General features: G+C 43.3%; 2 protein-coding genes across 4 annotated transcripts; one reads left to right on the plus strand and one right to left on the minus strand.

Moving 5' to 3' along the window:
- Window positions 1-16,623: 16,623 nt before the first annotated feature.
- LOC136942912 (fibulin-7) lies at window positions 16,624-61,201 on the minus strand. The gene is made up of 8 exons (XM_067235967.1): window positions 61,130-61,201; window positions 56,778-56,940; window positions 55,124-55,300; window positions 41,143-41,268; window positions 36,332-36,532; window positions 31,052-31,189; window positions 29,805-29,958; window positions 16,624-17,011 (listed from the first exon to the last, which is right to left on the minus strand). Exons 1-8 carry the CDS (start codon window positions 61,199-61,201, stop codon window positions 16,624-16,626), a joined length of 1,419 nt encoding a protein of 472 aa, XP_067092068.1.
- Window positions 61,202-85,269: 24,068 nt separating this feature from the next.
- On the plus strand, window positions 85,270-99,721 carry LOC136943141 (zinc finger CCCH domain-containing protein 6). Of its 3 annotated transcripts, none has more exons than XM_067236367.1 (12): window positions 85,270-85,763; window positions 87,165-87,372; window positions 87,674-87,796; window positions 88,016-88,225; window positions 91,039-91,095; window positions 91,349-91,504; window positions 91,913-92,027; window positions 92,222-92,331; window positions 94,368-94,627; window positions 94,803-95,293; window positions 95,512-95,685; window positions 97,488-99,721. In XM_067236367.1, exons 1-12 carry the CDS (start codon window positions 85,678-85,680, stop codon window positions 98,867-98,869), a joined length of 3,372 nt encoding a protein of 1,123 aa, XP_067092468.1. In that variant the 5' UTR covers window positions 85,270-85,677; the 3' UTR covers window positions 98,870-99,721. The 3 variants fall into 3 exon arrangements, with proteins under 3 accessions (XP_067092468.1, XP_067092466.1, XP_067092467.1); XM_067236365.1 differs by having other exon boundaries at window positions 88,016-88,217; window positions 90,956-91,095; XM_067236366.1 differs by having other exon boundaries at window positions 88,016-88,217; window positions 90,956-91,095; window positions 91,367-91,504.
- The last annotated feature ends 21,108 nt before the right edge of the window (window positions 99,722-120,829 follow it).

Raw genomic sequence — 120,829 nt, forward strand, 5'->3', positions numbered from 1 at the left:
GCTCCAGAGCAGGCTAACGTAAGTGTAGCTGGATAAGCTTGCCACACCCCCGGAAAATAACATGGCAGCTCCCTTTTTGAGAGACCCTGTTGACCAAGGAGCTATATTTTAGTTAGATTAGCTTTCCATACCAATAGAGTTCTTCGCGATTGCCAAGATCCTTTATTTCACACGGATGAGTTCTTGTTTGAGCGATATCGATTCAGCCGACAAGGACTCATTTATTTGCAAGACCTTTTCGGGCCGTACATTGCAAATATCACACGCCACAGCAAGCTTTATGCTTTATTATGAGCTTATGCTGCTGTATGTGAATATGTAACGCTATGTTTTAAGAAATGTCTTGTCTTATCTGTTGTGCCTGTGCTTTTTATGTTTCACTGTGGGAGAGTGGGAAACGTCATATCGATTCCTTTTTATGTCTTGACATGTGAAGAAATTGACAATAAAGCTACTTGAAACTTTAACTGTGCTTCAGACTCTGCATAGCCTTGAGGTTTTTTGCATCAGGTATAGGCTAAATTTTTCTACAGTATAGGCGATGCAGAAAACATTGGCAAAGCCGCAGCATGCGTTGCTGTAAGAAAAGTGTACTTGGCGCTTAACCAGCTGATGAATCAATTCATCATATTCCCTGGCCATGTCCCAGTCAATGAAATCAAAGAGGGATTTACACATAGGCCTACATGCATATACACATATATAGTACATGATATAAACGCAGTAGCCTACATATATCCTCATAAGTGTCTATGAATTAGTATCAATTAGATACTCTTTGGCCTTGTTTTTATCTAGCCTACTTATTCTGAAAGAGTTGAGATCATTATTTTTGCCAGCAAGATCTCATTCGATTATTAATTTCCATTAAGCCTACTGCCAGCAGGCACATTTAAAGAAATGTGATCTGATTGATTGGGGTAATGAGGCACTTAAGATGAGCCTATACATTTCCCCAAAACGTTTGCATTTAGCTTATCGGCAATTTTTTGCTAAGCTGCTTTGGCAGCGGTTTGACTTAGCCATGATAATATGCTTATTGTCTTCGTAGAGACTCATTATAATAGTTTGCTCGGATGGCGAGAATAGCCTATCACCGCTCTCTCTTTCGTCTTTTCCGCCATCATGCCGTTAGAAAATCACGGTTTTGGTGATCGACCTTTCCTGCCTTTTGAAGTAGGACGTGCACATGCAATTTCCCTGATAAATTTAGCCTGATTGAAATTAACCACATGATTTGGATGCGGATCAGCCGTTGACGAACCGACATTTGCTGTTCTCACTCATCTCGCTAATGTTAACGGGCTAAAGGGCCAATTGATTAACTTAGCTTCAACCCTTACGACGAACGGGGCCCAGAAAATAGACTAATCGACTGAGTGGGGACAGCCCTACTAATTGACATACAAAATATTTAAATTACAAATTAAATGACACACTAAATATATAAATGTTACATGTATTTGTGCGTATATATATATATTTACGTTTTCATGTGTTCACGTTTATTTATTTATACTAGTGGTGGGCATAGATTAATTTTTAAAATCTAGATTAATCTCACTTTAATCTTGGCGTTAATCTAGATTAATCTAGATTAAAATGGCTCATTTGAATTCCGCCGAAGGCATTCAGAATATATATTCTACCCAAATAATGACTAAAAGTAAGTCTTTGAGAACGGGTTTCTCAAGCCAGGTGGCGCATTAGACCAGGAGCTCATCTCCTGTTTCCAAAATGCATCACAAACTGCTTGAGAAAGCTGTTCTACTATGATAATTGGTGATGAAAATAAATTATGTTCAATAAGATGTACTTGTGTTTATTAACTGTTTATTAGATTAGTTAGCTTGGCTGATAGAGCTGTGCCGACGGGCTTGCCTCGGTTGCACTCAAACATCGTAGTTTGACGACGACTCTTCCACTGCGCTACATCAGTGCTTGGCCCGGCATCTTCCGCATTAGCTAAGGGATGCTTTGCGTTTAGATGGTATTTGAGACTGGAAGAACTCCTACAGTAAACTAATTCCGCATAGCATAAGGTGCAAACAACCTTAGTCTTGTCGATGTTTCCATTGGGAAGCTTCTTAAAAATAAATTGTCCCTGAACCAAACCAGGCGGCTTCATAGCTGCATCCATGTTAGCACGTCACGTTTGATGTGATAATTTCATACACAAGGCATACACACAGGTTCGAAAACTCGTTCTCGCCCCCTACAGTGCAATTCGGCTAGGTATACATCCGCGTTAAAATATCAAGGTGAAAGTCATCATAGCTTGCGTAGTATAGACCCAACTCCAAACCCAACTTTGAGAATAGATTAACGCCGATATTTTTTTATCGCCGAGTCGCAGCGCGTTAATGCGCGTTAACGCCGATAACGGCCCACCACTAGTATTTATTTATTTAGTTTTGGCCCCTATAATCCTCCATAACAACTGGCCCATTGAGGGCAACCATAATGCTGATGTGGCCCTTGAGCAAAAATTTTTGACACCTAAAGAATGTATAATACATTACAACACATTCTAGAACTGTAATCACCAGCTTCATATCAGGCACGGCACTAACTATGATCCCAGTTATTAATATGTGTGGCATTTTAATCACTGAATGCATCACGGGCACTGTGCACGAGTGAATATAACAACAGGATTTATGAAGGATGCATGTCTTAAAGTTATGTATTGTGCTTATTAATGTTATGTCTTATGAAACTTAGTGTGCTCAGGCTTAAACATAGGGTCTCACACTGAGTGTGGGAAGCAGGCTGTTCTTTGTGTCTCTATCTTTTCATTTTCAGAAACAACCTTGAATCTGGGTGGAGATGGCACCCGAGCAGGTGGGACACGGAGGCAAGAACAACTCCCTGATGCACAAGCTCAACCCAAAGGGTAGTCAGGTGGCTGAGCGGTGAGGGAGTCAGGCTAGTAATCCGAAGGTCGCCAGTTCGATTCCCGGTCATGCCAACTGACGTTGTGTCCTTGGGCAAGGCACTTCACCCTACTTGCCTCGGGGGAATGTCCCTGTACTTACTGTAAGTCGCTCTGGATAAGAGCGTCTGCTAAATGTAATGTAACCCTTTTTTGATACTTGTGTTTTCAATTGCATTGTATATGATATGCTGGGGCAGGGAAAGATAGCCAGTTGGACTTCGTGAACCAGCCCAAACTCTGTTGCGGGTAGGGAAACGTAGACAACCCCAGAGCTCTGTACTTGTTGATTTCCAACTGCTGCATTAAAGCTGATATTATCGGACCTCTGCGACTCCAGACCACTCTTTCTAGAACACAGATTTGTGTCATTGAATACCATCATTACATACTGGAATAGACACAAAGATTTTGAATCCTTCAACTGGTGACCCCGACGCTGAAAAGAGGGAGTCCAGAGGGTTCCGGCCCGACCGACGGATCGGGGGAGAGACCCATACACCGGTGCGAGGAGACAGACGTAATCGTCAGAGGCCTCAACATAAAAAAAGGTAAGCAGACACCTGTTAATTCAAAGTACTGCTATTCCGAACTGAGAACCAAATTTAGACGATTACTATGTTTCATCGTACCTAATCAGACCAACAGTGGTGGGAAATCAACCGTGTTTACTCGTTGTCTTTGTCCAAGGGGAGGTTAGAGTCCTCTCCAGGGGTTAGAGTCCCTAAACTCGTTGTCTTTGTCCAAGGGGAGGTTAGAGTCCTCTCCAGGGGTTAGAGTCCCTTAACTCGTGGTCTTTGTCCAAGGGGAGGTTAGAGTCCTCTCCAGGGGTTAGAGTCCCTAAACTCGTTGTCTTTGTCCAAGGGGAGGTTAGAGTCCTCTCCAGGGGTTAGAGTCCCTAAACTCGTTGTCTTTGTCCAAGGGGAGGTTAGAGTCCCTAAACTCGTTGTCTTTGTCCAAGGGGAGGTTAGAGTCCTCTCCAGGGGTTAGAGTCCCTAAACTCGTTGTCCTTGTCCAAGGGGAGGTTAGAGTCCTCTCCAGGGGTCAGAGTCCCTAAACTGGTTGTCTTTGTCCAAGGGGAGGTTAGAGTCCTCTCCAGGGGTTAGAGTCCCTAAACTCGTTGTCTTTGTCCAAGGGGAGGTTAGAGTCCCTAAACTCGTTGTCTTTGTCCAAGGGGAGGTTAGAGTCTTCTCCAGGGGTTAGAGTCCCTGAACACTGTCTATTTGTGTGGAGTCAGATTGAGTTTAATAAAAATAGAGAGGAGTGTGGTGTGTCTTTTCTTTGTCCTCTCCAGTACAAGAGGGTTACAGAATTGAATTGATGTGAAAAAGTAATATTTGTGTGGAGTCGGGTTGAGTTGAACGGTATTTTAAACAGATCTGTCGTTCTTTAAAAAATAAAATAAAAAATAAAAGATCCACTAGGTGTCCTCCAAGAACCATAATTGCCTTCAGTGCAAAATCTAACAAGTTGTCAAATTGTGAAATCACTCACTTTTATCAATCTCGTGCTTTCTTCTTTGACCAAGGGTATACAGAAATTAGAGGAAATGTCAGATAAACGTCAAACCCTTTGTTTCCAATATGACATAGCGGTCGCTCAAATAATAAGTGGCACGGAGAAAGATAAACGTAAACAAGTACGTGCCGAGTATGACAAGTTCTGGAAACGACATTTGACACTAAATAACTGGGATGGAGGGGACCGTATGTGCTTGAAACGGATAATGATTGAAAGCGAGTCAGCGGCCATAAAAGCAAAGAAAGCACTCGGAACATGCCCGAGTGGTATTTTCAAAAAAGGAAAATGGAAAAAAGAATGTGATGAATGGGAGGATGGCAGGCGATTGTGTCACAATTTGGGTGTAGCCATATCTTCCGTAAATTATAATTACGAGGGAAACAAACGTCGCGAAGATGAGGTTGAAACAGTCCCCATAGAATTACCACCGGCTCCGTCCGCCCCTAGACTGTACCCTTCACTTCCAAAAAAAGCCACCGCCCCACCTCCGTACTCGCATCAAATGCCGGTGTATAGAGTCCACAGCGGTCAGTTAGATATGGAGGAAGTGGCAGATGCGGGAACCGAAAGTTCGCGCTCGCAGAAACCACGACATCGGCGGCTCGTTTTCAAATTTAGCTGAATTAGCGGAGACCAGTGCCCGTAGACGTAGGGAGGAAATACAAATTAGAGAGGACCTGATGGCAATGGAAAAAACGTATTCAGAGGGAAAGGCACGAGACAGGTTTTTCGAGAGGGCGGGGATGGAAGGAGAGAACCAGGCGAGAGGGCGGGGATGTGAGCACGAAACCGAATACTTACGGCGCTACAATGTCAGGTTCGATTACCTTGGCTGACCTCAAACCCATACTCGCCGAACACCCCCCCGGCGACATGACGAGGCATACGAGATCGGGGGCACAATATACTGGGAGGCAATTTCCCTTAATGGCAGCACCAGGCGGAGGCATGCGCTACAAACCATGGGCGTTTCAGGACACATCAAACATAGCTGAGGCAATGCCTCCAACAGAGGAAGGGGGGCGGAAGTGGATGCGCAAACTAGCCCAATTAACTCAGGGGATGACGCTCGCGGTGGGAGATTGGAGACAGCTCATGGGCAGACAGACTACGGGGTGGGATTTGGAACAGATTGAACGAGCTGCTGATATAACTAACACCGCAGACCAAACCCCATTCAATCAGGTGTCAGCCTGTGTGGGAGATGCTATGGATCTCAAATGGCCCCAACCAGTCACCGCACTGCACACCATCTCATTCAAATTCGACCCAGATATCAGTCCGTTTACATTCCTGTCCGAGTGCAAGGAAGAGTGGACCCAAGCCACTGGCGTACATCCAGATAGGGACCCCTCACACACACAGGTCTATCGAGCGGCGGTTTTGACAGGTTGCCCAGACAACGTTAAAGCGTGTATGATTGAAAACCCGGACATGGCAGGAGCCCGCCCGGCCATATGGGAAAACCCCCTGGTACATCACCTAAAACAATCTAAAACTATAGCGGACAAAGAAAAGGGAGCGGGTAAGGACGTAGAGGTCCAGCTCCTCAAACTCCAACTAGAGGAGGCACGTAAAGCGGCGGGCCAGGCGTCGAAAAACAAACGCTCAGATGGTAATCAGATGGTGCAGCAGCATCCGGCGGTAGTGATGGGTCCTCCCATGCTCCCGGCAGATAATTTAAATCCATTAGATCATCCACAGACATATTCAGCAGCGGTAGGTGCTATGTCTCAGCCCCACCAGAGTTACCAGCAGGGGCCCATGGGACCCCCTGGTGGACAGTGGCAGGACAGGGGTCGGGGTAGAGCAAGGGGAACGGGTGGACCGGGGAGATCCATGGGATGCTTTGTCTGCGGACAGATGGACCACTGGCTGCGTGACTGTCCAAACGGTGGTCAGGGACAGTCTCAAATGGGGGGTCAGGCTCCTCCCGGATATGGGCGAGGGCAACGAGGTCTTCATCAAGCACCCTTTGCCGGAGCCGCTCCACAGGGAGGGTTCAGAGGCGGTACAAAATGTCTGATGAATCGGTTCCACATCTCTCATTGGCATTGCAAGCTAACCATTAGGCTAAAGAATTAGGACCAATGGTTAAATACGGCATGTCTCTTCCGGATTGGCAGGACACCCAAATTCCAGCAGTACAGTGGTCTAAAACCGGTAGTATGTATAGAATCGCCATTGCAGCCTCAGATGATATTATCATGCAACACCGCCAGCTGTCTCGCTCAAACAGATCACGAGGACACCGCCGCCATGTTAGCTACCTTGCCAACGGCCCTGTGGTCCACAGGGGCAACAGACGTTGGTCACTGTCACTCAGTAACACCTATTACATTCACATTTGACTGCCCCTTTCCATACTACATTGACCATCACCAATACCGACACAAACCAGAGGCAGAGGCAGGCGTGGCTGACACAATATCCGGTCTGTTAAAAGTAGGGGTTTTGGTTCCATCTGCCTCTCGGTGGAATACACCCATTCTCCCCGTCCCCAAACCAGGCACCGACAAATACAGGATGGCTCATGACCTACGACGCATCAATCGAATTGTTACCACCCCAACAGTCTCTGTTCCAAACCCCTACACCTGTATGGCGGCGGTAGGCCCTCAACATCAGTGGTTTTCATGTATTGATTTGGCCAATGCGTTCTTCTGTCTCCCCCTGGCGGAGCATCTTCGCCACATTTTCTCATTTACATTTCAAGGCCGTAAATACGAGTACACTGTTCTCCCCCAGGGTTTCGTTTTATCGCCGGGCGTGTTCAATCAGGAGCTACGCAAACTTTTGCAGGATGTGCCACTACCGGACGGGGTGGTTTTACTTCAGTATGTGGACGATTTATTATTGGCGGCCACCACGCCCCTCAGCTGCCTGAACGCCACACAGACTGTTCTGCGTCATTAGTTCAATTGCGGGTTCAAAGTCTCGAAGTCCAAACTCCAGTGTTGCCGTCGGTCCGTCACTTTCTTGGGACGTGTTATATCGGGGGAAAGATCAGGAGTGTCCGCTGCGCATCGTTCGGCGATTCTTCAGCATGACAAGCCTCGCACGGTAAAGGACATGCTGTCATTTTTGGGGTTGACAGGTTTTAGTCGACAGTATGTCCCCGGGTACGTGGACAGCACAGCCCCCTTACGCACCATCATTAAGGCACAAGGCATGCGCAACCTAAACAATGTCCTGACATGGGACATTCCAGCCGAGGAAGCTTTTATCAAATTGAAACAGGATCTCGCCCGCGCGGCTGAACTGGCGCTTCCGGACTACACATTGCCTTTTTATTTGGATGTTTCTGAAACCACCCTATCGGCGAATGGGGTGTTGTTTCAGAAAAAAGAGGGTGGCAGGAGAGTACTGCTATACCTCAGCGTAATGTTCGACAACACAGAGAAACGACAGCCATTATGCACAAAACATGCGGCAGGAGTAGCAAAACTACTTCAAAAATTGGCTCACATAGTCATGGGCCACCCAATCACGGTACTGACGTCGCACAGAGTTATGGCTTACATCAATTCAAACATGTTCACATTAACAACAAACAGGCGAATCATGATCGACAATGTATTAGGGGCACCAAATGTAACATACACACATGAAGGGATCAATATGGCAGAGGGAATGACAGGGGGAGAAGGTGACAGTCATGTATGTGAACACAGGGTGCAAAAAGAGGTCAAGGTCCGACCGGATCTAAGTGCAACACCATTGGCAGAAGCAGAAGAGGTACTGTTCACAGATGGGTGTTGTTACAGACATCCGGAGGAAGGGTTAAAAGCTGCATGGGCAGTAGTCAGACAGACAGGAGAAGGGTTTGAAGAATTCGAATCAGGACGAGTGGTAGGAAAGGAGTCAGCACAGCTGGCTGAACTAACAGCCATGATTAAGGCTCTCGAAGGAGCCGAGGGCAAAACTGTAAATATCTTCTCCGACTCAGCATATGTAGTGGGCGCACTCCATGTGGAACTGAGTCAGTGGCTGCGGGCGGGGTTCTTGACAACCACGGGTACACCCATTAGACATGAAAAACAAATGAGACAATTGGCCAAAGCCGTCCTAAAACCAGCTCAAGTCGACGTAATGAAATGTAAAGGACATGACGGGTCTAAAACTAAGGTGGCCCTGGGGAATGAAGCAGCAGACGAAGCGGCCAAGAAAGCTGCTGGTTATCTCCCTATGTATATAATGGTTTCACAGGAGATGAAACCGGATTTGATGACACAGGTAATCGAGGCTCAAGAGGCCGCCTCCCCCACAGGAAAAAGAGGTGTGGAGACAAAGAGGAGCACAAAAAGCTCCCTGTCCGGTGACAGGGGCGGTGGAAGGTCAGACCCTTCTATGGAGGGGCCCGGACGGGCGCCCAGCTCTGCCGGCAGGTATGCGACAGGGCATATTTAAACAGAGTCATGGATTAGAACACGCAGGATATAAAGAGATGATGGTGCGTCTTACACATTGGTGGCACCCTCATCTACCAGCCATGGTGGCTAACTATGGGGCTGAATGTCGGGTGTGTCAGGAGTATAATGTAAGACCAACTCTGAAACCACATCAAGGAATGTTTCCACTACCAAAAACCCCAGGTCAGGAAATAGTCATTGATTACACCGACATGATAAACTCAGTACGTGGTCATCGCTACCTTCTCGTAGCGGTGGATGGGCACACAGGATGGCCTGAGGCTGTCCCCACAAAACATGAGGATGCAAAATCTGTATGTAAATTTTTGACTAACACTTATATTCCGTTCCATGGGTTCCCTAAACGAATCAGGTCAGACAATGGGTCACACTTCAAAAACAAACATCTCCAATTGGTAGAACAAAGTCTGGGGTTGGTGCACGCGTTTGGGGCAGTGTATCATCCCCAGTCACAGGGAAAGGTTGAACGCATGAATCGAAATCTGAAATGCAAGTTGGCCAAAATCTGTGCAACAACTAACATGAATTGGGTAGATGCTCTCCCTATTGCCCTAGCAGCCATCAGGAGTTCAGTGAACACCTCTACAGGATTCACCCCATATGAACTTCTGACGGGGCGACAGTTTCCGGGACCGGGAGCTGGGCTGGACCTACTGGAGGCGGAGGGTGAGTTGGCGCATCAACCATACTATGATCAGCCGTCTGCTCTGGTATCATCCTTCTCCAAACAGGTACAGGAGAAACGGGGGACAGCACAGGATCCAGTCAAGGCCTTCACTGCTGACTGGGTGTGGGTGAAAGCCATTAAGAGAAAGTGGACAGAACCGTTCAAGGTCATCGAGAGAACCTCGCACGCCCTAAGGGTGCTGGGGAAAGGGAGTACGTGGTACCACTGGAGCATGTGTTCTGCTGCTCCAGAACCCAGTCGTACGTTGCAGGAGTTGGTGGAGAAGGGCCAAGGGGGCCAGTGAACTGTTTGCTATTTGCTACGAATGTGAGAGTCCGGAAAAGAGGGTTACGACGAGGTCAAGAGTAATACTGCTTGATCACACTAGAGTTGTATTGGACTAAGACAGTTTTCGCTATTTTGCTTAAGAGTGTGTTTTATCAATATCAACATGAAGTGTGTTACAGGGTTAGCCTGGCTTGGATTGCTTAGCTTAGTCATAGGCTTGCAAGTGTATTATTTTTTGTATTTACCACAACAGTTGGAGAGACGGGCAAGACAGAACAATCCACCGGAGGTATGCATGACCGCCTATCAGGGCATCGAATTGAACTAAACCAGGGGGAGTGCCACCACATTCACCTTTGACCTCTGCCGCATCATCAAGTGTAACGGTCAGAACAGTTTATGGAGGGGGTATGACCTTTACCTATGCTCACAACCATATGTCCATACCCATTGCGCCAAGGGGCGACTCATCCATGAACAGTGGTGCCCGGCGTGGGCTTTTGTGGTTAAATATACGGGTCCCCACTGGACCCCGGATGCGGACAAATATTGGGAAAACGTCACATTCAGTCGTTTGGGGGGAGGGGGCACGACGGAGTCCAACCCAGTGCAGTTAACTCTTAAACATCTCCCTAAAGGCCCATACGGCTTAGGGGGCACGAGTGAGGGGAAGGACACTGTGTACTTGATCTTAGGGGTAGAACAACCTGGGGGACACACCATGGGCATGATTAAAATTAATATACTTGATCCCGTTACTCGACCGGACAACTCCACTACTAAACCAATCTTAATACATCAAATGACTGGTATCCACTCTGTCGACTACTCCCAACTTAGTACCTCGGACGTTATCATGTTGGCTACCGGAGGAGTGGGGTAGAACCTGTGGCTGGGGTGGTTGACGGCAACGGCAAAAGAAAACCACATGGCCGACTGTGTGGCTTGTTCAGTTGGGCGCCCCATTTTATACAGTGAACCGGCACCCCTCTTACCACAAACAGACAAACCAGGGTTTAGATGCATGATAGAACTACTGTCTGGGATAGAATCTCGCAATTGTAGTCATCTCAGTAAGATCTTCCCACCCATATCTAATTACACCCGTCCTCCACCATTTAGGCCGGGGCCTCACCTACTGATTTGCTTCTCCCGAAACAGTTCTGCTAGTGCCACTCGGGCGGTGGGGACAATCCCTAGAGACAGGTGTAACAAAACGTATACCATGAACATCATTAAATACACCCTGTCCTGGGCACGCGCGGATTTATATTGGTCCTGTGGGGGAGGTTCTCTGTTGCCCAGGCTACCAATAAGATGGTGGGGTCGATGTGCACTCATTCGCCTGGCAACACCGGTTTTCTTCCTAGGTCATAAACAAAGTAAGACAGTGTCCGCTAGGCAGCGCAGGAGCACCAATTTCGATCTAACCAAGGATGGCCTTACCTACATAGACTCTATTGGAATTCCCCGGGGGGTTCCCGACGAATTTAAATTGGCTGACCAAATCGCCGCAGGTTTCGAAAACATACCTTTGTTGAGTGCTCTGTTTCCCATCACCCCAAACAAAAATGTAGACCGTATTAATTATGTCAACTACAATGTCTTGCGACTGGCGAATCTGACTAGGGATGCGGTAGAAGGACTGGCAGAACAACTCTCTGCCACCTCACTTATGGCTGTTCAAAACCGTTTGGCGCTAGACATGCTATTAGCTGAGAAAGGGGGGGTCTGCGCGATGTTTGGTGAAGCCTGTTGTACATTTATCCCCAATAATACTGCCCCGGATGGATCGGTGACTAGGGCCTTAGAAGGCTTGCGTACATTATCCAAAGAAATGCACGACAATTCGGGAATTCAGAATCCCCTCAACGATTGGCTAAATAACACTTTTGGTCGTTGGAAGACTATGATTGTCTCTGTCTTTCTCTCCATATTTGGTATGTTGTGCATGTTTGCTCTGTGTGGGTGTTGTTGTATCCCATGTATCAGGTCCCTGTGTAACAGGATCATTGTCTCGGCTGTGGAGAACCCGACGAAGGGGTTCCAAATGCCGTTGCTGGGGCTGGCTGACCAGGACGAGGAGGCGGTGGTTGGTCCGGGCTATGTTGATTGATCTCTGGTGTTTTCAGAGATCAAAAGAGGGATTAAAGAATGTATAATACATTACAACACATATTCTAGAACTTTAATCACCAGCTGCATATCAGGCATGGCACTAACTATGATCCCAGTTATTAATCAGTGGCATTTTAATCACTGAATGCATCACGGGCACGGTGCACGAGTGAATATAACAACAGGTGTCACGGCCACAGCCGTGCCCCCCCAGTTTCAGTTTTTTGCCCTGTCCTAGTGTTTCCCTGTCATTGTCTTCACCTGTGTCTCGTTCTCGTTAGCGTCATTGTGTCCACCTGTTTGTCGGTTGGTTCTGTGTATTTAGGTTTCTGTTTTGTGTCCAGTCTTTGTCTTGTCATTACCTTACCTGTCTATGTGAGTACCCTATCCGTGTCCCTGGCTTTTTTCCAAATAAACCTTTTGTTTTCAGTATGGCTGTGTACTCTCGTGCGTTTGGGTCCTACCCCTCCTCACACCCTGACAGAATGACAAGACCACTAATGGACCCAGCAGAGAGTTCCCCGAACCCTTTCCTAGGGACCCGACTTGCTGCTGGTGGACCCCGAAGCCTGCAGCGGAGGGCCCACCACAAGTCCTGGTTCCTACCCCGACTCCAGCCTCGGTCCTGCCCTGGGCCCCTGCCTCGATCCTGCCTTGTGCCCCTGCCTCATTCTGAGGTTGTGCCGCCCTGCGCCCGGACGAACAAGGTTGCGCCGCCCAGCACCCAGAGCAACGAGGCTGTGCCTGCCGGGGAGTCTCGGCCGCCTGCCGCCGGTACCCAGCCCCGTTCCTGCCCTGTACTCCAGCCTCGGTCTTGCCCTGGGCCCCTGCCTCGATCCTGCCCTGTGCCCCGGCCGCCGCCTCCTCCGCCCGAGGACTCCTGGCCGCCTCCTCCTCCTCCCGAGGACTCCTGGCCGCCGCCTCCTCCGCCCGAGGACTCCTGGCCGCCGCCTCCTCCGCCCGAGGACTCCTGGCCGCCGCCTCCTCCTCCCGAGGACTCCTGGCCGCCGCCTCCTCCGCCCGAGGACTCCTGGCCGCCGCCTCCTCCTCCCGAGGACTCCTGGCCGCCGCCTCCTCCGCCCGAGGACTCCTGGCCGCCGCCTCCTCCGCCCGAGGACTCCTGGCCGCCGCCTCCTCCGCCCGAGGACTCCTGGCCGCCGCCTCCTCCGCCCGAGGACTCCTGGCCGCCGCCTCCTCCGCCCGAGGACTCCTGGCCGCCGCCTCCTCCGCCCGAGGACTCCTGGCCGACTCCTGGCCGCAGCCTGCCACCGCATCCGCGCTCCCAGGCGCCCCCTCGTCCGCGCTCCCAGGCGCCCCCTCGTCCGCGCTCCCAGGCGCCTCCTGTCCCCCGTGCCCGTCCCCTGTGCCCGTCCTGCCCCCGGGTGGTTCCCTGGACCTGCTCCGGCCTCCGGGCCGCCGGCCTTCTGCCCTGCCTCCGGGTCGACCCCCGGACCTGCCCCGACCCTCTGCCCTGCCTCCGGGTCGTCCCCCGGACCTGCGTCGGACCTCTGCCCTGCCTCCGGGTCGACCCCCGGACCTGCCCCGGCCCTCTGCCCTGCCTCCGGGCCGACCTCCGGACCTGCCCCGACCCTCTGCCCTGCCTCCGGGCCGACCTCCGGACCTGCTCCAACCCCCTGCCCTGCCTTATGGGACGTCGGGTGACGTCCCTTGAGAGGGGGGTACTGTCACGGCCACAGCCGTGCCCCCCCAGTTTCAGTTTTTTGCCCTGTCCTAGTGTTTCCCTGTCATTGTCTTCACCTGTGTCTCGTTCTCGTTAGCGTCATTGTGTCCACCTGTTTGTCGGTTGGTTCCGTGTATTTAGGTTTCTGTTTTGTGTCCAGTCTTTGTCTTGTCATTACCTTACCTGTCTATGTGAGTACCCTATCCGTGTCCCTGGCTTTTTTCCGAATAAACCTTTTGTTTTCAGTATGGCTGTGTACTCTCGTGCGTTTGGGTCCTACCCCTCCTCACACCCTGACAACAGGATTTATGAAGGATGCATGTCTTAAAGTTATGTATTGTGCTTATTAAAGTTATGTCTTATGAAACTTAGAAGTGTGCTCAGGCTTAAACATAGGGTCTCACACTGAGTGTGGGAAGCAGGCTGTTCTTTGTCTCTATCTTTTCATTTTCAGAAACAACCTTAAATCTGGGTGGAGATGGCACCCGAGCAGGTGGGACGCGGAGGCAAGAACAACTCCCTGATGCACGAGAGAACAAGCTCAACCCTTTTTTGATACTTGTGTTTTCAATTGCATTGTATATGATATGCTGGGGCAGGGAAAGATAGCCAGTTGGACTTCGTGAACCAGCCCAAACTCTGTTGCGGGTAGGGAAACGTAGACAACCCCAGAGCTCTGTACTTGTTGATTTCCAACTGCTGCATTAAAGCTGATATTATAGGACCTCTGCGACTCCAGACCACTCTTTCTAGAACACAGATTTGTGTCATTGAATACCATCATTACATATTGGAATAGACACAAAGATTTTGAATCCTTCACACCCCTGCATTAAGGGGTAAGTGTCTACAAGTTAACTGACATATTTGGTTTAAATTTATCGCTAGTAGTTGCTAGTTATTGAGCCAAGAAAAACAGGTGAACCCGAAAATTCCGGTGCCAGATTTTCAGGCAGCGTTCTTAGCTGAATTCCCTTACACTAACCCTAGCTATATTCAGACTAACTTAGCCTCTCTGAACGTTCGATTTAATGCGTTTGTTACCGGCGTTCCACAAAGCCTACATTTATTTGGCAGTTGGTTACCCGTGGCCAAAAATAATGGGTTATTTTGTCCAACCTACCACTTGACAGCTTCGGGTGGCCAAGCTTCACTGGCCACCCTCAGCCACCATGTAGCTCCGTGCCTGGAGAGAAACATAGGGGAGAGGAAGTTGTCGTTTCAGGATGTAGAACACATAGCCGGGCCATTACAATCCTTGGAATCCTTAGAATTTGGAATGTAGAGATTATTATTCCCCTTTGTGTGTGTTTGCGTGTGTGTGCAGTAAAGAGTTCCTGGGATTGGAGGTAAATGATGGTGCTTACTTCTCCACAGACACAAATGGAGAGATTATGTTGAGACTAAATTATGTGATACGCACACCTGCTTCTAATAATGACCCATAAAGATTATAGCCAGCCATCCCATCATCAGTCATCTACTCTCCCTCTGAAAACATTGCCCCCCTCTCTCTCTCCCTCCCTCTGAATCCATTACCCTTTCCCTCCCTCTGAAACCATTACCCCTTCCCTCTCCATATGAAAACATGACACCCCCCTCCCTATGAACAAAAACAACACAGAGAGGAATATCTTTAATATTTTAATTGTGCATCAGTTGGAAGTGAGGGGCGTGATTTGACCTTTCTGTCCTTCTGACCTTGAGCCCCAATCCACAAGATCCTATAGGGAACCTCTACACTAGACCCAGCTTGTAACCTTCTAACCCTAATCCTTCAACCAACTGTATTCCACTGGATAAATACGTTTGTTCAATAGTAGTACAAAATAATTGCAACAGTACATGCCCGATATACTGTGAAGTGTTTGGCTTGGATGCCAAATCACCTTGGATACGGTATAATAAGTATGACAGCTGAGCATGAGATATTAGACCTTGCTGGCGTGGGTTAGGGTTAACCCTATGAGATATTAAACCCTGCTGGTGTGCAGAATTCTATCTTGACATTTGTCCAGATAATAAACCAGTAAACACTATAATACCACCAAACAGACAACATACAAACAAGTACAATATATATCTTAGACACACAAGTGTATTAATAAAGATTTACAGACGTTGACAGACTAAACAACGGCAGTGCACGTTTACCTTCTCGTCACCATAGCAACCCAAGGGGGGGGGGGCTTCCAGGGAGTTTAGTAACAGAAGAAAGATGACATCCCCTCTTAACTCTCCACACCGTTCTACTCACCTTTCTCTATCCTCACCCTTTTCCCCATTTCCTCAACATCCTCTCCCCTCTTTTCACCCTTTCCCTCTTTTCTGACCACCCTGTCTCCACTCTCATCCTTTTCACCTCTCCTCACCTTTCTCTCCACACCTCTTTCCTCACCCTCACTCCCCTTTACTCCCCTCACCCCTCTCCTCACCTGTCTCCCATCTCCTCAACACCTAGCACAGCACCTAGCAGGTCACCTAGTATAGCACCTAGCACAGCACCTAGAATAGCACTTGGCATCTAGCACAACACCTAGCAGGTCACCCAGCATAGCACCTAGCAGGTCACCTAGCATAGCACCTAGCATAGCACTTAGCATCTACAACAACACCTAGAAGGTCACCTAGCACAGAACCTGGTGTCAATAAACTTGTGTTGCTTGACCCTCAGTCCTTCCGTCCTTCTTTCTTCTACTTATTTTCCTTTCTCATTCATTCCATTTGTTTTCTTCATGCTCTTCTACTTCTGTCTTTCTTCTCTCCTCCCCTCTCTACCCCCTTCTCTCCTTTCCTCCTCCCTTGTTGCCCTGTCTTTTCTTCCTACCCTCCCTTCCCCCTCTCTTCCTCCCTTTTCCATCTAATCACCTCCTATCCCTCCCTAATTCTTCTTGAACTCCTCTCTCTCCCTCTATTCCCCTCCTTTCCACCCCTCATGACTCTCCCTGTATTCCTTCTCCCCCCCTCGTTCCTCCTCTCCTCAGAAGTTGTAAGGTGACACCAACAGGGTGACCCTGGCCAGGTGTTTGGCCTGGAAGACTCTGTCTGAGTACTCTGCCATGTCCACCTCCACGCTGACCTCCTGTTGACCTCGTATTGGCTGGACCAGGATCAGCTCTCCTGTCTGCCTATCAGAGCGCTGCATTACAAACAGGCCCCGCGGGTTTCCCCCGACAATGCCAAACCGCAGGCTGTCTGGGCCGGAGCGCCCAGAGGAGGGAGGGCTGGGCGGGGCGGCGGTGGCCATACGGAACAGCGTGGCAGGCGTCTGAAGGGCGGAGGGTAGGGGCAGAAAGTGGAAGGAGATGGTCTTGGGGGCGAGATGGCAGGAACGGCTCTCCATGGGGCAAGGATTCCTCTCACACTGACTGTAAAGGGGAGGGGGAGCAAAACAGAAGATTTAGAAAGGGGCAGGAGGAACAGTTTGAGGGAGGAACAGGAGGGGCTTAGGATAGATAATTTAAATAAAGAAATAGCATTAGAAGATAGAAATAACTTTCCTCTTCTTATGTCTTTTTTGACACTCTCACTCTCCTATATTTACTCTTCTCTCACCCTCCTTTGCGATCTTTCCCTCTCTCTCAGTCTCACCATCTCCTTTTCTGGTGTATTGACTGGCTTGCCGTGGTGCTGTGTTTCTCCCCAGGTTCAGGGCTCTACACTAACCTTTTCCACTAGTGGCACTTGCGCTACTAACTTTTTCATTTACTGGCGCAAAACATGATTTGGTCGCACAAATTATTTATAGTAAGCAGCTCTGGATAATAATGGAACAATAATGAACCTGTATTACATACAGATGAGCACTTTAAAGGTCCCATGGCATGAAAATGTCACTTTATGAGGTTATTTAACATTAATATGAGTTACCCTAGCCTGCCTTTGGTCCCCTGTTTCTAGCCCCCAATGGTTAGAAATGTCGATAGGTGTAAACCAAGACCTGGGTATTCTCCGCCTTTGAGAAAATTAAAGCTCAAATGCTCCGATCTGAAAATCTTCCCCTTATGTCGTCATAAGGGGAAAGGTTACCTCCCCATTCTCTGCTTTGCCCGCACAGAGAAAATTAGCTACGACCGTGCTAGCGCAATATCGTTTTTTCCTGGAGAGACATCATGGCTTGCAATGGCAGTTAGCCCCGCCTCACTCCTCCTCATAGCATTTTAAGCTACAGACACAGATATGGCACGTCCTAAGGAAAGCTCATTGTGGGACTGCTCATAGTGGCTGTAATTCTGCACCAAGGCTGAATTTCAGGAAAGAGACTTCAGATCCAGTATTAGGGGACCACTAAGGCCTATGTAAAAGCATCCAAAAACAGCATGCCATGGGAACTTTAATTACTTGCCATCTTTTAAACATACGTTTTCTTTAACATTGATTTGGATAGATTTACTGCAATATAAAATACAGTAGGCCTACATTATGAAGTGCAAAATGAATTTATTTGAGATTTCAACATGCTATGGTTGGGGCACAGATGGGCAGACTCCTGAACTCTTCAGGAAAAATAACACGAAATGCAGTGAGGAATCTAAATCGATACGAAAACATTAGACTTTTTAATAGGCTACACGTTGCGCCTTGCGCTGGCGAAAAACTTTGGCAATCCTAGAGCTAGGCTACTTATACGCTGGTGATGGCACCTATGGCTGGTATTCTTCGAGCCACTGGTGTCGAAATTCAGATGTCCGTATCATTCTCACTCACATGCTCCGTTTGACATGGCAGATTGTCCGATTCATTTTAACATGTCAGATTTGAGTAGCCTAGCTCTAGCTATATATGCGATTGCTGCGTGTCTTGACGAGAGGTTGATAAAAAAAAAAATCAAGGTTAGGCTACACCATTTCGGGAGGGGGTGGGGGGGTCGCGGGGCTGAAGCCAACTTGATGTGTTGAATAATCAGAGAACGTTTGAATACGTATTCTTAAAATACACATTACTGTTTTAATAAATGCTCATAATAAATCATAGCATATTGCCTAAAACCTAAAAAGGTAAGCACAAAAATAATCAGTGATACATTTGCGACCGATTAAAAATTACGGTCGCAATGGCATTTCAAAAGGTCGCAAATGTGACCATTTTGGTCGCAGTGTAGTGCCCTGAGGTTGTGCAGGCCTCGAGATCAGGCAGTACAACATTTCATGCCTGTGTTTCCAATTTGTGAGAAATTGCCAAATGCAGCCAACAAGGTTTGGGTGTCCAGGGTGGAGTTTAGAGCAGTGGTCGGCAACCTTTTTGATGTTAACCAAATACAAATCAATTAAAATGAGTAGCATGTGCCTGCAGAGCCGGAGAGGCTGCAGTTTTAGGACAGCAATTCTAGGACCCTAGTTTTATCTGACAGCGCCACCTAGCGAATTGGATAACCATAGACCGGAACAAGATAATCTATATTTTCCTGCAGTAGTGAATGTAGATTACGGCTCAACATTAAATTATAACAATAAGAAAAAGAAGAAGTGAACGTAGCTTGTTTCATAACAAGATGGACGCGAATCAGAGTGTAAGTAGCTAATGTGAATCACGTGCGGTTATGTATAAAACAATTCTGGTGTCTTGAATTGGACAATAAAGTTAACATTAGCTAGCTAAATTCAACTTTGTTGTCAATCATTTCACGACACCGGAGTGGTTTTATACATAACCACACGTGATTCACATTAGCTACTTTTACCTAATGAGCTACACTGATTGCCATCATACAACTGTTAACAACCAAGTTGAAGACAGAAAGTACTTTGTGGGGAATACTGCTTTGGTTGCGAAAATCTAGAAATCCCAAAAATGCGGTGCTGAAACTTCAGCTTCAAAATGTTTCTCTCAAGAGTGGTTGATGGGATGGAGGGAATAATGAAGAGTTGGATGGAGGGTTGCAGGTGTATTTGGTGGAGCGGTGAATGGATGTGATACTGCGATTGTTATTTTTTATTACTGTATATATATTTTAAATATACCGATATAATCCATAATTAACCAGTTTTCCTTGTTTCTTGCCTCTCTAAAACCATTTAAATAGCTGATGTTGTTGCGATCTAGTGACACTAAATAGTATATTTCGTCATCCAATCAGCTAGGTGGCACTGTCAGATAAAACTAGGGTCCTAGAACTGCGGTCCTAAAACTGCGGTCCTGAAACTGCAGCCTCTCCGGCTCTGCAGGAACATACTATAGACTAAAATAGGGTGCATTAGGAACCACATTGGATTCATGTGCATGAAAAGCTTGATTTGAGTCTGAGACATGAAAACACCAATGGTATATGGATTGCATTTAAATAGCACATTTTAGCAGCACCTAGTGGCACACCCAAAGCACTTTACATTTGCCTCTCATTCACCCATTCACTCACGGCGGCAGAGCTGCCATGCAAGGTCTCTAGCCTGCACATCCACAGCAACTTGGGGTTCAGAGTCTTGCTCAAGGACACTTCGACACAAGGCTAGAGGAGTCAGGGATCGAACCAGCAACCCAGCGATTAGTGGGTAACCCTCTCTGCCCCCTGAGACCCAGCTGCTCCTAATGTAACTTTTCATCAATGTTTATTTTTTATTACCATTCATGGATTCAAAATCATAAGAACAAAAAATATGTTTTCTACAATAGTTTCTTTCTGATGCCTGCAGTCCAGTAAACCAGACTGCCCGTCTTGTGCAGGCAAACACTCACACTAGCTAACACTACCCAAACACTCACACTAGCTAACACTACCCAAACACTCACACTAGCTAACACTACCCAAACACTCACACTAGCTAACACTACCCAAACACTCACACTAGCTAACACTACCCAAACACTCACACTAGCTAACACTACCCAAACACTCACACTAGCTAACACTACCCAAACACTCACACTAGCTAACACTACCCAAACACTCACACTAGCTAACACTACCCAAACACTCACACTAGCTAACACTACCCAAACACTCACACTAGCTAACACTACCCAAACACTCACACTAGCTAACACTACCCAAACACTCACACTAGCTAACACTACCCAAACACTCACACTAGCTAACACTACCCAAACACTCACACTAGCTAACACTACCCAAACACTCTCTCCAGTATTTGTAAACTAGACCGAACAGTGTTGTTGTCAACAGACAACAAAGACATTTATGTCTGCTGTGATGTTATATTATTTACTTAGGTAAGTTGAATATATATTTTGTAACTTTAATATCTGTCCTGTTTGGGCACTGTATGAACGTCCAGCTATACATAGGCAAGCACATTTTTCTGTTGCTGTTATGTGCTAAACTGAAAATAATTGACAGCCATGCATTTGTATGCCTTTGCCAAACAGTTGTTAGCTATGATAGATAGCTAGCGGAGTTGTCAGAACACAGTCTGAGACCATTGTTCCTTTGGTTTCAGGATGACCAGGGGGGGGGTGTTCCAGGTACATTTACATTTATTCATTTAGCAGACGCTTTTATCCAAAGCGACTTCCAAGAGAGAGCTTTACAAAGTGCATAGGTCACTGATCATAACAACAAGATAGCCAAAAAACATTGCGAGTAGCCAAAACATGAAGCACACATTGTGAACAACCAAAGTAAGTGCCAACGGGAAGAACCATAAGAGCATGTAGTTAAACAAGTTACAATTAAACAACATGAACCGCTATAAGTGCAAGTGTACCTGTGGAAAAAAGCAAGCAACAGTAATAAAAACAATATATCACAGCGAGAACAAAAATTTAAAACAGTTACCACTAACCACAAGAGCAACAAGTCTCTAAGCAAGAGTCATTGTGATCCTTGAGGAAACTAACATCGGGTCAAGCGAACCATTCCTAAGTACCGTTGTACTCCCGGAACAAGTGCGTCTTGAGCCTTTTCTTGAAGGTGGAAAGACAGTCAGTATCTCTGATGGAGGTGGGGAGTTGATTCCACCACTGGGGGGCCAGACAGGAGAAGAGCTTGTGTTGGGACCGGGCGGTCTTGAGCGGTGGGACCACCAGGCGGTTGTCTGAAGAAGACCGTAGGTGACGGGTGGGGGTGTAAGGCTGGAGGAGAGACTTGATGTAGTGGAGAGACTTGATGTAGTCATCATCATCCTTAATAAACCCGCTACCGTCACCTACGGTAGCGGGTTTAACAAACTCTGAGCCTAACCCTAAAATCTGAGTTGAGTTACTCTAAAATGGGAAACTCCCGACTTTTCGCTTACTGAAAAGCTGATTTTAATTTAATTTCAACTCTGAGTACGTCAACTCGGAGTTAAGCGCGGGGATGAGAACTATTAAAAGCCAATATCAATGGAGCTCCGATACTAGCATACACCATGGCACCCGGCACCAAAAAACGTCCTACTTCGCCGCACTTCAGATATAAGTTTTATTTCGTGTTTATGGTCATTCTGAACACATATTCCGGAAAAAAAAGCAACACGGCTGTAGCAGCATATAGCTTACAATTGGCGTGGGAGATAATTACTGCCGAGTCAATGCATACATTTGAATGCAGTCCATACATTGAATATTTAACCCCACTGTCCGTTAATATTACAGGAGAAAAAGTGGTGGACTTAATAAAATAACATGTTCAATGTTATATTAAATATAAAAACATACTACGAACAGGTAAGGCATATTTTGCTTAGGCTATACGCTTGTGATTATAGCCTCGATGTCACCTTGGTTTTAATCATATTCAACATGATACAAAGTAAATATCAACTGGTGCCTATTTCAACTTGTAGTAGCAGTTTCCCCCAACAAAATGCTTTTCATCAAAGGATGATGATGACTACATCAAGTCTCTCCACTACATCAAGTCTCTCCTCCAGCCTTACACCCCCACCCGCCACTTACGGTCTTCTTCTGACAACCGTCTGGTGGTCCCACTGCTCAAGAGCGCCCGGTCCCAACACAAGCTCTTCTCCTGTCTGGCCCCCCAATGGTGGAATCAACTCCCCAACTCCATCAGGGAAACTGACTGTCTCCCCACCTTCAAGAAAAGGCTCAAGACGCACTTGTTCCGGGAGTACAACGGCACTTAGGAATGCTTGGCTGGACCTGATGTTAGTTTCCTCCAGGATCACAATGACTGTTATTGAGAGACTTGTTGCTCTTGTTAAATTCTTGTACTCGCTGTGAAAGATTCTTTTACTGTTGATTGTTTTTCTACAATCTTGTACCATTTGTATTTTTTGTAATATTTGTATTTTTAGTATCTTATATTGTAAATTACTGCAACTTATATTTTATTGTATAGTTTATTTCAATCTAATTCCACTTAGTATTGCTAGTTAGTGGTATAGTTAGTATAACTATACTTAGTATAGTTAGTCCTCATATTTTATTTTTTTATTCCTATATTTTAATGTTTGCACCTTCCTGCCAAAGCAAATTCCTTGACTGTGCAAACTTTCATGGCGAATAAAGGCCATTCTGATTCTGATACAGGTACACTTGCACTTTTGAGTTTCATGTTGTTTAATTGTAACTTGTTTAACTGCATGCTCTTATGGATCTTCCCTTTGGCAGTTATTTAGTTTTCACAATGTATGCTTCATGTTTTGACTGTTCGCAGTGTTTGGGGCTATCTCGTTGTTATGATCAGTGACCTATGTACTTTTGTAAAGCTCTCTCTTGGAAGTCGCTTTGGATAAAAGCGTCTGCTTAATGCATAAATGTAAATGTAAATGATTAAGATGATTACTTTCAGTTACCCAGCTTCACGAACCCTAACAACCGCAATCACGACAAGCACGACGGTGGTTATCAACTGTCTAACTCAACCCAAATCTTTCCAATCTAGAGACGTGCGCGTTCACATAAAAGGGGCGGTGTTTGCACCGTATGTCTATTCGCAAACATCGACAAAACGAGACGCAAATTTCACGCAGGAGGAGCAGACAATAATCTTACAAACTTTGTCTGCTCGTCCTGTGTGAAATATTGTAAGACAAACATATCAGGAATACAGAAATAATACAGGCAAAAAGCAACACAGTCGCTGCTGCCAAACTGGCAGAAAATAGCAGACGCTGTAAATGCGTAAGCTACATGACTTATTGATATCACTGCCCCAGGCACAAGATGTGACCATAATTACACTTGTGCATTCCATAACGTTAAACTTTTGTTGCTGTATTATTTTAGTTGCATCCCTGGCAGTGGCAAACGATCGTGGGAGCAAATAAAAAACTAAAGAGGGTACAATTTCTGGGGAAATTGTAGGGTGTGCTTGCTTGCGTCGGTTGCACAGGGGTCCGTTTTTTAATGACATTTTTACAACGGATATTTCTGTATATTTTATATAAAAATGCATAGGCCTACTTATTATTTATAATGATTACAAAGCATATTTTTTTGGCTGATCATTTACAACTCCAAATACGAGTGAAGTGTAGAATGAAATAGATGTCTTCTCATTTCCCCTGCAAGAGCCAGCCTCATAGCTGAATCAAAACGAATAAATGTGGCAGACCGGTGTAAAAATTGACCTAATCTCTATGACTTAAACGTCCTTTTAAGTTTTTCCCTTCTCGTGATATTTTCAGGCATTTAGCCTACTCATATTGCATTCGTTAATTAATAAAGAACCCCCTTTGAAGATTATTCTACGACGTTACCGGCAGTAGAAGTTGGAATCGCGATTCAAACAGTACCATCTGCTAACTGAAAATATGCCCCCAAAAACGTAATTAAGCTTGACATTTATTTAGTGGAAAATCGCTCATTCATAAAAAGCTCACTGGTAGCGATCATTGTCAGTAACAACGCAAAATGCGATATAGCCCTGTGTGGAGAAGCTGCCCCGGTAAATTGTATTACTACTGCTCTGGATAAGAGTGTCTGCTAAATGACTAAATGTACTACAGTACTAGACTACTACTGTGTTCGTCTTGGTAGCGATTGCGTTGGTTGAATTCGATTTAACGTTCCGTTGTACGGTTTAGGCTGAAATTAATTATTTTCATGAACAGATTGACAAAGTTTAGGTTGTGGCAATGAAGTTCAGGTTAGTAGTCAGATAGTTTCACCTATTGAAAGACTTTTGATTTAAGTAAGGGGAGTGCCGAACATGTTCTGTCGCCGTTTGACTTCCTAAACAGCTGTGTACTGTACAGTATGTTTTTGTAGTGTCTCGCGTAGGCTACAGCGTTGCAGTGAGCAACACTGGTTTGAAACCACAGGTAATGATAATTTCACCAACAAATCGTTTACTTGTAATGTAATGTCATAATAAATCCTACAACGAAAATGTATTTGCGAGGAATGTTTATTTTAACGATTGAAAACAGATGCATCATAGACCACTGTAGTATGTGTTGCCCGGGCAACAGAGGCTAATGTCATGATGCTAATGCTTCAGTGAAATAGTAGACTACCGTTTCCGAAAGTAGATGTGGGCCTACTTCCTTACTAATATCAGCTAATATTGTACATTACATTTCACAATTGTGTTTCACATCACAAAGTAAAATGAGTAAATAGTTATCACCCTGGCCTCTTTGCTGCTGGCGTTTCTGCAGCTGCCTTGCAGTAAAGCTATAGTTAGCCTAGCTATCCCCCAAGTTAACAGATGCGAAACAAATGTTCTGCTACAGGTAATCACGCGTGTTTTTGTGACGTAGTGACGTTAGTTACGTCAGTGACTGTGGCTAGCAAGTTAGCCACCGTTAGCTTCACTTTTCACCACAAAAACGTAATTTGAAGTTAAACCATCCAACGGAACGTAAACAGCAAATGTTTACTCCTCGACAGGTCTGCAAACGCCTTTGTAAACCGAGATTTGTTAAAACGTTTGTTAACCGAGACCACAGGTCGAGGTTTACAAACAAATCGTTTTAACAAATCGAGGCGACAAAGCGTTTGCTGACCTGTCAAGGAGTAAACATTTGATTTCTTATATACTACAACAATACGTGGGAAGATCACAAATAAAACAGGTCGAATCTGGAGCAGACGCCATGTTGTCAGAGCAATCAGCTGCACTTGCACTGGTGACGTCACTACACCTCCAAGGCAACATATCAACAACATCAATTCGTCTTCTGTCTGCTTCAGATACTTTTTTTACACACAAAGCGATTGCGGGGCGTTTGCGGACCTGTGCAGAAACCATATTTGGTTGTTTTAGTTTTTTTTTTGGCAACTTAGGCTACTTTGTTGCCGAGCAGATGCTACGTTGTTAAGGTCAATGGCTACATCTCCAAGGCAACCGCTTGTTGCTAGGTCCATAAAACCGTTTATTTACCTATGCGAACATTCGGGAGGTATATAAACGGTATTATTAACTTTTGAGAACGTCTTCTGGACCAATAGGAACAGCGTATTGGTCCAATTATTACACTAGTATATAAGAAATAAAAATACAACCAACGCAATCGCTGCCAAGACGAACCTTTTGACACCGCCGTTGTGTATGTAGTCCAAATATTGACTGATCCTTAGGGGGGCGAAAATAAACAATAATAAATAAATATATAGGTGAGAGAACAAAAGTTGCGCCCTTGCCGAAGGCAAAGCACACCCAATAATACAAATGACTTTTGCAAATAGATATTTTTTTCGAAAATTAACAAAATATTGGTGGAGACGATTGTGTCTTTCCCAAACTCTGGTCATGACTAGTCCCTATGGTCCCTATGAAAACCTACGCCCTTGGACACATGCAATCAACATGACAAGACTGCCATCGTCAGAACCTCCCCACTGAATCCGGTGAGTCTTCCCAATGCATCATGGGAAAAGCTTGCAGTGGACTTTGTTGGCCCTTACCTCCGTGCGCCTCCGGATTGCCGCTATGCCATTACTGTTGTGGATTATTACAGCAAGTGGCCAGAGGTGGCCTTCACCTCTGAGGTGACTTCAGCTACAGCCATTACGTTTCTTTCCACTGTCTTCAGCCGTGAAGGGAACCCGATTGAGCTGGTGAAAGACAACGGGTCAGCTTTTATATCTGCTGAATTTGAAGCATTCCTTGCCAGCCGAGAAATTAAACATTGCCGTAGTTCCATCTATTATCCACGATGCAATGGCCAAGTTGAAAGATGGAACAGGTGCCTCAAAGACTGCCTCCAGAAAGCAGACATTGAGGGTAAACCTTGGAAGCAGTTTACTACTGATTTCTTGTTCTCTTATCGTGCTACTCCCCATGCAATCACACAAGTCTCCCCTGCTGAACTGCTGCATGGTCGCCCGATGACCACCAAATTGAACATTAGAGGTTTGCCTACACCTCCTTTGCAGTTGGACGATGCAGAACTGAGAGACACTGTTAAGAAGAAACAACTCAAATCAAAGGAGTACACTGACAAACACTGCAGTGCACAGATCCCGACATTTCAGGTTGGTGGCTTTGTGCGCATTAAAAAGCCTACTCTGATAAAGAAAGGTGCTCACAAGTTTACAAAGCCATTGCAAGTCATTGAACAGAGAGGCAACCTTTCGCCTCTCTGATGGCAAAATCTGGAACGCAAGTCATCTTGCCCCTGCCTTGCCAGTCAACATGCCTGTGCTTCCCAATCCACATCATCCTGATGAGACACATGAGCTGCTGCAGGCCACACCGCCTGCTACTACATTGCCATCTAGGAGAACTGTTCGTGTTCCAGAATGGCACAATGACTATGTAACATAGACACTTTTCCAAAAGAAAGAGGGAAGAGATTTTCATTTATGAAAATGTGTTACATTGTGTTCTATAGCTGTGTGCACTGAATGATATTGATCTGTTGTATCATTTGTAATTGTAAATATTCTGCATATGTTATGCTTTATTTTGTTCAAGGTTTAAATACTGAACATGTTAAAGCTTATATGTTGAAGTACAGTCTCTTAAGGTAAAGAAAAAACATACAGTATATGGTAAATACTGAAGTTGTGATTGTTCTGCCTAATAAAGTTCTTAATAGGTAGGCTAGTTGTACAATGGGCCACCGGCACAGATTCTTTAAGAAAGAGGGAATATGTGGTATATCTTACATTCCACTAGGGGCGCTACGCTAGGATAATGAGATACCTGAGGAAATGTATGTGAATATGATTGATGAAGAAGTGAAGTAAAGTTGAGTTCTACACTACGTCTGCTCCGTTGCTTGCTTTCACCTTACTATAGAACACTATTGCATTCAAGCGTATGCATTGATTCGGCAGCAATTGTCTCCCACGCCAATTGTATACGGTGCTACAGCCGTGTTGCTTTTTTCCGGAATAGGCTATGTGCTCAGATTTACCATAAACACGTAAAAAAAAACTTAGATCTGAAGTGTGGTGAAGTAGGACAACGTTTTTTGTCGCCGGGTGCCATGGTGGATCCTAGTATTGGAGCTCCATTGATGTTGGCTTTTAAAAGTTCTCATGCCGCGCTTAACTCAGAGTGGATGTACTCCGAGTTGACTCAACAAATTCAAATCTGCTTTTCTGGAACCGAAAATTCTGAGTTTCCCATTTTAGATTAACTCAACTCAGAGTTCAGGGTTAGGTTCACAGTCTGTTAAACCCGCGACCTGGAATACCCCCCTGTCCTACAAGAAACATGATGCAGGACTATGACTAGGACTTGAGTGGACAGTTGCTGCCATCCATTGTCACCAAAGCCTTAACCCTAACACTAAAGCCTTAATGTGGCTATGGTGTGAACAAAGATGGGACATCTTAGTTTGTAAAAGTTTTGTGTAAGAGTCACGTTTAGAAGTGAAATAGCTTGTAATGTTATGTTATGATGTTATGATAAATATGTACACCCATATTTAAAATATTTTTTCTTCGCAGTGGAACAACACAGCTCCCTCAGATAACAAGCACCAAACCCAGACAGATCTGTGCTGGCAGTACCAATTCAAATATATTCAAAGTAAAAGAGTTCCCATAATATAAGGTAATGATAGTAAAGCAAATTACTGTTTTGTCTCACATTTGATCTGTTTTTAATCTGACAGTACTTTTCTGTTTTTCAACAGATATTTTAAGCAGCGAGTTTAAGACTTACCAGCATTTCAGGAAATGAATCAGTAAGAAATCATTTTCATTATAAGCTATTCAATGTTATGAACGTTAAAATGGTGTAATGGTAACAGTGGGCAATATTTAAATGTACCGTCTTCCTTTTTTTCTATTACAGCTTTGATGCCCAGAAACCTGGAGCTTTGATGACCTATTGTGGTTTTGGCAAGAACACACAGTGATGTAGAACCAGTTAAGTTTCAGCTGCTACCCATTTCTGATGTCCATCTCCCATAGATGGTTTTCCTGTGCAGGTCCCGCCTGACTGGACCAGGCCAGGCATCAATATCTTTCTAAAATGATCAGCGAATTCTGTTATGATGAGGCACAAAACGTCACATGCTCTCCACCAAAGTCTACTGCACCTCAGAACAAGGCAGTCCAATTTCAGATTCACTTCAACTGCATCTTCCCAGTTGTTTTATTATCTTGTAAATAAATGTTGTATTCTGTTCATGGTGTGATTTTAAACAAAATGCAAAAAATGAATATCTTTTGTCTGTTAAATTGTATCCCAAGAGTATTGCTATGTCTATTGGTTTATAAAAGTAGGGTTAGCTAACTACCCCACTGACAGATAATGACAAGGAGTCAGGTGGCTGAGCGGTGAGGGAAGCGGGCTAGTAATCCGAAGGTTGCCAGTTCGATTCCCGGTCATGCCAACTGACATTGTGTCCTTGGGCAAGGCACTTCACCCTACTTGCCTCGGGGGGAATGTCCCTGTACTTACTGTAAGTCGCTCTGGATAAGAGCGTCTGCTAAATGACTAAATGTAAATGTAAATGTAAATGTCTAGTAGGGGGTTATGGTGGGGGGGAGTTATTGCTGCCACCCATTACCTGCCTGTGAGAAGTGTGAAAAAGTTGAAGGGGATTTCCTCTGCTAGTTAGAGTATTCAAGATACAGAGGCCTCAGAAAAGATCTGCAACCAGAAGTAAGGACGCACAGATCACATTGACTTTTAAAAGGTGATAGTAAGTAGAAGACTAACAGGCTTGCAGGCTAGGCAGCTAACAGGCTACCTAAAGAATCTTGAGGTGAGGAGCATGGGTATTTGGTGTCTCGGAAGGGGCTCATACTTTCTCTAAATACAGACCAGCAGACAAACAGGCCGATAGACAGACCAGCTGAAAGACCGATAGGCAGGCAGGAACACAGACCGACTGTAGATTGTCTACTCACAATGGAGACGTCTTGATGTAGCTCACATTGCCATGGGAATGTGGACACTCGGGGTTGACACACCGGAAGCCTCCGCCCGTGTTGATGCAGGTGGTCCCTCTGGAACAGTTATGCTGCTGGGACAGACACTCGTCCACATCTGGAGAGCACAACCCTCATGGAGTGGGAGGGGGGAAAGAGGGAGAGGTGGGGGGAGAGACTCTTTTATTTAGTTCTACAGTTTTGCCTCACTCTGACTCATCTCCCATGCTGCTGCTGGGAAGAGTAGAGGTCACTCCTTCCACAAGCTAGCAGGCTAACATGCTAGCAGGCTTAAAGTCCAACAGGCTAGCTAGCAGCCTGTAAACCTTACAGGCTAACATTCTAGCAGGCTAACAGTATAGACGCTAACAGGCTAAAAGACAGTGGGTTAACATGCTAGCAGGCTAACATGCTAGCAGTCTAACTGGCTATCTGATAGGGGGATAACGCAGTAGCATGCTATCAGGCTAGCAGTTTAACATGCTTGAAAGCTAACAGACTAACAAGCTAAACGATAATAGGTTGCCAACAGACACAGAGCATAACCAGCCCCACAGCCATCTATCCCCACAGCCTGCCTGCAAGCCCCAGTCTAAGAGAGTGTGTATGTGTGTGTGTGTGCAGGGTCTCTGAGTGTGTGTGCTTGTGTATGCAGGGTCTCTAAGTGTGTGTGTGTGTAAAAATATCTTTACTGTTGATTGTCTTTTCTACAGGTACACTCTTGCACTCTTGTGGGGAGTTTCATGTTGTTCAATTGTAACTTGTTTAACTGCATGCTCTTATGGTTCTTCCCTTTGGCACTTATTTGGTTTTCCACAATGTATGCTTCATGTTTTGGCTGCTTGAAATGTTTGGGGCTATCTCGTTGTTATGATCAGTGACCTATGCTCTTTTGTAAAGCTCGCTCTTGGAAGTCGCTTTGGATAAAAGCGTCTGCTAAATGCATAAATGTAAATGTGTATGCAGGGTGTCTGAGTGTGTGTGTGTCTGCAGGGTCTCTGAGTGTGTGTGCGTGTGTATGCAGGTTCTCTGAGTGTGTGTGTGTGTGTATGCAGGGTCTCTGAGTGTGTGTGTGTGTGTGTGTGTGTGTATGCAGGGTCTTTGAGTGTGTGTGCGTGTGTGTGTGTATAGCAGTCTCTGACGGTGTGTGTGCAGTGTCTCTGATTGTGTGTGTGCAGTGTCTCTGATTGTGTGTGTGCAGTGTCTCTGATTGTGTGTGTGCTCACCCTCACAGCTGCGCGAGTCGGAGAGCAGCTTGTAGCCGTGGGGGCAGGAGCAGTGGTAGGACCCGGGTATGTTCACACACGCATGAGCACACAGCTTCCCCCCCTGGTCCAGCCGAAACACCTCACACTCATTAACATCTGGGAGAGAGAACACACAGATATACTTACTCACACACACATGCACTCACACTAGGGATGGGGGGTATGGCCTAAAATGTTTATCACTCTATAATTCGTAAGCACTAACGGTAACGGTATATATCACGATATATTAGTTATTCCTAAAATGTCACGACAATGCAATCCGCACCGCAGCTAATCTACCGCACTCGGACGGATTTGGATTGGGTAACTCTGGTGTGTCGCATGAGTTTAACTTTTGCAGTGCTTTGCCAAATAACTTCTTAATAACTTCTAGGGCTGTCAATGACTAAGATTTTCTTTGGTCGACCAAGACTCGACTAAACACTTCTGAAAATCGACTAATCGAAATTTGAAACATTTTTTTTTTCTATAAATGTCACAATGTTTTTTATCAAACCCTTTTGTGTGATGTTTTACCTCACTGTTTTAAGAGATAATATGAAAGAAATACATAGCCTAAGTAAGAAGGGAGATTGACAACTAGACAAACATAAATGTAGTAATGAAGTCTTTCGAGCGCCTGGTGCTGGCACACCTTAAATCCATCACTGACCCTCTACTGGACCCCCTGCAGTTTGCCTACAGAGCCAACAGGTCTGTGGACGATGCAGTTAACACCTGCAGGTGGATCACAGACTTCCTGTCTGACAGGAAGCAGTGCGTTAAGCTGGGAACACAAGTCTCTGACTCCCGGTCCATCAGCACCGGATCACCTCAGGGCTGCGTCCTTTCTCCTCTGCTCTTCTCCCTGTACACCAACAGTTGCACCTCCAGTCATCCGTCCGTCAAACTCCTGAAGTTTGCGGACGACACCACCCTTATTGGGCTCATCTCTGGTGGAGACGAGTCTGATTATAGGTGGGAAGCGGCCAACCTGGTGACCTGGTGCAGCCAGAACAACTTAGAGCTCAATGCTCTTAAGACAGTGGAGATGGTTGTGGACTTCAGGAGGAACACAGCCCCACTCACCCCCATCACCCTGTGTGACTCCCCAGTCAACACTGTGGAGTCCTTCCGCTTCCTGGGCACTATCCTCTCCCAGGACCTCAAGTGGGAACTGAACATCAGCTCCCTCATCAAGAAAGCACAACAGAGGATGTACTTCCTTCGGCAGCTGAAGAAGTTCAACCTGCCAAAGACAATGATGGTGCACTTCTACTCAGCCATCATTGAGTCCATCCTCACCTCCTCCATCACCATCTGGTACGCTGCTGCCACTGCCAAGGACAAGAGCAGACTGCAGCGTATCATCCGTACTGCTGAGAAGGTGATTGGCTGCAATCTGCCTACCCTCGAGGACCTGCACACCTCGAGGACCCTGAGGCGAGCGAGGAAGATTGTGGCTGACTCCTCCCACCCTGGACACTCCCTGTTTCAGTCACTCCCCTCCGGCAGAAGGCTGCGGTCTATCAGGACCAATACCTCACGCCACAAAAACAGTTTCTTCCCTTCCGCTGTTGGCCTCTTCAACAAGGCCAAGGGACCACACTGACTCAAATGACTTATTGCCTAAAACACTCTGCTTTTGCACTGCACCATAACATGGTATCTTGTACATTTGTATTTTTTGTAATATTTGTATTTTTGTATTTTTATATTGTAATTTACGGCAACTTATATTTATCCCACTTAGTACTGCTAGTTTATGTACCCTTAGTATAGTTAGTCTACATATTTAAATTTTAGGTATATGTTTATTGTATGCACCTTCCTGCCAAAGCAAATTCCTTGTCTGTGCAAACTTTCATGGCGAATAAATCCCTTTCTGATTCTGATTCTGATACAAACATTTTCCCGATCTGACTCAATGTAGCTGCTGGACATTCCAGATTCAGCCGCTATAAAATAAGCTAATTACTAAGTCTCGTGTCACCAGTCCTGTTGTTACCGAATGCCGATATAATACAAAATGCCTGATTGGTTATTATGTATTATCTCTTACAATGTACTACAAATTAAAAATCTTGTTTGTTTAACATGCAAATCATCAGAGCGTGCTGATCACTGCCTGAAAACATGCAGCATGCGAACTAAATAGAAGCCGAGTGGGGAACAGTGCAAGATTTTACAGAGAAAGATTTTGTTGTCTTGGCCGGAGAAGATAATGTGATTCGAATTGGATGTGATTCTTATAATAGGCATTTTAATTTTTCAACCCAGCTCGTTAGCATGAGCGAAGTAGAGCACAGATCTAGTAGAGCACAACTTACGTTTTTCAGGTGGTAGGCTACATCATATTCAACGTCGAACTATGAAAAATAAACCGTTGTTGGCAGAGTTTGCATTCAACGTTTTTCGAGTCACCCGGTACTTTGTAAATGTACTTTATTGAAATGCTGCCATACCACAGACAGGGGCGTCTTAATAGCACTTGAGGCCCCTGGGCTATGGACTTTTTTTTTTCATTTTTTGAGGCCCCCCACACGCTAATCGCACAATCGCACGAGTTGCTTGTATTGTTATTTACATTCCGTTGCACGGTTTAGGCTGAAATTGAGTTTTTGTGGTAAAAAGTGCTTTGTGTCAACGAAGGGAACTCAGTGCTAGCTTACGTCACAACGTCAGCACACGTTAGCAATGACGCATGGATACAACGTGCATTGCTGTTGCACAGCAAATATCGTATCGTACCGTGGTGTACTAGCAGCATTATACATTTAAGCAATTCAAGACTTGCATGTACAGTAAGTAATGTCACAATAAATAATGTATTTAAACTCAAGCTTGTGTGGTGCGTCGCTGTATTCAATGCCACAGCCTAAACTTTATGTCAAAAGAAACGTTAATTTCTGGCGCATTCAAACAATCCCCTCAGTGAAGTTTGGCTAGCAACAGCAGCTAGGCTAGCTTGCTCGTAGCACAATTCAGCTTCTCCACGCAGGGCTCTACACTGAGACTAAAAAGTCGCGTCTGAGGGCATATTTTCAGTTAGCAGATGGTACCGTTTGAATCGCGATTCCATCTGAAAAATACTGCCAGTGACAACGTTGTAAGAATAGCTTGTCTCAAAGGGGGTTCAGCTTGTTTCATATTAAATGGACCCATCTGCAACCGACGCAAGCAAGCACACCCTACAAATTGTACCCTCTCTAGTTTTTGTTACATTTTGTTACATTTTGTTTAGATAAGGGGGAGGGGGGGGCCTCCCCTGCCTCCACATACAACACCAGATGCCACTGTAGAGCAGAGTAATGACATTGCGAATACAGACTTTTATCATCATTATTATTTTGTATTATTATTAAGAGGCCCCTGATTGGTCGAGGCCCCGGGATTAAGCCCAGGTAAGCCCGTGCATTAAGGCGCCACTGACCACAGACTTCTTTGTCATTTTGACTAATAACACCGACAAAGTAGGTTATGGCAGAGTTTGTAGTTCGGCAGCCAATTGTGCTCGTGCCGTGTGCAAAAAAACCCAAAACAAAGCGCAGATTAACGAAAGGGAAAACAGTAACACCTTTTCTTTTAAGAGTTGCTTTATTTGTCTTAAATAATATAATCTACAATTTCTGTAGAAAATTTCTTTAATTCAGCAATGGTGACACAAGCGGGAATCAGGTCTCACACTGCCATACGGCATCTCGACTAAAAAAATCTTAGTCGACCAAGAGCGTATCGACCAGAAAATCGACTAGTCGACTGCCCTAATAACTTCTTTGATTTACACATAGGAACCTTGAATTGTGAACTGAGCTCGGGTAGTTGATGTCATGCAGTCCCAGCATGCACCATTCAATATCAAAGACTATGACAGCCTGCAAAAGCCTTGTTGTTTATGATCATTGAGCAATGCACTTTTAGTAAAGCTCTCTCTTGGAAGTCGCTTTGGATAAAAGTGTCTGCTAAATGAATAAATGTAAAGACTCCAAAGTAGGACGAAGGAAAGTTGATTAGATAGTTAGCGGCAACGCTCCTGTTACCCAGAATGCCCCGTAGCAAGTTGAAAAGCTACAGAGTTAAAGGTTTAAGCTTAGTTAGGTAAGCATTGTTTGGAGTTTTTTGTTGTGTTAATTCTGTTTTGATATGTGTAATGTGATGGTCTGTAGTTTGGATAAATTAAGTGTTTACCCTGAGTGTGAATGTTGTCCAGTTAGATGGTGATCTAACCTGTCTTATAAGATAAATGTGTTGAGAGCAGAATTCCTCTCCAATTCGTACGGCTACCCGGTGCTACAGTTGTAAGTATCTGGATACTGATGCCAGCATCTGGATGCTGTATGTTGTACACACAAGTTTTTAATGAACATGTTAAATTGAGATATCTTGTTTTGGCTTTATTTAATATTTTTATTTATTGAAAATGCAGTATTTTTACATTGAAGTTAAATTAATAAAAGTAGTATTTACTGTTAAAGAACAGCCTGTAATGTAATATCACAGCTATATCTTGTAAATTTGGTACTGGAACGTGTCATAACATGGGTTTATAATCTGAACGTACACAACGTACATATGTTTGTACAATTACAAATCGTTTTTCCCCCCGCAAATCTGTTTTATTCAGGATAATAGTACACAATTGAGAAATGCTGTTTTTTACAGAGTTCAATTAATAAAAGTCATATTTACCGGCAAAGAACAGCCTGTAATGTAATATCACAGATATATCTTGTAAATTTGGTACAGGAAAATTACAATAATGTTACGGTTAATTAATGTTAATTATTTTTTATTTTTACTGTAATTTAATGGGTTTAATCATCTGGCGCCCCAGCTGCCAATTTTTTTCCTGTTTTTTTACAATGTTTTTTTTACAGTGCAGGCTATCAGGCTAGTAGGCTAGCAGACCAGCAGGCTTGCAGACTAATAGGCTAATAGCATTTTTACATTTACATTTTTTTACATTTTTAGTCATTTAGCAGACGCTCTTATCCAGAGCGACTTACAGTAAGTACAGGGACATTCCCCCGAGGCAAGTAGGGTGAAGTGCCTTGCCCAAGGACACAACATCAGTTGGCATGACCGGGAATCGAACTGGCAACCTTCGGATTACTAGCCCGATTCCCTCACCGCTCAGCCACCTTGCTCCCCTAACAGGGGAGCAAGCTTAGGGCTAACAGGTTAGCAAGCTTAGGGCTGGCAGGCTAACCAGTTAGCAAGCTTAGGGTTAACAGGCTAGCAGTTTAACAGTCTCACCCTGGCAGATACTGCTGTCGGAGGTCCCACTCATGTGGAAGCCTGCGTCGCAGCTGCAGTGCTGGGCGCGGTCCACTTTGGTACAGCGCGGCCGGCGGCTGAAGGCCGGGTCATCCATAACGCTCCACTCTGGCAGCGCTGGACGCGAGAGGAGAGGGAGCTTAGCCTTCATCCTACGGGCCTGCGAGTGCCTGGGCACCACTGGACACACATGCGACCACACACAGACAACAAGGCACACATACACAAACACAAGGAAAACACTCACAAGCACACACACACAAAATACACACATACAGTACATCCTCACCATGACATGCATACAGGACAGTGACAAGACATGGACACAGACAATACTTAACAACATCATGACAGACACACACACAGCTTAGGGTCCGTACGGTCACGGAAAAGTTATGGAATTTTCAAAATTTTGTTTTCCAGGCCTGGAAAAGTCATGGAAAAATTCAAACATATGGAAGTCATGGAAAAGTCATGGAAATTAGTTATTTTCATGTTATTAATTAATACTTTTTTACAACAGAAATATTCTAATAAAAGATCTGCCATGACCTGAACAAGGATCACTGCGCGAGCTCATTATGTACGTTATAGACCAATGCTGAATCCCTGGCGGTTGTTTACAGGCTGTACTGCAGTTTCCCTCCGACTATCACGTCTCGAGCTCGGGACATGCATGGTCAGCATGCAATAATATTGCATGCTGACCACGTCAATGATGTAGTGTTGGAGGTAACTGTTTACCACAGATATTAGCACAACGTTAACTAGCAAGCTAACTAAAATTACGGTAGCTATGCCAGGCAAACGTACATTCAACAATGCTTGGCTACACATGCCACAATTTTCATTGTGGATATCTAAAGCTCAAAACGTATCATGTGCAAAATGTACATTTTGTGGAAAAGAGTTTGACGTTTCCAATATGGGTGAGGCTGCGTTAACTAGCCATATGAAAGGCAAAAAACACCTATGCCGCGTCGCGACCGAGACAAACAACACTCTCATCCCCAGCTACTTCAACCCAGGACCAGCCATTGTTCCCACTATGAATTCCACTACGAATCCTACTACCGCTGTTCCCACTACGAATTCTACTACAAATCCTATCAAGCAAACATCCATATTGGCCACTGTTAATAGGAATGAAGTCCTAGCTGCCGAGGTGTTGTGGACTTTGAAGGTAGTGAACTCTCATTGGGTGTGCTTTGCCTTCGGTAAGGGCACAACCTTTGTTCTCTCACATATATATTATTATTATTCTTTTTGCCCCCCTAAAACTCAGTCAATATTTGGCCTACATAGACAAAGTAGGTGTCAAAAGTTTCGGCTTGGTAGCTATTGAGTTGCTTCTATTGGAATTTACGTTCCGTTGCATGGTTTAGGCTGAAGTTAAGTTTTTGTGGCGGAAAGTGAAGCTAACGGTGGCTAATTTGCTAGCCACAGTCACTGACGTTACTAACGTCACAACGTCACGAAAACATGCGTGACTACCTTTGGCAGAACATTCGTTTCGCATCTGTTAACTTGGGGGATAGCTAGGCTAACTATAGCTTTACTGCAAGGCAGCTGCAGAAACGCCACAAGAAAAGAGGCCAGGGTGATAACTATTTACTCATTTTACTTTGTGATATGACACACAATTGTGATGTGTAATGTACAATATAAGCTGATATTATTAAGGAAGTACATCTACTTTCGGAAACAGTAGTCTACTATTTCACTGAAGTATTAGCATCATGACATTAGCCTGTGTTGCCCGGGCAACACATACTACAGTGGTCTATGATGTAGCGTTATCTGTTTTCAATCGTTAAAATAAACATTCCTCACATATACATTTTCGTTGTAGGATTTATAAACGATTTGTTGGTGAAATTACCATTACCTGTCGTTTCAAACCAGTGTAGCTCACTGCAACGCTGTAGCTTACGCGAGACACACTACAAAAACATCTACACTACACAGCTGTTTAGGAAGTCAAACAGCGACAGAACATGTTCGGCACTCTCCTTACTTAAATCAACAGTCTATCTAACTACTAACCTGAACTTCATTGCCACAGCCTAAACGTTGTCAATCTGTCAATTAATTTCAGTCTAAACCATACAACGGAACGTTACTCATCGTTACAGAACTTCTCATCATCCCGGCTAAACCCTCCATCTCCCACGATCTCTCAATCACCCTGGGATCTGCGACGGTGACCCCTTCATCCTCTGCCAGGAACCTTGGGGTTACCATGGACGACGAGCTCTCCCTCACGGCCCACATTACTGCGGTCTCCCGGTCGTGTAGATTCACCCTCTACAACATCCGGAAGATCAGGAGATACCTGTCTGAGCACTCCACCCAGCTGCTAGTCCAAGCACTCGTCCTCTCCAAGTTGGACTATTGCAACTCTCTGCTCGCTGGTCTCCCAGCATGTGCAACCCGCCCTCTTCAGAGGATTCAGAACGCGGCGGCCCGCCTGGTCTACAATCTACCCAGACGCTCCCATGTTACCCCGCTCCTCATCTCTCTCCACTGGCTACCTATCATGGCCCGTATCAGATTCAAGACCCTGGTATTGACCTTCCGAGCAGTGAACGGGACTGCACCCGTCTACATCAAGTCTCTCCTGCAGCCTTACACCCCCACCCGCCACCTACGGTCTTCTTCAGACAACCGCCTGGTGGTCCCACCGCTCAAGACCGCCCGGTCCCAACACAAGCTCTTCTCCTGTCTGGCCCCCCAGTGGTGGAATCAACTCCCCACCTCCATCAGAGACACTGACTGTCTCTCCACCTTCAAGAAAAGGCTCAAGACGCACTTGTTCCGGGAGTACAACGGTACTTAGGAACGGTTCGCTTGACCCGATGTTAGTTTCCTCAAGGATCACAATGACTCTTGCTTAGAGACTTGTTGCTCTTGTGGTTAGTGGTAACTGATTAAAATTTTTGGTTCTCGCTGTGATATATTGTTTTATTACTGTTGCTTGCTTTTTCCCACAGGTACACTTGCACTTATAGCTGTTCATGTTGTTTGGTTGTGACTTGTTTAACTACATGCTCTTATGGTTCTTCCCTTTGGCACTTACTTTGGTTGTTCACAATGTGTGCTTCATGTTTTGGCTACTCGCGATGTTTTTTGGCTATCTTGTTGTTATGATCAGTGACCTATGCACTTTGTAAAGCTCTCTCTTGGAAGTCGCTTTGGATAAAAGCGTCTGCTAAATGAATAAATGTAAATAAATGTAAATGTTAAATCCAATTCAACCAACGCAATCGCTACCAAGACGAACACAGCAGTAGTCTAGTACTGTACCGTAGTAGTACAATTTACCGGGGCAGCTTCTCCACACAGGGCTATATCGCATTTTGCGTTGTTACTGACAATGATCGCTACCAGTGAGCTTTTTATGAATGAGCGATTTTCCACTAACTAAATGTCAAGCTTATTTACGTTTTGGGGGGCATATTTTCAGTTAGCAGATGGTACTGTTTGAATCGCGAATCAATCTTCTACTGCCGGTAACGTCGTAGAATAATCTTCAAAGGGGGTTCTTTATTCATGAATGAATGCAATATGAGTAGGCTAAATGCTTGAAAATATCACGAGAAGGGAAAAACTTAAAAGGACGTTTAAATCATAGAGATTAGGTCAATTTTTACACAGGTCTGCCAAATTTATTCGTTTTGATTCAACGATGAGGCTGCCTCTTGCAGGGGAAATGAGAAGACATCTATTTCATTCTACACTTCACTCGTATTTTCAGTTGTAAATGAGCAGCAAAAAAAATATGCTTTTAAATCTATGTAATCTTTATAAATAATAAGTATGCATTTTTATATAACATATACAGAAATATCAGTTGTAAAAATGTCATTCAAAAACTGACCCCTGTGCAACCGACGCAAGCAAGCACACCCTACAATTTCCCCAGAAATTTTACCCTCTCTAGTTATTCATAGTCATGCAAGTCATGCAAAGATACATCGGTCATATTTCCCAATATGTTCCCAGACAGCCAAATAGCATCAAGATTTGCAGTGAAAGAAAATGTGTGTATATCAGTACATTTGGACTCGCACCTTACTTTAAGTCCCTCACGGTGCGAGAGGTGTCCAGACAACTTGCATATATAATGCTCTTTGACGAGAGCTTGAACAAGCACTTACAATCAAAACAGATGGACATGCATGTCAGAATATGTGATGGTGGAGAGGTAAAAACGAAATACATTGGCTCAGAATTCATGGGACATTACTCTAAAATTCTCTTTATGCACATTATATGTTATGTTGTTGAATATAAATGTATTATGGTATTTTCTTTCCTGAAATTAATATACATTTCTAAATGAAAAACTGTTGTTCGTTTTTCATTGTGATGCAACCTATTTTCATCTCATTCATAAATTTGTTTGAATGAAATGTATTAATTTGTTAAACATGTATTAATTAGTCAGTTACTAAACAGATATTAATAGTCAGTTTTATTCATAATTTGTTTAAATGGGTTGGTAAATGCCGAAAGTTATTCAGCATGGAATTTTGGCTAAAAGTCATGGAAAAGTCATGGAATTCCATTTGCCAAAATGTCTATGAACCCTGACAGCTAGAGGAGGAACCTCTCTCACACGACACACATATACATTCACACACACACTTGTATTTACACACACAGACAAACAAACACATACTCACATGGTTAGACACATACTGCTCTCTGACACTCACAAACACAAACAAACACATTTACTGTGTATACAGGCAACAATGTCTGGTTGTGTGGGTGTGAGTACTGACCCGTCTGGGTCTGGTGCTGGCAGCGTGACCCACTCCAGTTCTGTGGACAGGTGCACCTGTACTGGCCCCGCCAATCCACACATGTCCCTCCATTAAGGCAGGGGGCACTGGAGCACTCATTCACATCTGGAGAAGGAAAGGAGGAGGAGCAAGAGGAGATGGGTAAGAGGAGAAGAGAAAGAGACAAAGGAGAGTTGAAGAGGAGGAGGAGGAGAGGAGATGGAGGAGAAGGAGGAGAGGAGTAAGAGGAGAGGAGAAGGAGGAGAAGTGCAAGAAGGAGGAAAGGAGAAGGAGGAGGAAAGGAGCAGGAGACAAGGAAAGGAGAAGGAGAGGAGTAAGAGACAAGGTGAGTCTCCCCCACCCAGCTGAGTTACACATAAAGGAGGAGGTCTCATAGTGACACACACACACACAGCTATAGCAGAAGGAGCATCTAGCTGAACTAGATCTGTAGACATTTAGAAGATGTGGTTCTGTACACGAAACACTGCAAATGCCTCAAACCACCAGAGACTGGGCATATGTGTGTGTATGAGTGTCTGAGTGTGGATGTGTGTCCATGTGTGTCTTATTACCTTTACTAGGTTCAGCACCAGCACTGTAAACAGTTATGTTTCTAACCCCAACCCTCACCTGTCTCTAGAAAGGAGAGGAGTCAACAACTGTCTGTCTCTCAAGAGGAGAAGATACACACGTACCTTAAAACTCCTTTCAAGTTATTTTTTATCTTGTTTGAATGGTGTTCTTTTAGGTCTAAATGTACCCCCCACCTAGACCATCCACTGAGGTATTTTTGTCCACAGGGGTTCTCTCCTGCTCATGTTAAAACTTGCTGTCTGACGCTGGGGTTAAGGTGGAGAGGGGAGGAAGAGAGGAGTAAGTAAGTAAGTAAGACTTTATTTATATAGCACATTTCATACAAAAAAATCAATAAAAACAATAATACAAGGAGGAGGAATAGTAAGAGGAGGATGTGAGAGGCGGAGAGGGGAGGAGGAGGAGAGAAGCAGGAAGAAAGGAGGAGGTGAGAGGAGGAGGTGAGAGGAGGAGAGGGGAGAAGTGGGAAAGGAGGAGAAGAGAGGAGGAGAGGGAAAGAGGTGAGAGGACGAGAGGGGAGGAGGCGGAGAGGGAAGGAGGGGAGAAGCTGGAGGAGAGGGGAGGAGAAGAGCAGAGCAGAGAGGAGTGGGGGGCAGAAAGAGGGGCGGGGGAGCGGGACAGAGGGGGGAGAGTAATGGGGAGCAGACTACCTACAGTGGAATGCACTATAGGTGTTTCCATGTGTTCCCAGACATTTAATGCCACTTTAACGAGAGCTTCATTTTGCGAGTTTCAGAGTCCTGCACTGATTGGAGAATGGGCCTTTTTTTACAATGTATTTATTGATTTTCAGTTTGCAAATCTCATCCAATTGTACAACAATAGAGCAATACACAGCAAACATTTTCACCCTATTCCCCCCCTCCCATAATAATAAAGTAACTAAATAATAATTTAGTTCAAAACATAATAAAAAGAAACACAAAGGTATATTTTACAGACTGAATAAAGTGTTTTTTTTGTTGTGGTTTTTCCTACTAGTTAATGTACATAATCAGATAGGTGTCCTACTCCCCCAGAGCCTGTTCTTGCTGAAGCAAGTTACCAACATTAGTATTGTCTTAAGAAGTACATAAAAGGTCCCCAGATATTATCGAAAACATTTTGTTTACATCTAAACAGGGGAGTCAGGTGGCTGAGCGGGCTAGTAATCCAAGGTTGCCAGTTTGATTCCCGGTCATGCCAACTGACGTTGTGTCCTTGGGCAAGGCACTTCACCCTACTTGCCTCGGGGGAATGTCCCTGTACTTACTGTAAGTCGCTCTGGATAAGAGCGTCTGCTAAATGACTAAATGTAAATGTAAACATATTCGTTATCTTTTCCATTGACATGTTTGAGGCCATTTCTTTATCCCACATACCGATTCTTGGTCCATCAACTTTTTTCCAATTAAGAGCAATTATACGTTTAGCTTGTAATGTACACATATCTATGAATCTGAACTCTTTACTTTGTAGAAGTGGTATGGTAGGATATAAACCAAGAATAAATAGCTTGGGATTCAGTGGTATTTTCTGTGACAGAATTTGATCAATCATATTAACATGAACATAAAGTTGGTAAACAATTTTTTGATTCTCGTGAACAAGGATGAGGGAGGGGGTAGGGGGATATTATGGAACAAATAAAGAAATTTGGGGAGTATATTCATTTTTAGAATATTCATCCTGCCAATAATTGAGACAGGTAAGGATGTCCAACGCTCTATCGAGGAAATACTAGCTTCCAGAATCGGGTCATAATTTATCTGGGCAATCTTATTCACCTCAGAGACCAGTAATTCCCAAATATGTAAAATTATCTGTTGACTTGAAAGTGGAAGTGCAACCAGGACTATTTTTCCTCTCTGATTCATTAAGTAGCATTATAGATGATTTTGAGCAATTAATTTTATAACCGGATATTTTCCCAAAAAGTTTCAATAAGACTTAAGAGCGCTGGGATAGATCTATGTAGATTTGTAATCATTAATACTACATCATCGGCAAAGATTGCTATCCTATGTTCTAAATGACCCTCTCGAATTCCATAAATATAGCTGTGTGACCTCACCGCTATAGCAAATGGTTCTATCGCAAGGATAAAAAGCAATGGCGATAATGGGCTCCTTTGCGGGAAACTTCTACATATGTCAAAAGGTTTAGAAATCTTACTATTAGTCAAAACGTCTGCAGTAAGCCCTGTACAAAGCAATCTAACCCATTTAATGAATGTGCCTCCAAAGCCAAATCGTGTTAACAACTCAAACAGATAAGGCCATTCAACACGGTCGAAGGCCTTCTCTGCATCAAGTGAAAGTAAGGCCGTGTCTGTAGCCTCCCTCCGACTGTGTAAAATATTGAGCACTCGTCTGACATTACGAAAACCCTGTTTCCCTTGAATAAACCCATTTTGGTCTTCCCCCACTACCCCTGGTAGAAGGACCTCTAATCTCCTCGCAATAATTTTACAGAGTATTTTTGTATCCGAATTCAGAAGGCCAATTGGACGCATATTTTTCACATTTTGAATTTGGTTTCCCTGGTTTTGGAAGTAAAGTGATTAAGGCACCCCTCATAGATGTGGGGAGAAGACAATTTTTAAAGGATTCCTGAAACATCTCCAAAAGGGGTGATATTAATTTGGTTTTAAATTTTTTATAGATATCAATAGGGATGCCATCTGGGCCCGCTGATTTTCCAGCCTTCATACAGTCAATTGCTTCTGCAATTTCCAATTCAGTTACAGTTTGATCTAACGCTCTACTTTCCTTTTTGGGGAATATCAAGATTGTCTAAGAATTGTGTCTGTGTGTCCAGATTAGAACACTCAGAGCTGTATAATTTCCCATAGAATATTCTGAAGGTCTCATTAATCTCTGTCGATTCCACTATAGTTCTACCACTTGGGAGTTCAATACAATTAATAGATCTTTCCGTTTGTTGTTGTTTAATGCGCCATGCTAGAAGTTTTCCGGGCTTTTCCCCCTGATCATAGTAAGACTTTTTGAGTCTCATTAAATCAGCAGCTGCTTTGTTAGCTGCCAATTCATTGTACTGTGATCTAAGCAGTAGAAGTTTTTAAAGTACATCTGTAGATATGTCTTATGATAGATTTCTGTTTCCGTTTTTTTAATTTCCTCATCATATGTCTTCATTTCAAGTTGTGTATCCTTTTTCTTTGAAATAGTGAAAGAAATGATCTGGCCTCTAATAAAGGCCTTGAAAGCATCCCATCTTATACTAGCAGAGGTCTGGGACTTGTTACAATCAAAATACAGGACTATTTGTTTATCTAAGAATTCCATGAATGTGGGATCCGTAAGCCATCACGGTTGAAAACGCTATCTTGGGGGATCACTCATTAATTTAGTATCTTTATTAGTGGTGGGCCGTTATCGGCGTTAACGCGCTACGTTAACGTGAGACTCTTATCGGGCGATAAAATAAATATCGCCGTTAATCTATTCTCAAAGTTGGTTTGGGAGCTGGGTCTATACTACGCAAGCTATGATGACTTTCACATTGTTATTTTAGCGCGGATGTATACCTAGCCGAATTGCACTGTAAGGGGCGAGAACGAGTCTTCGAACCTGTATGTATGCCTTGTGTATGAAATTATGCTATGAAGCCGCCTGGTTTGCTTCAGGGAAAATGTATTTTTAAGAAGCTTCCCAATGGAAACCTCGACAAGACTAAGGTTTTTTGCACCTTGTGCTATGCAGAATTATTTTACTGTAGGAGTTCTTCCAGTCTCAAATACCACCTAAACGCAAAGCATCCCTTAGCTAATGCGGAAGATGCCGGGCCAAGCACTGATGTAGCGCAGTGGAAGAGTCGTCGTCAAACTACGATGTTTGAGTGCAACCCAGGCAAGCCCGTCGGCACAGCTCTATCAGCCAAGCTAACTAATCTAATAAACAGTTAATAAACACAAGTACATCTTATTGAACATAATTTATTTTCATCACCAATTATCATAGTAGAACAGCTTTCTCAAGCAGTTTGTGATGCATTTTGGAAACAGGAGATGAGCTCCTGGTCTAATGCGCCACCTGGCTTGAGAAACCCGTTCTCAAAGACTTACTTTTAGTCATTATTTGGGTAGCACACATATTCGGAATGCCTTCGGCGGAATTCAAATGAGCCATTTTAATCTAAATTAATCTATATTAACGCCAAGATTACAGTGAGATTAATCTAGATTAAAAAATGTAATCTATGCCCACCATTAATCTTTATAGGTCAAGGATACAGCTCCGTGGTCAGAAAGGACTATACTACTATAATGACATTCGTCAATTTTGGATGCAAGTAGTGCTGAAACCAAAAAGTAGTCTATGCGTGAGTGAGTTGTATAAGGGCTAGAATAGCAGGAATACTCTACTGCATTTGGTTTACCATGTCTCCAGATATCCAACAGATTCAATTCCTTCATAAAATGGAGTATTGTCTTTCTCGACTTATTGTGAGTACTATCTAAACCAGCCGACCTGTCTCTTGAAGAGTCTAATGTAGAATTAAAGTCACCAGCTATTATGTATTGCCCAGTGAGATTTGATGCAGTCAAAAATAACCCATCATAGAATTTAGGATCATCTTCATTGGGACCATAAACATTTATCAGAGTTAAGGTTTCAGACAATAACCTACCCTGGACCATGATACCTGCAGAGTCCTTAACTACATTATGTATCCGTAATGGGACAGATTTGTGAATTAGTATCATAACCCCTCTAGCATGAGTGGTGTAGGGAGCAGACAACACTTGACCCTGCCATCTTCTTGCTATTGCTAAAAGCGTCTGCTAAAATGAATAAATGTAAATGTATTTTGGAAACATCTTCACTTAACAGATGTGTTTCTTGTAAAAAACAACAACTTTTGAGTTCAAGGATTTTATCCTGCTCATTACTTGTTTCACCTTTGTAAGTTTGTTCAGACCTCTACAATTCCACGAAGTCAATTTTACCTTACAACTATCTGACATTAATTCCAAAATGCATTCATGTATCCATAAGAACCGTTTCAGTAAAGTACATTGACAAATCACAACCGCAAATAGTAGATATAATAAAGTAAAACAAAAAGACCCAACCCCATATGCCCCCGAAGTCCATACGCTCTGGACCTCCCCTCCCATCCCACACTTAACTACCGATAAAGCGAGTTTCTCTAACTTTTCCTTCTCCCTCTTTATCTCTAACTAGCTTTCTCATTTTTTGTGAATACTAATCATAAGTAAAATACAAAATGTAACCATGAACTATGCAACACTTGCAACCTGTAGCCTAGTCACCAGTCCTACTATAAAGTTAAACCGCCCGAACACATTCAACACAAACCTGGAACCCGCGCATGTAGGCTGAGGACGGAGATAAAAGGAAAAAAGTCCATAGCCTGGCCACATATAGGCGTTAAACAAAACAAAAATAATAGACTGATCACCTATCCTTTAGTGGAGATGACTAAAAAATAAAGTAGGGCTACTTTGTTATTTTCCTGTCGTAACCTTCCAACGTCGATCCCGTCTCAGTCCTTAGTTCAAAGGGATTGGATAAACCTGTCCACTTTCTGCAGGAGTTTGAAAGGTCTGAGATCTCTCTTGGTGTGTTACCAGAAGCCGGGCTGGAAAGATTATTCTGTGCTTGTGAATCCCCTTGTCTCGCAGCTTCTTACGCACCTCATCATAATCGCGCTGCCACCTGTGCACACCAGCAGAGAGGTCCACATGGAAACGGACCGGCTCATTCTTGTAAAGGACCTGTCCCTTGATTCTAGCTGCCTTCAGTACTCGTTCCCTGTCCTTAAAGTTCAAGAACTTCATAATTAATGTCCTTGGACGAGCCGTGCGAGAGTCATTGTTTGGCGGAGCGCCTATTCTATGAGCCCGCTCCACTACCAAGTTCTCTCGTGGTTCCATATTCAGAGCCTCAGGTATCCATTTCCCCAGAAACGCAGTTGCATCCTGGCCCTCTGTCTTTTCCGGTAGCCCCACCAATCTCACGTTGTTTCGTCGACTTCTGCATTCCAAATCGTCGACTTTGTCGGTAAGGCTTTTAACTGTGCTTTCCAGCACACTAACTTTGGATGATAGCTTGTTAACGTCGTCCTCCACATCAGAAATCCGTTGTTCGGCCTGTTCCATGCGGTCTGTGCAGTCCTATATCTGTTTGTTTACATCCATAATCGTTGCTTGCACTCAATCAATTTCATCAATTTTCTTATAGAGTCCACTTTTCAAGGACAGTATGGCTTTTACGATATCTTGATTGCTATTCTTGTCTGGGTTTAATATTTCGTTGTCTGCTTCGTCGAGGTCGTACTCGTTAACCATATTGTCAGCCTGCATGTTGCTAGCCTCCTCAACCTACGAATGTTCGTCGTCTTGCCGTGATTTCTTTTTATTTGTCTTTTTTGCATTTTTTCCTGACATTTTAATTCTGGGTACTCTTATACAAGTGTTGCGTGACTTTGGATAGGATTCTGATTAGTATTGTTGGATTAAATTACATGCTAGCAGCAGAGCTTAAAATTTGCGACCTCCTAGCACCTCGCCATAACCGGAAGTCCGAGAATGGGCCTTTTATTCCTGTAAGCAGAGCCCCTTGAGCCCTAACATTAACCCCTTCAACCCTAATTCAGTCCTAACCTTAACCCCTTCAACCCTAATTCTAATCTTGTCAACTGACACAGGACTGCCCTCTACCTCTCCTCCACCCAGGTATTTAAACATCGCCCAGCAGTCAGGTTGAATGATACTGAGACCAACAGGTTAATACATTATCCAACAGATACAATACATGATAATACATAATCCAACACAGATACAATTCAGGATAAAACGACAATGTGGCAGTCACATAGCCCCTCCTTCTCGCCCCTTTTTCCTGTCATCCTCCTGTTCCCCTTCCACCTCTCATCCCCCTCCGGTTTTCGACTTCCCCATCTCTGCTAGACTGGTAACAGGCATTCCTCTGGTTCATAGAGATCTGATGGGGTTTGAGGGGTATAGAGAGTGGGGGGTTTGGGGGGTGTAGGTGGTTGAGTTTTGGAGATATAGAGGGTGGTGGGTTTGGGGGGTACAGAGGGGGGTGTTGGGGGGTGTATATGGTGGGATTGGGGATATAGATGGTGGTGTTGTGGGGTAGAGGGTGGTGGTGTTGTGAGGGCGGGATTAGATGAGATCCATGAGATCCAAGATGGCGCCGATGAAGGCTGCCTGGGTCGTTAGGTGCGCTCTTTTTTGTTTCGTTATGTCTGTTAATTCAGTGTTCTGTCAAGATTTCCAGGGTTCTCTAACAATAGAAGTACATCTAAACATCAGGACTACAATTCCTGTGGATTTATTTGCCACTTTTCTGCTTCCAGCGGCAGAATTAGTGGGAATTATAGTCAAAGCCACCCTCGGCTTTGTCCTAGCAGCGAAGCGTCGTAGGAGAGGCAAACGAGCCGGTGCACTGGTGCGACTCCGTCGGCATGGGGCACGCACAGCATTACCGGGGATATTTCTCTCCAACGTGCGTTCACTGAGCAACAAACTGGATGAACTTCAGCTACTGGTGTGGAAAAACAGAGACTTTCATTCATCTTCCGTTTTGTGCTTTACGGAGACATGGCTGAGTGTCCGGATTCCTTGGTTATTGTGCTAGGCGACTTTAACAAAGGAAATCTCACTCAAGAACTCCCCAAATACAGACAATTCATCAAATGCCCTACCAGAGAAGGAAACACCTTGGATCACTGCTACTCTACAATCAGCAAAGCATACCATGCGGTCCCCCGAGCAGCACTGGGGCACCCCGACCACGCCATGGTCCCCCTGATTCCTAGATACAGGCAGAAGCTAAAGCGCTGTAAGCCTGCTGTGAGTGCTTGGACTGCACTGACTGGGACATGTTCTCGACTGCTACCAATAGTCTGGATGAGCTCACAGAGGCTGTGACATCATACATCAGCTTCTGTGAGGACTGCTGTATACCAACACGCACCAGGGTGAGCTACAACAACGACAAACCCTGGTTTACAGCTAAACTCAGAAGGTTGAGGTCAGCGAAAGAGGCCGCGTTTAGGAGTGGGGACAGAGACAGTTTCAAGGAGTCGAAGAACAGGTTTAGCAAGGCAGTGAGGGAGGCTAAATGACTGTACTCGGAGAGACTAAAACACCAATTCTCTGCAAACGACTCTGCTTCTGTCTGGAGAGGGCTCAGGCAGATTACCAACTTCAAGCCCAGAGCCCCCCACTCCACTAACGACTCCCGCCTGGCCAACGACCTGAATGAGTTCTACTGCAGATTTGAAAGACAATTGGACAGTCCTGAACTTCCCCTTCCCACCCAGGAGGCCTCCCACCTCCCCCCCTCTACAGTGACAACTCTCTCCATTCAGGAGGGTGAAGTTAACAGACTTTTCAAGAGGCAGAATCCCAGCAAAGCAGCTGGGCCGGACTCTGTCTCTCCAGCCACCCTCAAGCACTGCACTGACCATCTGTCTCCGGTGTTTACCTACATCTTTAACACCTCCCTTGAGACATGTCATGTGCCAGCCTGTCTCAAGTCCTCCACCATCATCCCTGTGCCCAAAAAGCCAAGGCCAACATGACATAATGACTACAGACCCTCTACTGGACCCCCTGCAGTTTGCCTACAGAGCCAACAGGTCTGTGGACGATGCAGTTAACATGGCCCTCCACTTCACCCTACAGCACCTGGACTCCCCAGCATCCTATGCCAGGATCCTGTTTGTGGACTTCAGTTCTGCCTTCAATACCATCATCCCCGCCCTGCTTCAGGACAAGCTCTCCCAGCTGAACGTGCCTGATTCCACCTGCAGGTGGATCACAGACTTCCTGTCTGACAGGAAGCAGTGCGTTAAGCTGAGAACACAAGTCTCCCAGATGGACTCCCGGTCCATCAGCACTGGATCACCCCAGGGCTGCGTCCTTTCTCCTCTGCTCTTCTCCCTGTACACCAACAGCTGCACCTCTAGTCATCCGTCCATCAAACTCCTGAAGTTTGCGGACAACACCACCCTCATTGGGATCATCTCTGGTGGAGACGAGTCTGATTATAGGTGGGAAGCGGCCAACCTGGTGACCTGGTGCAGCCAGAACAACCTAGAGCTCAGTGGGCCTCATTCACCAAATGTTCTTACGAACAAATTTGTTCTCAAACCCCACTTACGCAGTTTTCACAAAGATTCTGGCATTCACCAATGTTTTCTTATTTGGGATTTGTTCTTAGGTAAGAACAGAACTTACGCACACCCAAGAGCACTCTTACGCACAATTGAGAGCTGACATGTTTGCGCAAAATAAGTAGTTATACCTTTTTCGTCCGTTCTAATTTAAAATGGAATATTTCTCTCCTTTATAATTTTCCAACAAATAATTATCATAATTTGACTTTTATTTTTATTTTTTATAAATACACACTACACTTACACTTCTGCTCATTTGTAAAGCACTTGGAATTTCCATTGTGTATGAATTGTGCTAGGCCTATATAAATACAGTATTTTACAATCGCTATGACAATGTTTTCAATACTTATAACAAGTTTCCTAAACTCTTGACACAGTTAGTACAACATCCATCTGTGTTGGCTATACAATTAACACATTTCTTGTTGCTTTGACACAAAATGTATAGAATAAACACAAATCTTAAATGCTTGAACTTCTTTTACTGCAACTGAAGCCTTTATTGCAGCAATAATGTTTCTGTCTTCTTTTTTTCAATACAGTAACCGTACATTCTATAAAGCTACTCTGAGATGGGTCATTCATTTTTTGTTCTGAATTTCTGCAACAAAAGAAACAAAATGCATGCATTTACTAAACCAAACTAAACAAAAATGTAAAGAGGCTTCAAAAGGAACTGCATTGCAAAACACAATCTATGATCCATATACTGTGAGACCTGACACATATACTGTATAATAGAATGCAGTTTCTGTAATTTCATCTGATGTAAGTGTTTTTTTATGACATGTGCTATGATTGATTAAATGTTCCTGTTGAAAGAGAACGTGTGTTAGTGTTTTGGTAGACATGGTGTCATGTTTAGTGTATTTTTGTGTTATGAAAATGAGTGTTTGAATTTAGTTTACAATGTGTGATTTTTAGCATGAAATTAACAGTTTTGCCAATTGTGCGTGGTAGGTGTGTTGGTGCATTAAGAGTTAAGGAAACTTGTTAGATGTATTGAAAAGATTGTCATAGTGATTGTAAAAAAAACTGTAAACTAGCCTTGCTTTGCCTTCAATTCAAATCAATTATGTTAACAGGGAACGTTGCCATCCAATAATAAGTGACTTATCACTGTATTTATAGGCCCAAAGTAGGCTTATTCCGCACACTAGGACTTCACCACACAATTGCGTATTTATTGCTGCTGCAACATTTTGCAGATCATTCCCTGAGGAGGGAACACATCTTCCTTGACCATACCGATTTATTTGCAGAGAGCGACGAGTAGGCTACCTGTTGGAACGCTTTAGGCTACAAAGAGCAGTCCTCATGGATATTTGTAACAGTCAACTGATTTCTAGGCTGTTTTTTTGCTTAAGAATTCAGATTGAATAAATGAATGCAGTTTCTGTAATTCCATCTGATGTTAGTGTTTTTTATGATATTGTGCTATGCTTGACTAAATGTTCCTGTGAAAAGAGAATGTGTGTTAGTGTTTGGTAGACATGGTGTCATGTTTAGTGTATTTTTGTGTTATGACAATTAGTGTTTGAGTTTAGTTTACAATGTGTGATTTTGAGCATGAAATGAACAGTTTTGCCAATTGTGTGTGGTAGGTGTGTTGATGCGTTAATAGTTTAGAAAACTTGTTAAAGGTATTGAAAAAACTGTCATAGCGATTGTAAAAAACTGTAATGGGGTGTTTACCTATGCTAAATAGGAGCATTACGACATATTGGGATTCATCATTCAAAGAACACACCTGCGAACAATTCTGCTGTTTAAGAACACGTTATGAATCACACATAGATTTCTCTTAGGAACTTCCTTAAGAACAAATTTAAGAAATAACTTAGGAAGATATTGGTGAATGAGGCCCAATGCTCTTAAGACAGTGGAGATGGTTGTGGACTTCGGGAACAATACAGCCCCACTCACCCCCATCACCCTGTGTGACTCCCCAGTCAACACTGTGGAGTCCTTCCGCTTCCTGGGCACTATCCTCTCCCAGGACCCCAAGTGGGAACTGAACATCAGCTCCCTCACCAAGAAGGCACAAGAGGATGTACTTCCTACGGCAGCTGAAGAAATTCAACCTGCCAATGACAATGATGGTGCACTTTTACACAGCCATCATTGAGTGCATCCTCACCTCCTCCATCACCATCTGGTACGCTGCTGCCACTGCCAAGGACAAGAGCAGGCTGCAGTGTATCATCCGCACTGCTGAGAAGGTGATTGGCTGCAATCTGCCTGCCCTCGAGGACCTGCACACCTCGAGCACCCTGAGGCGAGCGAGGAAGATTGTGGCCGACACCTCCCACCCTTTTCACTCCCTGTTTCAGTCACTCCCCTCCGGCAGAAGGCTGCAGTCCATCAGGACCAATACCACACGCCACAAAAACAGTTTCTTCCCTTCCGCTGTTGGTCTCTTCAACAAGGCCAAGGGTTCAAACTGACTTCACGACTCAATGCCCTTAAAACACACTGCTTTTTGCACTGCACAATACAATCTTGTACCTTTTGTATTTCTTGTTATATTTGTATTTTTTGTATTTTTATATTGTAAATTACTGCAACTTATATTTTATTTTATATTTTATTGTATAGTTTATTTTAATCTAATTCCACTTAGTATTGCTAGTTATGTACCCTTAGTATAGTTAGTCCTCATATTAAAATTTTACTAATTTAAATTAAATTCCTATATGTTTAATGTTTGCACCTTCCTGCCAAAGCAAATTCCTTGTCTGTGCAAACTTTCATGGCATGAAATGAAACACATTCTGAATGAAACACATTATGATTCAGATGGTGGGGTTTGGGAGTAAAGGTCAAGATATTCTCCAGTTTCGAATGTGTACATACAGAATCAGAATTAGGTTTATTCGCCATGTAAGTTTTCACAGACACAGAGTTTAGTTTAGTATGTACGTATTTACATACGCGAAAGCTACACATGCAGTATTGTTTACATACTCTACTGTTCTTTATGTCAACACTGATGTACAAAACATTTTGTGACTAAATACGTTGACAACTACTTCAGATTTTGTACCATAGCAATAACCATGACAACATAGGAGAAAGTAGGCTATTGCTTATTAGAGCTGTCAACGAATATTATAAATTCAAATATATATTCGAATAGTTGTTAAAAACAGAATTTAGTATGTGAAAATTACTATACGAATGTAAAAAAAACAACAACAAAAAACACAACAGCACCAGCAGCGTTGCGACTGTCTGCTTTGCGGGTGGGCATTACTAGTGTAGGCTAGTCGCTACTGTGCTGACTTTATATTGCATGGATAAAATAGACTAGATAGGCTACAACAGATTCATGCACTGGTTTTATTATTTGCCGTTTCATGCCAAGGAAAAGTTCCATGTTTACCACAGCACATCTCACTCGGAGCGTTTAATGTCGGTTCTATACTGTAAAACTTCAATTAATGTTAATAATATTTGTTTCAATCACTGAATGAAGCCTGCCATATTTGCGACAAGAATCGCGACCTTAAATTGCTTGCACAAAACTCTTGATCAGCACTCAGCGTTTTTTTTTATTGTTGTCGTTAATTTAAACCGCTATGCGCAGAGAGCGCGACGGTGCGGGAGAGTGAGAGAAAGAGAGAGAGAGAGAAAGAAAGAGCGCGTGTGTGCAAGCGAGAGGCCAAGGTCTGCGGTCTTAGCCATTAGTTAATTTACTTATTTTTGTGTAAGTAATATGTTGTTAAATAGGTTTAAACTTAAATAAATTACAAGTTGGTATTAATTTGTCCTGTCATTGACGTGCCTAATGCACAACCAGAAATTAGAATATATTCGAATATATGTGTTTTTTTTAAAGGGAATATTCGAACTTCATTTTTGAGCAATTTTGAAAGCCCTATTGCTTATGTCTGTCTAATTGCAATCCAGCTCAAACATTTGCTCTCTACTTTACAGCTGTTGTGTAGGCTACCTCTGATGTCTGTTGTTATTGCACCTTGTGTATGCATATGTTTTAAAAGCCAGGGAGACGTGCACAAACTACGCACCAAACGAATTCTGGATACGTGCAGCAGCCCTTCAGTGTATGCGTACATGTAATTAGTGTGAAGTATATTTCGGCCTTAACAGAGTTAGTCTGGGGACCCCATCTTACCTATACAGAGTTAGTCTGGGGACCCTACCTTACTTGTACAGAGTTAGTCTGGGGACCCTACCTTACCTGTACAGATGACGTTGGCTCCACTCCAACTGCCATTCTCCTGGCACACACGTGTTCCTGTGCCAACCAGGTGGTAACCATGGGAACAGGTGAAATGGACCTCATGACCCTCTAAGTACTTTGAGCCAAACTTCCTGCCATGGACAGGGTCTTCTAGAGGAGGGCAGGTGGAGGGAGCTACATGCAGGATTGGGAAGAGAAAGACAATGAGAGAGGGAGGGAAACAAACAGAGTATGAAGAAAAGAACAGAAATGTGTCCCTCAATATTCTGTGGGATTCTGTGCAGGAGGACATGCTTGTGTGGAGGGCACCAGACAGACTGTTCCTGGGCACAGGTTGGTTAGGGAAACAGCCAGGTCATCTGGTGCATTACAACACGAGTCATGGGGAACTTCAAACCAGTGGTGGTAAATGAGTATGTGTACTTGAAAATCACATGTACTGAAATTGTACTCTGTGTTTTATATGGGTGGTGGTTAACAATAAGGTATACAGTGTTCACTACTGCCAACCACACTATTAAATACATTGCTATTAACTTTGTAACATTTTGAAACAAAGATGAACATAAATACAACTAAAACATGAGTGGATGTACAAGCTCAGTGCAGCCTGGAAACTAACCCTAACCCTGGAAACTTTGAGGAAGAACAAACCCTCTGTTGTGTGATACTTCCTAAGCCAAATTGGGTAAGAACATAAATATGCAATACCAAAAAGACAAGATGATTTTAACACGGCTATCTGTCTTTAAAAAAATTCTAACAGGTTTTGTTTACACACACCAGAGCATCATCCAATAGAGTTCTGGAGTGACATCACTAGTATAATCACTTCCTGTGATTAGTATAATCACTTCCTGTCTGCTTTATTGTAACTGGTGGTGAAGGGGAGGTTGGATAATTATTCATTAGTCATCATTACTGACTAGGATCTTTGAATATCATTCAGTTAAATTAACGTAGCAATTTTTTTTAAGTATAAAGGGAAAAATTATTTAAACCAGCCAAGATAAATGATAGTGTATATAGGGTTAGGGTTAGGCAAGAGTCTAGTCCCAACGTTAGGGTTAGGGTTAGTCTTCCATTTAGTTATCACGTGACCACTTGGCTTACCATAGAAGACGTGAATGGTTCTTTTGCAATGGTCATTTCTGGTCTTTGGGTCTTTTATTAGGCTATTTTTCATTTTATGTCTTAATGTTCAGTGCATTGTAACTATTTGCCATGATAATTACATGTCGGTGTGATAATAAATTACAATTTAAAATCATACAAACTGTCATGATGTATTGTTTTAAATGCAGTTAGTGTTCTCTCACAATATTATCTGACAAACAAGTGTACAAATGGTGTTGATTATCGTTAAAGTTTATTTAAACTATACTTGAGCCATACACAAAGACACAGTCAATGTCTGTGTGGTGAAAGAATCATTTCTGTTTCCTCCACGGAGCCTATACAACGGTCCCAATGCGCAGCCACAAGAAAATTAACAAATCACTCTGAGACTACTCGTTACTCCAGAGCCACAGGGAAACTGTTTAGGGTTAGGGTTAGCTAGTAATGTGTGTTCTACAGTGTGTGTTGTCCTATAGCATTGTGTGTTGTCCTATTGCAGTATAGCAGTGTCTGTTGTTGTAGGAGTTCTCACCAGCTGATTGGTCAGCCTGAGGAAGCTTGGACACAGAGTTGTGGAGTAGCGCCATTTTGGACTTCATGATGCGGAAAGCTTCGTTAAACCTCAGCTCCTGGCCCTTCAGAAACCTCTCCATCTGGCGCAGCACACCTACCACCTGCTGCTTGTCCACGCAACTCTGCCACACACACAAGCACAAGCACAGTTACAGCCGGGGAATGCTCAAATTTCAACGAGGACGGTAAGGTTTTATTTTCGCTGTAAAAACAAACAATACATGTAACTAGAGTTGGATGGTATATTGGTACTGGTACCGTACTGAGGTATACTGGCATTAAGAAAAAACTGTACTTTTATGCGCTGAAACAGACAGTTGAACTGCAGTGTTTAAATCTGTAGGCTACTGTGTCTTCAAGAAAAGTGGAGCTACGAGTGATGTCATGCACGTGCTGTGATACATGCGGACGATGTTCGGAGAATTCAGTTCCCCTGTCCCCCATTCCGCGAGAGTGCGCCAAAAAGATGACTTTTTCTCCTGTTACTAGGTTGAGCTGTATCATCGAGTGTGTTAGTTTATAGTGTACCTACTTTCTTTCAGCAGTAGGAAAATGTATTGTTGCTTGTAAGTTAATTTGCAATCACATACAGGCTTTATAGTATATAATGTATTTTTTCAGATGTTTTATTGCTCATCATCAGATGTATGCAAATTCTAGCTTTCGCTGTTTTCAGAATCTGTAACACAGCTTATGCAGGGCTCTCAAGTCTCACGCATTCGCCGTGACTCTCACACATTTCAACCAGATAACACGCTCTCTTGCAAAACATTATATTTCTCAAGCTGAGAAGTAAGGGATAACTTTTCCCTCTATATACAATTAATGGATGAGGCACAGGCATTCGCAGTAAAGTTTTCCACCAAGTTGATAGTCATGTGTGTGTCAAATGCCACCTCCCAGCCAACCAGAAACACCAGCAGCACCCCTCACCCCGGTCTCCAGGATACCTGACAACGCACCCAAACATTGACAGGTATGGTTATCTCACGCCAAACTTTTGATAAAACTTGAGATCCCTGGCTAATGTGTCTAGTGTAGCCTACTATAATATACAGATAATGTATCCCAATTAGAACCGACAATGCCTAGTTCTTCATTAGTATTCTCTTGTTCGGACGATCGATTATATCTTTCTTTTTTTAATTATATATTTGTTATTAATATTATTATTGTGTGTGTCGTTTTTAACAACCTTACGTTCTGTTGCAGGCACAAATAAACTATAGCCTATTGTCAGTGTTGGGGAGTAACGGAATACATGTACCGGCGTTACGTATTCACAATACAAATTATGAGTAACTGTATTCTGTTACAGTTACAATTTAAATAGTTGGTATTTCGAATACAGTTACATTGTTGAACTCAATGGATTACATTACAATACTTTAAAAAACTAGAGAGTTTATTCACTCTCTAAATAAATTAAGGCAACTCCATGCATTTCGCAGAACTTCTATCTGGTGGTTTCTACGCTGTACGAACACAAATACATCTATCGCTCCCATGTCATTGCCTCTTGTTCTTTCCTTCTGCAATGCTATTGGCTAAGCCAATGCATGGCCATCACATGCACGGGGGATGCAAACTCACGTACCATGGTTGGCCAAAGCATGCCTCTCATCCACTCTCAAGTAGTTCTTAAGAGACAGGTAGGTAAGAGACATGCTCGTAAGGTTCTCCTAACGAGCATGTTCGGGAAACGCACGTAAGAAATAACGATGATTCGTTACTTTGCTTGTAGAGAACCCTCGTAACAACTAAGATCCATCGTTATCGGGAAACGCGGTTTAGTAAGCAGGATTTGGTGGCCGCATTCACTACACTTATAAAATGCAATTCAATGTGGAAGTAATCCAAGTAATTAGTTCTACCATCCACAGGAGTAGTCCTACCATCCACAGGGACCTATAATAACACAGGAGTAGTCCCTAACATCCACAGGAGTAGTCCTACCATCCACAGGAGTAGTCCTACCATCCACAGGAACCTATAATAACACAGGAGTAGTCCTACCATCCACAAGAGTAGTCCTACCATCCACAGGAACCTATAATAACACAGGAGTAGTCCTACCATCCACAGGAACCTATAATAAACAGGAGTAGTCCTACCATCCACAGGAACCTATAATAACACATGAGTAGTCCTATGTTTCACGGTTTTGCACGTTCCTTTGTCCATGCATGTGCACATGCTCCCTCCCCTCTCTCCTGGTTCTTTCCCCTCCTCTCCTTCCCTTTCTCTCTGTCTGTCTCTTCCTCCTCTATGGGCAATAGTGGCAGGCTCCCCTGGGCTTAGGCTGTTTGCCAAATGGGAGTCTTCCATCCACCCTAGGCTCTGGTTTTCCATACCCTACTCTAACAATCAACCTAACCCATCACCATAACCCTAACCATGCACCCTAACCCAGTCTGGTTTTCCTGCAGTAGAGTACCAGGATTAGGGTCTGGAAGGTTCACAGACCTGGAATGCGCCAACTCTGTCTTCATCAGATTCTGAATGCCACCAGCTGTTTCTGAACACTGATGGACTGATAAGCCATTCTTCATGTTCTTCTGTGCACTCAACCAAGCTTTCAGACAACTAACCCTAACCCATCAAAGCTTTCAGAAAACTTCAATATTCACAGGCCCACAGGAAACCTGAGCTTCCACAACAACAGCATTGGTTTCAACAAGTCACACTTCATTTCTTCAAGATACTTAAGACTGATTTACTTTCTGCTGCACAATCTTTATGTGGATCACTTTGGATAAACATGTTTGCTAAATTATTAACGTAAATGTAATGAACCAGCTAACATCTAGCTAACACCTGAACCAGCTAATAGGACGAGTCTGTAAGAGCCGTAGCCACGCTCCGTCTGACAAGGTAGTTCGCCACTCACGGGATTCAAACGCTCGGCCTCCAACTTGCCGAGCACGACCAACTACGCCAAAGAAAAGCTAGCCCTTCTTTGACGCGGGTGTCCTCTTACATTCCCTAAGGAGTGAGTTTCACGGTTCTTACTCCGTTACACTCACCCCTCTGAAACTCACTCCGGCGGTCAGCTGACGCTAACATCGTGAATCCGGGTCACGGCACCAATGTGACGGACGTGGTCTTGCAAGCTCCGTCAGAGGCATACGGGCAACTGTCTGCTCCGACCAGGAGTCGAACCTACCACCTCTAACTTCCGAAGCGCCATCACTACCAACTACGCCAACGAAAAACTAGCGATTCGTTGACGCGGGTGGCCTCTTACATACCTGAGGAGTGAGTTTCATGGTTCTCACTCCGTTACACTAACACCTATTTAACACCTGAACCAGCTAACACCAAGCTAACATTTAAAACATGTAACACCTGAACCAGCTAACACCTACTTAACACCTGAACCAGCTAACACCTAAACCAGTTAACACCTGGTTAACAACCGAACCAGCACACAGAGGGGACAGCACAATTTTCCTTAATATGCTCAGGCTGAGAGACAGAGCAAGAAGGAGAACAGAGAGACTGACAGAGAAAGACACATTGAGAGAAGCAGAGAGAGAAGCAGAGATGCAGAGAGAGAGAAGCCGAGAGATGCAGAGGGAGAGAAGCAGAGAGATGCAGAGAGAGAGAAACAGAGAGAGAAGCAGAGATGCAGAGAGAGAAGCAGAGAGAGAGAGATGCAGAGAGAAATGAAGAAAGAGAGAGACAAAAGGAGAAAGAAAAAGAGAGAGAAGCAGAGAGAGAGAGAGAGGAAATGCCTCTACCTGAGGAGTCATATCCAGATGGTTATAGTTTAAACTGGACGCAGGGTACCCTGTCTTAGTGTAAACAGCTGACCAGCTTCAACAGACGGTGGAATAAGAAGCTCTTTTTTACCCGATGTGCACACAGGGTTTGTCAAACACCCAATAAACAAACACTTACTGTTTAATCAGTGTCACGTTCGCCATGGAATTCTGACAATTCACCAAAGCCGAGTGCGGAATGTCTGAGTATGCTGCGCTCTTGTTGTTGTAGCTGAAGCCTGCTACATCGTCCGCTACACAGCCCCCGAACTAGGTTTCACTACAGACAAAACCCGAACCTCTTTGTACCTATTACATAACTTTCAGACAAGATCCCTCACTACTCCGTACTGTACTTCTTAACACGATCTCACTAAAACTCCCCATTCTAAATTAAGTCAATTGTTTTTCAACTTTTTTTCTGTTTAGGCCTATAGAGTAAGACTGTTTTTATTACTGAAATACAACAGTTTTTGCTTCATTATTCTTGAAGATGTGACGAAGTGTACAAGCATCGTTATGTTATCTAACTGCCCAGCCTACTAACCTGCCCGCCTCCATGACCAGTTTGGACAGCTGTTAGAAAAAGTAGCACCAAACAACAACGCGACGGTGCCATCGCTAATCCAAAAAGTGGTTTTGGTGCTGAAATCCTATCCGAGTTACCCTCCAATAGTTCGAAGTGAGTAGGAATCCAAAGAGACGTAGCTATAAAAACCCGTCGTCTCGATACAGCTTCTTGCGGTCGGGATCAGGGCGAGGGAGGATGCTGATCAGGTGCGCGTGGAAACAATAGAAAATACACCGGGACGCACAGAGCCGCCACCTCAGGTCCCAGCTGGCTCCTCAGAGGTCTGGATGGCGTAAACCCTCCCCCAATCTCTCAGACTTCAGTCCGATGGTTTCTTTGTAGCTACTGGTAGCCTATGCTTTGCAATGCTGAAAGTGCCAAATTACTCTGTACGCCTTTTTAAAATGACAGATAATGTAGCCTTGGTCTAAATTTGTTAAAAGGTTGGACACATTTCTGTGGCGTAACCAGGTTTTTTCACCTGTTGTAGCCTAACCCTACAACCAACGACTCCAAGCAGGTGGACAGACTGCGAGGAGACCTCTTAGTTGTCACCTGATGTATATCTGTTCTGCAATACCAAGGACTCTAACAACGCACTTGTGGTCTACTGTAGAGAACTCTATTGTCAAGTTTCCTTGCAAAATCGCGAGGACGGAGAACGCACCTATCAGAGATTGAGATGTGTGTGATTGTTTTTTCTGTTGCGCAATACCCCGGGCGCAGCTAGTTTAAGCAGCTAACCCATTATCGCTAGTGATAATGACAACACTGACATTGTCAGCGCAACTTTTGATCGACTTTTGTTTTACTTTTTGTGTATTATTATGTATATTTGTCTTTTGCGATAGTATGGCTGCTACTTTGTTTGTACAATAAAATTATAGACAAACTCAAAAACTCATGTTTGTTACATTTAGCTCATCTGGTGGATGAGTATAAAATGTTATTTAATATTGTGAAGCTCCTGCCCTAAGACAAACATTGGCCTTTTAAAATGGCCTTTTAAATAATAGGAGGTACAGACAAGATGGAGTGAAGCAGAAGGACACTGGTGGCACTGCTATCAAGTCGCTTCACCTGAATTCTGAGGGACAGAATGACAGAAGGATGATACAGAGGCTGTGTAATTATGTTGGCACATATCTTTCTCATTAAAGTGGTGGAATAATCAACCAAGTAATTAGAAGCAAGTAGAAAACCCCAATGGAATAGAATTGGACTAAAGTAAACACCTTACATTCTAAATTCTTCATGTAACAAGGCTGAAGTTGGTTTCTTATTTGTAGCTTCTGATTTGTGATTAATGGTTAACATTTTTTTTTTAAATGGCTTCCTATTTGCAACTGCTATATTTCCAAGTCTATAAGATGATTCAGAAATTATTTTAAGCATCTAAATAATCTTGAACAACAACAACAATGATTCAATGACGATCAAAAACTTGACAATGAATCAACATGTTTAGTATTATCCTTTCTAACATTTAATGTAACTAGTGCACAGCGCCCGTGATGCAGGTGATGATGAAGATTTTAGTGACACACAAACACAGAGATTATTGGAATTATCAGAATCAGAATGGGATTTATTCGCCATGAAAGTTTGCACAGACAAGGAATTTGCTTTGGCAGGAAGGTGCATACAATAAACATATAGGGACCTAAAATTTAAATATGTGGACTAAGGGTACATAAACTAGCAGTACTAAGTGGAATTAAAATAAAATAAAATATACAAAATCATTATCGAACTATCAATATACAGTATCGATAGTTCAGTGCTTGTGGTTTTTGTGCCTGTTATGCAGCTGCAGTTTTTATCAGTTGCTTGGGTACCTACATTTCTCTGATCACAATTGACATTCTCAAAACTTTTTGTTCAATGTCCATATCCTCTAGTAATTTATGCACATCATAAAAGCATTTAATCATTCTAATGAACAAATTGCCAATGCCTTTGTATATTCATGCGAATGAATCTTACCTACAATTGTCTGCTGCCTCCTACATTACCAATTGCTTATGAATAGTTGATCGATATGCCTTTTGGTTTTCTGTTGATAGTCTTTCCCCTTCATTGTCATAGCCTAGTGACAATGTACAGGGTTTAATATTGGCCAAATAACCAAAACGAATCCCCTATGGTTTAAAGGAAGAGGGGAAACTGAACAGTGTATTACGCTCTGGATAAGAGCGTCTGCTAAATGACTAAATGTAAAATGACTAAATGTATTAACATTAACCAAATAATGCCAATACCAATGGAAATTGCAGTTATTTTACTCTATGGGTTAAATCAGCAAGTATGGTCGATTTAAGGTTAAATTAAATAGATATTTAATAACATTGCAAATTAATGAAATCAATTAAATTGCAAACATGTTACAAAATGAAGGTTTTAAATCTTACCTGCTCTACCATGATTATTGTAAACCAGAGAGAAAAAGCAAGAGGTGAGGAAGAAGGACAAGCCAGAGCTGAGGAGAAGGTCTCAGGAGATCAAGAATCAACAGAACAATGCTTCACAATTCCTTTTATACACAAGAACAACCAATCAGACCACATGTTGACCCTTACTTATCAACATATGACTAGCAATGCGACAGTAAGTTACACAATGAGGTGTGAGACCCATCAAGTAAAGATTCCAACCAGCAACTCCAAATTTTACCATATGAGAGGTGGGGGCAGGGTGACACCACAACATGGTTAATCATTATGACTATTTTTTGTGAACAATAACACAAGGAATCCTTTTTAGGGCACTGACATCTTTATTGACAAACAAGTCTTTTAGACCAAGTTATAGATTTCCTTGCAGGTAATCCATTGTATGGTTTGAATTGTTGATCCATGTCACACAATAGCTTACCAGCTCAATGCTGTTATATTTAAATCTAAGGACCAGTTCCACAGCTGAAGCCATATTCATTGTGGCAGATCCATGGATGAAAATCTGGCAAGCTCGATTTTATTCCAAAAATTTGGTAATTAGGTAATCTGGCTTTCATAACTCAGCGCCTAGCCTCTTACTGACATCACCGCACATGACTGGTTGTTGGGTATGTGAGTGGAAATACATCTAACATGCTAATGCATATAACGCATCTGGCGTGTGCTAAATGACAAAAAATATCCGACGCCATCACCCAGGTGTGCCAATCACTGGAACGAGACCAAAAAAAAACTGTCCAACTTCTCCCTATAGTGCTTAACCAGCCATTAGATACACATACAAATAGGGCCCCAAAAAATACTGACACAATCGGAATTTACATGTCACCTTCAATGCGCCCGTATTCACTCGTAGAGAAACTGTGGTTTGTTTTGCTTTTCCCTCCGTTGTACCGAACTCGTACCGAACCGTGATGTCTGAACCGCGGTATGAACTGAACCGTGACTTCAGTGTACCGTTCCACCCCTAATATATATATATAGATCTAATTTCTCACCTACACCATTGTCGTAATAATAAAATAAAATGAATAAAAAAACGTGAGGTATCGGTCTTTGGTATCGGGGGTATTTTTACGAGTACGAGTACAAGTACTTGAACTTGGTATCCCTATCCCTATCCAAAACCATCTCCACTGTCTTAAGAGCATTGAGCTGTATGTTGTTCTGGCTACACCAGGTCCCCAGGTTGTCCGCTTCCCACCTATAGTCAGACCAATGAGGGTGGTGTCGTCTGCAAACTTCAAGAGTTAGACGGACGGATGACTGGAGGTGCAGCTGTTGGTGTACAGAGAGAAGAGCAGAAGGGAAAGGACGCAGCCCTGAGGAGATCCGGTGCTGATGGACCGGGAGTCAGAGACTTGTTATCCCAGCTTAACGCACTGCTTCCTGTCAGCCAGGAAGTCTGTGATACACCTGCAGGTGGAGTTCAGCTGGGAGAGCTTGTCCTGAAGCAGGGTGAGGATGATGGTGTTGAAGGCAGAGCTGAAATCCACAAACAGGATCCTGGCGTAGGATGCTGGGGAGTCCAGGGGTCTCATTTATAAACGTTGCGTACGCACATAACGTGGCTGAAAATGTGCGTATGCCACTTCCCATGCAAAGGTTGTGATTTATAAAAAACTAACTTGATGGGAGAATGTGCGGTCCTCCACACAAACTCTGACCCATTTGTAGGCCTACGCACATTTTGGAGACTTTGGGAATTGGCGACGCAGATGACCGTAATGAGCGAAGCAAGTTCAGGCATAGCACTCGGGCAGCGCGCGCCATATCACCCATTGCCGTATTCTCAGCCCATAGTCTTTGCTTGATAGGCAGATAATGGTCCGTTGTTAACGAGTAGTTATGCAGGAAGTAATAGGTAGTACTACATTAACACCGAATTTAATACTATTAACTATTATGGAACCAAGATTAACAAAGCAGTAATTAATAGCTAATTTACTACAAAGGTAGTTACTTGGTAGGTATTTGGTTATTACTAAATACATATATCCACATTGAGAACTACTTGTGAACTATGACCAATTAAGAAAGAATAACCAATGAATTACTAATCACAAAAGTGAACAACAGTTTTTTTTACTATTAACGTGGTCATAACATTTCAGAAGCTTGTGCCTCAAATGATGTCTTTGTGGAAACCAGTTTATGAATGACTATGATTAACGTTATAACATGTCCCCCCCAATATTTGATCATACTGTATGATTATGGGACACGTCCTCCCCAATATTTGATGATACTGTATGATTATGCATGCAATTTCGATGTGACTGCTATTACGTCTTTCTGCAGCTCCGAAAATATCAAATCCCGACCGGTCCATTTTCCAAATCCAGTCGACTTGGCTTACCGAAACCTATTTGTCCTGAAATCCATGTCATGTTTTCCCTATACCTATACTCTGGTGCAAAGTCAATTAGTGAGTTTGTAGCGTGAAATCATTTGGCACATTTTTATGGATGGTAAATATCCAGTATTTGGCTAACATAATCCCTTAGATAACGACTAGGTGAATTTCACTAGAATTTCTAATTGTAGGCTAGAATTAGTGCGAATTTCGAATTGTGGAATTAGTGCGAATTTTGATTGCAATAATATACAGTTTGTATGAATGGGACTTTTTACAAGCTAGTCGACAGCTAGCCTGGCTTTACAGCTAGCAACAACTGTAGCTAGCGTTTTGGGCCATGTTCCTGTTCTCTGAATTGGGCCATTTGTTATTTCTTCCTTCATCATTTTCATCCCTTTGGAATTGTGTTGCTGTTGTATTTCGTAGTAGTGGCCAATGCTATACTCAGAGTGAGTATAGGCCTAACGTTATACGTTAGTTTGGGTTAGGCATGTAGCGTTACTTACTTAATACTTATTTAGCAATTATGTTTGGCTCAGTTTTTCATCAGTTTGTTGAATGTGTTGAATGTTTCATTCAAAATACAGAATTTTTCTTTCAATTCTAGGTTTCATCATTGTGCCAAACAAAGAATGTTTTTTTCAGACTTATTTTACAAAGTGCTTTATTCTTGCATGCCCATGTGCATTTTTGCATTAAGTAGGATTTTCTTTTACGATTTCATGGAAATCTTCCAGTGCATATAATTAAAAAAATGTTGCCCAATCTGCAGTTGTTTTATGTTGTAGATCTTGCGAGGTAACATGTTTTTCACTTTGAAATAATGGTCCAGATTACAGCGGAATGACAAGGTAACGCTTGAGTAATTAGTGAGGAGTTAACATGTTTGTCACTTTAAAATAATGGTACACATCACAAGTAGTTCCTGCAGGATGACAAGGTAACGCTTAAGTAATTAGTGATGAGTTAACATGTTTTTCACTTTAAAATAATGGTCCACATCACAAGTAGTTCCTGCTGATGACAAGGTAATGCTTGAGTAATTAGTGAGGAATTAACATGTTTTTCACTTCAAAATAATGGTCCACATCACAAGTAATTCCTGCAGGATGACAAGGTAATGCTTGAGTAATTAGTGAGGAGTTATACTGGTTTTCACAATATAAGTCTAATTTTATATTTATACACATACTGTACAGGCATACATTTCTGTGAGGCACTAGTGATATTCTAACAAGCATTATAATCTGGAAAATGTGGTTTTGCGCTTATCGCAACATAAATGCAGGATGCAAATTGTTTTTGACAAGAGAACAATGTTTATATTCATATCCTAAAGAGAAGTCCTCCTCAGATGGGTACTGTAACATAAAGGTAGGTCTTTGGAGTCTGAGACATATTGAACTGACACTCAAGAGCTCATAATAGTGAACTAATCCAATCATGAGCGTGTCAGCATCACTTCACAATCATAAACATTTTTAAACAAATTATCATTATTTGTATTATACCATGTTTAAGTTTGAAATAAACAGAGAACATACGTCCATCCTTTGGTAAGAGAAGTCACAATCTCAACCTGTAGCTACGTATTTGGGGGGATATAATATTCATAAACTGGTTTCCAGGCCCGTAACGGAAACGCATGATGCCCCCCCCCACAGAATAAGCCTGAGAGCCCCCCCCCCCCCCCCCCCCCCCACAACATATGTAACGGACAATGTAATACAAATACCGACGGGACGAACAGGACCGATCACAGGGGCGGTTTTAGGCACGGGCGGACCGGGCAGACGCCCGGAGCGGCATTTTTTCATGTCACGTGGGGGGCGCACGAGCATAAAATAAATTAAAAAAAATCTGCGCCGCGAAGCGGTTTTCTCTTTTCTATCATTTCACTGTGTGGGGAATTGGCAAATTGGCGCCCCCTTCAGGCAGCTGCAGGCACCCCTGCTTGCTGAGAAGGTGCCGTGCACAGAAGCTGTGTGAAAAAAGAGGAGGGGGACAGACAGCTCACCTGACTGGGTCTCCCAAATGGAACGGAGAAAGGGGGGGGAGGGGGGGTCCACTGTATAGTGCAATACTTAATAATTAGTGGGCTAAAGTCAGTTGCACCTCGACCTTCTTCCAAATAACTCACATTTCATTCATAATATTATAAATATAGGCCTAAAGTTCCTGCACATTTTAGTTTTTTTTAATTGTGTGAAAAAAAAAGAAAAGAAGAAGAGGAGAAACGAGAAAAAGATAAAGGTATGCAAATATGTCTCTGTATGATTATTACGGTATCCATGTCATGAATGAAGGGCTAATGTTAATTGGTGGGTATAAGCTAACTCTTACGTTTGTTAGCCTTTTTGCTATGATGCTTGCTATGCAACAACAATATTTCGGTTTTAACTCAACAAACACGAGATAACATTTCACCATAATAGTGTGCTTTGCAACAAAACTGTTACAAGTTCAGTTATTATTTATTTTCATTATTTAGGTTAGGCCCTGTAATTAGCCAACGGAATTTTCAAATCTGTAGGTAGTTTCAAAGACGAACATTTGCTATTTGCTACAACTATATTTCGTGACAAAGTATAGTTTAACGTCATAACTAAAAGTGTTCCTCCCTAAAAGTTATATTAATATAGCATGTAATAACAGACATTTAGCGTGTAAGGGCATGTTTATGTAACCCTCCTATTATGTTTGGTGTCAATTTGACCCCAGGCTGTTTTAGCTGTATAGAACATAATCGGTCTTACCATAACACCCTTTTGATTTCAATGGGGGGGGGGGGGGGGGGGGGCAAGGGCGTCTCGCCCTGGGTGTAATTCAATGTAGAACCGCCACTGCGCGATCAACTGAACTTTTTTGAACATTCTGAAGAGCCGTATAATAAATGCAAGATATCAAAACTCAAGCTTGTCTTGAGAGGGCAATGTATTCAATAAGAAAAAAACACTCAAACAGAGCATATGTTACAACAACATAACAAGTAGGCCTACATATATAGTCGATACTTTCTACAGGTTTGCAGGTGAATAGCCTACACATATGCGCGTCTTTTAGCAAATCTGTGTGCAAAGTCTTTTACCACACTCTTTACATCTACACTGCGCGCACGTTCATTTTCAATGCTAAGGATGGCCACACCTGACAGCCTCTCTTGTGACATGGAGCTTCTGAGATATGTTTTGATCAGTTTCAGCTTGGAAAATGACCTTTCAGCGCTTGCGACAGTCACGGGTATTGTCAGAAATAATTTGATGGCCGTGGCTACATCAGGCACACTTGAAAGTGTGGAGTTGTGTTTTATTATTAGCGTGTTCGCTAAATCATAAATTGAGCCATTTTTTGTTGTGTGAATCTTTTAGAAAGCAATGACTGTACGTTTTACACGATCATAATATGAATATAACTGAAATACAATGACTTATTGTAACTTTGATTATGTTGTTTGTATGTTTAAATAGTCAAACGCAATTGCTGCAACTGCACGATACTACTGTCGCATACGTTATCATGTTTGCTAATAATGTCAGTTATGTAATATATTTTATAATTAATTTGCTTTTTTTTGTAGTTTCACTCCATTTCAATGTTGTCAGCTTGATAGGAAGTCAATAAAGGAGCAAGGTTCATTTTCCTGGCTCTTGGAAAGGAGGCTCACTGTTAACGCTAGGAAGCACAACACAGACAGAGCAGTACAGCTGTCAAAGTATAACTTTTGTTAGCTATGTGGTACAGTAATGTTAGCTATAGCAAACAGTACAATACCTGTCTCTTCTGGCAGATGAGTGCATCCTTCACCGGCTGGTCGAAAAAGACTTGTAATTTTGGAAAGTTTGGCATTTAATTCAGAAATTTTCTGTTTTGAATGCCGCTTTTGGGCACTGCTTTTAAATGTGCCTTTCATTTTTCCTACGCTATAGTTAGCTACCTATTTGCAGCGGGCTCGCCGGTCTGTGTGACCATCTGACCTACTTCGTGATGTCACTTACCTAGCTAACAAAGAAAGCACAATTAAATATACTTGTCTTTATTTTTATATCAACTCTGGAAACACAGACAAGACAATAAGACATCCCATGTAATTCAAATTGGATAAAAATAAAATAAAAAAACGGGGGGCCTGCCACCCGCGAGGCCCCCCATCCCTGCGAGGCCCCCCCGCGGTGCGTGGACTGCGGGGGTAATCTCTACGGGCCTGCTGGTTTCCACAAAGAACCCATTTGATGCACAAGCTGTTCAGAGTATAAAAAAAAACTAATTGTTCACTTTTTAGACAAGTTACTTTTGTGATTAGTAATTAATTGGTTCTTCTTTCTTAATTGGTCATAGTTCAGGGTTAGGGTTAGGGTAAGTAGTTCTCAATGAGGATATATGTATTTAGTAATAACCAAATACCTACCAAGGAACTACCTTTGTAGTAAATTAGCTATTACTTACTGCTTAGTTAACCTTGGTTCCATATTAGTTAATAGTATTAAATCCGGTGTTAATGTAGTACTACCTATTACTTCCTGCATACCTACTCGTTAACAACGGACCATTATTCTAAAGTGTTACCAGTAGGGTTACTGTTACTAAAAGCTGCCCTGTTTGTCACTGCTTGACCGAGCCGAACAGAAGTGCTTGCTGTATTCGCGTCGTTTAAATTGGTTGTTAAAAATCGTGGAGCAGATCCAATCTAATCGTGATCTATTCGCTCGCATTTGATGACGTTTCATTCCATTCCGAAGCAGCGGTATGATGAATACAGCGGAAGCAGTACATCGTCCTAGTGACGTTTTAAGTAGCCTAACAATGGAGACAGCAAACATTGGTTAATAGCTTACATTTAACTGGATAAATCCTGAACAGCAAAGAATCGATCAATGATAAGTCATGAACATCCCTAGCAGGGATGTGTCCTGTGAAGGAATGAATCTATGATGCTAATCCTGCGACTTTCATATTTGTCATGTCTCTTACTTTAGGAGACACATCAATACTTAAAATCCCATGACATGCTGTTTTTGGATGCTTTATACAGGCCTTAGCGGTCCCCTAATACTGTAGCCTATCTGGTCTATCTTCAGTCTTTTGCACGCATGTTGTCTTATGACATCGTAAGGGAACATTTTCAAATTGGACTATTGGACGTAGGGAGTCAGGTGGCTGAGTGGTGAGGGAGTCGGGCTAGTAATCTGAAGGTTGCCTGTTCGATTCCCAGCCGTGCCAAATGATGTTGTGTCCTTGGGCAAGGCACTTCACCCTACTTGCTTCGGGGAGAATGTCCCTGTACTTACTGTAAGTCGCTCTGGATAAGAGCGTCTGCTAAATGTAATGTAAATGTAAGAGGGCCTCACTATTGAGCTTCATTTCAATGAGCTTCATCACTAACCCTAACCCTCAAAGGTGGAGAAGAATACCAGGGCTCGGTTTACACCTTTAAGATATACCAATGTGTACTGACAATGCTGAACATGTTTCAGATATAATCAATATGTCAGATAAATGAGTAACGATAATGATGAACAGAGAAGCTTGTGAGACGTTCTGCATGAAGCCAGCTATGCTGATTGCAATAGATATCTGCATGCTCCAGGTAGCCTGCAGGGATGCTTCCCCAATCTGTGCCATCGTCAAAGGGCAAGTGAATATTGTCAACCCCTGCCTGGCTTCAATATTCTTATACATACACTGTAAAAAAAAAAAATTACTGCACTTTTTCTGTAAATTATACGTGTTTTTTTCTGTATTTCTGAATGACAAGGAAATACAGATGGAAAGACAATGGCAAACTGTAAATTTATCATTTTACATAAACATTACAGCCAAATGTTACTTAAAAATACACAAAGATCAGTTTTTTTACAAATATTAATAACATTTTCACCAAAATGTTCTGTCCAAACACTTAATTTCACTTTATCAAAACTAGCTAATTTAACAGTTATTTTCCAGATATTTACTTTTATCCCACGGACAAATAACATAATTTTTGGTTTAGAATTGAACTGTGAACTGAGCTCGGGTAGTTGACGTCATGACATCCCAGCATGCACTAGTCAATATCAAAGACTACAAAAGCCTGCAAAAACCTTTTTGGGGCTATCTCGTTGTTCATGATCATTGATCAATGCACTTTTAGTAAAGCTCTCTCGGAAGTCGTTTTGGATAAAAGCGGCTGCTAAATTAATAAATGTAAAGACTCCAGAGTAGGACGAAGGAAAGTTGATTAGATAGTTGTGTAGCGGCAACGCTCCTGTTACCCAGAATTCCCGCGGCAAGCTGAGAAGCTACAGAGTTAAAGGTTTAAGCTTAGTTAACCCTTGTGCTGCCTTCGGGTCACATGACCCAAAGGTTCATAACGAACCATCGTTGTGTTTACCCAATTTTACCCAATACAAAAACAAATAAAAATAATTTTCTTTTAACATTCGCAATGTGGGGGGTCTGAGACAGCCCAACGGTTAAAAGAAAATGCTTAACTTTGTTTTTGTATGCGGTAAAGTTGTCGCAATACAACGGTGGGTCACAATGACTGATGGGTCAGAATGACCCGAAGATAACACAAGGGTTAAATAAGCATTGTTTGGAGTTTTGTTGTTGTGTTCGTTCGGCGCAGCAAGAAGACCCCGTGGGAAGTAGGACAAAAAATAAAGAACTACAATTTAAAATAAGATCTGTAATTTCGTTTTGGTTTCCTTGTTTATGAAATATTCAGTTTCAAGATGAAATTAGAGAGGGTACAATCTGAGGAAATTGTAGGGTGTGCTTGCTTGCGTCGGTTGCATAGGGGTCCGATATTTCTGTATATTTTATATAAAAATGCATACTTATTATTTATAAAGATTACATAGATTTAAAAGCATTTTTTTGCTGCTCATTTACAACTGAAAATACGAGTGAAGTGTAGAATGAAATAGATGTCTTCTCATTTCCCCTGCAAGAGGCAGCCTAATCGTTGAATCAAAACCAATAAATTTGGCAGACCGGTGTAAAAATTTACCTAATCTCTGATTTAAACGTCCTTTTAAGTTTTTCCCTTCTCGTGATATTTTCGGGCATTTAGCCTACTGTACTCATATTGCATTCATTCATGAATAAAGAACCCCCTTTGAAGATTATTCTACGACGTTACCGGCAGTAGAAGATGGAATCGCAATTCAAACAGTATCATCTGAAAATATGCCCCCCAAAACGTAAATAAGCTTGACATTTATTTAGTGGAAAAACGCTCATTCATAAAAAGCTCACTGGTAGCAATCATTGTCAGTAACAACGCAAAATGTAAATGTAAAAACGCCCCTGTGTGGAAAAGCTGCCCCGGTAAATTGTACTACTGTACTAGACTACTGCTGTGTTCGTCTTGGTAGCGATTGCGTTGGTTCAATTGGATTTAACGTTCCGTTGTACGGTTTAGCCTGAAATTAATTGTTTTCATGAACAGATTGACAAAGTTTAGGCTGTGGCAATGAAGTTGAGGGTAGTTAGATAGACTTTTGATTTAACCCTTGTGTTATCTTCGGGTCATTCTGACCCATCAGTCATTGTGACCCATCGTCATATTGCGACAAATTTACCTCATACAAAAACAAAGTGAAGCATTTTCTTTTAACTGTCGGGCTGTCTCAGACCCCCCACATTGGAATGGTTAAAAGAAAATTATTTTAATTTGTTTTTGTATTGGGTAAAATTGGGTAAACACAACGATGGTTCGTTATGAACCTTTGGGTCATGTGACCCGAAGGCAGCACGAGGGTTAAGTAAGGGGAGTGCCAAACATGTTCTGTCGCCGTTTGACTTCCTAAACAGCTGTGTAGATGTTTTTGTAGTGTGTCGCGTAGGCTACAGCGTTGCAGTGAGCAACACTGGTTTGAAACCACAGGTAATGATAATTTCACCAACAAATCGTTTACTTGTAATGTAATGTCATAATAAATCCTACAACGAAAATGTATTTGCGAGGAATGTTTATTTTAACGATTGAAAACAGATGTATCATAGACCACTGTAGTATGTGTTGCCCGGGAAACAGAGGCTAATGTCATGATGCTATGCTTCAGTGAAATAGTAGACTACCGTTTCCGAAAGTTCATGTGGGCGTACTTCCTTAATAATATCAGCTAATATTGTACATTACATTTCACAATTGTGTTACACATCACAAAGTAAAATGAGTAAATAGTTATCACCCTGGCCTCTTTGCTTGTGGCGTTTCTGCAGCTGCCTTGCAGTAAAGCTATAGTTAGCTTAGCTATCCCCCAAGTTAACAGATGCGAAACGAATGTTCTGCTACAGGTAGTCACGCGTGTTTTCGTGACGTTAGTGACGTCAGTGACTGTGGCTAGCAAGTTAGCCACCGTTAGCTTCACTTTTCGCCACAGAAACGTAATTTTAACTTAAACCATACAACGGAACGTAAATCAAAATACAACCAACGCAATCGCTACCAAGACGAACCTTTTGACACCGCCGTTGTGTATAAACGGCGGTGTATCCAAATATTGACTGATCCTTAGGGGGGGCGAAAATAAACAATAAACTAGAAAAGGCTGTTCCTGCGAAACAGCAGTGAGAATGCTGAAAACCTGAATGGGGATAGCTGACCATGCTGAAAAAGCTGAAAATAGTGAAAATTTAGTAGAAGGTTATCAGCTGAAGCTTCAAAGCAACCGAAAGGTATTTTTGAAAGGGGCTGGAGCAGCATTCCAACAATGATTTGAAAGGATTTACCATTACTTTTAAAGGGAGAATAATTTGCACAAAAACCTTAATATTTTAAAAAGTATAAAAGTGAGAAATGAGAAAATACCCGCAAGCTGAAAGCTGAAATGAATTTAAAAAATGTGTGAGTCACACAAAAGAGGCAGTGTGGAAGCTGAACTGCATCATCTAACAAAGCTAAGAGCTAAAATAGCCTACAATGCGGGAGAAGCTGAAAGCTGAACTGTTAAACCTAAGAAGTAGGCTAGCTAGTCGTAACAAGAATATTATCGTTTTAACAGCTGAAATTATAGTTGGGATAGTAATAGCAGTAGCAGATGTAGCCTACCATTGAGTGCGTTTACTCGGCTTTCTTAGTAGGATTCAATGTGTTGATGGAATGAAACATACAGCAGTAGGGCCGATACAGTACAGGAAGACACGGCGACACTTTGTTGCAGAAGGATGATGGTGCAAGTTTTGTCCGTGGAGCATACAACGATTAATAAAAAGAATCATGTAGACGATCTTATTGAGTAATCGCATAACTAATTACACATGTAAACGGAGTAATCGTATGGCATAAATCGACAATTGCTAGTAATCGGGTTTCTCATGGTCAAGTAAACGTACCAATCACCTGTGTGAGAGACTGAGTGGTGCGTGTCTGTCGTTACGGTGATGGTACAGCTATGATTGCTAACGCGCTGAGGGCAGAGAATAAGAGAAATGTAGCTAGAATCCACACCTCAAACAAGATAACCTAGACGCAAAACTGTACGTCCAATCCAAAATCTATGGATATTTTCCGAGACCCAAGACTGCCGAAACCAGAGATATTCTTTATATGTCTGTGCAGTCAGAAATACGACTCTACCTGCAGTTTCAAAAACGTGTTCCTTCTGCTTTCCTGGTGCGTGTTTGTTTGGTTGCCACGGTGATGGCGCAGCTGTGATCGCTAACGAGCTGGGCAGAGAGAATAACTAATGTAGCTAGAATCCACACCTCAAACAAGTTAACCTAGACGCAAAACTATACGTCCAATCCAAAAAATAAGGATATTGTCCGAGACAAAGACTCTGCCGAAACTAGAGATGTCTTTTATATTTCTGTGCGGTCAGAAATACGACTCTACCGGCAGTTTCAAAATCTTGTTCTTTTTGCTTTCTCTGACGATTTTGTCACCAGATTTGCATTAGTCTCTAAGGGGCGAGAGTTGGACTTTGTCTCGCTTTCGTGGGGCTCTGAACAAATGTGTACGTCTGTTGGATTCAACAGACAACTGTCTACGACCAGCACAAAATTAGCTATCTATTGATCTAAAAACGAAGCATGAAGAGCGAAAATTGTGGCAATGCTGGCAAACTAGAAATATTTTTTCAACGACATCCGAAGCTGCCCTCCACTCTAAGCGTTTCAGTCTGCACTCTAGGGTTTCACGTAAACACCCATGTAAATCTCAGAAACGGCTTGAAAAAGTAATGAAACATAATCAGTGATGTTGAAAAAAGTTGAATAGATATAAAAAAGCTGAATTATTTAAAAATATTTTAGGATTTTGTCAACATTTTAAAGTTTAAATGGTGGCTCTAGCTGAAAGATTGAGGAAGAAGAAGGATTTGGAAGTTGAAGAAGTTTAAAGACGTTTGAGAGGATTTGAAAGAAAACTCCATTGGAAACCCATGTTAAAAATATTATGAATATTGATTTATATTAATTCAAGCATAAGAGGTACAAAGCTGAAAAGTCATAGCAACCATGGCCTGAAACTGCTGAATATTTTGATAGCTGAACGGTTTTAATAGCTGAAGATTTGAAGGCGCTGAAAGGTGTCTTGGAAGAAATAGAAGAAGAAGATGCTTGAATAAAGATTCAAAGAACATGTTGGAAGCAGCATTCCAACAATAAGAAGTTGAATAAAGATTCAAAGAACAATACTTGGAATGCTGAAGCAGCATTCCAACAATAATAAAGAGAAACAGGAAAACAATATATATGTGAGAGAACAAAGGTGTCAGTCAGGTGGCTGAGCGGTGAGGGAATCGGGCTAGTAATCTGAAGGTTGCCAGTTCGATTCCCGGTCATGCCAACTGACGTTGTGTCCTTGGGCAAGGCACTTCACCCTACTTGCCTCAGGGGAATGTCCCTGTACTTACTGTAAGTCGCTCTGGATAAGAGCGTCTGCTAAATGACTAAATGTAAAAAGGTTGTGCCCTTGCCGAAGGCAAAGCACACCCAAATAGGACAAACAAACGTTTTCCATTATTGGTGTAAACAGAAAAACGGAAAAACAAAATGTAGATTTGTTTTTTTGTTTGCTGGATTGAATGGAATAAATCAATGATCAGATGATTGGTTACACAAACCACTTTGGAATGCGCTTTCAAAAAGCTCAGTTTTCGCAATCAAAAACGCTGTTTCAGTGTGGAAAGAAGGCCAAAACCGAGTTTTCAAAGAAAAACGTAGTGTGGACAATTAAGGCCAATCTGTAAAGAATTTAGTTTTGCTAGTAGGCTAGGCTATTTGTATGGAGGATTGTAGGGGCCAAAACTAAATAAATACAGAAATAATTAAATAAATGAATGGTTAAATACTTGGATAAATAAATAATAATACAACACAAAGCTTAAATAAATGACTAATTATATAATTTAATGACTTAATTGACATACAAAATATATAAATTACAAATTAAATGAGACACTAAATATATGAAAATGTTACATGTATTTGTGTGTATATATTAGTGGTGTGCCATTATCGGCGTTAACGGGCGTTAACGCGCTGCGACTCTTATCGGCGATAAAAAAAATATTGCCATTTATCTATTCTCAAAGTTGGGTTGGGAGCTGGGTCTATACTACGCAAGCTATGATGACTTTCACCTTGATATTTTAACGCGGATGTATACCTAGCTGAATTGCACTGTAGGGGGCGAGAACGAGTCTTCGAACCTGTGTGTATCCCTTGTGTATGAAATTATCACATCAAACGTGACGTGCTAACATGGATGCAGCTATAAAGCCGCCTGGTTTGCTTCAGGGAAAATGTATTTTTAAGAAGCTTCCCAATGGAAACATCGACAAGACTAAGGTTGTTTGCACCTTGTGCTATGCGGAATTAGTTTACTCTAGGAGTTCTTCCAGTCTCAAATACCACCTAAACGCAAAGCATCCCTTAACTAATGCGGAAGATGCCGGGCCAAGCACTGATGTAGCGCAGGGGAAGAGTCGTCGTCAAACTACGATGTTTGAGTGCAACCGAGGCAAGCCCGTCAGCACAGCCCTATCAACCAAGCTAACTAATCTAATAAACAGTTAATAAACACAATTACATCTTATTGAACATAATTTATTTTCATCACCAATTATCATAGTAGAACAGCTTTCTCAAGCAGTTTGTGATGCATTTTGGAAACAGTAGATGAGCTCCTGGTCTAATGCGCCACCTGGCTTGAGAAACCCGTTCTCAAAGACTTACTTTTCATTATTTGGGTAGCACACATATTCTGAATGCCTTCGGCAGAATTCAAATGAGCCATTTTAATCTAGATTAACGCCAAGATTACAGTGAGATTAATCTAGATTTTAAAAATGTATCTATGCCCACCACTAGTATATATATTTACGTTCTCCCTCACGGCCCACATTGCTGAGGTCTCCCGGTCGTGTAGATTCACCCTTACAACATCCGGAAGATCAGGAGATACCTGTCTGAGCACTCCACCCAGCTGCTAGTCCAAGCACTTGTCCTCTCCAAGTTGGACTATTGCAACTCGCTGCTCGCTGGTCTCCCAGCATGTGCAACCCGCCCTCTTCAGAGGATTCAGAACGCAGCGGCCCGCCTGGTCTACAATCTACCCAGACGCTCCCATGTTACCCCGCTCCTCATCTCTCTCCACTGGCTACCTATTATGGCCCGTATCAGATTCAAGACCCTGGTATTGACCTTCCGAGCAGTGAACGGGACTGCACCCGTCTACATCAAGTCTCTCCTGCAGCCTTACACCCCCACCCGTCACCTACGGTCTTCTTCAGACAACCGCCTGGTGGTCCCACCGCTCAAGACCGCCCGGTCCCAACACAAGCTCTTCTCCTGTCTGGCCCCCCAGTGGTGGAATCAACTCCCCACCTCCATCAGAGACACTGACTGTCTCTCCACCTTCAAGAAAAGGCTCAAGACGCACTTGTTCCGGGAGTACAACGGTACTTAGGAATGGTTCGCTTGACCCGATGTTAGTTTCCTCAAGGATCACAATGACTCTTGCTCAGAGACTTGTTGCTCTTGTGGTTAGTGGTAACTGATTTAAAATAGTTTGTACTCGCTGTGATATATTGTTTTTATTATTGTTGCTTGTTTTGTTTTTTTCACAGGTACACTTGCACTTATAGCAGTTCATGTTGTTTAATTGTAACTTGTTTAACTACATTCTCTTATGGTTCTTCCCTTTGGCACTTACTTTGGTTGTTCACAATGTGTGCTTCATGTTTTGGCTACTCGCAATGTTTTGTGGCTATCTCGTTGTTATGATCAGTGACCTATGCACTTTGTAAAGCTCTCTCTTGGAAGTCGCTTTGGATAAAAGCGTCTGCTAAATGAATACATGTAAATGTATGTTTTCATGTGTTCACATTTATTTATACTTACATTTATTTATTTATACTTACATTTATCCACGGTGTAACTTGCTGCAGCAAAATAAATCTGTCGACCCTCGTCACCAAGTCAGGGGGCGGGTTAAAGCCTCTGATTGGTGAATGAACAGTATTACACACCAGGCAGGCTCAACCAGTCGATCAAGCTCTCTTCGATCTAGAGGGATCCTGTATCGTCTCACTCTGCAGCTGCTAGGGGTGTGCGATACTGCAAAATGTGGTATCGATACGATACCAAGGAGTAAATACAGGGCCAGTATTGCCAATACCGATACTTTTTACTTAGAAAAGCAGTTTATCTACTTTCGTGTCGTGGAAAGCAATGCCTCATAATTTATGAAGTGAATGCATCATCAATATGAAAATTTGAATGAAAATTAACCCTAACCCTAACTAAAATTTGAATTTTCATGATCATTGAATGATTTTTCCTTTAATTAATTGTTCATAATTATGATCATAATGAAACACAGGACAAAGAGTTTTGTCAAAAATACTGTTAGTGTGTGCCGCTGAGTCGTGTTACTGCACGTACACGCCGGCAACAACTTACACTGTGTCACAGCCTAGCAGGGGAGGGGCAAAGTGAGCTTGAGCGAACTTAGACGGTGTTTGCACAACCACTATGATGTGTGTGTAGATTTGGCCCCTATAATCCTCCATATATTTGTAGGTACTAGCAGAGAATGTTCAATAGTGGAGAACTGCCACTCTCGGGAGGCTTCCAGGTTCTGAACTGTTTGCAGTTCCACTCTAGTTCCATATGAGGGCGCTAACGGGCGAGTGCAGAATGAATGGAAGTCTATGGAGCTATACCCCTCAAAATCAACTTTTCTCAGGATATCATTTTTTTTCTAGTAATTTGAATGTTGAATTCGAAAGGGGAGGCAAACAAATACACACTGCTGCGTGTAAAACATTTTAAAAGTCGCTTTTTGTTGGAAAAATTGAAGATGTAACACATTTATCCTGTATAAGAATGATTCTGTGTTCAGCATTCCTTGTGTGTAGAGAGAGGCCTACCCCCAAATCTGAACTTTGGGTAACACGAGGCATATGTAAACAAGGTGACCTGGGCTGACCACTCTCTCTTACTGGAGAGGCCATAAAAGATGTCTGGCCTTATCTGTGTTGGGTGAATCATATGGTCAAGATTACAGGGGTCAAAGAGCGCACACACTCAAACACGCACGCACACACGTGCGCCAGGTCTATGCAAGAGAGCCAATGAAGAAGAGCCATGAGACATTTGCATGCCTTTGTCTTAACCAATGACTGTAAAGAGCGGGGCTGCTTAAATAGCTAGCACAATATGCTAGAAGACAAACTTTGTAGCACAATGGCTTCTGTCTCCTTGTGGGCCGGCCACAAGCAATAAAGCTTTCTTAAACTTGTTCACCGACTGACTGTGCAATGCTTGATAGATTAATATTTCTGACACTTTTTTGTCTTAAAAAGACTTTTAAAATGTCAATGACATCATACACATGGTAAATAGACTGCATTTATATAGCGCGTTTTTATACCTTAGCGGCACCCAAAGCGCCTTACAATTGTTGCCTCTCATTCACCCATTCATACTCAGTCACACGTACCGACGGTGGCGAGCTGCCTTGCAAGGCACCGCTATGCCCATCGGGAGCAACTTGGGGTCCAGAGTCTTGCTCAAGGATACTTCGGCACATGGAGTCAGGGATCGAACCGCCAACCTTGCAATTAACAGACGACCCTCTGTACCCCCTAAGCCACAGCCGCCCCTGTCACATCGTACGGCCAGAGATACTGCTTTACGGCAAGTTCTGGTCACTTCCTTTTTTCTCTCGAGGCATCAACAACACAGCTGACATATGCTCGAAAGAGTTTTGGCTTGCTAATGTTGCTAATGCTCTGACATTCTGGTTCCGCTTCGAATGGTCTCTTCGGGATCTCTGGTCATAGTCAGCATAGATATACATAAAGTCTAGATGTCTTACGGCGGAGTCTAGAATGTCTGCACATGGCGGCCATCTTGCTACAGTCAACCCGCTCACCCATAACATTGTGTTGATGCTACATGTACTTTTTAAATGACCATAACTTGCTAAATTTTCAACCGATTTTTAAACGGTTTGGTTTGTTATCAACATCAGAGATGTCGTTATGCCACTGCATACTTATGAATAATTATGTTTTTTATTTTAAAATAGAATAGAAGTATGCAGTGGCATACTTAGACAAATTTAGCCATTTAGCTTCATAGACTAGTGATGTGTCGTTCATGAATGATTCGTTCATTTCGAACGAATCATTAGTATGACTCGGGAGAAACGAGTAGTCTCAGAGAGCGATTCGTTCATTTTCTAGTGGCCGAGAAAAAAAAAGTTAAAATAACTAAACCTATAATTATCACTTGTAAACGAATATCATTCACGTCTTACTAAACCTAGTCACGCGAAAGTGAACGAGGTAAACAAATCCTTTCTGTTTCCTCTTCTGAGCTATGCAGGTCACGTGAAAAATGATCCAAGGATCCGTATCCGAAGACCCAGTTAAAATGAACGAATCGTTTCTGTTTCCTCTAGTTACCAGTACTGAGCCTATGCAGGTCACGTGAAAAATTATCCAAAGACTCATACCCGGCAGATGAACGAATCATTGATCCGAAGACCCGGTTGTCAGAAGAACGAAACATTGATCCGAAGACACGGTTGGGAGGTGAACGATTCGTTCATCTGCCGGGTACGAGTCTTTGGACCGTTTTTCACGTGACCTGCATAGGCTCAGTACTGGGCCCCGTTCGTCGTAAGGGTTGAAGCTAAGTTAATCAATTGTCCCTTTAGCCCGTTAACATTAGCGAGATGAGTGAGAACAGCAAATATCGGTTCGTCAACAGCTGATCCGCATCCAAATCATGTGGTTAATTTCAATCAGGCTAAACTTATCAGGGAAATTGCACGTGCACGTCCTACTTCAAAAGGCAGGAAAGGTCGATCACCAAAATCGTGATTTTCTAACGGTATGATGGCGGAAAAGACAAAAGAGAGAGCGGTGATAGGCTATTCTCGCCATCCGAGCAAACTATTATAATGAGTCTCTACGAAGACAATAAGCATATTATCATGGCTAAGTCAAACCGCTGCCAGAGCAAGACAAGCAGCTTTGCAAAAAATTGCCGATAAGCTAAATGCGAAAGTTTTGGGGAAATGTATAGGCTCATCTTAAGTGCCTCATTACCCCAATCAATCAGATCACATTTCTTTAAATGTGCCTGCTGGCAGTAGGCTTAATGGAAATTAATAATCGAATGAGATCTTGCTAGCGAAAATAATGATCTCAACTCTTTCAGAATAAGTGGGCTAGATAAAAACAAGGCCAAAGAGTATCTAATTGATACTAATTCATAGACACTTATGAGGATATATGTAGGCTACTGCGCTTATATCATGTACTATATATGTGTATATGCATGTAGGCCTATGTATAAATCCCTCTTTGATTTCATTGACTGGGACATGGCCAGGGAATATGATGAATGGATTCATCAGCTGGTTAAGCGCCAAGTACACTTTTCTTACAGCAAAGCATGCTGCGGCTTTGCCAATGTTTTCTGCATCGCCTATACTGTATAAAAATGTAGCCTATAACTGACGCAAAAAACCTCAAGGTTATGCAGAGTCTGAAGCACAGTTAAAGTTTCAAATAGCTTTATTGTCAATTTCTTCAGATGTCAAGACATAAAAAGGAATCAATATGACGTTTCCCGCTCTCCCACAGTGAAACATATAAAAAGCACAGGCACAACAGATAAGACAAGACATTTCCTAAAACATAGCGTTACATATTCACATACAGCAGCATAAGCTCATAATAAAGCATAAAGCTTGCTGTGGCGTGTGATATTTGCAATGTACGGCCTTGCAAATAAATGAGTCCTTGTTGGCTGAATCGATATCGTTCAAACAAGAACTTATCCGTGTGAAATAAAGGATCTTGGCAATCGCGAAGAACTCTAGTGGTATGGAAAGCTAATTGAACTTGTTATTTTCACTTTTTTTGTACTTTACTTATAGTTCAGTGCAGCGTAATTGTTTTCCGTGATAATTAAATGCTAGTGTGATAATAAATGACCATTTCAAATCATACAAACTGTCATGATACATTATTTTAATGCAGGAATTTCTTTTAAAATAGTATCTGCTGGTTTACATAGCCTGGCTCTGCCCTCCTACGTACTTCCGCTCAATTTCATTTTTTTTCTGTACATAGGTCTGGCCATGAGGTACATCAGTCAGATTTTTCAGGTTGATTTTCTACCGGCGAATCAGCGAACAGAGGGAGTGGCTGAGAACGATGACGTTGATGTTGCGCTAGTTTGTGTTGTAGTTCCGTAATGGCGGCAGAGAAAGATGCAAGCAAAGCCATTCGGTCCGTTGTGACAACTCTGCCGAATATCCAACAGCTAAAGCCGGAGCAAGAACAAGTTTAGCTGAGTTTTGTTGGTGGCCATGATGTTGTGGCCCTCTTCCCCACGGGGTTCGGGAACAGTTTGATTTTCCAGCTACAGCAGCTAGGTCTGTTACAGTAGTGGTGAAGGAATTGGCTAAGGCGAACGCTAGCGATTGGTTATGGCAGATCAGAGTGGCTCTGGGCAGATCCAATAGTTTTAAACTTCAACAGAGTACCCGCCTACAAGGAAGTCAACGCTTGTCAATGGAGCGAGGCCAGACTCTCTGTACAAATGCAATGTACGATAGTCTGGTTAGGACCAGGCTAGGTTTACATGCACTAACATGAGAATATGATATGCGTTTGCAGTGGACGTATTTAGGACCCCCCCCCCGTTGAAATGAACGAATGACTCGAAAAAAGATTCGTTCATTTTGCTGAACGAGATTAGAAGAACCGAATCAGTAAAATGATCCGAACTTCCCATCACTACCATAGACTCCCATTCATTTTGCACTCGACCGCGATCACCCCCAGTGGAACTCTGGTGTAACTGCAACATAATTCGGTACAATGGGGCTAATAGGGAGTGGACAGGCTCTCCTTAGACAGGCTCTGGTACTAGTAGTAGGGTTCGGGTTAGACTTAGTAGCAGTTAGTTATTTTCACACACAACAATTCCTAATATGCCTAACCCTATAGCATAACCTAATTTATTGATGTTGAATTTCTATAAATTTGAATTGTTTGACTGACTGTGCTTAATAGCAACACGCAAGATAGTCAGTGGTAAAATCATCCCGTCGGGTCAGTGTTGGGAACTCGGGTGAAGCAACAGGGTTTTTGCTTGACAGTAACTTGCCCCCCGGACCAGGTTAGTTTCGCAGCATAGGTTGCCATTGTAACTGAGCTTGAACCATGTTTAATTTTGTTTCTGGTATGAATCAACAGAAAATGTGTCAGACTAACCGAAATAATTATCATTGCAGTTATTTAGTAAACTCGCTTTTTGGAAGAGGGCACACGAGGCGGGTTCGTGTAACTTCTGCGTTTTTGTTCCGTTTGCTACCAAAACCCACCCCTTTTTTTCTTTCTTTCCTGCGATACTGCCATCTACTGCGCGGGGGTTAATACTATAATAGATTGGTCATAAACAAGCTCAATACTATCCGGAATCCTAGATTCTGCTTTCCCTAGGCACTTTAGTAATCATGTAAAAAAACATTGCACAACTAGCCTATTCTAGGAACAGGCGCTGCTAAGTCACGTTGCTGAATTGCCACGCACACTGAAAAACGAGACGCAGTTTCTTCGTTATTATTATTTTTTTTTACAAACATTGTTGTTTGTGATTAATACAAGTGCACGTCTCACACACTTTATTCTTGCACCAGATGTTGGAAATAACCGACAGCTCTCTGGACCAATGGGCATTGTCATATCTTTAGAAAGGAAACATGATAGGGTATGTTGGCCAATTGCTTGAGGTTTAGTAGTAATCAGGCTAGATAGATCCAGATCGAGCGGTATAAATTCGTGGACTAAAACTCTTGATAGGGAAAAGATGTTCTTCGGTCCTAGATGCCATTTTGAGAACATGCACATCATGTTTCGGATGAAATATACCATGAAGATGCTGTTATCAACGTCACTGGTTACATTACAGTGTGTTTCTCCCTCCGTCTACATTATTTCACCATGGCAGCTGTCAACCGACGGAATATTAGCAAAGCGGGGTCTATCAAGCTGTGTTTACTGAGTTAATACGACATTGACATGAGGAGATGTCTGTTTACTGTCTCTGTCGAGACATGTAACGGTTACCGTGAGTTTTTTCCAGACTGACGATCTTTCAGCATCTCTCCCAAACCAACGTCTCCTTGACTGACTCAGTGCCACCCACTCTTGTGTCGGAGGAGGCCAGCTCCGCTTCCAACCTCCATGGCTTTTGTGAGCCTTGTCTGCACTCCCCCAACCCCCGTTCTTGACAAAAACATGACAGACTCTGAACTTGCAGAGGAGGAAAGGTCGAGTAACATTCTTATCTGTAATAATTCTACAACCGCTCATCTGTGCGTGTCCAACTGCGACTCTCCATGGTTGTGTGACTGTGCTGTTATTTATATACTGTGGCTCAAGTAACGTTGTCGACGCCAGGCCTGTACAATATATTTTGCATGCTTGTAGTGTGAGAAGGGATTAGTTACCGAAGCATTGTGATTTCAATGCCTTGTTCTCACGTTATGGGAGAACAGAATGCTTTCTGGTAGAGGCAAAGGCATCATCTGGTTACATTATTGCATTTTTTCAGGGGAGTTTGTAGATTAAGATTATGTAATATGCCCCGCCTATTTAGGCATATACCGCCCCTACTGATCAACCTGAGAACTGTGGGCCAGGAGACCAGTGGACAGTCTGTCTGGTCATAGTCAATGTGGGCCAGGAGACCAGTGAACAGTCTGTCTGTTCATAGTCAATGTGGGCCAGGAGACCAGTGGACATTGTCTGTTCATAGTCAATGTGTGCCCCCCCTCCTTCTAAGCATCGTCACACCTCATCTCATTGACCCGTAGCACCTATGTATCCAGTATAATCATATACCGGTCATATTTTAGGGAGGTTGAACTAGTACCATTTTCTCATAATGTCAGATATAAGCTATGTCTACATACTTTGTCAGTGAAAATGTATTTGCTGGTGTAAAATGTGCCAAGGTAGATGTAAGGTGTGGTTGGTGGAGTCTAGTATGAAGTAGTGGACCAGAGTAGTGGGCTAGTCTAGTATGAAGTAGTGGACCAGAGTAGTGGACCAGAGTAGAGGGCTAGTCTAGTATGAAGTAGTGGACCAGAGTAGAGGGATAGTCTAGTATGAAGTAGTGGACCAGAGTAGTGGACCAGAGTAGAGGGCTAGTCTAGTATGAAGTAGTGGACCAGAGTAGTGGACCAGAGTAGAGGGCTAGTCTAGTATGAAGTAGTGGACCAGAGTAGTGGGCTAGTGTAGTATGAAGTAGTGGACCAGAGTAGTGGGCTAGTCTAGTATGAAGTAGTGGACCAGAGTAGTGGGCTAGTCTAGTATGAAGTAGTGGACCAGAGTAGTGGACCAGAGTAGAGGGCTAGTCTAGTATGAAGTAGTGGACCAGAGTAGTGGACCAGAGTAGAGGGCCAGTCTAGTATGAAGTAGTGGGCCAGAGTAGTGGGCTAGTCTAGTATGAAGTAGTGGACCAGAGTAGTGGGCTAGTCTAGTATGAAGTAGTGGACCAGAGTAGTGGGCTAGTCTAGTATGAAGTAGTGGGCCAGAGTAGTGGGCTAGTCTAGTCTGAGTTATTGTCTGGGGGTCAGGCTGGTCTGGCCTTATGTCTGGGGCCAGGCTGGTCTGGGACAACAACTTTGTGTCTTAATATGGAGTGGTGTTCTGATCTACCTTTAAAGAGAGGATGGTGAGCTGGAAGATGGAGAGATAGATGACGAAGGGATTGGGATTGAGGAGGAGACCAAAGAAGTGGCGAATGAGGAAAAAGAGAAAGTGAAGGAAAAAGAAAAAGATGACAAGTCACACAGACACTCCAGAAAACGATACAAAAAAACAAGAGAAAAAGAAAAGAGGAGGTCGAAGAGGAGGAGACACGACAGACAGAAGGTAAGAAGAGGTAGAATATTTGATCAGTTCAAATGACTATCAAATTTACTCATGTCCCCCGTCTCTCCTCCCTGTTCCCCCATCTCTCCCCCTTCTGTCCTCCCTCCCCATCTCTCCCCGTCTTTCCTCCCTGTTCCCCCATCTCTCAACCATCTCTCCTCCCCCTCCCTCATCTCTGTCCCCTGCTCCCCATCTCTCCCCCTATCTCTCCTCCCTCCATTTCTCCTCCTTCCATCTCTCCTCCCCTTCTCTCCTCCCTCCATTTCTCCTCCCCTCTGTCTCTCTTCTCTCCTGTCCCAAGCACCACTCCCCCTCCAGTAGCTCCAGTTCTGACAGCTATGACTCGGACCTTGACCGCCCAGAGAGAGAGAGGCCCAGGGCCAGGAAGGGCAGCACCCGTGATCCTGACAGCCTCTCAGCCAAGGTCACTTATTTACTTATCCTAGTATCGATCGATCGATCTCTCTCTTTCGCTCTTGCTCTCTCTCGCTCTCTCTATCTGCCTGTCTTTCACAGGTTAAGGGTATCTTTCCATCTATCCTCCTCTATCTACAATCATACATGGAGTGGAGCTATTTGTTTAAATGAAAACCCTCTCTCTCTTTGTCCCCTCCCCCCCACCTCCCTTAATTTCTCTATTTAGCCGGGGCGAGAGTCGAGAGGGAGCCATGGCAACATGCCGAGGTCCCCACAGGGCAGGTATAGTGACTACAGCGAGGAAGGAGAGGGAGGAGGAGGAGCAGAGGGGGAGGAGTACGTTGGAGACCCCAGCCAGGGCCGAGGGAGGCAGAACAAGGACCACAAGCGAGGAAACTCGAGGGCTCAACACAAACAACAACAACAGTGTAAGAGTGTTCATGCTCACTCTCATATGAATCCTCTACAAAGATGGTTGTTATCTATCTAATGCAGGGTATCCGTGGATCCTTAAAAAGTCTTAAAAGGTCTTTAATTCTGTAATGTAAAAAGAAGTCCGTAATTAGCATTAAAATGTCTTAAATTCACGTTTCAAAGACCTTAAAAAAGCAACTGAGCCGATACCATAACGAAGGTTATTTGATTTTCATTTGTTCCTTTTCTTCATGTTAAAAAACGTGTTCCTCTGTTATAACAACAAAAAAGCGGAACCAACGACAGTTAGATGATTGTGGGGGGTCGCTAGGTACGCAAACCATATACTAGTGGGGCCAATCCCAATGTCCACCCTCACAGACTTTGAGGTGCGTTCTCACTAAGTCTGTAAGGGCTTAGGGACCAGGGGAAGCACGAGGGTGACCAACAACCAACCCTGACATAAACATAGAGATAAAAGTTAACATGTAACTATAAACACAAAGCTCATTGATAGTTAATATAGCCAGAACTGTGCGTAGGTTGTGTTTTGATGATAAATTCTAAATATGCTTTCATCAGATTTGATCCTACCACATTACTATTTTGCCGATAATGCAGGTGCTGTCCCATTCCAATTTATAGCATTTTGAGCCCTTGCAGCCTCTTAACTAACTAACTAGGCAGGGTTGTAGTGGGGGCTAAACGCACGTAAACGCCGTTTATGCACCTCTCGAAATTGGGAAATAGCGTTTATCCACCTCGAAATTGCGTCTATCCACCTCCAAATAGCGTTTATGTGCGTTACGAACATCTAAGTTCCCTGCTCCTCGTATTCTGCAGTTGGAATAATACGAAATAAATTTGGTCTAATTTTAAAACGCCAAAAACTAAATTTCATATTGTTGAACATATAAACGCTGTAGTCTGAATCATTTCAACTGCGCTGTATATGGTCTGTGACCCTCCGATCAATGCGTTGCGGCTGCGGCGGCAAAACCAATCAGGATCCACGGAGTAGGCCTACTATGTAAACACACGTTGTGGATTAGCCTACCTGTTCGCCTAATTTCAACTCTCACATTAATAAAGTGACCAAAACAGCTTTCTTTCACCTGAGGAATATAGCAAAGGTACGACCATTCATAAACCAAAATGATGCAGAGAAGTCAATTCATGCTTTTATATCCAGCCGGCTGGACTACTGTAACGCACTTTTCACTGGTCTTCCCAAGAAAACCACTGAAAGACTACAGCTCATTCAAAATTCTGCAGCTAGATTATTAACCAAAACTAAAAGGAGAGAACACATTAGTCCTGTCCTAGCTACTTTACACTGGCTCCCTGTTACCTTCAGAATTGACTTTAAGGTCCTTTTCCTCACATACAAAGCTCTACACGGACAAGGACCTAGCTACATTGCTAACTCCTTTATAAACTACACACCAGCTAGAACACTGCGATCATCAAATGCAGGCCTATTAGAGGTCACCAGAAGCAGTCATAAGAAGATTGGTGATTCGGCCTTTGTCAATTACACCCCAAAACTATGGAACAAATTACCCATAAATATTAGGGAAGCAAACACTCTAGACATTTTTAAAAGACAGCTTAAAACCTACCTTTTTACCGAAGCATTTAAGTAATTTTATCTCAAAAGGGTTTTCCTACTTTTAAAGTTGTTTTCTCTCTTGAACAGAGATCTTATTGGGATTTTTATTTTTGTTTGAATTGTTTATCACTTGTATTATTGTTTTTATTGATTTTATGTAAAGCACCTTGAGCTACAATTCTTGTATGAAATGTGCTATATAAATAAAGTCTTACTTACTTACTTACTGGTTCTATCTAAATAGACCTAATGAAATGTAATAATAAATAAATAATAAAATTCATAGTTTACCCACCTCTAATTTTACCACTACACCACTGTAACTAGGTGATGTCAAGTAAGTATGTGAGGGTTCAGGGCTTAGGGTTTAGGGGGGACATTGGGATTGGGGCCTACATGGAGAAAGGTTTGCACTTTAATCATGGGGAAAGTGCAAATTTAACATGGTTACATTACTAGTTTTGCACCGTGGTCATAACAAGTTAGTGGCAGTGTGTGCAAGTTCCGGAGTACATTTTGTAAGATCATTTTAAAACGATGATGATCAGAGCTTTCAGTGCAGTCACTGTCACTGCCTTTAGTTAGTTGCTTAAAGACTTATGTTGCAATTGATCAATAAACAATGTCCCATAAGGATGGCAACTGGTGGTATTGTGTGCTCTTAAAAAAATTGTTCAAATGAAACTGGTCTTAAATTTAATTATGCATGGTATTGGTAAATGACTAAATGTATTGAAAAGGTCTTAAAAATTCTTAAATCCAACCGTCCTAAACCTGCACCCTGTAAAAATGCCAGGAGTGTGTGTGTGTGTGTCTGTCTGTCTGTCTGTGGTTTTATAATGGGAGTTTCCGACTTATCTTGAGAACCGGGCACTGTGCAAAGTTCTAATTTTGCAGAGCCCAAGGGAATGCAGTTCATTGCTAAATACCATAGTGTTTAGGGGCCTGTCTATGTTCCATTGCTAAGTACCATAGTGTTTAGGGGCCTGTCTATGTTCCATTGCTAAGTACCATAGTGTTTAGGGTCCTGTCTATGTTCCGTTGCTAAGCACCAGTGTTAAAGAGCCTGTCTATGTTCTATTTGTAGAGGGGTCAGGACAGACCTCACCAGACAGACTAACTCAGTTCCTCTGTCTGCAGTCAGTCAACGGGGGCGTGGCCGAGGAGGAGGTGTGGCCAGAGGGCGTGGCATCATCAGCAAGAACCGAAAGCTGAAGGGGAAGAACTGGGGGCGTGGCCGAGGCCGGGGGGCTGAGTTAGGTGGAGATGGGATCAAGCAGGTAAGTTAGAGATGCTTCTCTCTCCCCTATCTCAGTGGTCTTCAACCCTGGTTCTCAGGGCCCTCCTGTATGTTTTAGAAATGTCCCTGCTCCAACACACCTACTGTAAGTAACGACTCCATTGATTGAATCAAGTGTGTTGGAGCAGGGAAACATTTAAAACATACTGGATGATGGGCCCTGAGGACCAGGGTTGAAGACCACTGCTTTAGACAACTGGTTAACAGGCTTAACTAACTGTCAAACATCTCAGTTGCCATGGTGTCCACAGGAGGGAAGGGAGGTGAAGGGATCCCAAGGGTTCCAGAAGAAACGACCAATCATGAGCAAGGAATTTATCAGCCAGCACACCGTGGAGCACAACGGCAGAAACATCTGCAAGTACTTCCTGGAGGGCCGGTGCATCAAGGTATGTCTGCACATATCAGATACATCTGTAAACTCTGTCTGCACCAATCAGATACATGTGTAAGCTCTGTCTGCACCAATCAGATACATCTGAAAGGCCAGCAAGCCAGTAGAATCAATAGAGCTGGCAGAAGCAGGCCGTCCTGGCTGTATGACCCACAGCTGAGGAGAAAGTGTCCAGCGTACATCAGAGGACCGATATGAACCTGTCTGAGCCGGTTCACGGCATGGTTATATAAGTTAGTCCCAATGGTGTGCAGAGTACAGTATGTACTTTGTAAGGGCAGCTGCAGTACTGACTGAAAGTAAAAGGTTCAGAGTCCTTCCTGTTTTCTATACACAGAGTGCATCATGAATAAGTATATATGAAATGTTGAACCTAGCCTGTGCTACCTCTTTTTGCCTGCAGGGAGAGCAGTGTAAATTTGAACATGAACTGGTGGTTCCAGACAAGAAGAAGGAGTTGTGTAAATTCTACCTCCATGGCTACTGCAGCAAAGGAGACCACTGCATTTACATGCACAGTATCCTTTATGAATGCCATCAAAGTTTAGTTTAATAAAGAGTGATTAGACCTACTCAAATGTAGTTTTTTTACAATCAGACTGCCATCTGTTTTCCAGTATTCTGGTTTTGTGTGTTCATGCTGAGATGAATGAGTATTCAGACTTTAAAACATACCCTTTGACCTCCAACCCCTCCTTGACTCAGTCTGTAGGTGAATATCCATGTAAGTTCTTCCACACAGGAGCCAAGTGTTACCAAGGCGATAACTGCAAGTTTTCCCATGAGCCTCTGACTGATGTGACCAGAGAGCTGCTGGACAAGGTGAGGCAGAAAGTGTGTGTGTGTGTGTGTGTTGGAAAGGTTAGGCCAGGATATTATATGACAAAAATGAATATATATTACAAATATTTTCTCACTGTGGAGAATATAGTTCTTCCTTACAAATTATAGACATACATGCCAAACTCAACAAAACATTTCTGTAAGGACCTCTCTTTGTTCGTAGGGTTATTTTTGGTTTTGGGCTAGAGCCTTAGTTGATTATGGATTTATTCATGCTGAAGCATAAAATGCTTCCCCAGACACATTTGTGCTTCAAACTTTGTGGCAACATTTTGAGGAAAGCCCTTACCTGTTTAGGCTTGATTATGCTCCTATGCACAAAGCGAGGTCCATACAGAAATGTTTTGTTGAGTTTGGTTTGAAAAAACTGCACAGACCCCTGACCTAAACGTCACTAGGGCTGGAACAACAAATCGATAAAATCGATAAAAATCAATTATTAAAAGAGTTGGCAACGAATTTCATTATCGATTTGTTGTGTCGCGCGATTATTACGCCACGCAATAAGTCGCGGAGATGTTTGAGTATTAAAAAATAAAGTTTAGGAGGTAGAGGAAAGACCATCGGAGAGACGTTGTTGAGAAACGTTCTGAAACACATGGAGAAATCACTATGACCAAAGTCATCCAAGGTGTGGAAGCATTTCAAACTAAATACATCGAAAAAGTTTTTACGTTAGTTTTTACTTTTTCAATGAAGCCTTTACTTTTTCAATGAAGTTTCAAATAAAATGCTAGAAAATCACTAATCTTAAAATAGCTTAATTATCAATAGCTTAATCATCGCAAATCTTAACTTTTACAAAATTGTGTCAGAAAATCTCAAATATATACCAGATTATTATAATAATGTCTGGCCTACTTCCACACCCTTTACCTTTTCAATTAAGTTTAGAACAAAATGATAAGAAATAGCTAATCTATGAAAAATTCTTGAAATCTAACAACCTTTTCAGAATTGCACTGAAAAATCTCACATATACACCAGGTTATTCTAATAAAATCTGGCCTACTTCCACAACCTTTCAATTTTCAATAGTTTTTAACAAAACTAAAATGTATTGCTCATCTCAGAAAATAGCATTAAATCCATGCTAATCTTGATAACTTTTTCAAAATTGTGTGCCTGTTTTTGCATATTCTGAAGATTTTTTGCACTGTGAATTTGCACTGTCAGTTCTGTTTTTGAATAAAGGGCTGGAAATTAATGCTTTTTTATCCGATTCATCGATTAATCGAAAAAAGAATCGACAGATTAATCGATTATTAAAATAATCGTTAGTTGCAGCCCTAAACATCACCAAACACATTTGGGATCCATTCGAATGCCATCTGCAAACCAGGTGTAATCACCCTATTGCTTTAATAGTACAGCAATATGAAAGTAGTAACACTAGTTTTTATCAAGAAATTATAAAGTTCAAAATGAAAACACTTCTGGCTTCCTGCACATGGTGTGAGGAAGGTGCTATGTACACTTTAGCAGCTATCAGATTTATTTTTTCATCACAAAGTAGCATCAAATTGATTTAGTTATTTGGCATTTTGTCAGCTATATAGGTTTGTTTGCGAACTAGTGTTTGGTTGATGTCAATCGGTGGCCGGAAAGATGCAATTAAAAAGGGTTGACTAGGTTTATTAGAATGACCCCATATCATTTAACCAGTCAAGGCAATTACATGAGTGGATTACAAACAGTCTTATATACAATGAATAGTTCAAATATAGTTTTCCAGCATAGTTTCTACCCACTGACCTGTCAGTCTGAACAAGTGAGGCCCTTATCTATATGTGGACTAGGGTGAGCTCCACAACATGACCTCTTGATCTAAGAATATGAGAAGCCTCTCTCTTCCAGAAATTCTGCATAACCCTAACTATGTTATCTCAAAGTTAACCTTATATTTCGTTTGTTAGGCTAATGTTTTTTTCTCAGACGTGGAGTAACATCCTCATCTTCACCTCCGTCTGTGTGTGTCTGTGTGTGTGTGTGTCTGTGTGTGTGTTTTTGTCCAGATCATCAACATCGAGGAGGAGATTGCCCACGAGGATGAGTTGGAGCTGGAGGACTTAAGGAAGCAGGGCATTTCCCCCCTCCCCAAGCCCCCCCCTGGAGTGGGGCTCCTGCCCACACCCGGCCCCAGCAGCCCCACTGAGGCGGCTGGTGCTGGTCCTGGTGCTGGTCCTGGTGCTGGCCCTGGTGGCAGGAAGATTCCATCCTTGTTTGAGATCAAGGTCCATCCCACAGTGGATCTGGCTCACAAAATAGGCCTGAGGTACAACAACCACAACCACAATAAAAACAAAACCACCATCACCACCATCATCTCCACCATCACTACCATCACCATCACCCCCACCACCATCAACACCACCATCACCACCCCCACCATCATCACTACCACCATCACCACCAGACTAATTTCTGCTTCCTGTGTGCTTATGTTGCAGTGGCTCCAGCTTCTCTCCTCCAGGAGGTCAGTTTCAGGGGGAGGGGGGGACAGAGGATATGGAGAATGCGGGTCTGATGCCACCGGACCCCAACGCTCCCCCACCCCCTGTCTCCCCAGGCCCCATGGGGGTACCTCTTCTTCCCCAAACGGGTCCCCCCGTGCCCCAGAGCCCACCTGGACCGTTCCCCCCGCCCGGTTTCCCCATGCCCCCCCCAGGTCCGCCCCCTCCCTTCCCCAGGCCCCAAATGAACATGCAGGTGCCATCCTTTCCCCCAATGCCAGACCTACAGATGCTCCAAAACCTGCACTTCCCAGGCCTCTGCCAGAACATGGGCCAGAGCATGGGCCAGAGCATGGGCCAGAACATGGGCCAGAACATGGGCCAGAACATGGGCCACAGCATGGGCCAGAACATGGGCCAGAACATGGGCCAGAACCCGGCTGAGTTTATGAGTAACTTCTTCAGGAGTCAAGCCATGGGTGCAGGAGGTGGGTAGCCTGCAGTGCCGAAGAGCAATTATTTTTGGAACCGCCACCTGTTATAGGACCAGGAGTGAATACAAGAAATCTCCCCCAGTGTCTCCCTCAGTATCTACCCTAGTATCTCCCCCAGTGTCTCCCCCAGTGTCTCCCCCCAGTGTCTCCCCCAGTTGATACGTTTTTATGGTCCCTGATAGTGTAGTGTTGTGTACCTCTCTCTCCTGTAGTAGATCTGAGCCTGGCTGTCCTTCAGTCCTCCGTCCAGCAGGGCGGTGCTGAGCCCCAGATACAAAACCTCCCTCCCGCCATGCAGAATGCCCTCTTCTTCCATCTCAGCCATCAGCAGGGGCAACAGCAAGGACAACGACAGGGGCAGAATGCTGCTGCCAGCAGAAACAAAGGTGAAGGCTTCAGACAACACTATGATGCTTCATGGTGGTGCTATAATTACCTCTGGTCCACTACATTTACGTTTACATTTATTCATTTAGCAGACGCTTTTATCCAAAGTTTAAAACTCTCTCTTGGAAGTTTCCGAGAGTTTTACAAAAGAGCATAGGTCACTGATCATAACAACGAGATAGCCCCAAAACATTGCGAGTAGCCAAACATGAAGCATACATTGTGAAAAGCAAATAAGTGCCAATGGGGAGAACCATAAAAGCACGTAGTTAAACAAGTTACAAATTAAACAACATGAACCTCATAAGTGCAAGAGTGTACCTGTAGAAAAATCAAGCAACAATAATATAATATAATTCACAGCGAGTACAGAAGTTAAATCAGTTACAACTAACCAACAAGAGCAACAAGTCCCTCAGTAAGAGTCATTGTGATCCTGGAGGAAACACCAGGTCCAGCAAATCATTCCTAAGTACCGTTGTACTCCCGGAACAAGTGCGTCTTTAGCCTTTTCTTGAAGGTGGGGAGACAGTCAGTATCTCTGATGGAGGTGGGGAGGTGATTCCACCATTGGGGGGCCAGACAGGAGAAGACCTTGGGTTGGGAGCAGGTGGTCAAGAGGTGGGACCACCAGACGGTTGTCAGAAGATGACCGTAGGTGGCGGGTGGGGGTGTAAGGCTGGAGGAGATACTTGATGTAGTCGGGTGCAGTCCCGTTCACTGCTCGGAAGGTCAGTACCAGGGTCTTGAATCTCATACGGACCATGATGGGAAGCCAGTGGAGGGAGATGAGAACCACTCTGGTCCACTACTCTGGTCCACTACTTCATACTAAACTAGCCCACTACTCTGGTCCACTACTTCACACAAGACTAGCCCACTACTGTGGTCCACTACTTCATACAAGACTAGCCCACTACTTTGGTCCACTACTTCATACAAGACTAGCCCACTACTCTGGTCCACTACTTCATACAAGACTAGCCCACTACTCTGATCCACTACTTCATACTAGACTAGCCCACTAGACTGGTCCACTAGACTGGTCCACTACTTAATACAAGACTAGCCCCCTACTCTGGTCAATACTTCATACTAGACTAGCCCACTACTCTGGTCCACTACTTCATACGAGACTGGTCCACTACTTCATACTAGACTAGCCCACTACTCTGGTCCACTACTCTGGTCCACTACTTCATACAAGCCCTAACCCCAAGAAATCTCATGATGTCACCGACATCATTGCGGGCACTGTGCCCTATGTATAATTCCAGGAATCTGTGTGTGTGTGCCACCAATTTTATCACAGGCACTTTACACTATCTATAGTTTAAGTAATTTGTATTTCTATGTTTCACTGGCATATTTATCACCGATTGCATCATGGGCACGGTGCACTAGTCCCTTCAAATTCACAACATAGTGGGAGCTATGTTATGAATTTGATATGTGCCAGCTACCTACATCATCCCTCAGTTTGGAGCTAGCTAGCCAGCTAACTGCATCATCCCTCAGTTTGGAGATAGCTAGCCAGCTAAATGCATCATCCCTCAGTTTGGAGATAGCTAGCCAGCTAACTGCATCATCCCTCAGTTTGGAGATAGCTAGCCAGCTAAATGCATCATCCCTCAGTTCGGCAGTTGATGTCAGTACACAGCTGTAATATAGGCACCTGGGGAAATCAACTTATTTTATAAATTAAAAATATAAATAAAATTGTGGCTGGGTGGTGGGTAAGGGCTCTGGGCGTGTTTGTCCGAAGGGTTCTGAAGTCTTGACCCCTGGTGCTCTGTTCCAGACGAGCCTGTTGATTGGTACTCCAGCGATGAGGAGGAAGGTAGCGGTGTGACGGCCATCCTCCGGTCTCTGCAGAAACAGCCACCCCCCCACCCTGGCCCCCGCCTAAAGGATCAGGGGCCCCCCAGCGACCCCCGGACCAAGACAGACCCCCGCCAGCAACCCCCAGACCAGAGGAAAGACGCAGAGTCAGCTCTGGACCCTCGCCTGACCAGAGACCCCCGAAAGCCACGTCCCCCAGCCCCCCTGCGCCACGGCAGGCCTGGCCCCGGGGAGGAGGAGGAGGATGGGGAGAGGGAGCTGAGGGACAGGGCGGTGCTCATCCCCCCGGAGGCCAGCCCTGGGGCGTCCCTCCGAGACCCCCGCTCAAAGCTGCAGCAGTGCAGCCACATCCGAGTGGATGTGCTGCTGCCGAGGCCTCCCTGGGCCCTTGCGGTGGTGTGGGCCCCCGAGGACCTCATCCCCCTGCTGATCCCTAGGCAGGACCCCTCCATCAACCTGCCCCTTCCCCCACTCATTGCTGACGCGCAGATGAACCGCGTCCCTGCCCACCCTGTCTCCTCCCCCAAACCCGTTTCTTCACCCCCACCAATCGACCCACGCCTCGCGGCTGCCAGGCTGAAGGAGGGTGTGCGGCGTCCATCGCGGAGCTCCAAGCCGCTGGACCCCCGCCTGGGCCGCTCCACCAGCCTGGATGCCTCGCCAGCCTGCCTGAAGGAGGGGGGAGGTGGGGACCCCAGACTGAACCAGGCTGGCTCCTCTCACACCCCCTCTACCCCTCTTGCCGCTCCCAGGGCTGAACCTGAGCGGCTGCCCCCCTATGCCCCCCGCCTGGCCCCCGGGGGCGGTCTGGAGGGTCTGGGCGGCATCAGCCTCTATGACCCCCGCAGCCAGGCGCCCCCCCCCCTCAGAGACCAGACTGAGACCCTCAGGAAGGCTGGTATCCTGAAACAAATTGACAAGAGAGACACCCCCCCTCCACCAACGTCCCTCTCCCCCAGGACTGCCCCAGTAGCTGGGCTGGAGCCCACAGAGGGAGGCAATAGTCCCTCTGACAGCTCCAGGCCCGGCTCCCAGCTCCCTGCCCCCCCAGAGTCCCTCAGCCCCCCAGCCCAGCCCCCTGCCCTGCACCACCTACCCATACAAGCCCTGGCTGGTCTGATCAGACCCCCCTACACAGATCCGCGCCAGGCCCGTCTGGGGGGACCACAGAGGAAGGGGGGGGCACAGGGGGAAGAGAAGGAGGTGGCAGAAGAGGAGAGAGAGGTAGCGGAGATGGAGAAGGAGGGGAAGGAGGAGAAAGGAGGTGAGGAGGTAAATGATAGACCACTGAAAGATGTGTTCAAGACGTTTGATCCAACTGCTTCCCCTTTCTGCCAGTGAACCTTTTTAGTCAACACAAGTGAACCAGTGAATGCTCCTGAGTTAGTGAACACGAGTAAACACTCCTGAGTTAGTGAACACGAGTAAACACTCCTGAGTTAGTGAACATGAGTGAACACTCCTGAGTTAGTGATCACTTGTGAACACTCGTCCTGCTTGGTGACATGTACACATTTTATCTAAAATGTATATTTTCTGAATATTGAATACACATGTATGTACCATGACTGAGCTTTACATATTTATTTATTTGTACTGTTCATAACTGATCTAAGGAGAATATTATTACATTATTGCACATAAACAGATCTGTAGTCATTATTAAACGTTAAACTGGCACTTCAGAGCCCGCTGACTTTGTTAGGGTTAAATAATCTTCAATCTGCAAATGTGAGAAAATGTATAGGGGGGGCTGTAATGTGATTTAAGTATAAAAGTGTAGAAATGATAGGAAACTGTCATAGTTCACAAGAGACTCCAGTTGTTATTGAGGGAGATAACTAACAATGCTGAGCAGAACTCTCTTTTAACCCTTTCTCATTTTCTGTTTCCGTATTATTAAGTAAAAGTGTTGCATTCAGAGTGTCAGCAATGTGATGTTCTGCGTCACTTGGTTGTTGTGATTCTATTACTGTTTGGTGCTGGTCATGTTAAACACATGAATTCAACTGTTGTCATTTCTATTCTGACAATGTCACCCTTTAAAAGCTTTGTTTTGTATCAAATGCTGTGCTTTTTATGAATGTTGTAACGTTTTATTTTTCTGTTCAGTTTGTAGACATCATGGTTCCAAGAGGAGCTCATCATGTCTTGCTGCCTTTTCCGTGTGTCTTAAATAAACTTATAGGTGTTTTGGGTTGTTATTTATTAAATATGTCAATGCTTTACATTAAGGTTACACTAACCATCATCTAACTACATCGCATCACTATATTAACCCTTGTGTTATCTTCAGGTCATTCTGACCCATCAGTCATTGTGACCCACCGTCGTATTGCGACAACTTTACCGTATACAAAAACAAAGTGAAGCATTTTCTTTTAACCGTTGGGCTGTCTCAGACCCCCCACATTGCGAAGGTTAAAATAAAATTATTTTTATTTGTTTTTGTATTGGGTAAACACAACGATGGTTCGTTATGAACCTTTGGGTCATGTGACCCGAAGGCAGCACAAGGGTTAAGCCAATATTAACTGCCATATAACTGCATAGCAACCATTTACATGAGTTACATTAACTACCATGTTATTGCATAGCAATATCTATAGTACTGAAGAAGTCTCTTATTCTACCCTATTGGTGTACCAAGTCAATGAAGTCAGTTGCCAAATACAATTTCAAGACAAAATGTAACTATTTATTCCAGATCTGTACGGTGCAGGTGTCTGATACACTTAAGCTGAGCATCAACCTAGTTGAAGCTGACCTACAATCTAGTGTCAAAGACATTTCCTCGTTGCATCCTAAAAAAGGACTAGCTTATGGCTATGCAGGCATAAGCAAGCTTTAGCAAACAGCATAAGCAACATAATTCATAGATAGGCATATTTCTCTCCTGGACATGACAAAAGGTCATGTCCTCATGAGATAATATAGCAGGGTATAGATCAAACATTGTTTATTGTATTCAGAACATTCAAAGCAGTATAAAAGTAATATAGAAATCATTATTTGTCATCTTTATTATTGTTAATTGATCAGTGCTTAATGACAGACCTCTTCAGTACCAACATTGCAGTAACAACATTGTAGGTTCATACTAGTTATGTAATCACATACAGTGAAACCTGGGATGGGGGAGCTTGTTTTGGTAATAACTTTCAACTGCTCCTTTACAACCACCACTTACCCTAACACCCTTCCCCCATACTGTGCCTTCTTACACTTTTGTATTACAGTTTTTCTCGATTGCTAGTACACAAAAATGGTATGTGTAAGCCATCCCCACAAAACCATTTTGCCAAATCGCAGCAGAAAGACCAGGTACCCCAATCTTTACACACAATTGACCCTTTTTGACACATTTCTCAGGTTCATTCACACTTCTTTGCAAAAGTCTAAACACACCTCTTACTTTACGACACAATTATCACCATTATGTCATTCAGAAAACACTGCCATTTGATAAGTAAACCCAAAACAGCGCAATTCAAACAACCTTAACAACCAATTATCCATGTGTAAGCACTAACAAGCAAATATACTCAACAAGCAATCAGGGGTTTGGAATGAATACAAAGGTAAGCTCATCTGTACTTTGAAATCATGGATGCTAATATCAGAAGAAAAGGAAGAATTGTCCAAATTAGAGGAGGTGGACAAGGGAGAGGAAGAGGCAGAGGAAGAGGAAGAACAACAATCTCAAATGAGATCCGTGCCACACTATGACAGAAATCCCTATGACAGAACAACCTTCTCCAAGCCATGGAAGAAGCTTGTGGGGACATTGCTCTTGAGTCTTGTCAGGGATGGCTCAGGCATTCAGGGGCATTTTCCCTGCTGTTTGGCTAGAGAAAACATTGCCTGTGAAGTTGAGGAAAATATCTGGCCTGACCCTGGTCAGAGATAGGATGCTGACCCACAATGAACAGTACTGTACTCAAGCTCTGTTACCCAGATAACAATTATTTGTTTATTTCCTTGTTTTCTTAGCCTTTGTTCCCCAAATTACAATTTACAGCAATACATTTGTGTTGTTGACTAACAGTACTACTATTTGTATACTGTGACTACTACAGTAACAAGAGCTCAAAATGCAATTGCTGTATAATAGAAAATAAACAGCCTGTAAGAAGGACAATTGCAGTAATTGTGAGTTTTATGACATGTCAAACTCATGAGGTGGAACATATCTAAAATTCAGGGACATGTTATAGTCAATGGTTCTTGAAAACCTTTTTATAATAGTGTTTTCAAATCCGCCCATCAGTGTCTAAAGGGTATTCAGAAGGCTGAATTTATTTGAGGGCTTTGTGTGTATTTTGAATGCAAATTTAGGTTTATACGACAGATAATATGGTTTTGACTACAGTGTTTGATTTTGGGTCAAAAGTCAAGGGTTTGGCCAAAACAGTGTAAGTATGAAGATGTGTGTTTAGAGTTTGGAGAAAACACAGTACACATTCAAGAAATGTGTCTTAGCAATTGAGAAAAACTGTAACCTGCACCCGGACAAGGGGATATTGTCGGGCTGTGGAAAGAGCTCCCAAGCTCCATGCCCTCGGTGGAGGAGACTGAGTCTGAAAACTTCAGCAGTGATGCAAGCGTTGTACCAGACCGTTCTGGCAAAGAGGGAGCTGAGCCGGATGACGAAGCTTACCAGTTGATCTACATTCCAACCCTCACTTATGGTCATGAGCTTTGGGTAATGACCAAAAGAACCAGTTTGCGAATACAAGTAGCCGAAATTAGGTTCTTCCGTAGGGTGGCTGGCCTCAGCCTTAGAGACTGGGAGGAGTGAGGTTCTTCCGTAGGGTGGCTGGCCTCAGCCTTAGAGACAGGGGGAGGATCTTGGACATCTGGAGGCAGCTTAGAGTCGAGTTGCTGCTCCTTTGCATCCAAAAGCAGGCAGTGGTTCATCTGACTTGGATGCCTCCTGGCTGCCGTCCTCTGGAGGTTTTCCAGATACGTCCAACTGGAAGGAGACCCCAGGGTAGACCCAGAACTCGATGGAGGGAATATATAGCTCATCTGGCCTGGGACCGCCTCAGGATCCATGAGGAACTGGAAAGCGTTGCTGTCGAGAGGGATGTCTGGAACACCCCGTTTAGCCTGCTGCCACCAGGACCAAACCCCAGATTAGCGGAAGATGATGTTTGTTTTTACTTTTAAGAGTTCCAATGTAACCTATGGTAGTTAAGGTAACTTGAATGTAAAGTGTTGGCCTGCAGCTAATCGAAGTAATATTTGATTAATGATGCCCCTTGTGATCCCACAGATTATAATCCAGGTGCAAAACAGTGTCTGGTGTGCATTCCACAATATACTGATACCTCATAACATACTAGATTGAACCATGCGTACATAATGTACCAGTTATTAAATCAGCTACAGGCTGAGATGTGGTCTTATCTTTGTAGTGGAGCATCTTTTGTACATAATGCTTAAGATGTAAACATCCAGTGTATGGTGGTATAGGAATTCTTCAAGTGAGAAGGGCTGGAGGCCAGGCAGGGGGCCAGGGCTGGGGAGCCAGGTGGGGGCCCATGTTTAGGGGGCCAGGCGGGGGGCCAGGCTGGGGGGCCCGGGGTGGGAGGCTGTCCTCCTCAGCCCCAGGTCGTCTGTGTCAGGGCTGGCCTGCTGCTGAGCCTGATGCTGCTGCAGCTTCCTCCTCCACTGGAAGCACAGAGCTGCAGCCTCAGCCCCGTCTGACCCTGGAACAGCCGGCATCAGGCCCTGCTGCACACAAGCACAGAGTCACAACACAGCCCCGTCTGACCCTGGAACAGCTGGCATCAGGCCCTGCTGCACACAAGCACAGAGAGTCACAACACACAGAGCTGCAGCCTCAACCCCGTCTGACCCTGGAACAGCCAGCATCAGGCCCTGCTGCACACAACCACATAGAGTCACAACACAGCACGGTTGGCCAGCCTCCTGCTCTTTACAAGTAGAGGTATTACTGTACTTTGCTGTGGCTTTTAGAAATATTATGGTACCTTGTTATGGCTCGTAGAGACTATGGTTTCTTGCTTGTAGCTGTATTACGGTACCTTGATGCAGGCTGTTTCTGCAGCGTGGAGGCCCTGCAGGAGCGTATGCAGCAGGTTCTGGGCGTTCTTCACCAGAATCTCATCTGACGATTTGCTGCCTGGAGTCAAGGCATTCACACTTGAAAATAAATAAACATATGTTACATAACCATAATAATGTAAGCATGAATACCATTATTATCAACTGTAATAACAATAATATGATTATTAGTAATATTATATTAAATACATATACTGACATGATAAAATACATTATACATATTAGATAATGTCCTTGTGTTCCTATTGACATGTAACTCCATTTCACATTGGATTCTTTCTGTATGACCGTAGCATTGGCCAGAATCTTAGCAGCGGCTCTGGGACAGAGTTTAGTTGAAAAACTATTTCATATGGTGAGTTATGGTTTCTGAAAAGCTTCAAAGGTAATAAAATTAACAATGGAGATGATGCCTCCTACCTGGAGATGATACTTCCTACCTGGAGATGATACCTCCTACCTGGAGATGATACTTCCTACCTGGAGATGATACTTCCTACCTGGAGATGATACCTCCTATCTGAAGATGATACCTCCTACCTGGAGATGATACCTCCTACCTGGAGATGATACTTCCTACCTGGAGATGATACCTCCTACCTGGAGATGATACTTCCTACCTGGAGATGATACCTCCTACCTGGAGATGATACCTCCTACCTGGAGATGATACTTCCTACCTGGAGATGATACCTCCTACCTGGAGAGGATACCCCCTATCTGAGGATGATACTTCAGGGCGCGACATAAACTTTTTGAGGCACTTGTCCTTTGGACAAGTACATTAACGTTTCACTTGTCCATGCACAAAAGTCACTTGTCCAGGTAAACATTTCTCATTTTATATATATATACACATTTTTTTGTATTGACGTTAGCTTGCTAGCGTTGGCAGCTGTGTAGCTAGCAAGCATTAGCAGCATTTGTATCGGATAAATGTACGTATTTAAATATCATCTAATATTCAACTGTAAAGTATACAAGGATCCCTTGGTAAATCAGCCGCGGCCGAGTAGAAAATGAAATTGTAGAAACATTTTAAAAAACACCAACATTTAGTGGCAAAATTCATTGTTATATCTACAAAATTATTTTAGATATAGTATACATTTAGCTAGCTTGCAGATACTGAGGATAGCCTACTGAAGTTGAGTTAGTCAATGTCTGAATGGGTTTTAATCAGAATCAGAATGGGTTTTAATTGCCATGAAAGTTTGCACAGACAAGGAATTTGCTTTGGCAGGAAGGTGCATACATTAAACATATAGGAATATTAATTAAATATAGCTGCCGTCAAACTGTCCTTGACGTCCCAAATAAATCATTAAATACTAAAACGAGGGATCTGAATTTGGTTCTTCAGCTATCCCTAGACTCTGTTGCCCCTCTCAAACCAAGGAAAAGAAAGGACAAGAAACTGGCTCCATGGTATTCAGAGGAAACCCGCACTCTTAAGAGGTCCACTAGAAAACTAGAACATAAGTGGCGTACCACTAAATTGGAGGTTTTCCGCCTGGCCTGGAAGGACAGCCTAATGGAGTACAAGCAAGTCCTCATCAGGTCCAGATCAGATTATTTCTCTAGGTTGATTAGTAAGAACAAACACAACACCAAGTTCCTATTTGATACTGTTGCAAATCTCACGAAGAAAAGTACACTATGTGTTAGTTCAGATTTCTCTCCCAATGATTTCTTAGATTTCTTTGACCAAAAAATCTATGCAATAAGGGACAAACTGCAGACTAGTCCTGGAGGAGTGGCCATCAACACTGAACTTTCCCCTATACCAAGCATGCTGCATGTTGAGGCTCTCACTCACTTTAACCCTATTTCTATGGAAGCGTTCATCGAGCTGATAGACTCCTCAAAACCCACTAGCTGCCTTCTCGATCCCCTCCCTGCTAAACTCTGTAGGGAACTTCTCCCTATTATTGGACCACCCATGCTTAGTATTATTAATGAATCTATTGTAATTGGCCAAGTCCCCAATGATTTCAAACAAGCTAATATTAAGCCCCTTCTTAAAAAAACAAACCTGGATCCAGGTTGTCTTAGCAACTACAGGCCAATTTCAAATTTGCCATTTCTCTCCAAAATTTTAGAGAAGGCTGTGGCACAACAGCTCACTGAGCACCTCTCCTCAAATCAGCTTTATAAACCTCTCCAGTCTGGATTTCGTCTCCACCACAGCACTGTAACTGCATTAGCCAAGGTAGTCAATGATCTACTGTTAGCCTCTGACGCGGGTTCTATCTCTGTCCTGGTTCTTCTAGACCTAAGTGCAGTTTTGACACGGTGGATCATGAGATTCTCTTGGAACGTATGGAGAACTATGTTGGGATTTCTGGTACGTCACTTCAGTGGTTTAGATCGTATCTATCTGATAGATCACAATATGTCCACTATGATGGCTGCTCATCCAGGAGCTCCACTGTAAAATACGGAGTACCACAGGGTTCAGTTCTAGGCCCTCTGTTATTTTCTCTCTATATGCTGCCTTTAGGAAACATAATTAGAAGCTCTGGGGTAAATTTTCACTGTTATGCAGATGATACTCAGCTATATATGTCTATAAAGTCTGGAGAATTTCCACATGCTATGGAAAAATGTGTTTCTAGGTTGAGAGCTTGGATGACTGCAAATTTCCTTCTTCTAAATTCGGATAAAACCGAGGTTCAAATTTTCGGTCCTAAAAAATATAGAAATAATTTTTCCAATCTGACTTTAGACCTAGACGGCGTCAAAGTCTCTCAAAGCCAGCTAGTAAAAAATGTAGGAGTCACAATGGACCCAGACCTTTCGTTTGAGTACCATATTAGGCAAATTACCAGAACTGCATTTTTCGATCTACATAATATTGTCAAAATACGAAAATTTCTCTCAAAGGATGATGCCGAAAAACTAATACATGCATTTGTTACGTCCCGATTGGACTATTGCAATGTGTTGTTCTCTGGCCTCCCAATTACCCACCTAAAAAATTTACAGCGGGTGCAAAATGCTGCTGCTAGACTATTGACCAGATCAAGAAAGTTTGATCACATAACATCTACTCTTGTCTCTCTACACTGGCTCCTTATCCAAGCCAGAGCTGACTTCAAAGTTCTAGTACTAACCTACAAATCTCTGCATGGATTGGCACCACTGTACCTCTCCGGTCTCCTTGCACCCTATTGCCCCGCAAGGACACTTAGATCTCAAGATGCTGGCTATCTGGTGGTTCCCAAAGTTAAGAAAAAAACAGCTGGAGGTAGGGCGTTCTCATATAGAGCACCTCTTCTCTGGAACAAATTACCCGTCTCAATTAAGGAGTCTGATACTGTTTCGACATTTAAAATTAGGTTAAAAACGTTATTGTTCAGTCAATTCTACGACTGTTAAAGGTAAGTATGTTACTAGTTGGAGGCAACGGGGGACGGGTTGCTTCCATCCTTATTCTATAAGTATAACTTATTTTAGAGTTCTCTTCCCCTGGAACAGATTTCATGTTCCAAATGAGGGGGGCTGTCGCTGTCTTGGTGTGTGGGGTTGCATCAAATTCCCCTTTTTTGCTCTGTTAAATTGCTGCACCAGTCCACACTTGACCGGTGGGCATCTCATTCTATTATGACTGTAACTGTTAGCTGCTCCTGGCATTCTCTAATCCCTGCTCTCCTCTCTCTGTCCCCCCCCACACACATCCCTTGTGGTGTGGGGGGTTTGAGTTGTCAGCACCTGCCTGGTCGTCGGTCAGCCAACGCTGGACCTGGTCGCGAGTCTCCCGGTCCTGTACTACATCTATAAAGTTGAACAATGGATTTTGGTGTTTTAAAAACCCATCGACACTGTATGACTATGTTTAGCCTGTGTTCTGCTCCTCTCTCTCACCAACCGTCTCTGGAGGAGGGGATCCCTCTCTGAATTGCTCCTCCCAAGGTTTCTTCCATTTTTTTCTCTTGTTGAGAGTTTTTTGGGAGTTTTTCCTTGTCTTCCCTGAGGGTTTAGGTTGGTTGAGGGGCAGTTCTATGGGCATATGTGAAGCCCTCTGTGACATGCTTGCGTGTAAAAAGGGCTATACAAATAAATTTGATTTGATTTGTGAATCTGACAGTACCATGCGTAGACTACAAGTAGCTAGCTACTGTGGTGAACCTGGCTTGTTTTGCAGTGGTTTACACAGTCTTGCTATGTTTTACAACCGGATGATTGACCGGAAGACTAGAAACCGTTCTGTCCAAATGAGCCATTCCCAGATCTGGACTTTGCCATGTTCAGTAACTGGATAATAAAATGAGATGTTTCTCCAATGGCAAGCATTGTCAGATTTGGTCCAAGCTCAAACAGCTGTAATTCAGTCATATTTTCACATATCAAGGTGAAACTTTGCAGGGTACTTCAGGGGGGTGTCACCTTAAAGCCTATTAGGTTTGAAAAACCATCATTCAAAATGACATTTGATTTAGTGACACAAACATATCAGAATCAGAATCAGAATGAGATTTATTCGCCATGAAAGTTTGCACAGAAAAGGAATTTGCTTTGGCAGGAAGGTGCATACAATAAACATATAGGGACCGAAAATTTAAATATGTGGACTATCTATACTAAGGGTACATAAACTAGCAGTACTAAGTGGGATTAGAATTAAATTAAATATACAATAAAATGTAAGTTGCCGTAAATTACAATCTAAAAATAAAAAAATACAAATATTACAAAAAATACAAATGTACAAGATACAATTTTGTAATGCAGTGCAAAAAGCAGTGTGTTTTAAGCAGGAAGTCATCAGAGTCAGTGTGATCCCTTGGCCTTGTTGAAGAGGCCAACAGCGGAAGGGAAGAAACTGTTTATGTGGCGTGAGGTATTGGTCCTGTCTATATATTGAGGCAGTGTGGACATTTACATAAATACACCCCTTTCAGCCATTTTGTATTTGAATCAACTGTCTTAAGTAACGTTTTTAAATACGTCAATGATACATATTTGTACAACATTTCAAGTCAATTTGACCTTTTTTGTAAGAGGAGATCGATTTTGAAGGTTTTCCCAAATTATCACTGTACAGGAAAATCCATCATGGACCTTATGGGTCCTTGATGCTTTTTTGATCCTCATGGCAAATGAGGCATCTACACCAAGTTTCAGAAGAATTGGAGCAATGGGGTGGAAATGCCATCACTCTGAAAAGTGGACATTTGGGAGTGGCCTGTGGCGCACCCTATGATCTGATGTGGGTCTTTGTTTGTGCGTTAGTTGTGGCATGTTGTATCAAAATACCAAACTTTTTACCAATGAGTTCATGAGATAAATTACAATAATAAATATAGCTGCAAGCAGCGATGCGGGTTCCTCCGCAAAATGGCAAAATATTATAAACATGTAATGTATAATTAATCTATGGCATTGCATACCATATCATTGTTGTTGAAACGTTTTCCATATGCATATATAATTATAATATTTTGAAGACTGATCAAATTATTTCAAAGATTATAAATGTGACCATTCATTAAATCTAAGGTGGAATGAAACCACCGCGCTAGTGGTTGTTTTGATTTCATTCTGCGAGTTTAGAAGTACAACAAGTGAGAAAATGACTGTGGTAATTGTTAAACAATGTCAATGCTGTTGCTGTATTTGGCTGTTCATTGAGATTGGGGAACAAAAAGTTGTCCACAATCAAGATATGTAAATTTCCTATAAAAACAAGACATGGGGATGACCTAGTTTAGCCTGGCTGCCAGCCCAACTTCTCCCTGCCCACAAAATAATTTGGTCGGAAAGTTGGGTCTGGAGGGTCTCGTATTGGGAACAACTACATAAAACCAGGATCTGGACGGACCAATGAAATTGCCAGGGCGGGCTTTATACGATGATGGACAGATGATCAACAGTAACGTAATCAACAACGTCACGAAAGAGCCCTTGGGTTGAATTCGTTTTCAACAAACAACATATTACGTTGCTCTGATTGGTTGTAGGTCTATCCAATTGAGCGAAGAGGCATTTGTTTTACGAGTTCGGTTGAAACAGGCCCCGTAGTCACAGCCCAACGGAGAGTTTACAGACTCATATTCTGACTAGAATTATGAGTATGACAACGTCAGGCTAGACCTGGTTGCTGCTGTAAAGAATTTATTACTCATAGTGCTTAGATTAGGTTGTTTGGGGTGCCATAACTCAACATAAGTCATGGAAGAGAATTTCAAATCATGCCTAGCATCAGTGGCCGTGTGTCCTAGCTTAGGTCACTGAAATAATTTGCACAACAGGCAAGGGGTCCACCTCAATAATCAATATACTTCATTAGAGCTAACTCAGTTGTGAATCTAACACTACCATGTGTAGCTAGCTACTGTGGTGAACCTGGCTTGTGTTGCAGTGGTTTACACAGTCTCACTAAACATATGTGTTGTGATGGGCTCAAATAAATACGCATTGCTATGTTTTACAACCGGAGGATTTATCGGGAGACTAGAAACCGTTTGGTCAGAATAAAAAATTAAAAACTATGCCTCTGACTGGTATTGAACCTTGATTACCAGCACAACATCTCAGCCAATTGAGCCATTCCCAGGCATGGAATACACAAAGTTCAATAACTGGATAATTAAAAAAAGCTGTTTCTCCAATGGCGAGCATTGTCAGATTTGGTCCAAGTTCAAACAGCTGTAATTCAGTCATATTTTGACATATCAAGGTGAAACTTTGCATGGTACTTCAGAGGCATGTCACCTTAAAGCTTATTAGGTTAGGTTTGAACCATCCTTCAAAAATACATTTGATTTAGTGACACAAACATATTGAGGCAATGTGGACATTTACATAAATACATCCATTTCAGCCATTTTGTACTTGATTCAATTGCCTTAAGTAACGTTTTAAATACGTCAATGATACATATCTGTACCAAATTTCAAGTCAATTTCACCTTTGGTTCAAGAGAAGAGGAATTTTGAAGGTTTTCCCAAATTATCACAGTACAGGAAAATCCATCATGGCGGACCTTATGGGTCCTTGAGGCTTTTTTGTTCCTCATGAAAAATGAGGCATGCACACCAAGTTTCCGAGGAATTGGAGCAATGGGGTGGAAATGCCATCACTTTGAAAATCGGACTTTTGGGCGTGGCCTGTGGCGCCCCCTATGGTCCGATGTGGCCCATATTTGGTGTGGGGGTACCCACTTGGATGTAGTATCAATGTGCCAAATTAGAACATTTATGACCAGGGACTTATTGAGATATTGTGGCGCAAGGAGAAGAAAAATAATAAGAATACCAACAATAACAATAGGTTCCCTCCTACCGGAGGAACCTAATAATAATACCAACAATACCAATAGGGTTCCTCCTGATGGAGGAATCCTAAATATAAGGTCTAACTATTAAAGAATATATTGTGCTTATTAAAGTTATGCATTGTGCTTATTAAAGTTCTGTCTTATGAACTTCAAAGTGTGCTCAGGCTTAAACATTGTGTCTCACACAGGGCGGGGGGAGTCAGGGGTGCGGGCGAAAAAAGAGGAACAATCCAAATGAGTTTTCGACCACAGAGTGTGGGAAAAAGGCTGTATTTTGTGTCTCTATCTCTTCATTTTCAGAAACAACCTTGAAACCGGGTGGAGACGGCACCCGAGCAGGTGGGACGCGTAGGCAAGAACAACTCCCTGCTGCACAGGAGAACAAGCTCAACCCTCTTCTTGTGTTTTTGTTTTACTGCACTGTATAATATATGCTGGGGCGGGGACAGATTGCGGGTAGGGAAACTTAGACAACCCAAGAGCTCAGTACTTGTTGATTTCCAACTGCTGCATTAAAGCTGATATTATCGGACCTCTGCGACTCCAGACCACTCTTTCTGGAACGCAGACTTGTGTCATTGAATACCATCATTACATATTGGAATAGACACAAAGAATTTAAATCCTTCAAATGGTGACCCCGACGCTGAAAAGAGAGAGTCCAGAGGGTTCCGGCCCGACCGACAGATCAGGAGAGAGACCCATACACCGGTACGAGGAGGCAGACGTAATCGTCGGGCGCGCCTCAATATAAAAAAGGTAAGCAGACACCTGTTAACCCTTAGATGCATGAGTTCTAAATATTTCCGACGCTTCCACCAGAGTGAGTAATTTTTCCAAAACGGAAGCTAGCTAGCTTTAGTTAGCTTCCGTTACCTAGCAACCTAGAATAATACTCGTAGCAATGATACTACCTGCTAGTGTTACTTGTTAGCCTCCTAATTGTAAATTTTGAAGTCATACTATAGCGTTTGTCATACAGTTTTTGTCTATTGGAAAAAAGTCGGTTGGAATGTTCAGAATCGCACGTTACGCTGTGAGACCCGCATTCGAACGATCACATATGTGCGACGCTAATCCTTAACGGGTTAAAAAAGTACTGCTATTCGTAACTGAGAACCAAATTTAGACGATTACTATGTTTCATCATACCAAGTCAAACCACTGGTGGGAAATCAACCCTTTTTGTGTTTTGTCTTTGTCAAGGAGAGGTTAGAGTCCTCTCCAAGAGGGTTAGAGTCCCTGAACTTGTTTTGTGTTTATAAAAAAGGATAGGTTAGAGTCCTCTCTAAGGGTTAGAGTCCCTGAACTTGTTCTGTGTTTATAAAAAGGGAGAGGTTAGAGTTCTCTCCAAGAGGTTAGAGTCCCTGAACTTGTAATATTTGCGTGGAGTCAGATTGAGTTGAATAAAAATAGAGAGGAATGTGGTGTTTTTTCTTTTCTTTGACCAAGAAGTTACAGAAATCCAGAGGAGAGATGGAGAAAGGTGGGGGCTAAATGAGTCCCATTACGTTGAGATTTTACAAAGGTGACCCCAGAGGGTATACCCCTGGTTTATAAATTGGTTCTAATACAATTGGAAGAGTTATACTAGAGCGAAATTAAGTGAATAGACGGTAAACACCAACCAGCTGTGTTGGTCAAAGAATGGTTTGAGGAAATGTATGTGAAAAATTATGAGGAAGTTACATAAAAGATTGGTTTAGAGAGGATCATGGAAGGTTATGAAATGAAACAAGAACGTTTTGTGGATGTGAAGAGATGATTGGTTTAAACACTGATGTTTTGAAGAGGAAACCATGAATATACATTTTAAGTTCATCCATCCATCCATCATCTGCCGCTTTTCCGGGGGTCGGGTTGCGGGGGCAGCAACCTAAGCAGGGAAGCCCAGACTTCCCTCTCCACGGCCACTTCCACCAGCTCTTCCTGGGGGACCCCGAGGCGTTCCCAGGCCAGCTGAGAGACATAGTCCCTTCAGCGTGTCCTGGGGCCTCTTCCCAGTGGGACGTGCCCAGAACACCTCACCAGGGAGGCGTCCAGGAGGCATCCTTATCAGATGCCCAAGCCACCTCAACTGGCCCCTCTCGACGCGGAGGAGCAGCGGTTCTACTCTGAGCCCCTCCCGGATGGCCGAGCTTCTCACCCTTTCTCTAAGGGAGAGCCCAGACACCCTGCAGAGAAAACTAATTTCGGCCACTTGTATTCGCGATCTCGTTCTTTCGGTCACTACCCACAGTTCGTGACCATAGGTGAGGGTAGGAACGTAGATCGACTGGTAAATAGAGAGCTTCTCCTTTTGACTCAGCTCCTTCTTCACCACGACGGACCGATCCGCCTGTCGATCTCGCGCTCCATCCTTCCCTCACTCGTGAACAAGACCCCGAGATACTTGAACTCCTCCGCTTGGGACAAGATCTCCTCCCCGACCCGGAGATTGCACTCCACCCTTCTACGGTCGATAACCATGGCCTGAGATTTGGAGGTGCTGATTCCCATCCCAGCCACTTCGCATTCGGTTGCGAACCGCTCCAGTGAGAGCTGAAGGTCATGAAGGCCCGATGACGCCAACAGGACCACATCATCTGCAAAAAGCAGCGACCCGATCCTGAGGTCACCAAATCGGACCCCCTCAACACCCTGGATGCGCCTAGAAATGTTGTCCATATAAGTTATGTACAGAATCGGTGACAAAGGGCAGCCCTGGCGGAGCCCAACCCTCACCGGGAACAAGTTCGACTTACTACCGGCAATGCGGACCAAACTCTGGCATCGTCGTACAGAGACCGAACAGCCCCGAATCCGGTACCCCGTACTCCCGGAGCACCCCCCACATGAGCCCCCGAGGGATACGGTTGAACGCCTTTTCCAAATTCACAAAACATGTGTAGACTGGTTGGGCGAACTCCCATGCACCCTCCAGGACCCTGCTGAGGGTGTAGAGCTGATCCACAGTTCCACGGCCAGGACGAAAACCACATTGCTCCTCCTGAATCCGAGGTTCGACTATCCGACGGACCCTCCTCTCCAGGATCCTTGAAAAGACTTTCCCAGGGAGGCTGAGGAGTGTGATCCCCCTAAAGTTGGAGCACACCCTCCGGCCCCCCTTTTTAAAGAGGGGAACCACCACCCCGGTCTGCCAGTCCAGAGGCACTGTCCCCGATGTCCACGCGATGTTGCAAAGTCGTGTCAACCAAGACAGACCTACAACATCCAGAGCCTTTGTCACATCTGTGTGTGTGAGCCGTGACAGCCTTAAGGAACTCCGGGCGGACCTCATCCACCCCAGGGGCCCTGCCACCGCAGAGCTTTTTAACCACCTCGGCGACCTCAGCCCCAGAGATAGAAGGGCCCCCCCCGATGTCCCCAGACTCTGCCTCCACGTCGGAAAGCGTGTTGGTGGAATTAAGGAGGTCTTCAAAGTATTCCTTCCACCGATCCAGGATGTCCCCCGTCGAGGTCAGCAGCGCACCATCCCCACCATATACAGAGTTGACAGTGCACTGCTTCCCCCTCCTGAATCGCCGGATGGTGGTCCAGAACCTTTTCGAAGTTATTCGGAAGTCATTCTCCATGGCCTCGCCGAACTCCAGCTCAACACACAGACTTCCTGTCAGACAGGAAGTCTGTGATCCACCTGCAGGTGGAATCAGGCACGTTCAGCTGGGAGAGCTTGTCCTGAAGCAGGAGGGGGATGATGGTATTGAAGGCAGAGCTGAAGTCCACAAACAGGATCCTGGTGTAGGATGCTGGGGAGTCCAGGTGCATGTTGTTGGCGATGCTAGCTAATGTTAGTTTGCTAGCTGTAAATAACATTTCACTTGGTCTTGCAGCTGTTTGATTTACTGAAATTATTATGAAATGTTATGTTCTACCAGCCATTTGCCTACTTTAGCAATTCACAGTATTTAAGTAATCAAGTAATAAGCCCCCGTTCAAGTGTTGAGCATTAAATTAGCTGCACGGTCTGCAGAGATCTGGGACAAAGCCACTTTTTTGTGTTTTGCTAATGCAGAATTCGGTAAAATAAAATAGATAAAATAGACGTAATGAGTGGCATATAACGTGAAGTAACATGGCATTTTATTTTGTTTGAGTTTTAACTTGTCCAGTAGGGCAAGTAAATTTCTCTTCCACTTGCCCTACAAAACATCCACTTGTCCCGGACAAGCAGACAAGCCTTAATGTCGAGCCCTGTACTTCCTACCTGAAAATGATGGAAGTCCTGGAGATTTTGCCTCTTACCTGGAAATGATGCTACCTACCTGGAGATGATGATGACCTACCTGGAGATGATGCTGAGCTGGCTGGAGATAGTGAGGATCTGCTCCAGAATGAGGGACAGCTCTGCAGAGCTCTGCAGGTCCAAGCAGTGGTCAGCAATCACTCTCACAAACTCGGTTACGGACTGGCAGTCATCCACCACTGCTCTGGCTGTGTCAACAAATACCTCTTTGTTCTGAGAAAGGGAGGAAAAAGGGGTTTGACCTGCAAGGTGTGGTGAACTGATATGGTGTGTATGTGGGTGGTGGCAGGAGGGAGGGGGGGTTGTAAAGTTTCTTACTGGTACAGAGTGTGTTGCTACTGTATCTAACCAGTATAAAGTGTGTTGCTATGATGTCTTACTGGTAATGTGTGTTGCTAAGGTATGAAGTGTGTTGCTCAGGAATTGAATGTCATGCTAAGGTATCTGTCGAATGCTCCTAAAGGAGCCTTTGTTTGATGGACTTTGAAGAAGTGATGAAAAAAAAAAGAGTGATGCTTATTATAGAAAGGTGTGCATTTGGCATAAATGTGTTTTGACTTTTTGCATACGTATATCAAAGTTGTGCATTAAAAAGTCTTAGAATTCGCTTGCATACATATATAAAATCTTTCATTTTATTCCTTGCATACATATATAAAGGTTTTGCATTAATTCCTTGCATGCGTATATCGAGTTTGCATTTTTAAGAAAGTTTTGATCTTGCATACGCATATGTTTTACTAGATAAAATGTGCATTGGAAAATGTATTTTAGGAACCCTAGTCGAAGCTCAAGAGCGCCCGGTCCCAACACAAGCTCTTCTCCTGTCTGGCCCCCCAATGGTGGAATCAACTCCCCACCTCGATCAGGGACACTGACTGTCTCCCCACCTTCAAGAAAAGGCTCAAGACGCACTTGTTCCGGGAGTACAACGGCACTTGATTGATTGAAATGATTGGCTGGACCTGATGTTAGTTTCCTCCAGGATCACAATGTCTCTTATTGAGAGACTTGTTGCTCTTGTTGATTTGTTGTAACTGTCTTAAAATGATTGTACTCGCTGTGAAATATATTATTGTTGCTTTTTTTTCACAGGTACACTCTTGCACTTTTTGAGGTTCTTGCTGTTTAATTGTAACTTGTTTAACTACATGCTCTTATTATTCTTCCCTTTGGGACTTATTTGGTTTCACAATGTATGCTTCATGTTTGGCTACCCGCAATGTTTTGGGCTCGTTGTTATGATCAGTGACCTATGCACTTTTGTAAAACTCTCTTGGAAGTCGCTTTGGATGAAAGCGTCTGCTAAATGCATAAATGGCTTGCATATGTTTTAAGAGATGTTATAAAATAGCTTGCGAGATGTTTTTAGAGCCTTTTTACCTTTTCATTTTGAATTAAAAATACTTTGTAGATGTGCATTTTGAAATAGACATGTTAAATGCAAATTGTTAGAGGTTTGAGGCAGAATGTTACGGTATGGCAGTTGCAGAGGATGTGGCTAGGAAATGCTTGCAAAAAAACACACTTGACCTTTTGGAGAGTGCGGGAAAAATGATTGATAAATGGATAGGTGCGTCATGGCACAGCCCAAAATCTAGACGGGCCACCAGTATTGAAACTTATAAGAATGAGAAATTAGAGGTGGAGAAGCAGTCTGAGTCGCAGTCGCAGTCTGACTCTTGTTCAGTGCCAGCCTGTGTGATAGTCTTTCAGAGCGGCTGTTCAGACTTACTCTCTCTCAATAGGTGCGATGTTGTGTCTTATAGATAACGGGGGGAATAAAAGCGAGCAAGAGCTCTTGATCGTTTTATTTATAAGGAAATGTTAACTGGGAAAAACAAAGGAATAAGTGATCAATAAATTATGATGTTTGCCAAAAAAGGCCATAAACATTTGCTGCTATAAAGATCTCGATGTTATATTAAAAGCCCAGTGACGTTTACAACACCGTGGTTGGTTGGGTGCGGAGATTCTCAAGAGGGAGCCTTCGGTCAACTCATAACCAAACGTGTGTTCTCCGCACACGCGGCCTATGTAAATTTGTGAGACCCCGAGCGTGAATTGGGTAGCGGGCGAAGTTACGGGTGATCAGCACCCTGGTCAGCGCTGCGGCGCGCGCAAAACAGTACACACTCGCCTTGAGCCCACACGATCGTTCGACATATCTTACTGTGTCTTACAATGTCTTATTGTATCTTACGGTGTCTTTGTGTATCTTACTGTGTCTGTGTCTTACTGTGTTGTGCTGTCTCTTACTGTGTTGTGCTGTGTCTTACTGTATCTTACTGTCCCTAACTGTGTCTTACGGTGCCTTACGGTATCTTACGGTGTCTTACTGTGACAAGCTGAGATTCAAGCTGAGATTTGTAACTTGTATAAAAGACACCTGTCAACAGAAGCAATCAATCAGATTCCAAACTCCACCATGGTCAAGACCAAAGAACTGTCCATGGATGTCATGGACAATATTGTAGACCTACACAAGGCTGGAATGGGCTACAAGACCATCGCCAAGCAGCTTGGTGAGAATGTGACAACAGTTGGTGCAATAATTCGCAAATGGAAGAAACACAAAAGAACTGTCAATCTCCCTCGGTCTGGGGCTCCATGCAAGATATCACCTTGTGGAGTTGCAATGATCATGAGAACGGTGAGGAATCAGCCCAGAACTACACTGGAAGATCTTGTCAATGATCTCAAGGCAGCTGGGACCATGGTCACCAAGAAAACAATTGGTAACACTGTTACCAACAGTGAAGGACTGAAATCCTGCAGCGCCTGCAAGGTCCCTCTGCTCAAGAAAGCACATGTACAGGCTTGTCTGAAGTTTGCCAATGAACATCTGAATGATTCAGAGGAGAACTGGGTGAAAGTGTTGTGGTCAGATGAGACCAAAATCGATACCGTCGGTATGTGTGAGTGTGAGTATGAATGGGTGAATGAGAGGCAAAATTGTAAAGCGCTTTGGGTGCCGCTAAGGTCTTTTTACCATTTCCCTCTGCCAGGGCATTGGAAATGAGTTGTGGATGGGTATTCGTGCATGATAACCAGTGTTGTGCACATTCATACCTCTCATGAACTAGTTCAAAGTTCAGTTCATACAAGTAAATATTAATCGTTCACATTCATAGTTCACCATTTAAATTCTGAACTAGTTTATAGTTCAGTTCATTTCATAGTTTTAAGGTGCGTTTACTCTAAAAAAATAATAAGGTGCATCAGATCAGATGTAGTTGCTGAGTCTGCGTCTCTGCTTTCACTTGCCATTTTTAGAGATGTTGTCTTGGAATACGTAGCTTGTTTGGTCTACGTGTGTGCCATGAATCATGGGTAACGTAGTGCAAAGTCGAGTTATTTGGTTTAGGTTAGGCTATATAGTGAAAATGTTACGGGCACTGAGCAACGACATGGTGCAAGCATTCGATTTAGACAGCATCTCTCCTCAGGAGAAGGAAAACATTCCGTAACGTTTTAGCTATAATATGAACGTGTTCACCGTTCAAATTTATTTTTTGTCATTAAGTTGCGTTCAGTTCATCGTTCTCATAAAAATGAACGCGTTCAATGAACACTGATGATAACGACCCAAAACACACGGCCAAGGCAACAAAGGAGTGGCTCAATAAGAAGCACATTAAGGTCCCGGAGTCTCAAGACCTTAATCCCATAGAAAATCTGTGGAAGAAACTGAAGGTTCGAGTTGCCAAACGTCAGCCTCTAAACCTTAATGACTTGGAGAAGATCTGCAAAGAGGAGTGGGACCAAATCCCTCCTGAGATGTGTGCAAACCTTCAGTCCAACAACAAGAAACGTCTCACCTCTGTGATTGCCAACAAGGATTTAGCGACCAAGTACAAAGTCATGTTTTGCAGAGGAGTCAAATACTTATTTCACTCAGGAAAATGCTAATCAATTTATAACAATTTTGACATGTTGTTATTCTGTCTCTCACTGTTCAATTAAACCTACCATTACAAATACAGACTGATCATTTCTTTGTCAGTGGGCAAACGTACAAAATAAGCAGAGGATCAAATAATCTTTTCCCTCACTGTAGCTCCAGTGCCAGAATGTAGTTTGCTGATGATACAACAGTGGTAGGTCTTATCACCGACAACAATGAATCCGCCTACAGAGAGGAGGTGCACACTCTGACACGCTGGTGTCAGGCGCACATCCTCTCCCTAAACACCAGTAAGACCAAAGAGCTTGCCGTGGACTTCAGGAGAAAAGACAGAGAACACGGACCCATTACCATCAACGGGGCATCGGTGGAGAGCGTGAACATCTTCAAGTTTCTTGCTGTCCACATCATTGAGGAACTCACAAGGTCCGTTCACACCAAGGCCATTGTGAAGAAGGCACACCAGCGTCTCTTCTTCCTGAGACAGCGGGGGAAGTTCGGAATGAACAGCCACATCCTCACATGCTTTTACACTAGCACTGTGGAGACCATCCTGACTGGCTACATCACTGCCTGGTATGGCAACAGCAATGCCCTCAACCACAAAGCCCTGCAAAGGGTTGTGCCAGACATATCATTGGAGGTGAACTTTCCTCCCTCCAGGAAATCTAGAGATTTTAATTCTATAGCAATAATGCATGTTGATGACACAATCTACACACAAAATTTAGAGCCACGAGCTGCAACCTGCTGCAACGCATCATCGTATTCATCATCTTGAGTAGCCATGGCTGGAAGCGAAATGGAGGAGCTAGTGAAAAAGACTGGTGCAACATCCATTATTTGGACTTGATTCAGATTTAAGCCGTCCGACACTATCCTCTGTATAGTGTGTGGGGCAACAGTTACTGCTAAGAGGGGTAACACGACTAATCTGTTCTACCACCTCAAAACGAAACATGTCACTGAATACCAGCATTGCCAGGCAATGCAGCCAACCCCAAGATCCAGTTCGAAGAACGCAGGACAGAAAAAAAAAACAGGAACTGATCCAGACCTCCATCCAACAGTCTTTTTCAAAAGTAATCCTTACAGTAGGAAGAGCCCGCGATGGATTGAAAATAACCGGGGCTATAATTGTTTACTTGTGTAAGGACGTTCCCTTTTCAAACGGTAGAGAGACGCAGCTTTAAAGCGATGATCAGAGCTATTGATCCACAAAACGAGGTGCCAAGCTGCAAATACTTTACAGAAACAGAGATGACAAAATTGTATGCCGAGCTCCGCTAAAAGGTTTATTCAAAAAAATTATTGTGCTTTCATTTTTCACTTTATTATGTTTTCATTTTAAGTATCTGTGCATTACACTTGGAAGAATTTCTTTATTTAAAATAGCCATGCCTAAATGTTTTTTATGTTCTTTGCATCTTGGGTGGCATTTAAGAACCAAAGACTTAAATTAAGTGTAGTGCCTTTTAGAATGGTTTGCACTTAAGGAAAGAAACCCAAAACTTTAAGCTTTTTATTTGTTAAAGTCTCTGCAGCTAGTGTACTTGAATTTTATTTATCTGCAACATTATGTTGTATAATTACAGTTTTGCACAATAAATGTTCTCAAAACTACATACGTTTCTTTCATAAAAAAAAAAAATACATTCAGCAGTTTGGCTTTTCTTTGTAACCTGTTCTGAAATGGTTCTATTATAATTTATATATCATGATATATATCGTTATCGCAAGAGGTTGCAATGTATGGGAGTCAGCTGTCTGAGC

The sequence above is a fragment of the Osmerus mordax genome, chromosome 5 (assembly GCF_038355195.1).
Source record: "Osmerus mordax isolate fOsmMor3 chromosome 5, fOsmMor3.pri, whole genome shotgun sequence".
Classification (NCBI taxonomy): domain Eukaryota; kingdom Metazoa; phylum Chordata; class Actinopteri; order Osmeriformes; family Osmeridae; genus Osmerus; species Osmerus mordax.

Excerpts from the sequence above, each read along its gene's own strand:
- LOC136942912 (XM_067235967.1), bottom strand. The coding sequence starts at position 61,201 with ATGGCACCGTCGCGTTGTTGTTTGGTGCTACTTTTTCTAACAGCTGTC. Across the intron at positions 41,269-55,123 it reads AGCCAACGTCATCTGTACAG|ATGTGAATGAGTGCTCCAGT; the intron begins GTAAGGTAGGGT and ends TTCCTTCTCCAG. Across the intron at positions 17,012-29,804 it reads TACATCAAGACGTCTCCATT|TCAGTGTGAGAGGAATCCTT; the intron begins GTGAGTAGACAA and ends TCCCCTTTACAG.
- LOC136943141 (XM_067236365.1), top strand. The coding sequence starts at position 85,678 with ATGGCTTTTGTGAGCCTTGTCTGCACTCCCCCAACCCCCGTTCTTGAC. Across the intron at positions 87,373-87,673 it reads GGAGACACGACAGACAGAAG|CACCACTCCCCCTCCAGTAG; the intron begins GTAAGAAGAGGT and ends TCCTGTCCCAAG. Across the intron at positions 94,628-94,802 it reads GCTCACAAAATAGGCCTGAG|TGGCTCCAGCTTCTCTCCTC; the intron begins GTACAACAACCA and ends CTTATGTTGCAG.